This window comes from Astatotilapia calliptera, chromosome 11 (assembly GCF_900246225.1).
Source record: "Astatotilapia calliptera chromosome 11, fAstCal1.2, whole genome shotgun sequence".
Lineage (NCBI taxonomy): Eukaryota > Metazoa > Chordata > Actinopteri > Cichliformes > Cichlidae > Astatotilapia > Astatotilapia calliptera.
This window is the reverse complement of record NC_039312.1, coordinates 1,842,143-1,986,321: the sequence shown is the minus strand read 5'-3', so window position 1 is coordinate 1,986,321 and position 144,179 is coordinate 1,842,143. Positions and strand designations below refer to the sequence as shown.

Sequence of the window (144,179 nt, the reverse complement as noted above, 5' to 3'; positions counted from 1 at the left end):
GGCTACCGAGGGAATTTACAGCAGTGATTATTACGGCTGTTTACATTCCCCCACAAGCCGACACTGACCGTGCACTCAGGGAACTGTACAGCGCGATCAGCAGCGAGGAAACCGCACACCCAGAGGCAGCGTTTATCACAGCCGGAGACTTTAATAAGGGAAACCTGAAGAAAGTCTCACCAAAACTCCATCAACACATCCTTTTCAACACACGTGGAGAACGGCTACTCGACCACTGCTACACCTCTTTCCGGGATGCGTACAAAGCCCTCCCCCGCGCCCCATTCGGCCAATCAGATCACTGCTCCATCCTGCTCCTGCCCGCCTACAGGCAGAAGCTGAAACAGGAAGCTCCAACCCGGAGGGCGGTGCACTGTTGGACGGACCAATCGGAGTCTGCGCTGCGGGACTGTTTTGATCACGCGGACTGGGAAATGTTTCACGTGGCTGCCAGGGACATTGATGAATACACAGACTCAGTCTGTGGATTTATCAGGAAATGCGTGGAAGATGTCGTCCCATCCAGAACAGTCAAATCCTTCCCAAATCAAAAACCCTGGATTAACGGAGATGTTCGCGCGGCACTGGCGGCACGGAGCACCGCCTTTGCCTCCGCGAACACATCGGACTACAAACACGCACATTACCAACTCCGGAAGACGATCAAAGCAGCCAAACGTGAGTACAGGGACAGGGTGGAGCAACAGTTTGACAACCCTCGGAGTATGTGGCAGGGACTAAACACGATCACAGACTTTAGAGGGAAACCCAGCACACCGCAGACCACGGCCTCTCTGTGTGAGGATCTAAACGTATTCTACGCTAGATTCGACACAGCGAACACCATGAGACCGGACAGTGTGCGCACCGCGGATGACGTCAGTGCGCACACTGTGTCTGAGGAGGATGTGCGGAAGTGCTTCAGGAAGGTGAACGCACGCAAAGCTACTGGTCCGGACGGGATTCCCGGCCGCGTCCTCAGGTCATGCACGGCTCAGCTGGCTGGAGTGTTCACGCACATCTTCAACCTTTCCCTCTCTCTGTCTGTAGTCCCAGCCTGCTTCAAAATGGCCACCATCGTCCCTGTACCCAAATCCTCCACCATCTCCTCATTGAACGACTGGCGACCTGTAGCCCTGACCCCCATCGTAAGCAAATGCTTCGAGAAGCTGGTCAGGGACTTCATCTGCTCTGCACTACCCGACTCACTGGACCCTCTACAGTTCGCATACCGCCACAACAGGTCCACTGATGATGCCATAGCCCTGACACTACACACTGCCCTGTCACACCTGGAGAAGAGAGACACGTATGTGAGAATGCTGTTTGTAGATTACAGCTCAGCATTCAATACCATCGTTCCCTCGAAGCTGGACAGGAAACTGCAGGATCTAGGACTGAGCAGCTCCCTCTGCAGCTGGATCCTTAGCTTCCTGTCTGACAGACGCCAGGTGGTCAGACTGGGCAGCATCACCTCATCCCCCATCACACTGAACACTGGTGCTCCACAGGGGTGTGTACTGAGCCCTCTCCTGTACTCACTCTACACCTACGACTGCACAGCCACTAACAGCTCCAACATCATTGTGAAGTTTGCGGACGACACTACAGTGGTGGGTCTTATCACCAACGGTGATGAGACGGCTTACAGGGAGGAGGTCAGCGCCCTGACCCACTGGTGTCAAGACAACCATCTCACCCTCAACGTCGCAAAGACAAAGGAGTTGATAGTGGACTTCCGGAGGTGCAGAGAAGTACACACCCCCATCACCATCAACGGCGCTGCTGTGGAGAGAGTGAGCAGCTTCCGGTTCCTTGGTGTACACCTGGCTGAGGATCTTACGTGGTCAGTACACACAAACAAAACAGTGAAGAAGGCGCAGCAGCGCCTCTTCTTTCTCAGGAGACTGAAAAGATTCGGCATGAGCCCCCGCATCCTCAGGACCTTCTATCACTGTGCCATTGAGAGCATCCTCACTGGATGCATCACCACCTGGTATGGCAACAGCACCGCCTACAACTGCAAAGCTCTCCAGCGAGTAGTGCGGTGCTCTGAACGGATAATTGGAGGTGAGCTTCCCTCCCTCCAAGACATCTACAGGAAGCGGTGCCTGAGGAAAGCGGGGAGGATCATCAAGGACTCCAGTCACCCCAGCCATAAACTGTTCAGACTGCTTCCATCAGGAAGGAGGTTCTGCAGCATCCGGTCCCGTACCAGCAGACTGAGAGACAGCTTCTTCCATCAGGCCATCAGACTGCTGAACACGTCATAGACACCTCAGCTTCACTACTGGAACTTCAACATTATGCACTCCATACTGTATATAAATGCCACTTGTTTTGCACATATTCAACTCTGTATATTTTATAGATTTTATTATTATTATTATTATTATTATTATTATTTTACTTTATTTTTTTACTATTTAATTTGTAAAAATGTGTATACACACACACACACACACACACACACACACACACACACACACGTAGGAAAATATTTAGTATACACATCCAGAAATGCATACACTATTATATATTGTACATATATTTATTAGTTTCAGGTTGGCCATTCTTGTATTTTGCTCGTTTGTGTTGTTGTGTTTGCACATCTCTGTTGCTTGTGGGGCTCGCACACAAGAATTTCACTCGCATGTGCTGTGCCAGTGTGCCTGCACATGTGATGTGACAATAAAAGTGATTTGATTTGATTTGATTTGAGAGGACAGATGGTTTGAAAGAGGAGTGAAAGAAGCCATCTATGTCCACTGTGAGCGACCATCTTTGAACAGAGGCGGGGTTTACGACACCAACTCTCTGCCATCTATAATCCAGTTTTGAGATCCTTCCCAGACGCCTTAATGCCCACTCACATCCTGGGCCATCTGACCTCAGGAATTCGCATGATAAGGTGGGGCCAGGTTTCACAATGAACACACCCGAAACTCTGGCTGATTGGGACCCACGCCCAGTTTCCCACCTTGGCTCAGGCGATTAGAGGATCATCAGGGGGTCCTTTTGTCCCTCTGTGGGGGGAAACTCCCACTAGGTTTATATCTGGGACTCTCCACCATTTGACCTTAGAACTGAAGAAGCTTCTCGGATGAGAGGTGAAACGTCTTCAAGCAACTTAAAGAAGTCCAGACGCTTTTCTTTGCAAGCTCCTTTGATCTTACATAGGTATGCATGTGAACAAAGAATACCTTGTCTGTGTGTGTGTGGGGGGGGGTGTCAGAGTGTGCTGCTGGTCTGGAATTCCAACAGTTCATCTAAACAAAAGGCACTTAGACTAAAACTGACATAGCTACGTTTATCCTACCATAAAACAATAAAACAAGGTACGACCTCTCCCATGCTCCCAGGGTGTGGGTGTGAATGCCAGAACCCTCAGGATGAATTAAAAGGGAGGTTATTTTCTCCAGTCTCTTTGAGAGAGCTTTGCAGATTATTTTGAGATCTACATTTATATGATATTTGAACGATAGCTTGAGAGAAATATAGGGTCTTTGCTTGGTTTTAGCAGGAGACTAATATTGGCAGAATTCATATTTTATGGTAGTCTGCCATTTTCTGTGTTTTCCTGCTATGACAAATACTATGACAAACTATGAACACTGAGTAAACTATGACAAAACACTATGGGGATGCAAACAGACGACCTGACAATGAAACATAGAAAACAGAGGACTTAAATACACACATGAGGTGATCAGGGGAAGTCGAGACACATGAGAAACAGCTGACAAGGATGAACAATGCACAGGAAATGTAAACTCAAACACAATGACATGAAAACTGGACTTTCAAAAATAAACAGAAAAACATGACAAGACAGGCATGACAGCATCAACCAGAAACATGACACAATAAACAACAATGGGAACATTAACACATGGGAACACCACTGACACACATGAACCTAATAACAAGGCAGGCCAAACAACATGGGCTTGACACATGAGACATGAAACACAAATGGCAGGTGAGACCAAAGCCCAGGGAAAAGGGGAAATGCAGGGATCAATAACAAAACTAAGGCTGAACCACTCGGGGGTTTTACAGGAGCTAGATGAGCTTAACTGAACGATAAATGACAAAACATGAAGCCTCAAGTTCTAATAATGCAAAGCAAGAACCTAACATTTGCCCATACTAATAAAAGAAACACACAATATATCATGAACTCAAAATGCTGGGTCACAGATCCAGCCCATGACACATTGCTTGACTGTCTAGTAATTTTGGACAAATTACATTGTCAAGAAACTGCTCAATTTCATTATTATATGGGGTTATTTGTGGTGAATATAAAATTTTATAAGAATCCCTAAAAATGTTGTTTATTCTTTCAGAGTCACATATTGTGTTCCCAGATAAATCTAGTTGTTAATTTATTTATTTATTTTAGCTGGTTAGCCAGAAATCAACCAGATTTGTTACCAGGTTCAAAATTTTGCAAGTGAAGTCTTTGTACTAAGAATTTGGGGGTTTTATATTATTAATTTCATTTATTCTAGTTTTGTTTTACTTATTTAATCCAGTATTTCCTGATCTTGGTCGGACACGTAGGCTCCTTCTAAGGATTTGATGTGTTTTTTTAAATTCCTGAATATTTTTGTTTTCTCTTTTCTTTTTATGTGATGAGAAAGAAATTATTTTGCCGCTCATCACAGCCTTCCTGCTTCACAGAGAACAGACGCTGGTCATTACAGGCTAAATATAAATTCCACTCTTTATAAAAATATTTAATGAACTCTTCATCTTCAAGCAGTGATGTATTAAATCTCCAGTTTTTATTTGGCAGAATGATCTTCTTATGTATTAGTATTAGAGATACAGGAGCATGATTGCTGACAGCTACGGGGTCAGTCTCAGTGTCTGAAATGTCACTCACAGTGAGCTGCTGATAGGAAATGATCCAGACAAGAGCAGGAGTGATGAACATGTGAGAAGAAAGAATATTCCTTACTGTTGGGGAGAAGGAAGCGCCATGCGTGGCAAAGTCCAAATTTGCTCACGTACTGTTTAACTACATTTGTGGACTGCCAATTGCACTGAGTTCCTGCTGTACTGAGCCTGTCCTTTTCTTCAGTTAGTCCAAGGTTGAGGTTGTCCCCAAGAACAAGTGAGCAATCTAGGTGTTCACTAAAGGCAGTGCACAAAAAACGTGGAAGAATGAGGGGTTATCAACATTTGGGCCATATATACTTACAATACACAATGTTTGGCTAAGTAAAGATAATTTAATGATTAGAAATTTACCCTCTGGATCTATAACTGCATTGAGTACTGTGAAATGAATATTTTTATGTATTACAATTGCCTAGAGTTAGAGCAGGCTGAGAATACATTAGGTGTTTTAAGTTCATCTGTAGCTGTGGCAGGTCTATGAGTGTCTTTGTCATTGTCTGGGCGGATCTGAGTAACTTTCCACTGCATCGGCTCCCCTCCTCTCGGTGGAGTCCTTGTTGTTCCTCTTTTGATGACAATCACACCAGAAGTATTTATGACCAGCGCACACAACTGGTCTTCACCAGATTACCTGCTAACCTTATTGGCATCTGGAGCTCACCTACCAAGTCTCACCATAACAAGCTCTGCTGGATTCTGGTTTGCAGCCACCTGTAATTTCTTTCCTCCCAAAAGTGCCAGCCTCTCCTGCCTGCCTCCCTGCATCGCACTCAGTACTCACCTGGACCTTTGCCTCACGCTTCCCCTCCAAACAATCTCCACCTGCAGGCACGTAAGGCGGCTCAGTGTTATAATTATCAGATTAACTTGCAACTGTCTTTTTGGCCCCTCTGATAGCTCTCTCCTCTGTTTCAGTGCCCTGGTCTGCCATAGTTCCCCCCGCCCAGCCCCTGCACCCAGCCGTCACAGTGATCTGTCATAGTTATTGTCTTAGTCTCTCCTGTCTCAGAGTTTATGTTCCTCACCAAATATAGTCTGAGTTTTTAGTTTGCTTACCACTACAGACATTGTGAATAAAGATTCTTTCAAAAGATGCTTCTGCACAGTTTCACCCTTAAATTCACAAACAAAACAAAAATCAGATACGTGCCAAAGTCACAGTGTTCTGACAGTCTTTGCAGAACCACCACATACTGTGTGACTGTTTCTTCTTCCCACTGATTCATCTTGTGGAACTGGAAACTTTTGACTATGACCAGTGGCTTGGGAGCAAAATGAGCGTGCAAAACATCCACAATATTTGCGCATCGATCTGGGCTTGTTCGGAGCTACCACATTACACAGCAGGCAATACGTTTTAGGTCCCATCACACTCAGCAGCACTTGTTTCCCAGACTGAATCTCCATCCATCCATCCTAAGCAGCCCCGAGGGCCATAACAAGCTCTGGTTTCTTTGCTTCAGTATTTTAATGGGAGCCACATGGAAAAAATGCCTGATACAGTGAATTTTCTATTACAAAAACAACAGACAGCATAACAAAAGTTACTCTGTTAATAAAGTTAAAAAGGCATTTAGTCCTTTATTCAAAATTTCACAAAAAAGAAAAAAAATTGTTTTCTTATTTTTTCTCATTCTAATTTTTATTCGTCATCCTTTACTTTTAATAAGCAAGTCAACAGTTGAAAGTCGTTTTTTTTTTCCATCTTTGATTTGTAGCAGGCCGGAGTTTTCTGTGTCTGCCTACTTCTAACAGGTTTGTGTCAAGGCTGGCTGTGATGCAGGCTGTTGCTGTTGCTGTAAAAACCAAACACTAAATATGAGGAAACAAAAACCTAAAACTAAGGAGGAACTAGGAACTGAGAACTAGGAATTACAAGGAAACCAAGGAGCACAGAGGAAACACAAAGTGGGACAATGTGACAACAAGCAGAAGAAGTCAGAGGACTAGACTAGATAGACAGAGGACAACAAGACGATGGGAAACAGCTGGAAGTATTCAGACACAGTGAGACTGGGAGGAAGCAAAACATGCTGAACATTAGACAAGAGACTGTAAAAACAAAACAGGAAACACACTGAGACACAGACTAAAAGACAAAGGCTGAGACCAGGGGAGAAACAAGGGGAGAGCAAGACAGACTGAGGAGACAGAGAGGGCGAGAGACATGACAGGCTGGGGACGAGATCAAGACAGAGCATGGAAGGGAACAGACGAAATCAACCTAAGGACTAGAAACACAAATGATTAAAGCAGGAAGAGCAAGGAAATGAATAACACTAAATCCAAGAATATCAATGAAACCACAAAAGCACAGTGGGTAGGGATCGGTATTGATAAGATTTTCATGATTCCGATTCCATTTTTGATTCTGTTTAACGATTCGATTCTTTATCGATTCTTATTTTTTAAAAAAGGAGAACACTAAGGTCGATTAGCTTAGAACTTTGTTTTATATCTTCTCTTTGAACAAGATAGAAATTTAGGAGTAACATGGCCTTACAAACCCAACAGTGAGATCTTAAGAGATCCAGCCTACGGCTCTTCAATGGGGTGTCACAGGGTCCCCAGGAAAAAAATTGTAAATGTAAAATAATGAAATAAATATTCTTCTGTAGCAATAACAAAGTATAACATCAATTATTCTGTAGCAATTACACAAGAATATCCAGTAATGTCCCTGCCTACAATTAAAAAGCTAATACCTGAGTTAACAGTGGTCTGCATTATTTTCAAGTTAAAATGGTCTCAGCTCTCGCTCTCTTTTCAAGATTAAGTGTGCATGAAAGGCACACGAGAAAGTGTTCAGGACAAAACACCGGGCTCTGTTTTCTTCTGTTCAGTTACCAAAACATGCTCCCTGAGTCCTGCTGGTCACATATTTGCACCTTGACATAAATATTGTTGTCAGGTGATGTTGAATTTATTTGAATTAACAGAATTTTCTGTTTGTTTGGCCTCATAAACACACGAGAAGAGAAAACAATAAATAAACAAAGTTTATTTACATAAGGCTGTGCTGTCTGTGGGGAACAGGCAAAACATTCTTCTCTGGTTTGCAGCTGTAGTTTCTATTCACAGAACCACATGGCTTCTCTTCACGCAGACCTACAGTGAAGTCAGAGACCCTCGAGTGTCACTTACAAAGTGCTTCTCAGAAACACATAATAAACAAACAAACTAGGAAGAAACTGTAAAAGCAGTTTTCATATCAATTAAAATTGGCCATGCCAGATTTAAGTCAATGTCAAATTAAGAAGATGATACCTTTATTCCATTCTTTACAACAGAATTACATTGTAACTTAAAAAATCCAAAACTTTGATAAAAAAGGATCGAGGTAAGGTAAGACTGTCAAACACAGAAAAAGTATAGTAAGATTTACAGAAAAGACATTGCCAAAGCTGACTGTGTATATTCTGTATACTCTGAATATTCAGAATATTTACACAATCTAAAAGTATTTTGCAGTGTAGATTCATTCAGACTGGAGTCGTGTTTTCACTTTTCTTGTTCTTGTTCTAACAGAAATAACAGATTTTTCTAATATCTGTAAAACAGCAACAATGATTGATTGATTACAACAATCAAACCAACAGGAAATAAAAGCATAAATCGTACTCAGTGTCACTAAAACTGAGTGACCTGGTTACATTGTTTATATGTTTGTTAAAGGTGAAACTAGACTCAAGTGACACACCTAAGTTTCTGACAGCTTACTTTAAATGAACAGATAAAGGGCTGTGGATGTGATGCCCAGTTTGTGCTTGTCTCAACCATTGATGACAGTTTCTCAGTTTATTCTTCTTCTGTTGTTACTTTCTTGATATTGGTTCGACTCTCTGTAAGCCTGGGGAGCAGCTACCCCCGTCAGACGGACGGTGCCATGGTTCGGGGTCTTTGACCCAGTTTTTCTGTTATTTCTACCGTGGTGTTTCTTGAGCTCTGTTTTCCCGACACACTTCTCTGTGTCTCCCAGTCTTCCCAGCCATGTACCCATGTCTCATTTGTCTGGATTAGTGTCAGCTGTGTTCCCACCTGTGGTCTGTTCCCTCATTATCCGCTCTGTGTATATATTGTCTGTGGTTCCCGCTGCTCTCTGTTCTGTCCTCCCTCGCAATATGGTTTCTGTTTTGATGCAAAGGTTTGATTTGTTCAGTTTGAATACTCTGTGAGCAGAGAGCACAAACGTGTCGAAGGATTGGCTGCGTTAGTATCTCATGTGTACACTAATGTCTGCATTTTGATTTTGTTAAATACGAACACAATGATAGCAGAAGTGCTGCCACGTGTGTGGCCACACAGAGAGGACCAATGTGTCTATTTGGTAGTTCGATGACAGGCTTCAGTTAGTTATGAGTGTGTGACACCTGCGTAACACACACACACACACACACACACACACACACACACACACTGGCGTTACGTTTGGGCACCAGCCCTTTTATTAGTAGCAACACAAACTGCGGTTTTGTTGGCCTTCCAGCTCAGGATGCAGACACTCCTTTATATTGTAAGGCAGACCCTACAATAATAACACAGAGAAAAACCCAACAATCATATGACCCCCTCTGAGCAGCACTTTGGCGACAGTGGGAAGGAAAAACTCCCTTTTAACAGGAAGAAACCTCCAGCAGAACCAGGCTCAGGGAGGGGCGGGGCCATCTGCTGTGATTGGTTGGGGTGAGAGAAGGAAGACAGGATAAAGACATGCTGTGGAAGAGAGACAGAGGTTAATAACAGATATGATTCAGTGCAGAGAGGTCTGTTAATACATAGTGAGTGTCCAAATTCATGGGCTGCATCCTCCTGAGGCCGCATTTGTAGACCGATTACGTCACAGCGACGCGCCGAAGGCTGTCCAAATTCGTAGACTCCTCCGAATGCAGCCGACAAATGCGTCCTCCTTTTCCCCGAATTTGAAGGATGGGTCGGGTGTGTCCTTCGTGGCCTACCATATCCCAGAATTCATAGCGCGGCCCAGCCAAACTCCAGTTTCCAACAATGGCGGCCGCTACTAAGTTTTAAAATTACTCATACTAATCTTTCTGGGTCACAAAATAGACTTTTAACATATTTTCAGGCGAGAATGTAGCTGTGTAAACATCAAATATCTGCTCGGTTTATCAAGATATCGCATATTTGCACAAGTGCTTCGACGTTTTCGGAGGCTTCTGCTACCCACCAGCTCGATAGCTAGCCGGGAGCTCGAGGGTTACTGATGCGGCCGAGAACGGCACAACTCCCGGCACATCATTTTCAGATCCCCGCGGACTTTCGCTGCTCGGGTTAAACGTAATATATAAGTCCCTTAGACAACCTAAAAATGTTATTGTTGGGCTTTTTTCAGTGTTTTGTTTGTTCGTGAGTAAATCGGTTTGGCTGAGATTAAAGTTATTAGATTAGATAAAATAAAACTTTATTAATCCCCCGGGTGGGTTCCTCCTTGGTTTTCACACAGCTGACTAAACGTCAAACAGAAAACTTATTAAACAGAAGTATGAGACAGTCGAGAATTTACGCCAGTGTCCCGTTATATTTTAGATAGCAAGAAGCAGACGGCCGAGTTTATTAAACTCCACCGAGACAGCGGTGACGCTAATCTGAAGGCTGGACCGTCCAATTTCACGGCCGTTTACTTCCGGCCTACCTGACCTTCTGAGGACCCGGCCCACGTAGACCGCGAAGGCCGGGTCCTCAGGAGGATGCAGCCCATGAATTTGGACACGACCATAGTGAGTGAGAAAGGTGACTGGAAAGGAAAAACGAGTCAATCAACCTGGCCACACCTGTTCCCACCACGCCTGCCCCTGTGAGCTCACTGTGTCATCCTCCTCTGCAGCAGGCCAGAGACCACAACTCTACCAAAAGTGGGAAAAGAAAATGTGTTCATGTTTGCAGTTTTGTCTTGTTATACAATATTTGAAATTTAAAAAATTAATCACTATTTTTTGCTTGTTTTGTATTCCTTGAACACAACAGTGGCCTTCACATGAGATGAGAGTGCCGGCAGTGGAGGGGAGGAGACACATAGAGATATCACTGCAACCTCTTTAAAACATGGAGAGAGGCTGAAACCACTTCTCTGATGAGTCTAGTGAAGGAAAGAGATTTGTTGGGTCTTCGAATGTTGCTGCGTTGCAACAGCGTTTTTGCAGATGTGTTCTCCTTCCTGCCCAGAGCATCATTTTGAATCATGCCCAGGAATGACAGTGTGATCACAGGCCTACAAATGACCTGAGCATAACAGCCAAATTGTTCACAAGGATTTGGCTGAGATGCTGAAAACTGGAGTAATAGAAGAGTTTCACAGTGTTGACGAGCTCCTGGTCCGGGTAGGCATTGCTCGCTGTGTAACGTCACTGGATTCTCCGCTCCGATTGCATTGTACCAATTCATCACACTTACTTTCAGCTTGTTCAGAGCATCCGCCCCTTTTCTGTGCCTCATGGACCGGGTGCTGCATCCGCATGCTACTGCAACACAGCACCCATCATCCATAGTGACACCTGGGTGGAGCATGTGCACCAGCTGGCCATGGTCCTACAGTCTCTGAGGCGAGTGGAGCTTATTGTCAACTGGAAGAAGTGTGCGGTTAGCTGGAGGGGGAGGTACAGTATCTGGGGAACCACATGGGAGGCAGGCAGGTGCGCCCTCGGATGGAGAAAATGGCTGCTGTCACATCCTGCCCGTGTCCCAAGACCAGCCGGGACTGATTGTGTGATCATGTACTCACATGTCAGTAGAAAGCTGGGACCCAAGAGGAGAACTGCCACGGGAACAAGTCCACTGAAAGAACACTGTATATAAATGTCACCAACCCAACGGTGTCTACTCATTGGGTCCTTTGTGTCACATGCACAACATGGTGCTTGCAGGAGGATGACAAAATTACCAGGTGGAGCACTGTTGAGTGAACCCAGCTGGGTAATCTGAGCTGTGCATAAGCGCAAACAAGGACTCGATCCTTGATCTGAACGCACAGGAAAACAACCCTCTCATTCACCGGTGAAAACCCAATGTACTGGCAGATACAAGAATACCTAACCTGCCTGCCGCTCACCAAGGGCAACTCCAGACCCAGACAGACTTTTAATTCATTTGAAAGCCTGATGCTGAGCCTCGTCCACCCCAGCTGTGAAACTCAGAAACCAGTCTTACTTGTTATCATCTATCGTCCACCTGGGCCTTACACAGAGCTTCTGTCTGATTTCTCAGACTTTATATCTGATTTAGTTCTGAGCTCAGATAAAATAATTATTGTGGGTGATTTTAACATCCATGTAGATGCTAAAAATGACAGCCTCAACATGGCATTTAATCTGTTATTAGACTCAATTGGTTTCTCTCAAAATGTAAAAGAACCCACCCACCACTTTAATCACACTCTAGATCTTGTTTTAACATATGGCATAGAAACTGAACATTTAACAGTGTTTCCTGAAAACCCTCTCCTGTCTGATCATTTCCTGATAACATTTACTTTTACAATAATTGATTACACAGCGGTGGAGAGTAGACTTTATCACAGTAGATGTCTTTCTGAAAGCACTGTAACTAAGTTTAAGAATATAATCCACCCACTGTTATCATCTTCAGTGCCCTGTACCAACACAGAGCAGAGCAGCTATCTGAACGCTACCCCAACAGAGGTCGATTATCTTGTTAATAATTTCACCTCCTCACTACGTACGACTCTGGATACTGTAGCTCCTGTGAAAACTAAGGTCTCTAATCAGAAGTACCTGACTCCGTGGTATAATTCTCTAACACGTACCCTAAAGCAGATGACTCGTAAGTTGGAGGCGACTGTTGTTGTGATTTGGCGCTGTGTAAATAAAATTGAAAAAATCCATAATGAACAAATAAAATTCATTTTAAAAGTATTTTCTTTTACTAACATAATGTTGAAGTGAAGAAGCCTCTTGGATGAGAAGTGAAATGTCCTTATAAAACTTTCCAAGCTCGTTAGACAATAATCTTGAATGAATTGAATAAATATGGCTGCTATCGCTCCATCAGTTCATCCACCTTATGTTTTGTTTTTATCATTTTAAATTTAAATTAAACTCAGTGGATACACAAAATACTACATCTGGAAAATGTTTTTAAAAACTCACAAGTGCAGTTAAATGTTGTGTAAATGTATACAATCACATAACTGCTCAAAATTTGCAGAGCTGTTGGAATCTTTTGTAAAGCTGTCAAATCTATAGCTCTGGTTCTGAGCACCTGGTCCTCATAGTCATAATCTGACTGTGCCTGGCTGTCATGATGTGTTTGTCCCAAATGGAATCAAACAGCAGAGTCTGTCAGCTGTTATTACTGAAACATAGACTAATTGAATTCTTTCAGAGCTGGCTCCTTATGCTCTTATTCACTGGCAGAGTCTGTGGACTCCAAAGTCACTTTTAGTCTCTTGAACCCTGATTTCTTTTTAATAAATTATGTTAGAACTGTGTTGTCCATGGTGTATACAACATATTATGCTTGTTCGTGGAGTTGGTTTCATTATTTTGATGAGTATCCTGTTGTGTCACAGCCCATAGTCCTAAATGTTGAGTCCATTGTCACCTCATATTCCCTGACACATATGCATGTGGGGTGGCCTCAAACAGTTAAGTGGGACACAGCAAGAAACTGCACGTGGGCCATTACACAATCAGCTGCATCACCATCTGATAATCATGGGGACCAGCAAGGAAAAGATTCACTGTTTTCTTTGGAGCAGCGTCTTTAAAAGAGAGCTCAGAGATCAACAGTTGACAGAAGCTTTTGAGTTTAAAGCACTGAGGAGACAGTTTTCACATAATGGGCAAAAGAACTAACAGCAGGCTTTGAAAATCCTCAGATAAATAAAGATACAAATGATACTTAAGCCATTTTGTATCAAGCTGCAAGTATGGTTTTTAATTTTGCAGAGTTGGAAATTTTTAACATGGGTGTCTATAGGGACCGACCTCCCTCTGAAACCAGCTTCAAGCGGCACTTATGGATCTGCAGTTTTTGATACTTCCTCGCTGGCCTCATTTGCCATCTACAGAGGTTGTCACTTGGGGAGCATTTTCAAACGTTTTCCATCCACTCACAAATTGAAACGAGGCCCCAAACTTGTTCAGCCTTTAGTTTACAAAAGTTCAAACAGCAGAAAAGATACTTTTCTATGCAATTGTCACTTTTATCAGTTATTTTTCAGCTTCATTTGGGTAATACATTTCAATTGTGTTAGCAAACAAAAGAGCAGCTATAGCAAACATGCGAGTGTAAGACTAAGGATGTCCTATTGGGGTAACTCGGAAAGTTACATTCAGATTAAAAGGTTTTCACTGACATGCTTAATTTCTATTTTATGTCTGCTTATCTTTCTTTTAATTTAAAAATGTCTGAAAACTCTCACAGCCGTGGTATCTGCCGACTGTTCCTGGGAAACAGACTCTTTCTGTATCTTCATAGCTGTTCTTTGCTGAAAATAGTAACACTTTCCTTGTATCTATTAGTCTTCACATCAGCTGACTGTGTACCTGTATTGTCTGGCATCCTGAAGGTATTCACTCCACATCACCATTTTCACATGTTGTTGTGTTACAGCCTTATTCCAAAACATTAAATGAATTTTTCACCTCAAAATTCTGCAGAATACTAAATGAAGAAAAGTTTGCTTCACATTCTTACAAATGTATTAGTATTTGTACAGAATGTTACATGTGTTTACAGGCTTTGCTCAGTGGCACAATGATTAGCACTGTTGCCTCACAACAAGAAGGTCCTGAGTTCAGGTCCACTCCGTGGGTGGTCCTTCTTGTGTGGAGTTTGCATGTTCTCCCTGTGTTTGCGTGGGTTCTCTCCGGGTACTCCGGCTTCCTCCGGCTAACGATTTACAAAAGCCTTGATAGAAATATGGTTTTCTAAACCCCATGCCCCCCTTTAGATTCATCACTGTGATAGAAAGTGGAAGGCTACCTTCAGTTAGCTGCCTGATTTAAAAATCATGTCAAACTAAGTTAACAGCTCATCTGTAGATTTTAATATAAATTCAGTAACTTTACTACAAAGCATCCATCCTGAGCTCTTGTTCTGTGCTGTGTGTGTGTCATCAGGTTGGTTGGTTGTGGTCTAACTAGTAACAGAACTAATAACTCAGGGGAATATGAAGACAATACAACTAAAAATCAGTCAGTGGGGGTCACTTTGGCTGTGACAATGAGTTTTCTGTCCACTGCACTAAAATGGGGAAATCCCCCAGTTAGCCATAATGTTCGGGGTCTGTAAAGCACTTTATAAATGAGGACTGTGTGGAGGAGCCTGTATGAGTCAGGTGGTCCACCAGACTGACAAGCTGCAGCCAGAAACTGATTGTCCATGTCTGGCCGAGTGTACTCAGCAGTGCAATCAGCTGAAATTTGTCATTTTTTTCTGTTCATTTCATAACAGGATCCAGAGTCCACATTATTATCAACATTCACCCTGCAGAGGGAGAGCATCAGGACCAAGCCGGGTATCTTGGGTCTTGGTTTTGGAGAAATGTCCTCCCTTTCTTTCATCACAGCTGTCCCATGGCAGACGTTCTGTTGACTCACTGAGAGAGACTTCAGGTCAGAAACCCCAGAAAGACTGAAACTCATTGAAGGAGTCACAGTCTTTAGTAATAACTCCCTCAGTCCTGTAGAAACGTATATAATTATGTACACAGTTGGTTTTAGCACATTGGGCTTTGCTATTTTAATCTGGTTTCTTTTATTGTGTGGACAGCAGCTGCGTTAGTAACAAACTGAGATATTAGAAACTACAGGCAGTCAGTGAGTGAAGAATACTGTGAGAACATCTTCATTCCTCAATGATTCATCTTCAGTTAAAAGTTTGTTAATGAGGAGATATTGAGTGCAAGAATTTTTGTAATTTGGTGTTACTGTCCTTACGGTCGTCAGGAGAGACAGAAACATGCTGCTGTCTGCACATATTCAACAATCAGCTCTGCACAGGAGCTGAAGGAGAGCCCAAAATCACACTAATGTCTGCATTTTGATTTTGTTACATCCGAACACAATGATGGCAGAAGTGCTGCCACGTGTGTGGCCACACAGAGCACCAGTGTGTTTATTTGGTAGTTCAATGAAAGGCTTCAGTTAGTTGAAGTGAGAAAAAAGCGTGCTCACATTGGCAGCTTTGTCTTGTTAAACAATATTTGAAATTTTAAAAAACACACAAAATGCTACATTTTTGGAGATATTTGTGGGAGTTTTCTTGCTTGTTTTTTGTACCCCTTGAACACTAAAGTGGCCCTCCAATGAGATGACAGCGCCAGCAGTGGCCCACAGCTCATTCAAGTTTGAGACCCTGCCATCTGCCTGTTTCATCCTTTTTAGTCACACCAGCCCTCTGCATGTGCTCCTTAACTACATCCATGAACCTCCTCTGAGGTCTTTTCCCGCCTTCCTACCTGGCATCGCTGTCATTCTTTGTTCACTCCATCCACTCTGCGTTCTCTGCACATGTCCGAACCATTTCAACCATAACTCTCTAATATTGCCTCCAAATCACTCAACCTGAGCTAATGTTCTCATTTGTAGCCCACTCTGGTCACTCCGAGTGAAAATCTTCCAATCCACCACTTCCAGCTCTGCCTCCTACTTTTTTGTTGGTTAGTTGGTTGGTTGTTAGCGCCACCATCTACAATCCAGCATCTTGTAGACCTGCTAACCAGTCATAAATCACCCCTGACACTCAGTTCCACTCTGCCTGCACTCTCTTCTTCACCTCTCTTGGCCTCTGTCAGTTGTTTTGAATGGTTGACCCCAGGTCTGGTTTCACTAGCTGTACTTGCAGCTTTGCTGTTGCACCTCTCTCCCTCTCATTCACACACATTTATTCAGTCTTGTGCTTCTTAAGGACTTTTTCTTTGCCCCTGTCTCTGTGTGTCGCCCTCTTTCTGCGGTATGTATGTATCAAATAAAAGAAACATCCACCTGGGTTATTTTCCATGCCTCACCCCCTTTACTAACACTTTGAATAACAGAAGCTTTTGGCTCCGCCTTCGCTACAGTCGCAGAGGGCTTATAAACCAGGCTCAGGCTGAGCACAGCTTCACCCACGCAGCGGACACTAATTATTTTGCGGGCTCACTGAGGCTACACACAGGACCGAGTCATGGAAAAAGATGGAAGACCCAACTGGGACAGCCCCATGCAATTTGTGCTGGCCTGTGTATCATATGCAGTCGGACTGGGAAACGTGTGGCGGTTTCCATACCTCTGTCAATTACACGGCGGAGGTAAGTCCGTGTGACCCTCTTTCACTAAATCATGAGCAGCACTTTCTTGTGCCTTTAAGTAGAGGGAGGTTACCAGGTTTATGATCATGTTTGATGAGCACAGAGTGTATTTGATTTGAAATGACAAATCTCAATACACTCTGTCTTCAAAGATTCAGTGGAAAGCAGTGATGTTGTACATAACGGAATTTACTCACCTCAGCTGGTAAACGAGTTACTACAGCCATGTGTCATGTAAACGTCCCTTTATAATTTCTCAATACCATTAATTGAATTGTAAGTAACTTAATATTCTTTAATTGGTGTGAAGAGTTGTTGATTAAGATTTTATCAAAGGGGGCGGGGCGTTCCGTGGTAAATTTCCTATGGAATCCTTACCTGACTATGGTCAGCTGTCTCGATGCTGAAAACAATAATAAAAGTAGATGACGGTCATTAAGCGTTCGGAGCGAAAAGCAAATAATAATAATCAGAAGCGGTTTCGAAGTAGGCTTGTTTAAACAGACTCCGTTTAAGTGTGAGAGTGCGCAATTTAAAGACGAACTAAAATAAAGGCAGCGCAAGCATTCAGACATTTAAAGAAGAAAAAATGTTTTCGGCTCTTCCCTGGAAATGTTTCCAACATATGGCACTTTGTGCCGGGGTGTTTGTCCCGATGTTTCTCTCTGACTGCCAGAATCTGACTCTGTGCGTCACCCTTCATTTACTGTGTGGATGTGGAATTTTTCAGCGTCCTACTACGTACGACAGTACTGTGCTAGTGACCGACACCATAACACTTTTTGTCTTGACAACAAATCACCTTTGTGAGTGTAATTAGAAACTCAGCACACTGTGCGTTGCAGAAGGAACAACGTGAAAAGATGTTTCACACATACAAGGTTGACCATAGCCAAGCACAGATAGATGGTCTTCTGCCAAGTAGGGAGACTGGTGCCAGTTGGGTCAGGGGTTTGTTGGCACACTGTAATTCTCCAGACTGCTCAGAAGGGTACCACCATAAAAATGTTAGTTAGAAATGCTTGTCCTCAGCCACTTACGCAAAACACCTGAAGGTCACAAGAGTATCAGGTGAGGACACAGACAGGGGAAAAGAGTGGAAACCAAGTTTATAGCAAAATGCATTGATTTTATTTGGGGTCATTTTTGACCCCACCTGTGGAAGAGTGTAGGTAGGTATTGGTAGATTGTGCATCCAAGGGTTAATATGGCTCCTATCAGCTTAGAAAGTGTGCTTCTGGTTTACACTCATGGGATTCTTAAAATGCTATGGTTGCATATTTTTTATAATTATTTATAATTGTGGTGATGTTTATATAGCAAATTTGTCCACTGTATAACATTTGTACTGTATTCACCCTTCATGCCTTCAGGGGGGTTCTTAATCCCGTATCTCATCATGTTGCTTTTGGAGGGGTTGCCCTTATTCTACATGGAGCTCGCCATTGGTCAGAAGATGCGTTTAGGTAGCATCGGGGCATGGACTTCGATAAGCCCGTATTTGGGAGGATTGGGTAAGTGCTTGATTAAAATGAAGTCACAATGCATTTACCGCACACTTTTAGCTACACTTTTGGAAAACTAGAGGTGTTATAAAGGAGTACCAAGGAGAGCCTTTCTGGTGACAAAACAGTAAGCAGTTTGAATGTTGCATTAGAAGAAGCTAAAAAGGAGTCTGTGCAAAGGAGCTACAGACAGAACTTTGTAGAGTGCTGTGAATGAAAAACACCTGGGCTTTGTTTAAGTTTTAATCTTTCAAATGAACAGTTTAATTTTATGTAGACAATTTGATTTCATTTTATTTATATAGCGCCAAATTACAATAACAGTTGCCTCGAGGCGCTTTATATGCAGGTACCCTACAATAGTACAGCAGGTATAAGTAACAAGTGTCAATGTGAGATTGGTGATTTTATTTGCTGTTCTTCTGTTTTAGGGCTTGCTAGCGTTGTGACATCCGTGTATCTCTGTCTCTATTACAACGTCATCAATGCATGGAGTTTCTGGTACCTCTTTCATTCATTTCAAGTGAGCTGCTAATTTTCAAACTACTGCAGTTTTTTCAAACACATGCTACGTTGTTGTAGCTCATTTGGATGTAACACATCTCTGCTGCTCTTCATGTTTATGTCAATTGCAGTCAGTCCTGCCCTGGGCAGTATGCCCCATAAATTCAAACCGAACGGGACCTACAGAGGAGTGTGAGGTGGCTACACCCACCCAATATTTCTTCTACAGGGAAACACTGAACATCTCTTCTTCTATTGAAGAGAATGGAGGCATTCATACAGGACAGGCACTGTGTCTCGTGCTTGCCTGGGCAATAACCTACCTGTTCATTGTGCGAGGAGTAAAGTCAACAGGAAAGGTAAGGAGACTCACGAGTTTCTGTGATACATATCAGAAGTGGATATGAGCACAACAATCGCCATCATGAAAATGCCACTTCATAAATTTTGATGCCAAGTAACATAAATGCATTGTCACATAATTAAATGGTAAACACACCAGTTCTTGTATACCGCTTTTCAACTCTGCCTGAGCACTCACAGTGCTTTATACAGTATAACAAGTTAACAGTATAAATCTTAGGCTGCAGACCCACAGAATGACAGAATTCCCAATCCTAATGAGGACATATATCTTTTTTTTTAAAAGTCATATCAACACAAAAACAAGGAGCACAAAGCTGAAAACCACTCAAGGCAGTCTTACATATTTGTTTAATATGTGCGTTGAAGGACATGTCCTGGTCCAAAATGACTCCAAGGTTCCTCACAGTGTTACTGGAGGCCAAGGTAATGCCATCCAGAGTAAGAATCTGCTTAGATACCATATTTCTAAGATTTTCAGGGCCGAGTACAATAACCTCAGTTTTATCTGAATTAAGAAGCAGAAAGTTAGCGGCCATCCAGGTCTTTATGTCTTTAAGACATTCCTGCAGTTTAACTCATTGGTGTGTGTTATCTGGCTTCATGGACAGATAGAGCTGGGTGTCATCAGCATAGCAGTGTAAATGTATGCTATGTCTTCTAATGATGCTGCCTAAGGGAAGCATGTATAATGTAAACAGAATTGGTCCTAGCACTGAACCCTGTGGAACTCCATAATTAACCTCAGTGTGTGAAGAGGACTCTCCATTTACAGTAACATTAGATGAGTCCACTGTCAGAGGCCATAAGAAGATCATTTGTAACCTTCACTAAAGCTGTTTCTGTGCTGTGATGAGCTCTGAAACCTGACTGAAACTCTTCAAATAAACCATTTGTCTTTTAAAATCACTCTTTCAAGATTTTTTTGAGATAAAAGGAAGGTTGGAGATTGGCCTATAATTGGCTAAGACTGATGGGTCAATGATGGATTTTTAAGTAACCGTAACAGTTAACTGTTTTAAGTTAGTATAAAAAGTGGCTGTACAGAATGTTCCATCTGTGAGATGGTTATGAGTAATTAGTTCTCTCAGTTCACTGTACTTAATATGAATCTAGCACAGTTCTTTGCAGTGTGGTGGAAGTGGAGATGTTCCTAGATATGGACCAACAGCAGCAACTGTGTGATGTTATGTCAATATCCCCCAAAATCTCTGAGCAATATTAACAAGCCTTCTATACCACACAGCATATGGGCTATACCCCATTAGTAGCAATGTGTACCTAATGGAGGATTTGGTGAATGTAATTTACAAATATTTTCTAAACCAGCAGACCCTAGTGCCTAACTAAAACATACTGTAACACAAAGTTACCAAGTTATGATAAAATTCATAAACATTCCATCATCACACTTACACATTTGAACTTTTCTATGATTGTGCTGGTTGGCTTCTACAGGTGGTGTACTTCACAGCTACATTTCCTTATCTGGTCCTGTTTATCTACTTGATTCGGGGTGTGACTCTTCATGGTGCCATCAATGGCCTCAAATACATGTTCACACCCAAGGTAAGAGTGTCTAGGAAATGTGCTACGCAGATAAGGCTCTTCAGGTTTCATACTTAGAGTGGTTTATCTTTTATGTGTATGTACATTTGTCTGCTTTTAGATGGCTGAACTTGCCAATCCTAGAGCGTGGATCAATGCAGCCACTCAGATCTTTTTCTCCCTCGGTTTGGGTTTTGGCTCACTAATAGCCTTTGCTAGCTACAACCAGCACAACAACAACTTTCAGAACCAGGCCATCGTTGTCTCACTTATCAACAGTGGAACCTCTATCTTTGCCAGCATCGTCACCTTTGCCATCTATGGCTTCAAGGCTACTCTCAACTACGAGAACTGCCTGGACAGGTATGTATGTTTTGTGCTAATGCAGGGTTCCCGCTACACATGCAAGCATGCCTGTAAATTTACAGGTGTGTCCCTATAGGCGTGATATATTATACGGTTCAACAAGTTATTACAAATCCAGGCATGTGTACTTCAATTTCCAAAATTCAGAATATCACACATGCTTTGTAACATGCTGTTATACTAGCTCATTTTTAAAGAGGCTCTTTGTGGCCTCAAATCCAACTGAGTAACATAAAAAATACCACAAACTTTATCTTTGAACCAGTATTTTATATGTCAAAACAGCCAAATTTGCATGTTATGATATGATGTTACAATTATAAGATCAGGATTGTAACAGTGTAAAACACTGGCATGGAAAATGACTTGTAAATGACTTCTGGTTAAGAATACAAGCTGCAAACGACAATATTTAAGGCAGAGTGAGTAAACTATTGGCCTTAATTGGCATCAAAATATCTTGAATAAATCTTTTTTCTCAACATAGAGAAAATAAGACATGGGGATTTTTTTCTGTTATGATATTTGTGAAAATAACGTGTGTCAGCTATTATTTTTAAACCATTCACCAAGCTAATCCCATATCAATACTATCCACATCAGCACAGTAGGGTCAGCAACATTTATGTCTTGTGCAGGAAAAGTTTTAAATTCAGCATAATTCAGCATTCCCAGACCATGAAACTGCAAACGCATTTGTATGGAGGTCAAACAAGGCAGTCTACATCAGCTTTTTGGACTAGCCGTGCACATTACATTAGCTTGTTGGAGATAATACCAAGGACGAGTTTGTTTTAAGGTTAAAAAAAAAAAAAAATCAAAACAGCTGGTGCCCCAAACCCAGAAGCATTTGAGGTTTTAGTTTTGTTTTTCTTGGGTTTTCTTTTCATTCAGAGTGGTTTTAAATGCGTCATAGAAGTCTTAAATCTGACTGACTTTGATGAAAGAAATGAAATAAACCAAAACAAAACTAACAGTAGAAGTGAGCGTAGAGACATATAAATCTGTTTGGTTTGTTTTTTCACTTGGACCCTAGACTACAATTTAAACATAGCTCTGGCCTGAGGGCATAAAATCAAAGCTAACAGTAACATTAGCCACATTAGCCATTAGCCAAACACAATGGATTTTCCTATTGTTGTGGGGACATTGCATCAAAATAAAAGTAATCCACTGGGTCTTCAGTTCCTCAGATGCTGGGAGTGCGTGAAGACGTCTGTGTTTGCGCTCGCAGCCAACAACTGAACATTTGGTGAGTTTTGTTTGTCGCTGAGACATTTTAGTGTTAGTTAGCTAAAGCGACTCTAGCAAGAAGTTAATAGCAGTCGGTGATGCAGGTGCTCAGGGATGGAGAGTAGGTCCTGGTTGGCCATGCTAAGGCAATGTCTGAGACCAGTGGCTGCAAAGTTGTGAGATCACAAGCTTATGGAAGTGCAACAAGGGCTCCAAATGAACAGTGTTTATTACTGTCATCTAAACATCTTCATGCAAGTGCTTCTACAATGACATGTATTAGTGCTTTTACATTGAAACCATTTTTAAAAAGTTTTCTTTAGAATCAAGGTGAGGTGGTACAAACACATTAATCGTTCAACCAGGACGCTCGAGTAATGCCTGGACCAGTTGTTTGGGACCATTGTAAAACTGCGGTTTAGTCATTGTTTGGTTAGGTTGATGAACCGAAACTACTTGGTTATGTTTAGATTTAGAGGTTAGCATAAGGCTTGGAGAACAAAAACTACCCGGTGAGGATGAGGAAAGAGTATGGTTTTGATTCTGTTACATTATTAACAAAGTTACAGACAAGCTCAACAAAACTTATCTGAAAATGACGACACCAGTGTACATTTTGCACTTCTCCAATAAAGATTACATTGAAATGAAGCTGTATGTTGTGATAACAGCTGACACCATGTTCATCGAGAGAATAGTCTGTCACTGTATTCTGAAAACAGGCTGTGTGCATTTCTCTGTCAGTTGAGTAATTTGGTACTTTAACAACATAGCGTGTTGCTTTGCTTTATCATTGAAAAGAAAAACCCAGAAATGTTCTTTCTTTTGCACAATAGGACTTTGGACCTAGAATCTGGTATACAGAACATGTGTCCAGTGTTAGATCACTTAATAACAAGACATAACAACTCTGAACAAATATCTGTGGTGTGGTGGAGGGTTGGGTGGATGGGGGGGATTGGAGTTGATAGTAGTTGGGGGTTAGTGGTGGGGGGCTGGTATGTGGTAGGGGTCAAAGTACCATCCACATGAATGCCAAAACCCAACAGAACATTGTTTTTCATTAACATAAGTGTCATTCATTACACCTGCCAGTGGTTGGCAGCAAAACATGAAGTGAATAAATGCAATGATTTTACAAAAGTAATACAAAAAAGTAAGAACGAAATGGTTGGTTTTTGCAGTTGAAACAACTAAGAACAAAAACAGTTAAAACTGTCTCTCATCTGCCGCAAAAACATAAGTGGACTGTAAACTTAGTTCAGTATCACATCAGTTCCCAGTCTAATAAAGGAAACACTTTGTGAAATACGTCTAAGTTCAACAGGTTGCAAAATGGCCTGTGCAATCATTGTTGAAGGTCAGGGTTAATTTGTGCTCCTTTTTCTTTGTTTTCAGAATGCGCCTTCTGCTGCTAAATACCTTTGATCTAGCAGAAGACGCCATCAGCATGGACAGCGTTCTCGAGTGGACTGAGAAGCTGAACACAACATATCCAGAGCAGTTTGCCCAAATTGCCGACAAAGTAAGAGAGGGAGAGTGCAACCTGGAAAAGGAACTAGACACAGTGAGTTACACTCATCTACATACAGTAACCACACAGGAAACACTATTCAGTTATAAAATAATGGAAAGTTGGAAGTTACTTAAATCGGGAAGAAAAAGAGAAACGATAAATGATCAACGTTTGTCACCCAGAGTCTGATCGTACAGTCAGGTCCATACGTTTCTGGACCATGACACAATTTCTGTCATTTGGCCTCTGTACACTACCCCAGTATATTTTAAATAAAACAGTGACAATGTGATTGACATGCACATACCACTGCAATTTTAAAAAGCTTAAGATCATGAGCTGTTCCTTTTGTCTGTCCAAGAACAGTGCATGCTATTTAGATGTTTTCTGACAATCTAATCTGCCCTTTCTGTTTTGAGGGTAACCACTACCGTATTTTCCGCACTATAAGGTGCACGTAAAATCTTTTAATCTTCTCAAAAATCGACAGTTCGCCTTATGTATGAATTCTGGTTGTGCTTACTGACCTCGAACCGATTTTATGTGGTACATGGCGCTCAGAAATCTGTCAAAAATGTTTTGGTACGACTTTGGTAAACTATGAAGCCGCAGCGCTTGATGGATTGTTGGAGCATTACAGCTGCCGTAGTCAGGAGCCTCGCGGAGTAATCTGGATCCTAAACTCCGTCTCTTCAGGTCCCCAAGTCAAACAAACACTGCAGCATCACTGAGAGTTAAAAACTGTCTAAATTCTTTCATCTTTAATAAAATGATCAGTGTTGCTGCTTTACCAGGTATAACAATTAAGTTTAACATCCAGGCATCCATGAAAACAGGATTTATTAAAAGGATGAACACTAAATTTTTCCACTCGATAGAAGTTAACGTGAGGATTCCTGGTGGTTAGAGACAAATGCAATCGCATGGAGGATGCTGTAAACAGACCAAACTTCAGTCAGGAGAACAACTGAGATAATCCATCCTCAACACGAGGTTAGTCATTAATATACTGCAACAACATGGGAATAGAGCCGCTGGAGAGAATTCAGCATTAATGAATCAATGGTAGGGAAGAGGAGGAAGCAAGAAGAATGAGTTGACTAAAGTTTGACTTATCTGACTGTTTTGTTTACCTCAATGCACTTTATAATCCGGTGCACCTTATGGTTGAAAAATACGGTAGTTTGCACTTTCCTATAAAGCCTCTGTACATGCATTGATAAAGGTAACCAGGTGTACCAAACTGCTGATTTGACCACTCCTAAGTTTTTGCCGTCTCTCTTACAGTTTTATTTTAGTTCTTCATCTTAATGATCTCCTCCTTCACTTTGGAGTTCAATTTAAATCAAATACAATTTGTTGTTGCGAGGTACTAACTGAACTACAAAAACACTATGCACCCTCTAGTGTCCAGATGTGGAATAGCATTTTAATACCTGAAACTGCCACAGTCCACCAAGAACGTTTAAATGACAGGTTAACAAATACAAACAAACGAAAAACTTTAAGTTTGGCAGTTTTCTCTGTTTGTTTTCAATGCCATGTTTTAACAGATAGCTATTTTCAGCTCTTTACATGGACACTAGGGAGAAATGCAAAAATAGAGCACACAGCATGAGGGGATGTATGACAGCGATGTGACACTGGAGACTTAAAGACACGACATAATTAGGGAGATGGAACACACCAGGGAACACAGAGGAAGTAAAACTGAACAAAGAGACAGGCATAAGTACAAATAAGGACATAGGGACAAATAAGATGGGAAGTAACACACACTGAGACCCAGACTAAGACGTGATAGACACTGGGACTAGGGATAAACAGATACATGACAGACTGGAGAGACAAAGGATGAAACAAGACAAGAGAGGAAACATAGACAGGTAGACAGAACGCAGACCAGACAGAGACATGACTGAGCTGAGGGACAGACACAGAGACATGAAATAGATGGGTAAATAAACACAGAGACGAGACTGACTTTCACAGGAGAGGCTGAGAAGAGAAAAACAGAGGCGAGACAAAGACACAGAAGGAACCTAATAATATCAAACAAGAGACCATGAAAGACCGATAAACCCAGAGACACTAAAATAACTCAACTCAAGACTAAACCATACGAAGTTTGAACTTCAATCATCTTCTGAATGTAAAGGAAAGAATCATGAATCCAAAATAAAACTCTAAACACTGTGTCAAAGAGCCAGGACAGAAGCTGCCTGCAGGGCTGAACACGTGTGGGGTTAGTTTGAGTCTGCTGTTCATGCCAGTGGCACGACCACACTGACAGATCCTGGTTGGAAGTTTGAATGCCATCCAGCAGCAGTGTTTGACCAAGCTGATCAAAAGAATAATCACTTATAATAATAATAATAAAATAATAACATGCTCCTCAGGCCCCTGTTTGTTAACTGTCAGTATGTGTTGTTTCTTTAATCATCCATCCATCCAACCAACAACACCAAACAACTCAATTTGACTGCTTAAACCACAAATGTGTTATTGTAGACTTATATCACTTCCTGTTCCTGTTACAACACACAGTGGTTTTTTGTGTATTTTTCTGTGTAGCCCGTTTAATTAAAAACCTGTAGCTAATGACTAAAACATACCACTGCTGCTGCCTGTCTGTACAACCCGATATCAAACACCCCGATCCACAGTGCCCATTTCACGCTTTGCCTCCAAAACGTAAAATCTACACGTTGCATTAAGTTGAAATAAGCTGCAGGACCAGCAGAGGGAAATATTTGATTTCAAGCCAACATGAAAATAATAACAGGAAAGCATTTAAACAGACAATATTAACACATTCGCATGTATATCCATATTAGCCGTGACGATGCTGGGAGCCTGGGATCTACTTTGTACGTTACGATTTTGTGGCTTTAAATATATTTTCTCCCCCTGCTGGTAATGCAATTTCTGCATGCAGTAATGCAACTCATGCATGTTTGTCTCTCTCACGTTTTAGAGAGGCAAAGTGTGAAGTGGGCACGGTGGGCCGGCGTGTCTATTACACATTTTGCTATGATACTGGGTTGGTACTTTGCATATTTACACTCCACCCTGGCTGAATTGTAAAATATTATTACTTATTTAGGTTAAAAATCTTTACTATATTACCAAAAATTTTAAAAGCACCTCAGTACACTGTATTTTTGGAAAACTGTGCATAATATTTCTGCAGGAAACATGTTCCCCATCAGTATGATATATGATACAGTACATCGTCTCCATGTTCACAGACATGAAGCCTCTTTACTGTAATTATAATTATTGAGATAAGGTTGTGGCATGTGCATCCACTTATAGGTATTTTATAAGAATGAATGATCTCTGTGGAGCGTGTCTGTATGAATAATACTTCATAAAGAGACATTTTGAAGTCTTTTTATTTGACATGTAAAACACTGACACTAAATTCAGTTTCTATTTCAACTATAAACTCCCGTTATTTTTGTTTCAGGCAGTAGAGGGGACAGGCCTGGCCTTCATAGTGTACAGTGAGGCCATTAAGAACATGCCTTTGCCCCAGCTGTGGTCTGTACTGTACTTCTTCATGCTCCTGCTGTTAGGAATGGGCAGCATGTTGGGAAACGTTACAGCCATCATCACCCCGTTACGTGATTTCAAGATTATGTCCCGCATGAGCAACGAGTTGTTCAGTGGTAAGATCCGTACTGATGTTGGTGGAGAAGGTCTTCGTACTTTCTGCTGCTATGTATTCTCACTGAACCGTTGCCACACTTTTCCTGTCTGTCTGGTTGGGTTACAAACACATTGACAGTGGTAAAGAGCAGCATTTATGTTTATTGCAGCTATAAAACTAGTTTTCAGCTGAGTGCACAAAGTTAAATAGAATTCAAAGTAGTAACTTGTGATGCTCCTACTTCCTACGACAGGCCGTGCAGATATTATCAAAGTGATTCTTTATGGTCCTACCATTGTGAGAAGGCAGATGTCTGGGAATGCCAGGAGCTTTACGCTGTGTGAGAATTTGGCTTTTAGAGCTTTGAGTGTTCAGAACAGAAAGGCTTTATAATACTCGGTGTGTAAAGCAGGCAGGATTGGACCCAAGCACAGACACACAGCTTCATTGCTGGGTGCCAGAAATACTAAACTAAACTGGAACACAGGGAGTAGCACACAGCTCGGAGGAAGCGGACGGTGGGAGGCGCAGACATAAATATGCACGCGAGGCAACAAACCACAGGAGGGAACACAGCTGAACATGATCTAACTAAGGAGACAGGGGTATACAGAGCATTTATGCATTTACAGCACACATTTAGCTGCAATAACCAACTCTCCCCATCGCTGCACATCCTCCCAGATGCTCGGCCAGTAGAATCAATAACCCACGGGCGACCGTGGCTCAGGGGGTTGGGAAGCGCATCAGTAACCGGAAGGTCGCCAGTTCGATCACTGGGCTCGCTGTCCTGGTCATTGTGTCCTTGGGCAAGACACTTCACCTTACCGCCTATTAGAGATGGCCAGAGGGGCCGATGGCGCGATATGGCAGCCTCGCCTCTGTCAGTCTGCCCCAGGGCAGCTGTGGCTACAACTGTAGCTGCCTCCACCAGTGTGTGAGAGTCAATGAATGAAGCCTTGGAAAGTGCTATATACATCCAATCCATTATTATTATGTGAGCAGCCGAAATGATTTTTCGGGTGGCTCGTTACAGCCATCTATGTTTGTGTTTTTTCCGCCAGCTTTTCAACACTTGAAACTGGTTGTGTTCTTCTGGTGTCTCAGTCACTCGACACAATCTGTCTCCAATGAACACAAAGTGCGTTACTGTTACATCAGGGCACACTGTTTGACCATCAGTTTTCATGACTTGGTCAAAGGCTGAGTATAGGCTGTTATTATGACACTGCTGCGGTGGTGGAAAACCTATTGGAACCAACATGATCTCCTGTGAAGGCCCTGCTACGTCCCCCAGAATCAGTGTCCGATGGCCCCACACCATAGCTGAGTGCAGCAGAGACACCGCATGCCTCTACCAGCTGTGAATGCACCACTGCGCACTGCCCCATTAACTTACTGAACCCGGGCCAGCCGTTCCATAGCAGGAGATGCTGAGACACAACAGAAGAAAACAGATTATTGGAGAAGAATGGCGGTGCTGGGACTCTTGGGGCCAAGCTCCTGCCACTGGCTAAACAGTCATGGCAACCTCAAGGCTTGCCTGCCAGTGACTGCAGACCCACTTCGTTGTTGCCAGGAGCTCCTCCACGAATCGTTCTGGGAACACCGTGTCCAGCAGCTGAGCCGCTCCTGGTACAGGGCCAGGCTGCAGCCACCTGACCAGGATGTGTCCTTCAATGCACATATTAAACAAATATGTAAGACTGCGTTCTTCCATTTGTGCAACATCTCTAAAGTTAGAAACATCCTGTCTCACAGTGATGCTTAAAATTTAGATCATGCATGTTTTACTTCCAGGCGGACGACTGTAATTCATTATTATCAGGAAGTCCAAAAAACTCCCTGAAAAGCCTTCAGCTAATCCAAAATGCTGCAGCAAGAGTCCTGACAGGGACTAGAAAGAGAGAGCAGATTTCTCCTGTTTTGGCTTCCTGTTAAATCCAGAATTCTGAAAAAAAAGAATTCTGATAAAAAAGTCAGAATTCTGACTTTTTTTTATCAGAATTCTTGAAAAGAAGTGAAAAAAGGACGTGTCCCCTTTTTCCCCCCAGTGGCCCTAATCCTCTTTGTGACTGGTGTTGTAATTTGGTGCACCAGTGACTGAGCTTTTCTTGCAGGTTTGGTGTGTGTGTTTTGTCTGCTGCTGGGCCTGGGCTTCACCACCACCTCAGGGAATTACTGGTTTACCATATTCAACGACTACGCAGCCACTTTCTCTTTGCTGTTCATTGTCCTCATTGAGGTCATAGCTGTTAGTTACATCTATGGAATTAAGAGGTATGTGCTGTCATTGTGATTGTTTCCACATTTGTTACTGTAGATTAAAACCTTTTTGTTCTGGCTATAAATAATGTACTACTATTCTACTGCTGTAAAATTCAATAATCGATACGAGCATGTTTTCTACTCTCTTTAGGTTTGAAAAAGACATAGAAGACATGCTTGGTCATCGTCCCAACTGGTACTGGAAAATCATGTGGGCAGTAACCAGTCCCTTGCTCCTTATTGGCCTCTTTATATTTTACATCATTAACTACATCCAAGGAGGGACACCCACTTACCAAGCATGGAATAAAGAGCTGGTGAGTTCTGCTTTCAATATTCCCGACGTATAGACATTTTTACTTTCTCCTCAACAGACAGTATGGATTATCATTATTGAAGGTTTGGGTTAGGTCATGTTTAACAAAGTCTCCTGTGATACCGTGCACTCCAAAAAGGAAATGAGCGGAAAAGTCTGGTGGAAAATGGCAAAAAAGATGGCGTAGTGCACTATTAAATAGGATCGTTTAGATTTAAATGATGCTGTGAATCGACGACTTCCAAATAGCTCAACAAATCAAGAAGCAAAAGTAAAGGAAATGTTTTTTTCATTAGCTCATCCAGCCAAAGGACCAAAGTCCGTCTGCCATCCAACAAGAATCTGTACTCCTCCTACAGTATTGATCTGAAGTTTTAAATTGCACATAATTATCATGTAAGTTTTTTTTACCCAAACTGTGCTCAAGACCAAGATTTGTTGTTTCATGAGCAAGAATGAATCGCTTTCAGGAGCTCCATGAATTCCAGTGTGAAGTATTCCACAGTGAACTGTTTGTGCGATTATAACACAGTGGAAGCGACTGGGAATGGGAGCAGCTTCACCACCAAGTGGCCACATAAAATCACAAAGCGGATGCTGAGGTGCAAAGGCTGCCATCTTTCTGCAAAGTCAATCTCTACAGACCTCCAGATATCCCATAACCTTCAGACTAACTCAAGAACATTGCACAGAGATTAATGGAACGAGTTTCCATTTGGGCGATCGTGGCTCAAGAGTTGGGTGTTCGTCTTGTAACTGGAAGGTCGCCGGTTCGAGCCCCGGCTCGGACAGTCTCGGTCGTTGTGTCCTTGGGCAAGACACTTCACCTACCGCCTACTGGTGATGGCCAGAGGGGCCGATGGCGCGATATGGCAGCCTCGCTTCTGTCAGTCTGCCCCAGGGCAGCTGTGGCTACACCTGTAGCTGCCTCCACCGGTGTGTGAATGCGAGAGTGAATGAATAGTGGAATTGTAAAGCGCTTTGAGTGTCTCGAAAAGCGCTATATAAATGCAATCCATTATTATTATTTCCACGGCCGAGCAGCTGCATCCAAGCGCAGTGCAAAGTGTCTGAAGCAGTGATCTCAAAGCTTGCTGAATGTCTGGCAATCCAATGGACCAGTCTGTTTTGGTGGTTGCTAGGAGAAAGGTACTGTGTAACGTTTGGGTGGGGCACTTTATGGTGTGGGGTTGTTTCCCAGGAGCTGGGCTCAGCCCCTTAGTTCCTGCAAAATTCCATTAATGCTTCAGCATACCAAGACAGTTTGGACAATTTTATGATCCCAACTTTGTGGCAACAGTTTGGGGATGTTCAATGAAGAACAAGTATCTGTCATTTCATTTATTTACTTATAAAGCACATTTAATAACAAAAAAGAGTTGACCAAAGTGCTGTACAACGTAATAATTAAACAATAACATTAACATCATCAAACAGGTAGGAAGATTTGAATAAAAAATTGGTAACTCTCATGCAGTATAGCAGTGGTTCCCAAACTTCTTTTTGTTAGGCCGTCCTTTGTTTTTCAAGAAAATCTTCAGGCTCTAGAGGGCGTGTAAAGCTGCAAAAGGTCAGACTAATAGTTTGTTGCTTGGCCATTTAGCACTTTATAAGTCAAAAGATTTTAAAATTTAATTCTAAAACGCACCGATGAAGAGAGGCGAGCGCCGCGGTGATATGTTGTCTCCTTACACGGGTCAAGAGGCCGGCTGCAGCGTTGTGTACGAGTAGAAGCCGTGCCAGACTGGACTGACACCAGCGTATAGCTAATTAATCTGGGGCATAAAAGTTACAGCTTGGTCCAAAAATAATTACTTCAGTTTTGTCTCATTAAAGGTACAAAAATTTGAGACCATCCAGGTTTTACCTTTGTCAAGGCATTTGAATAAAGATTCCATGGGAGTGGTGTTTCTATTATCCGAAGATAAATCTGGATGTCGTAAGAGTGAACGCAGATATTATGCTTCCTAAAAATTAGGCCTGGGGGAGCATATAGATTGAAAAGGGAATTGGGCCTAATATGGAACCCTGCGGGACACCACAAGTAAATGGAGCTGTGGAGGACGTAAAATCATCAAAGTCCTCTCGGAGAGGTAGGACCGAAACCATTCCAAAGGGATACCTTTGATATCACATTGCTCCAATCGCAAGATCAGATTACTGTGGTCAACGGTATCAAAGGCTGCAGTTAAATCTAGAAGCAGGAGCACAGCTGAGCCACCTGAGTCGGTGATTAATAAAATGTTATTAACAATAACAGACTGAAGCAAATCTATCATTCAAGAGTTTGAATTCCACCAAAATCCTAATCAACCATTCTTGGAAGCACGGGGATATTTTGATATAGGGAAGGAAGTTTGATGCCATCCATGTACACAGAGATCAAACTGAAAATTAGCAGTCAAAAAAGTATAATTAAATGAATCAGAAACAGGAAGAACACCCTTCTGACACAATGTTAGTGATGACATTGGATACTACTTTGGCAGAGTTGGCTGGAGTGTAAATGAGTAATCCAGTGTAACAGCAAATTTATTTTTAAACTGCACTGTCATGTTATCTTATTTTATTCTACAATTTTATTTATAACGTGTTGTGATTTGGATGGACACGTGATATTATTGTACAAGCAGAATCCACACTCGTCAAACTGAACATCAGTGATGACATTTTTATTCAGCCATACCTTTCACATAGTTATGAGTCCTTACCAAGATTAGGATCTGGATGTTTGCAGCTGTACCACTCTACAGACTGTAGCGTTGATAGCAAAAGTTTCTGCTAATGGTGAACTGTATGTGTGGCTTCCCAGGGTGAATCAGCAGTGACGGAGTACCCCGTCTTTGGTCAGGTCTTCATCGTGCTGCTGCTGGTGTCGTCAGTCAGCTGTGTGCCCCTCACAGCTCTGTATGCCTTCTGCAGGAAGAGGAAAGATCGAGCCTATGAAAAGCGTCCATCTGCTGTGAGCACAGTGTCAGTGTAGGGACCAAACCTGTCCTGCTTCCTGGACCTCTCCATATCTGCACTTCAGCTGAGCAGCAGGAGTACAGTATTTCCTACCTAATCCAGAGTGTGTGGTGTTTGATTTGAGTTTCACCTTAGCGACGGCCCTTTTGGACTGTTTGTCTGCAAAAACGACGTCGTTCCAGTGTTGCCGTAGTAACAGCTTAGGCGACATCAGACACAGGCTTTCTTTGTTCAGAATACGCTCCATATTTCCTTTGAATCTGTTGTATTATTTGTCTCAGTATTAAAGTCAGACGTCTGTCAGTACATTCAGAAGAATATCCTCTAAATCTCAGCTGTGGAACATTATTGCTCACAGATGTAGTTTGTCTGACTGTCAGAGGTTTAAATATAGTTGTAATTTGGTCATTTGCTTGTTGTTATTTTTCTAAATAGTAGTACAGTATTATGAATGTATGTACATAAGCTACTGTGAGTTTTAAATGTATTGTTTTAATCATTTTTTCCCATCTTACACACTGTAAACATGTTTTAAAGCAGTAGTGCACAGAAGTGAGCATCAAAAAAGGAAGTCCTGTCCTATCACACTATAACATCGCACTATAGTGGACTTTTTAAATTATTTGGACTCGCCTGTTTCTGTCTAATAAGAATAGTGATTGGTTAAATTCTCACACACATGCTAGATTAGAGCCTGTGACAACAATCTGATTACAGAGGTCCTACTTTCTGTTTTGAAGTATCTTTGAGCAAAGTGGTGTTTTTGCATCACTACCAAAAATGACACTTGATTCAAGACTCGAGCTGGACCTGTTGGACTGCACAACAGAAAGCCGAGACGTATCAAACCACATCGGCTGATTTCCTTTCTTTCTTTCTTTAAGGTAAATATGATGGACATATCAGTCATTGGGTTTTCCTGTCGTCGAATTAGAGCTGGCACTGAATTATGTGTGTACGAATTATCTGCTTTCTACAGGATTTTTGATAACTAGTTTTTTATTCATTTTAAAAGGGCTGGCAGCTCATTGTGAACCAAAATACCTGTATGAGCCAACAGTGCTGTGCCAAAACACAATTGTAATTAAAAAAAATTTTCTTTGTACATTCCCAAATATGTCAAATGTGTATATACTGTTGGATATGTGTCATCGAATGACCGAATAATTGGACTAATCAAAAGTGTGATTTTTGCTTTTTGTGCCAGTGAGTAAATAAATGATGAACTGTTAGTTTTCTTGGACATAAAGCGTCTTGTAAGTCACTATGTTGTCTTTCAGCTTCATCTGAAATTTATTTGGGGGGTTTTGATTAAAGAAGTAAGACATTTATGTGCGTGTGTGTCTTTTAGAAGACAGACGTCTCTTTTTTCTTGATGGATTCTGTCCCAGTACATCTGTTAATACCGAGTTTGAAACTGCTTCTTATATAAAGCCAGTTGACCTTTAACCATTACAAACATCAATGGAGTGATGTTTGTAATCATTTGGACTCAGATGTTGCATACTGCCACCTGCAGGTATTCATAACTGACTGTAGGAGTCAAATGTAAACTCCACAATAAGCTCCTGACCTTACATGAAAATGTCTTGTCTGTTCCTGTGTCTTGTTTTTATGAACCTTGTTGCATCTAAATGTTCATGCATATTTCATATGAGATGATGATGAGATAGCCTTTATGTGTCAGTTGCAGGTCTTTTACCCACAACCGAGATGACAGACCTTGCCGACCGTACATACAATACACAAACATCACATTGGGGAGACAGGTCAGGCTAGGTAGCAGGAAAAAAACCCTCGAAATGTGTAACACAAAAGGATAATACAGGAATGCACAGATATCAACACACCATAGCACAATAAACACAGACAGCAACATGGGAAAGAGTTCCAGTGTGCACATCTGATCTGGGACCGCTGCAATCTTCGACTGCGCCTCCAGCTGCCCCGATGTCCACATCAGAGGGGAGGTAAGCGTTGGAGGTGGCGTTGGAGGTGGCGTTGGATCCGGGGTAGGGAGGGTGATGCGTCAGTGAGTGCTTATCAGTATCAGTATATGTCTGTGTGTGTGTGTCCATAGTTCAGCTGAGACAGTGTCCTTCGCCCTGCCAGGCTAAGTAAACAGTCTTCCAGCCAACCCAGCCAACCTTGTAGGGAATGGGAAGAACAGACTAAACACAGTCGTTATCAGGGAGTTGTTGTTCGGCTCCAGCCTCGAGCCCACAGCTGGCTCCGAGGGGTAGCTGGATTATGATGGTGATTTTTCTTTTGCGACAACTCGTGAGAATTTCAAAGCTGTTCTTTAACACTCCGACACTGGTCTCTCAATCTCCCGTTGGAGAGCCGCAAGCTTCCCCATGATGGTATCAAACTTGCTGGTGTTTTCATTCTTGTGCTCAGAGAGCTGATTACTCACGACTGCAGTGAGCTGCTCCACGATGTGATCCAACGTCCGCTCAGAGATGTTGTTCTGAGTGGACTTTTCCTTGATGTAATCCCAATATACGCTCAGATGTCTTATTCTGAGTATTCACGGCAGCTGTAAGCGTCTCCAAGCTCTTAACCATGCTGCTCTCAATGAGCCCGTTCTGAGAAGTCGCGCCTCGTCCCACCGTTTCAATCCCAGCGGGCAGCTTTGTGGGGGTTTGAACAGCCGGTTCAGCTATCTTAATCCTCCCATAAGCCAGAGCCAAGCCAGCTCCGATCAGCAAGAACCCTGTTATCATGGTTCCGAATAGGTAGATATCTTCAGCGTCCTCGATCGACAGTCCCACCAGGCACACGATCCTCCATGTCTGCCACCCGTCCATCGTGTATCCGGCAGGGAAAGTCCCTCCAGACTTCTCGTTGAGAAAAGGGAGTCAATAGCATTCAGAGACCAGTTGATCAAATCCATAATTCTCTTTAGGTTTTAGAAACAGACTGTGAGAGACTGTTCCATCCTTGTTATGGAATACATTTTTATGAACTTCAGTTACAGGACAGGTGGTTTCATCGGTCAGGGAGGCGCTAACCTGTCACAGTTAAAAGGGAGTTTTTCCTTCTCACTATAAGTGTTTGCTCTTGTGCGGTCGTCTGATTGTTGGAGTGTTCTTTGTAGGATCTTTCACTTATAATGTAAAGTGCCTTCAGACAACTGTTGTACTGATTTTGCTCGATATAAATAAAACTGCAAGGGTTTAGAAATATGCTGAAAACTAAATATCAGCAGGTCTATGACACGATGCTGACATTCTAAACATGGGGTAGCCGTGGCTCATAAGGTGGGTTGGAAAGTTGGTGGTTTGCTCCTCGCTTGAACGTGCAGACTGGAATAGCTATCCATGGGCAAGATACTAAAGCCTGAGCTGACGCACAGTGAATTGTGTGAATGTGAAACAAGGTGCATATACAGAAAAAAGCACTTTGAATGACTCTTATAGAAAAAGCATCGCCAGCTACAATCCAACCGGTCAGTTTTACATGAGTCCTCGTGATGTTGTTTGTCAAAGGATTTTTGTATTTTCCTTTCTTCTGATGATCATGATGCACCATGATAGTATCATTGTGCAGAGTCACACTGCGTGGGGATGTAAAAAATGTCAGCTGTAAAAGTGTGATCTGGCTCACTGAATCCCAATACCTGAAAACCGATTACACATTGATGGACACATTTATTTATTAATGTACTGTTTTTGGTGTACTGAAACCATTTAGCAGCTACCATACTTTATACACACGATACCTGAAAGCCTGTTTCTCTAAAGTGAAAAAATAAAATGTCCATACCCATACAAAGACAGTGGGAAGCTGTATTTTATTCTTGGTGTTTTGCAGGTTTGACCTGTGGGGGGTCGCCCAGCATGTTTCTCTTCTTGAACATTCAGGTTAATCTGATTTGGTATTTTAAGCTTCCCTGTTTCGTCATCAACTGATCCTCGTCACAGCAAATTAGTCCTTGAGTACACCGAGGTAATTGTTGTTATGAAATGACACTGTATACAGAAACCTAAATCTAATTCAATGTAAACAGTATAGTATTACTGTTACTCCTAAAATCCTTTTGTTGAACAAGAGTGAAATCTTTGATTAATTACTGCCACGATTAGTCGATGACTAATTTAATAGTCGACGTGTTGTTTGAAGCTTTGTAAGACCCCAAAAGACGCAGTAGTAGGATTTAAGAGTGTAATAACGGACCGAGACAGAAGCACTGCATGTACAAGGATGCCAGCTGCCGTTAAACCCCGAAGAAGAAGCAGCTGTGTCCGGTGTCGTAGCTGTGTCCAAATTCAGGAACCGCGCATCCCAGCTCAGTTTACAACAAGTTAGTAAGTTTTAATATTACTCTTATTATTCTTTCTGGGTCACAAAATAAACGTTTAACATATTATCAGGTGAGAATGTAGCTGTGTAAACCTCAAATATCTGCTCAGTTTATCAAGACACCACATATTTTCAAAAGCGCTCCGACGTTTTCGGAGACGTCTGTTACCCACTAGCTCGATAGCAAGCCGGGAGGTCAAGGCTCACTAGCGCCGTGAGAACACCGGACTCCCGGCAAATCGTTTTCAAACCCACCGCCGTCTTTCGCTGCTCAGGTTAAACATGATATATGAGTCACTTAGATAACTTAAAAATGTTATTGTTTGGCTTTTTTTTAGTATTTTATTTGTTCCTGAGTAAATCTCTTTGGCTGAGATTAAAGTTATAGTTTTTACACAGCTGAATAAACGTCAAGCAGACAGCTGATTATCAGAAGTGTGAGATGCTCAGAATTTACTCCGGTGTCCTGTTATATTTTAGATAGCAAGGAGCAGACGGCTGAGTTTATTAAACAGTTCCTATAATAAACACCTTTATTTAGAAACATCTTTGTGCATCAAATGCTATAAAATCAAAGTTCAAAGTACTTCAGTCATTACGCTGATATATGACAGTAGTTAAGATCACATCTAATCACATCCTGAAATAGTCTTCAGCAGTAAACACGAGTCGCTGCGAGGAGGAAACAGATATTTTGCAGCATTCAAGGAGGTGAAGAAATATATAAAAATATTATTATGCTCTCACACACATTCTTAGTCAGCCAGACTCATCACAGAGACAAAAGCCTTCAGCTCAGACTGTCTGGACTGGAGCTGACAGTAACTGATGGTAGTGTAAGCTGAATTAAGGCACAGGTGTCTTCAGAGTAGATTTCCCCCAGCAGGTGCACGGGTTTTGCATGTCCTTTATCCTGTCCTCCTTCTCTCACCCCAACCGGTCGCAGCAGATGGCCCCGCCCCTCCCTGAGCCTGGTTCTGCTGGAGGTTTCTTCCTGTTAAAAGGGAGTTTTTCCTTCCCACTGTCGCCAAAGTGCTTGCTCATAGGGGGTCATATGATTGTTGGGTTTTTCTCTGTATCTATGAAGCACCTTGAGGCCTTGTGATTTGGCGCTATATAAATAAAATTGAATTGAATTGAATCTATCTATAAATATCACCCTGAAGCATCAAACCATATGAATTAATCTGCCTGCAAACACATTAGTCACAGAGTTTTATGGGGTTCCACTTCTCAGCTGTTCTCTATAAACCTTTACATTAAACCAACAAATGATTTGTACTTCTTATTAACATAACCACAGACCAAATTCCCCTCTGAGATCCAAAGATGATAACGGTAATTCGTTGGTGCTGTGTTGGACGTTCCTGAGGTACAAACTACATGTTGAAAACTCAGCGTTCTTGTTCATCCCTGAGCTGATTTTGAGAACAAAGTACAAAAAGGCTCATCTGCACTGGTTGATACTGCGACTCTACAACAAATGACGGGCACACCTGTAATTACATAACTGCTTCATGCAGTCTCAGTTCAGTAGAGTTCATCTTGACAATAAAGAGATAACAGTTAATGATTATGTGCAGTTAGACAAGTAGGCCACCATTAAACAGTAAGGTGTGACTTAATGATAAAGGGCAAAATCAAAGCTGAAGAGGCAGTTTGCACACACACAGTTCCTTCCTGCAGCTGTCACAGCGGTGCCGTCAGATTCAGCTTTCTATAAATAAATCTCTATTTTTACCTTTTCTACTTTCATGCTTGCTTTTTAAAAAATGTTTTACTCATGTTTTCATACTACTGTAAGGTGACCTCGAGGGTCTTTAAAGGCGCCTCCAAATATAATGTATTATTATCCAAAGATTGGAATTAAATGAGTGCGTACTAAGTACACAGGGAGCATGAGCTCTGTAGTGCTTCACCATTCATTTGGTTTTACAGACTGGACTTCACAAAAACAAACTTCAACAACTTCAAGTGTTTAAAAACGGGAAAAAGGAATCTGATACCAAACAAATAAATTTGAAGCTGAAAAAACAAATTTATTCAACACATTTTTTTATTTTAAATAGCAAAACCCCGACGCAGCTCCACACGGGTCCCTCTGCTGCCCCTCACAGCCCGCTGAGCTCGGGTTTGTTCACTGTCACAACAGCGCTGATTGTTGGGCTTTTTATCTTTTATATTGTAGATATTTGTCTTATTAATAATAATAATGATAATATAAAGCACACATAAAGCATTTGAATTGAAGTGATATTGAAGACTCCAGGCGTGTTTTCAAAATACATGAACATGCACAGACCTAGAGGACGAACATTTTTATAAATGTCATTTTTAATTTGGAGCCAAAGAAATGACATCGCCCTAACATCAGCACACTATCAGCCACGATGGTGTCTCTGTGAAGAGAATACTGTTTCGATTTGATTTATCCTTTAGTACCACAGTGACACAGATGGAGTGTTTTTCCTCTGGTGAAGTGACATGCAAAATAGTTCAATGTAATACAAGAAAACGAGTTAATGACAACTTTCTTTCTCAAGGTCCAGGGTTTCCAGGATGAATCCCCTTTCTTCATCAAGGGACCGTTTTTAACTCCACAACCATAAATCGTGTTCTAGCTGACTGGATTCTGAAGGACGAGCACACTTAGATCCCTGCAAACACTCCAGAAAAGAAGCTAAAACCATTCAAGCTAAAACTGATCTTAAAACGCAGACTATGAACCACAGGCAGTGTCTAACCTAGGACACACCAGTTCTACATGAGAATTTGCAAATGAGGAATATCTTCACAGCTATGCTGTTTGAAGTCTGATCCCCATGTTTTCATAAAAGGAATGAGGTGGAGAACAACAAGAAACACATTTAAACAGGTCCACAGCATTCCAGTTAAATGAGGAACAAAGACATCGGGTCAGAACAGCTCCTGAGTTCAGTGTCGAGTTCAGACAGACCGTCAGTCCGCTACAGTGTGGAGAGCAGCAGGCCTGTGCACTCTTCAGTCTCCTGCTGTGGTGCACAAAGCCACCCTCGCTGCCCACCAACCTCCTCGCTCCAGCGTTAGTAAAGGCTCCAGGCCTGCTGATGCAGATAAAGTGATGACGAGGAAGAGGACGAGGTGGTGAGTTTGCGAGGGCCCAGCTGCTTTCCACACGCACACATTCAGTCCAGCTTCTCCTTCTGGACCAGCTTAGGAGCGTCTACAAAGTCCCGTCCATAAAAGAGGATAAGCCCACCGGTTACTGCACTGGCTGTTCCCCAGAACAGGACGTAAGCCAGCGTCTCAGCCCACGTGTCACCTGACAGGAGACAACAGGTCGAACTGCGTCAGTGGAGGAAATTTATTTGCATTCAGTTTATTGCAGTTAGTCTTACCGGCCATTAGAAGGCAGATTATACACATGGAAAAGGCAACAACCATGATGATGGGCAACTAGAAGAAAGAAAAGCGGCATCACATTAAAGACGTCAGAAAAAGAAAATGTTGTGAGTCGAGCTTCTTGAGCTCTTCTTACTGTCAGAAACTTCCAGTCCTTGGGGTCTCGCAGTGGAGTGGTCCAGTCAGCTTCATCGACAGCATAGTTCCCCAGAAATAAATCGATGGAATCCTGCAGGAAAAACAGCCCACCTGAACTCTGCTTTGCAGCGGCATCATCACAGGTACGCTCTTCTATATGAATTACAGTTTTAACTGTGTTTTGTTGCAAAAGATTTTGCAGTGACTTTGAAGTCTTTTTGTATGCAGGTTTAAGATTTTACCGATGTCATTACTGATCTGTAGAATGCAACAAAGCAACGAGGACCACACTGAACACAGCTTAACAGTTTTTGTCTCTGCTTACAAAAGAGCAACCAAAGATGTCTTTAAGGGGATCAGCAGTTATTTCACTGAAGGGTGTGTAGCTCGTCGAGGTCATGGCTTTAAAAGAATGAGACTGGACGTGTTTGAAGACTTTTCACCTCTCATCAGAGGCTCCTTCATTCTGGACTGTTGTTAAAAGAAGTGGGGAACATGGCCCCGTCTCTGAGCTTTTCTGAGCTCATATTTTTCTCATGTTAAACATGTTTCCATGTTTGATTCGGACTAAGAAATATGGCTTAATGAGATCTGCAAATCACTGCATTCTGTTTTTATTTACATTTCACAGTGTTGTCCAAATCTCCACAGCATCAGTGCTGAGCCCTGCTGCTCACGGCCTGATTTTAAAAGAATACGTGCCTGTAAAGCGAACTCTACCTGCAGCGGTCTGATTACTCATAACATGATGATTATGTGAGAGTCATTAGCAGCTTGTATTATTGTGATATTGCTGTAGTATCTGATGGAACAGATTCATTTCACTTTGCAATATGGCATTCACACTATTCCACACTGATGAAGTAGCACATAAAGGACGACCTGAACCCACCAGTGACGTGTGGTCAGCAGAGGTCATCATAAAAAAAAAATAATGATAATCAAATAAATGAAATCGTTTCTTTATCGAATGGTTTGATCTATGAACTATTTTTTATGAAACAATCTGATTGCACACACTCACACAAACTGTGCCCTGCCATGCAACGAGGCACTGATAGGGGGCGCTCGTGAGTCCATGGTGCAAAAAAGGAACAAAGGGTCGGTGTGTGGACTTCATAAGTAAAGGTGAGACCATAATAAGGTTAATTTAAACAGTTTGTACGTGTAAAGAACGCTGATATGAAACATGACCTGTTAACTGCTGCCAATCAAATGGGAGGAAGGACCGGCTCAGGGCAGCAGCAGGTAGCAGTGGTGCTTCTGGTCTGCAGCAACTCCTGCTGCTGTGATCATGTGTTTCTATTTGATAAGGCAGTCGTCATTGCTGCGTTAGACTCCAAGGAGCATTTCCATTCATAATTAATCTCTCAACATCTGTCTCAACCGCTGCCGCTGTGCACTGAGGCAGCTACCACTGACTTCCCACTAAATGAATGCAGAAATCAGGTAATGAAATGCTACTAAAAAGCAATATCAAATGTCCAGAACAGCAGCAGCTGCTTCACCGGCAGCACGAAGGCAGGAAGTGCCTCTACTAGCTGGCTGGAGCCAAATGGTGAATAATTTACTCTGTTGGGTTCATATATTTGTAACTCTGACTCTGGTGGATCAGCCATGAAGCTCGTCTCTGGTACCCACCTGTCTAAAGCCATCAGAGAAGTTGTTTTTGTAATATCGGATCATCGAGTTCCAGCCGTCCATCAGCAGTCCCCAGTGTGTTCTCTTCCCTGTCCTGAAATATGAACATGAAATTCAGCACCATTAAGAAAAGCAGCAGCATTTACAGCTACTTTATCATTTTAATAAGTGTTAAAGTACAGAACTCACAGGAAAATGAAGGAGCTCAAGGACGGTCCGCAGAGGAGAACCTATCGCCAGTTAGAAACTTTCTTTAAGAGCAAGATCCAATTTGGGTTTTTGGTTTTGCCCTCGCAAACAAAACAAACTGTAATATTCTGATGATGTGCGGCTGTAGTGATCTTTAAATATTAGACTTCTCTGCAGGCTAGAACCAGGTATTAACCAACAACACTAACCAGCAACAGCTGCAAAGACCAGGCAGGACGCTCTTCCCAATCACATCCGTCTAGGTCTTGCTGTCACTGCCCTCATCAGCACTGAAGTCTCCCAGCATCACAGCAGAATGAACACCCTTGAGAACCTCGCCATGTCCCAGTAGCCAGCCTCGAAAGCTGCGGATCAGTTCACCAGGGCTCCTGCTCTTGCCCACTGCCCAACACACAATGGACCCAACCCCTACAGCATCTCCTGTGGGTGTCAAACCTACAAGAAGGCGGGTCATTTCCTTCTTCAAGTTGGCAGAGAACACTGGCCTGGCCACCAGGCGTTCTCCGTCAAGCTCCCTCTCCAGGCCTTGCTCCCAGGTTGGGACCCCGATAACCCTACCCTGGTGGTGCCTGTTTTCGGACCCGGAGTTAGCAACATCCCCCAAGAACCTGAAGAGGAGAGTCCTGGCCCCTAGCCCTGCCAGTGTAGCAGAAATGATGAGGATGATGATGCAGCAGCAGCCGTTCTTCTCTGCGTGAGTAGCTTAATGTTGTTCATGTGTAATTTACGTTGAGTAGGCTAACCACGTTATTACATTAATGCATGTAAGGTGAACTAGCAAACACCGTCGTAGTTACATGCGGCTGTGTTCTTGTTTGATGGCAGATACTCCCTTCACCCTGGCCAAAAAGGCTAAAATGACCAAAGAAAAAGAGCTGAACAGCTGAACATGAGAGGTTTTTGGACTTTGTGTGTGTTCTCCATTCTTTAAGCACCGTTTGAGCACCGGCACCATTTCAAAAGTACCGGTTTGGTACTGGTATCGGATAAAACCTAAACGATACCCATCCCTAGTGAGGAGTTCAGAGGGTCTCAGAGTACTGTTGCTTCTCCTTGCAAAGAGGCCACCTGGAGGAGGTGGCTGGGAAGAGGGAGGTGCTGCCATTCTTGCTGCCCCCAATTTGTATTTTTAAGTAGGAAAACAGTTTTTCCGTTGGGTCTGATGCTGCTAGTGTCTTCCTCACAGTGAGACATAACATGTTCATTAATTACTGGTACTGTTCTCGATAATACTCAAAGCCAAGATGTTGGTTTCGTATTGAAACTGGAAAAGTTTGATCGGTGCATCCCGATCTACAATCCACACTTTTGAAGACATCATTTATTTTGGCTTTTCTGGGAGCTTTTACTGTGTGTTCAATGAACACATGAAAAGCATCACCGTTCCCTTTTTTTTATTGCAACTCTAAAGACTCCTTATATTTTAACTGAGTACAATCGACTGTAGCACAAGTCAGAAACAAAACGCTAAAAGGAAATAGCTACTCCAAAGAAAGAGTGGGTGGTTGCTTTCACCTCATTATGGAAGAGACGACTGTCAGTTCTGATGGCACAACTTGAAGACAGGTAGGGCTAAAACAAAAACCTGTTAGCATGTGTTTGCTGTGAACACTCACCTAGTGAAGTCAGTCTTTAAGGCACCAGTTCCAGCATACTGCTTGGCACAAGCGTCAGCATTGTCTGCCCAGGCTGTGTGTGAAACACAGAAGGGGAGGCAGAGCAGGTCATTTACTAATCAGAGAGTTCGTCGTTCAAGCCCTGGCTACTCCAGTCTGCATGTCAAAGTATTCTTGAACGAGACACTGAACCCTGAGACGCTCTCTGATGCATTCACTGGAGTATGAATGTGTGGGAATGTTCAATGACTAAATGTTTTATAAAGTTATAGTCTAACCATGAAGCAAAAATGTCAAAGAGTGCAATAAGAGACCAGTCTTCTGCTCAGTGTGTGTGTAAAACTGTGACAAAGACTAAATCATGCTGGCCAGATAGTAGCTGGGACAGAGCATATCAAACTGAAGCAGTGTTTACCACACAATGCCCTTTAGATGTCCTGTAAAAATTAGTGGATCCAAAAGGTTTTGCGAGCATGCAAAGGACCAGCTGCATATTAGGCAGGGTTTAGATATGAAAACAACAAACTCTGATTAGTTGTTACTACTCAGGCTACAGCTGTGTGAGGGAACACCCACCATTCTTGTACATCTTCTCAAAGTCTGTCTGCTCTTCAATCCGCTGGCCTATGTGGAGAACTCCCATCCTCTAAAGACACACACACACACCTTTTGTCAAATGCTCTCGAGTCTGAATGCCACTGTTTTCTAATACAGCCCTGTTTTAACTCGTTTAACCTCTTAAGCCCCAACGCCCCCTGATACGGGGGCAAAAGGCAGGGGATCAGTTGGGCTTGGGGCTTAAGAGGTTATGCAAACATTTTCCTTGTTTACCTGCTGCCTTCATTTAGAAGAATCAAAGCAAATATAATCCCACTGCAAAATGGTATGGAGTTAATTTCAGTGCATTTGCAGACAGCAGTGGGACTACTTTGACTGTAAGGTGCCAGGAGGAGCACCCAGATCTGAAGAACAATCATAGACACAGCAGGGTTTCAAAAACCCGCTCAGCAACAAGTCTGCTATTCTCAGAGGAACAGGTGACCTTGGAGTGATGTGGCCTCTGTCCCTACGGACACAGCTGCAGATACTACAGTGCAAAGCAGTACAAACAGAACGTTTTGTTGTCATTGGTTAGCTTTAATGCACCAACTAAGGCCAAGAAGAATTGCAGACAGTTACATCTAGGGCAAATTAATCACGTTTCAGGAGAGGAGACGTACTCCTGATCATGATCAATGACCAGTTTATTGACATCAACAGATTGCTGCTCAACAGTCCTTCAGCTAGATGAACTCACTGATGAACTGTGTGCTCAGATACTTTTATTTGCTCTTTGGACAGAAGCAGATGTTGACATGATGGTGAAAGTGTAAAGAAAAACACCAACATAAAGGCCTGGGACTGATTCAGTTCCATTTCATTTATTTATATAGCACCAACAGACAACAACAATCACCTCAAGGTGCTTTGCAAAGCAAGGAAACAACCCTACAATCACACAACCCCTATGAGCAATTACTTGGCAACAGTGGGAAGGAAAAACTCCCTTTTTACAGGAAGAAACCGGCAACAGAACCGGGGGGGGGGGGGCATGTTGGGGGAGAGAGGAAGGAGACGAGAGCGCCAGCTGTGAGCAGAAAGGAGGGCTTGTTGTTCTTGCAACAAACGGTTGTGTAACTCTGCTCATATAACAATCAAGTTGTGGATTTGTTGCCCGGACACTGAACTGTGCGCTGTTGGACCCAGGACCCATGTGGCTGTTTATGTTCCTCCCACTGCTACCCCACAGCTCACAGCTGCATGGGACATTATTCACTCTCCCATTGGCTGGTTACAGACTCAGCTTACAGCCTCTCTGGTGACTTCAAACACGTCACTGCCAACTTCACACAATATGTGGTCGGTCCCGCCAGGGGGGAGAGACTTTTAGACCTACTGTATGCTAATGTCAGTCTCCTCTGTACCCCCACTGGCTGGGTCAGACAAAAGCTGATTCAGTTCACCCTCCACTATGCGCCTGTTGTGAAGAGGGAGCCTGTGACCACCAGTAGTATTAGGAGGGGGTCGGAGGAGGCCTCAGTGGAGCTACAGGGCTGTTTTGTGACAGACTGGGAGACTGTGAGTGTTTCACCGACTACACCTTCCACACCGACTCCACTGTCCCAGCTCAGACATTGTTATCCAAATAACAAGCTGTGGGTGACGAGGACAGCAAAGCCCTCCTCAACGACAAGAAGAAGGCCTTCAGACTGGACAATAGAGAGGAGGTGAGCATGGTTCAGCATGGTTCAGTTACTGACAATAATTACCGGAGAAAGCTGGAGCAGAACAGCATGAGCGAGGTGTGGAGTGGCATAAAGACAGGGGCTCCTTAAAAGCTGGGGCCGGTACGTTCCAAGCGATCTAAGCAGGTGACGTCGTGAGACTGCATCCCAGCGATTGGCTGGTCAGTAGCGTCACTCGATGAGTCATGAGAGCGTCTCGTTCATGAAAGTCAAACCTGCCGTTCTTGTAACCCGGCAATGAGGGAAATACGAAACAAAGCCACGGTCCCTGAGTTTGACGAAAAGCCAGAGACCGAGCAGCGGGTATATCGACGCCTCCACTTCCACCTTTTTTGTACCATTCATGTTGCATACTAACTACGTTACAGGATGCTAGGCAGCAATGACAACAACCAGGCACATTAGGTGCTACTCAAGTGTAAGGAAAAACCAACTGTGGTGAGCCATAGCAAGCTGATCAAAGTAGGTCCGATTAAAAAGGGGCTAATGTGCTCAATGTGTTTTTCAACAGATTTGACACTGCAGTAAACGCTCAGCCACTCTCTCCCTCTGTTCATGAGTCTGAGTCTGCAGAGGCTCCCAGTGCTGAAGACGTCCTGCCCTGGTCCTGTACCAAAGTCGACACATTCCACTGACCCCAGGATTGCAGACCTGTGTCACTGACTTCCCAGGCAGGCCTGGAGGACGCCATCATCTACCTGCTCAATGGTGTCTATGCACATCTGGACCAGCCGGCGAGCGCTGTGAGGGTCATGTTTTTTGACTTTTCCAGGCGTTCAACACTATCAGGCCGACCCTCCTGGGTGATACGCTGACAGCGATGCAGGTGGATGCCTCTCTGGTGTCCTGGATTGCTGATGCAACATTGTGTGTCAGGTGATCAGCAACACAGGGACCGTCCTCTCTTCTTTCCTCTTCACCGTGTACACCACAGACTTCAGCCACTGCACAGAAACCTGCCATCAGAGGTTTTCTGATCATGAATGCATCAGTGACAGTGAAGAGGCAGAGCACTGGGGGAAGTGGGTTGAAGTGGACATCGTGGAAGACTACAAGTCCGTTGGAGTACATAGATAATAACCTGGACTGGATTAAAAACAACACTGCACAAGTGGTTAAGGTCTTTTAACATCTGTCAGACGATGCTGTCTGTTGTGGCAGTGCCATCCTCTATGCTGCTGCACGCTGGGGGAGCAGGCTGAGGGTCACAGATGCCAAACACTCAAACTGATCCGTAAGGCCAGTAATGCTGTGGGGACGGAGCTGGACTCCTTAAGGTGGTGTCGGAGAGGCGGATGTTGTCCAAGATGAGGCTGGACAATACCTCCATGACGTGCTGGCCAGTCACAGGAGCACGTTCACTGAGAGGCTGAGTTTTACCCATAATGCACCACTGAACGCCACAGGAAATCATTCCTGTCTGTGGCCATCTCCCTGTACAACTCCTCCACTGATACAATAGTACAATAGGCGCACATCCTCTGCAGTGAAAGTAACGACATTTTATAGATTAGAGTAAAATGTACACGATATATATTTAATCTCTGTAATATTGTGGATATTTAGACTCGAGCTAGTTCAGTCTGTTACTGTTCTTATCATCTCTGACCACATTGTTAGGGATCAGTGAAACCCCAAACAGACCAACAACCTGAAGGAAGCATTAAAGCAGAAAGTGGCCACTTCAAGGCTGCTCAGACTGAGCACAGTGCAAACAGGTTACACAGATTTGAGCCTTTACCTTTATACAGGCTTTGTATCAAGGTGTAATGTGTACAATTAATCATCACCAGTTAAATAAAGCAGTATCATGTTCGTATCAGTATCACATGCTGTTTATTTATTTGTGCATTCTTTCTGTTTACACATGAAAGCACTTCTGTAATTTGGCCTCTGCACACGTACTGTGTTAGATTTTAAACCAAATAATGACCTTCAGCTCAGATTTAAGGAGTTTAGCAAAATTATTACATTAACTGATTTGCAGTTAATGAAAAATGAATTCCAGCAATCTAAAAGGAAATACGGTCCAATGGAAGCGAGGGAGCTCGAGGACGGGTCGAGAGCCCAAATAAACCACAGAGCTCACCAAACCTTTAGGGTAACCAGCTCAGCCATCAGTAGAATTCAGAATTTAGCTTGCAGGGGAAAAGCAGACCAGCACAGCTCAAGAGCAGTATATGAAAAACATGGTTGTGCGTTGCTCTACCTCAAAATGTCGGGGTCCTTTCCACTGACTGGAAAAACTTCCTAAAACAGGCTGGATTCCTGTTTTTGTTAAACCCTTGAATCACTTTAGTCACATACTGACTGTTGGGTTTAAAATCCTTGTGGTGGTGAACAGAAACAGAAAACATGACTCATACGTCTAAATGTGTGTAAGTGTGCTTGTACAGTAAAGTACTTCAAGGTTTCCTGATGGTGCTGAAGGATAAGCAAGTTCTTGCATGTGAGAACCATTACGCATTATTATATGTGACTATGCATTTAATACCTGCAGCTGTGACTGAAGAGAGCGTCGGGCCAGCAGGCTCTGGATGACATTTGTACGATCCAAACAGTCCATGCAGTTGCTCCGAAAAGTTCCCTCCTGATTTAACAGCACCTTTCCATCTGCATCCACTAGGAAATATCTGCATCCATATGCACAACATTACTTCTCATGAAGAGTGTATTACTATTGGACAGACACAAGCTGCTCTACTAGCTCACTGACCCAAAGTCATCCTGCATTTCAGCAACCATGTCCAGTAAGATCTGAAGGCGGTGCCACCTCATGTGGCTGCACTCCTTATGAAAGTCAAAAGCTATGTACCTAGACAAAAGCGAGGCTTTAATTACCTGAGGAAAGCAGGATGTCGAGTAAATGCCAGACAGATGAAGCCTGAGGCTGAATTAGTGGTAATCTTACTTGATCAAGCCATTACCCAAGTTTGTGACCATGTTGTCGAATGCCAGCTCCAACGGCTTTTCTGAGCCTTTTTGGTTTATCTGTGAAAGAACAGAACAAATAAAACAAAGAGCCTTTGCAAACGATTGCATATGGGTATGTGTGGGTTTGCTGTTATTTCATTTGACTGTGAGGTTATATCATGGTCTTGTAAATGCAAAAATCAGTAGCTAACGGATTGTTCTCACCAAGTTCAAAGTGACTTGTCTTCCATAGAGGATGATCTGGGAGTCAAAGTGTCTCTGGAATCCGTCCAGCTACGACAAAAACAGGAAGATTTCAGAAATGAAGATAAACAACAGGTATTTGTTTTTTCACTTGAATCTGCATGTAAAGAACTTACATGGTTGACTGTTTTGCTGATCTGTGGTTTTGGTTTGTACCTGAGATTAGGCCTTTGGGACCAGTAGAAGGGGATGGAGCCTCTGGTCTGCAAACACACCATTAACAACGAGAATTTGAAATCAGAGGAGAGACCCAGAGAAGGCAGAGTTTCTGAAGCGTGTCTACAGGATGAGCCCATGAAGCTCTTGGTCGCTCAAAAAGACCCAACTGTGGAGACATGTATGGCTTGAGATATTAACTTTAATAGATTAAGCTATACATCCATACGTTACATTAAACCAGCGCCTGTGTGAAAATAGCTGAAATATCCAAACAACATGAAGGGTCCCATATTTGATCAAACACATTGTCCCTACTATGTAACTCGCATGTTAGGTAACCCAATGACACACATTCCAGTACAGTCCACTGTCTCCGAGGTTTAGATGGGGCCTTGTCCGTGATCCAGTTCAAAAGGACGCACTTGCTTGCACAGATGTTAACAGCCTGTAAAGCTGCTTTTCTAATCTCCCCGATTTTGTCATTCGGAGCAGCAAACACGACGGGTTCAGCGGCAGCAGAGATCTGATCCAGGTCACACTTTATGAACAATACTGCTGTATTTTTCTGCATGAGCACAGACAGTGAGTGAGGTTGTCCACCTCTATTTTACACTTAGGGCAGAGTAAGGCCTGAGTTATATACGTGGGCTCGGTGTGAGACTTGCATTTGGACTGCTTTTACTTCATTGCACTCAGATATTTAGCATTCTCCCAGACTTGGTCCCAGGTGCCTTTGCAGTGATTTAGATGTTAATCTGTTGAATTTCTGAACACGATTTGTCTTCAATCATCCAGGTAAGTAAATGCCACACTCGCTCACAGGTCACCTGATGAAACGCTTCGTCCAGATGAACAGAATCAACTTTTTGGAATTTTTCTGTTTCTTCATCTTTTTACATTGTTTTTAGAGTAAACTTTTTTGCACCCTGGGAAGCCAACAGACTGAAGGAAGCTTTTGGACCCATGTTCCTTCACTTACTGAACATTTTCCTATTTGCTATCGTTGGTCTGAACGGCAGATTTCATGTAATCTCTGCTGGAGCACTAAGTGTTTGGCTCACCTGAACAAAAGAAGCCTTTGCACCGTTGTACTGCACTATCTGCTCTGTTTCCACATAGTTAGCAGCGTGTCCTTCTGAATCAATGCCTACAACAAAAACACACAAACACACACAAAAACTGTTGACAAACTCGGTTATCTGAATCCTTCAAAGTCATGAGGAGCTGATTAGCTTGTCACTGACTTGAGGTGCAAACGCACTGACTCCACTATGTTCAAATGACTCGTGCGCTCGCTGCATGTACCCACCTGCAGTTAAGCAACGTGTGCGCTGGGCCACTTGAACAGGTGGAGCCAGGCTGTGTCTGCTACACTGCTCAGGTGGATAGTATGTGTCAAACACAGCAGGATCCTCCCAGAACAACAATATCCTTTCTGTAAATTCTTCTAATCTTTTTAGTGTTGTTATAAAAACAGAAGAAAATACCACAAAATGCATTTACTGAGAACATTTCTTCAGAGACATAAAGCAGCCAGAACATTCGGTCAGGGCTCAAAGTAGGGCTGGTTTCTAGAATCGATTCGATTTGAATCTGGGAAATTTTGCCTCAGACAGTCAGAAATATTATAACTCAGATCAGCACATTTACATCTTTTTGTATCTATAAAAAGGAAGCTGACACTTTCCAGACTTTATCAAAGGTGTGAGCGTCACAGCAGAGGCCTTTGTGTCAAAGCAGCTGAAGATAAAACAGAAACACATGAAGGAGATTTTCCTGTTCTGGGATTTTATAAAAGTATTCTGCAGTCGATCAAAAACGAAAGAAAACCATTAATCAACAATGAACATCACCTCTGACGTTACAGCGGTTTGATTAGAGACACGGCGTTTTGCATTTTGTATAATTTTAAAAAGTTTAAATTTGTTCAGAAGCCTGTTGAACGGCAGAAATTAGGTTTTCTTAGTAAAAGGAAAAAACAGTGGCCGACAGCCTGTAAACAACGTAGACTTGTGCGTAACAAGCAAGCGAATAATGAAGAAAACAGATTTGTAGACGGGAAACTGTTGTTGAAGTACACAGAGAGAGGGAGAGAGCTGTGCATGACGTGCAAAACAGCAAAAGTCAGAGTGAGTCCATGACGATGTTTATGTGAAGCTTAGTTTGGATCAATGTTGTTTGGAGAGAGATAAACTAACAGCTTCTGAATCAGCGCAAAAAGGGCGTGAACATAAAGCTCGACCCGCCGACACATCAGAGTCAGCGAGCTTTCAGCCCCGACCGTGTCCGTGGCGTCGGTGAGAAAGTCACAGCTCACTGATTCTGATCCGTCGGCGGGGCCGCGCTGTGTGTGTTGATATTTTGTGAGGTTTCACCTGAGATTCTGGCGTTTTGGGCAAAATAAATTCATATTAAAAAAATCTGGATTTTAATGACTCGATATCACGTTATCCAAGCGAGAATCGATTTTAATCGATGAATCGATCATCAAAACCCAGCCCTAGCTCAAAGGACATAAATTACCTCGGACATAGTAGCGGACCCCTGCTCTGAAACAGCTCCTCCTGGAGATAACGCTCCACTCAAACACCTTTCCACTGATGCAGCTCGACTTCACAGTGATGACTGATTAGCACGTGTTAAGGACACAACAGTGCTGACAGGAAACATCACCACATGTAGGGATATGATATTAAAGACTCATTGCCAAAAAAAATTGAGTATGAAACATTTGTAAGGTTTACTCAAGTTTAGTCTAGTGGTACGAAACATCTACACTGCGGTACATTTTTAAACAACGTCCTCTGGATGTTTTTATTGTTATGTTATTACTCATCTGATAGTTTTCTGTCAAGAAGAAGAAAAAGGTGCTCCAGCAATCACAACAAAGCATTTAGAGCGCACAGAACAGTCTGCTTCAGTGGTCATTAAATGACACCGTCCAGTTCCACTTTACACAGGTAACATGAAAGCTGCCATTCACTAAGGAAACAGGAAAGGATACAGCCGTGGACAACAGGAAACACAAACATGTGCAGCTGTGAAAGGAGAGCAGCGGTAAATGTTTCTATGTACAGCAGCAGAATATTTAAACATGTTGAAATGAAACTGTCTGCTACAGGCGGACCTTCTCCACAGTTACACATATTTTGGAAAATGAAAAATGGACGGTGAGCTCAGCAGCTTTGCTTCTGTATAGAACTGCAGGAGACAAACTTGTTAGCTGAAGCCGTTTTGCAGCTACACATCTGCTGTTTTTATTTTTCCCGATGACACGATTCACTGAAAACAGCATCAACTCCTTAAGTCGTCTCGCTGACTGACTTGAACATTTCAAAGTTTCCATGACACAAGCTCCTTGGTTACGTTGGCTACATGTACCATCGTTTTCCTGCTAAATCGTAAAATGTTGCTGGAGTGAATTCACCCTGGTGCCTCTGGCAGCAGGTAAATGATCAGTACATTAGGAATTTTCATCAGATGAGAGGGTGCTGGAGCTCATCATCCTACCTTGTTTTGTGCCACACTTTTCCTCACTCCATCACTTTGATGGTTGATGTTTTCCTCATCAAGTCATAGAAATGCTTCTAGTGTGTTTTGGATTACTGCAGCCTTGCCTCTCTTCTTTTCTTAATTGCTCACAATGAAACAAACTCTAGAGCCTTATGGACCGAAGGGATTTCCTTCACCATGCTAAATGTTTTCTTGTGCTTTTTATAATCTTCCTTACTCACTAAATAATTGGATCTTACCTCTGGCTGTGCTATGAATTCTCTCAACAAGTGTCCGTTCCACACAAATCGCTGATCTGCCTGAAACAAGAACAGATACAGAATTGCAAATCAAGCCGAAGCTACTATTAACTGAGATAACGTACAGTCCTCTGTCCTAAACCACCCCGTTCTTTATATTTTGTTAAGAAAACAGGAAATAGGTGCAGCAATTTATTGAAACATATTCTAGCATAAATGATAACACAGCTCATACTGAGTTCTTACAGTCCTAACAAACTTGAAAGTCAATATTTGGTATGACCAGCTTGAGTTATCAACACAGTCTCAAGCCTCTTCAGCAGCTTCAGGAATGGGAGGCAGAGCCTTCAGTTTTCAGGCCCCTCTTCTGTGGAACCAGCTTCCAGTTTGGATTCAGGAGACAGACACTATCTCTACTTTCAAGATTAGGCTTCAAACTTTCCTTTTTGCTAAAGCATATAGTTAGGGCTGGACCAGGTGACCCTGAATCCTCCCTTAGTTATGCTGCAATAGGTGCAGGCTGCCGGGAATTCCCATGATGCATTGGGTTTTTCCTTTCCAGTCACCTTTCTCACTCGCTATGTATTAACAGACCTCTCTGCATTGAATCATATCTGTTATTAACCTCTGTCTCTCTTCCACAGCATGTCTTTATCCTGTCTTCCTTCTCTCACCCCAACCAATCACAGCAGATGGCCCCGCCCCCCCTGAGCCTGGTTCTTTCTTCCTGTTAAAAGGGAGTTTTTCCTTCCCACTGTCGCCAAAGTGCTGCTCATAGGGGCTCATATGATTGTTGGGTTTTTCTCTGTATGTATTATTGTAGGATCTACTTTACAATATAAAGCACCTTGAGGCGACTGTTGTTGTGATTTGGCGCTGTGTAAATAAAGTTGATTTGAGTAGTTCTCCAGGCATGTTGGAGAACATTCAGAGATCTTCTTTGGATGTTTTGCTGTCTTTTACACTGTTTACACTGCTTCAATAATGTTGAGGTCTGAGCTCCGAACAGTGTTATGTGAGGTTTTCAGGTATGATTCTCCTGGACTGGAAGCATGTTTGGGGTCAAATGTAAAATGCTGCTGTCAACAAGATGTTTTCCAGAAGTTCTTATATAGTGGAGCAAAATCTGATGGTGCTTTTCTTCATTCATAATGCCATTGATTTTGATAGCTGCAGACACTCACTGTTGGACCTCTCTTTAGACCTCTGAGTGCACAGCGATGATAATAAGAGCCAAATGTTTGGATTCATCACTTCATGAGACTTGTTGATTTTCAATCCTGTTCTCGTGTGATTCGGCATACCTCAGCATTTTCTCCCTGCTTCCCGTCCTTAACAATAAATTCTTGACAGCCACTCTGCTATCATTCCTGAGGAGGCTTTGATAAACAGGCTCAACTGACAATCCAGACGCATGTCTCATGTCCTGTGTCCAGGTCCTGTAGCTTTTACTCTTTCCTCTATTCGGCCTCTGATTTTTAAGAAGCACCAAACAGTATAGGTATGTTTAAGAGCTCTTTGGCAATCAACTTGTTGGTGCAAAAACATTAAACGGTGTTATCTTTGCCATATTCAAGTAGAAATGGGAACAAATGATGTTGTTTTATGATAGGCTGCCTAAACAGACTTTAATTTAAAACTTGTTCACTGCTTAGTTGCCTTTTTGTGTGTAGACACAACCCAGGTTCATGCCGTGAGTTAGGAGCCTGAACTATTGCTCAAGAGCACTTTCAACACAAAAAAAGAAAATCAGAGTCTGGCTCCTTGGAAGCAAAGTATATAGAATTTTGTTGGATTTCCATATTATGATCATTTATCGCTGTGTGTCCAACATGTTTAACCATGATTTGATGGTCTCACCCTACCCGAGGTCAGAGATACAAGCTCTCCAAAGTGCTGCTCATAGGGGCTCACATGATTGTTGGGTTTTTCTCTGTATCTATGAAGCGCCTTGAGGCGACTGTTGTTGTGATTTGGCGCTATATAAATAAAATTGAATTGAATCTTCCTCGCTCACACTTGAATGAATTAAACAAGTGCAGCGTTAAAAAGCTTAACTTTGCTGGTCAACACCCTGTTAGTGATAACTGGTACATGTGGAATTAGTGACTGAGACACGTCCATATTTTAACAAAAAACCAACCTCTAAACCAGGGGCCCCCAGGCCTCGAGGGCCGGTGTCCTGCAGGTCTTAGATGTGTCCTTGATCCACAGCTGATCTAAATGGCTAAATGACCTCCAGAGGCCTGGCAATGAACTAATCATGTGACTCAGGTGTGTTGACCCAGGGTGAGATCTAAGACGCCGGCCCTCGAGGCCTGGAGTTGGACACCCCTGCTCTAAACCATTATTGAAAAAAGAAGTGCTTCCAGCTAAGCCCTGAACTGCAGCCACACAGTCGTCCAAATACACAAACAGTTCAAAGACTTTACATCAGAAACATCTTACCCTCTCCAGAAGGCTCATCTCCTGAAACTCTGGGCTGGTGTTTGCCAGGCGCTGCAGAGTGTGTGTCAGATCATAGTCGGTTGCAAAGTAGAAACCGTCTGCATGAAGCATGCTGTTAATCATGGACAGGAAGGTCTTGTTGTCTTGCATCTGCAACAAGAAATAAATCCAGCAACAAAGCAAGAGATACACACGAGCCGACAATACAACCTGGGTGAAGCAGCTGTGATCTCTGCTTGAGCAATAATGTTTCACGTAAGGAACATCTGAACATGCGTACAAAGGCTACGTTCACACTGCAGGCCAAAGCACATCACCCTATGTGACCCGTATACGACCGTGCTGTGACAGTGTGAACGGCACGAATCCCATATTTTCAAATCGGACCTGGGTCACTTTCGTATGTGGTGCTGAATCCGATACATATCCGATGTTTTAGAAAGCGACTGCTGTTTGATGGTCATGTTGCATGAAATCTGTCTTTTACGCTGACACAAGACAGATGCCAATTATCAGCTCCGGAGAAGACAAGCGAGACAGCACGGCGGTAACTGGAGACGGAGCGAGTCAATGGACAGAAACTGAGGTTTTGGACTTGATTAGCATATGGACAGTTTATGGAGAGTTTATTGAACCATCTGACAAATTTGCTTAAAAAATTAATTCAATTAATTGAATTTTAACTTCAGGAACACTGTTCTGGGAGTGCACTAACTCTCCAAAGACACGCCCGTGGAGATCACTGGTGTCCATCAGTGAGAAAGATTATCCACACGCTCGTTCTCGATTCTTTCACAAACCATAATCTTGTCGATTGGACGTCCCAGTAAATTTAACTTCCTGTCAGATTGTGCAATAGAGGAGATGTTGGGCCGTAGTACACAGCACAAACCAAACACATTAGCAAAAATACTTCAGGGGTCATTTGGATTTGTTTTCTATCCACAGGACACGGGGACCTGACAGGCACCGAGTGGACCATGAAGTCATGAGCATACCAAAGTATCTACCATCAAATGTGAGGCCAACACGTGTGCTCCACAGCAAAGCCTAGCTAAAACTGGGTCAACAGCACATCCATCTCAAGCTCAGCAGCAAATCTGTAACACAATGGCTGAAAAAAGACAAGACGGTGATGCAGTTGCTGCATTTAAAGTTCAAAACTCTCTGGACTTTTAGATTTCTGTGTATAAACACGTGGCTGCAAACCTCAGTGAACTGAAGGAACTCTGTAAAGAAGACAAAAGTCCTCCACAATGATGTGTTTCCTTTGTGTTACTGCTGTTAAAGGTTGTTCTGCTAAATTCTACTAAGGCGCAGAATCAGAAGACACTACCTGGTTGTCTGTGAGGTGCAGTATTGTCTTTTTATAGGAGATTACGTCAAAGTCCAGAGCCTTCCACACAGCATGGCCCAGCAGATCTCCCACCTTCCTCTTCTTTGTGATGACAACCAGGTACATGCCTTCCAGAAAAAGGAGAAAGCAGAGCAAAAATGCACTGGATTATCCAACTTCCAATATTTCACAGTAGAATAATGTATCTCCATACTGTGTGCATGCTGCTCTTACCTGCCACTAAGCGTATAGTTCCCATCAGTCCACATATTGGCCTGGTCTCAGCTGATGCAGGGACATCCTGTCTCACTGAGAAGGGCGACAGGGACACAACAATGGTTTTTATGGACACAGGAAATATATCTGTAACATCATCGAAGCTGGGATTATAACTAAGGAGGCCATCTATTATCGTTTCATGATCTACTCTCCAGACTTACTGCAGCCCAACAGAGAAAAGAAATCAACTGAAGATCAGAGAAAATCTTGGCACTCCCACAATTTCAGCCCACGCCAAAAAAGAAATAACAAAACAATAACAAATAAGAAGGAAAGTATCCTCAAACGTGTTTAACACTTAGCCACACATTGTCTTCAGAATCAAAATACTCTGTGGATGTTATGTGGTCAAATATCTTATGTATGCAAACGCGCGGTCCAACTTCTTATCTGGTGCACGTCTTTTATTTTGACAGCGAACGCGCACCACTTATGTGCAGCCCATTTATACAAGCGCTTTTAACTAATGCTTTAAATCAAACATTCACACTCTGATGGATCAGAGAGCAACTTGGGGTTACTATCGTGCTCAAGGATGTTTAGCATGCAGACGGGAAATCTAAATCACTATCTGCCAAATCAACTAAATTTAATGGGAGATGTTTTTGTTTCGTTTTTTATAAGATCTAGAAAACATTTCCTATTTTAATGTTCACACAAAATACAGTTTAGCTAGATATACTGAAGTGTTACTTAAAGTGTCTTTCTTATTGTATTTTTATATGTTTTTATTGTACTTTTTATATTCCTGTTGTACAGCACTTTGTTTAATAAATTGCTTTATAAATAAACTATGGCTCAAATCAGAATCAGAATACTTTATTGATCTCTAGGGGAAATTAACAGTGCTCCAGTCCAAACAGTAACAAAAACAGACAATACAGGAAGTAAGAAATAGCACAATAAAAAGTGTCTATCAAGACTGGCAAAAAAATCTTTTGAATTTTATAAACTTTCTTTAATTCCATATTTAAATAACAATAAACTTAAATGCCATTTTGAGCTGCAGCTCAGCATGTGGAGCCGATCATCTGCTACCTGTGCTTCAGTCTACATGCCAAATATCCTTCGGCAAGGTAGCGACCCGGGCTGCAGTGTGACTGTTAGATGGAAAGCGCTTACACAGAAACAGCTGCGGGGTGAATGAGGCAGGTTGTGTAAAGTGCTCAGGCAGAGCAGAGCTGTCCATTCACCATAACGAGCAGAGGTTTTCTTTGGGCTTTTCATTAAAGGTTTAAATGGTCTCAGTCGTTTGTTTTCTTCTACATTTTTAGACAGCATCCCGACCTTTGGCAGGGGGCGTGTCCATTTGCTTACCTGTTAGAGTCATCTCAGTTGACACCCTGTCAATAGCCAGGACATCCACGGAGCCATCATCACAAGCTTCTATGTAAAACTTCTCTGGTGTGGTGCGCCTGATGCGAAAGACAAGACCCGGTTTAAAAGCCACCATGAGCCCGTGGGCAGCTCACATTAGCAGCGCTGAAGGAGCCGGTTACTGCTCTGGAACATGGCTCCATCACATCTTCTAACCTCGCTTAGAAGCTCAGTTACTAAGTTGCGTTGCTCGCGTCCATATTTAAATGTGTTATTTAAATGTGATTAGAAACAACTGAAATTGTTTAAAAAAACAAAACAAGTTGGGATAAAACGGACGTTAGCGTCAGCTCCTCGACAATTAACGAGAAGCTGACGGAACGTAACTCAAACGTGTCGTTGTAGTTACACTCCTACTAAAGACGGGCACGCCTCTCCACGCAGCGTGGACCGTAAACCAGGCTGTGTGATGTTACTGTTTCGTTCTGCAGCACTTACAAGCTGAAACTCTGGAAGGTGTTCGCCATCTTTGCTCCCGAAATCTCAGTGACGTCAGGCTACTTCCGCCGTCAGCTGTGAGCGCGCGAGCGTTTGTTCCACCTGCAGCGTGAGCGAGCTCCACGTGCGGCCGGACACCGGAACAACACGGTTCTGTAGAACAATAAGCAGCATTGGTTAAAATGCCATCTTTACATTTCCATGTAACGCCTTACTTATGTAACGCGTTACTGGACTACATTTAGTTGTGTAGTTGCGTTACAAAAGTTCTTCAGGCGGATAGAAAGAAAAAACGTTTTGTCCTTCTGCACATCAGAGCAAAGCAGAAGCAAATTTTAATTTCTTTGTAATATTTTGAGCGTTAAGGAATAACAGAGACGGCTTCGACCTCAGCCATCGCTTAATTTCCGGAACTGGACATAAAGACACCGGCACAGCACTCAAAACACTGCTGCCCCCTGGTGGTCAAACCCGTGTGCACCAACTGTTACTTCATAATGTTCCTCCCCCTTTAACTGAAACTACTCTGTAGTTTAATTAGTAAATAAAATACCCATATAAAAACTTAACCTTATATATATAAATATAAAACAAACCCCACAAAATTTACTCAAATTTCACTCACTACTAATTAACCAGCCATCCGACAGACTTCACTATAACAGTAAAATCCTGTCAGTGCCCCTTCCTGTTATTATCAGTCTCTCATATGCTCCAGAGGTCTCCTGCTTCTTTTCTTTCCTTTTTTCCTTGAAAGTTTGCACCGCTCACCACTCTCAGGGGTGCAGCAGGCCTGTGTCTGTGTTCTTGACAAGTAATGCGGGACTTTGCCTCATGCTCAATGTCAGTCTCCATATGTGGCCACCACAGGTAACTTCTGGCCAGGCCCTTCACGCGGCTCATTCCCGACTGTGATGTAGCTGTTCCAGCATGGGGCAAGAACGCCGTTCTGGTATCACCACCTTCATCTCATGAAACAAACGTATCAATGCCTTATGATCCATGATAATCATAAACATCCTGCCATACAAGTACTGATGGAGATACTGTACACCAAATATTACAGCTAATCCTTCTTTATCCGGCTCTGAGTAGTTCTTTTCTCCTACACTCAGTGTACGTGATACAGACACAGTGGGTTTCTCCTCACCATCTGGCATGCAGGGAGGACTCCAGTGCAGAAAGACACAATTTGTGTCCCAATGGCCGTTCCTTATGGGAATAATTTATACTGGGACCTGGAGTGGAAGAGAATTTGACCTTTCCATCGAAATTCCTGTTAACCAACAAAGTAAAGAAAATGTCTTTTGAAATCATTCATCGTTTATACCCCACCAGAACTTTTCTTGTATAAAAAAGACGCTGATGTTAACGGTTCATTTTGTTACTGTCTCACTGCACTAATCTTTTGTGGACAGATTTTTGTACTTTTGTTGTTTCTTTTATTTATTCTGACTTCTCTCTCTGTTGTGGGAAATATTTTTTTGATTAATCTGCAAATAGGGCAAACACATTTTATTTGATTAATTTACTCATTTTACTGGCTAAAATTCACAGACTTCCATAATGTAAAAGCAATTAAAACTCTAAACCTATGCTCCTGTGATATCGTGTGATTCAACCCTTAGCCTGTGTCTAACTGTTAATAAATGTAACTCCCTGACAGTGTCTTTGGCTTATTTAACTGTTTGAGTTGCTAAAAAGTTTTGGGTTTTTTGTTAAACTTTATTTATCACATTTTAGACATACAGTTAGGTAGAACAGGAATCACATAAAAGATGACATTGTGGTGTTACAATGAGGAACAATGAGAGTGAAGGGACAGTGAGACTACAGTGAGTACAAAATAAAATCAATTAAGGGGAACATAAATAAACAAAAGTTTGCGAGAGCCAAAATCAAGTTTCAAACAGTTCCAGATGTTAACTTGAGAGCCTCGGTGTTCTTTGATGAGGAGATTGTCCTTATATATTGTGCGAGTTCTATTTTTAATACAAGAAGTTCAGGCTTTCTGCCGAGGACTTTGCTTTTGTGCATGTGAAGTTTTGCCAAAACTAACAAACATATTTATAAAGAAGAAAGCATCACTGTCCTTGTGTTTAAAATGATAACAGCCAAAGATAAAGTCCTTGTAGTATAACTGAAAATTAGGGAGAACAGTAATAAACTTGTGGAGGTCCTTCCAGAATTTACATGTACATGTACATTACTGGTACATTGTATCTCCTGAGGAACTCAGAGTAATTATATAAGAGTCCATCTTCTCTATTTAACTGACTAATCAAGATTATTAAACCAGTTATTTAAAAAAAGAGTTTTATTTTTATAAATAACATTGCAGTTATTCCAAATAAAACCGTTTTGTGGAGAGAAATTGTGTTTGTAAATCAGCGCCCATGCCAAAAGAATCTGTTGATGAAAGTGAGAAAGTTTCAGTGGTATTTGTGGAATACTATAACTGCAGAGCAGCAGGAAGTTAAGGCGCCTACATTAGAGAACACATGATGTGAGATAAAGTTCCAGATAGAAGTGGGATTCTTTAAATACTTTTTAATCCACTTTATTTTAAAAGCATTGTTAAGAGCACCACAATCAATAAAATGTATGCCTCCTTTATCATATGAATTTAAAGCTACTGATTTACGCAAGCAGTGAGTTTTATTTTTCCATAAAAAATTCTTTATAATAACTTGTTAATTGACTTACAGGTTGTATTATCAACATGTAGTGACTGAGCAGCAGGTTAGACGGGAGATACCTTCAGCCTCCGACAGCAGAACTCTTCCCTTCAACGACAGGTCTCACTGTGATTTTTTGGGATTTATCTATAATAGGAATGAAGTTTGTGGAGCTCATTTTTTATTATTTGAATTCCAAGGTATCTTACAGAGTTTCTTACAGGTATTCCATGAATTGAAGTTGCTAAACAACTTTTAACTGGTAAAAGTTCACATTTATGCAGGTTGAGTGAAAGTCCGGAGGCTTTAGAGAATGGCTGTGTGTTGTTAATGGCCACTGAAACTTGCGAGGCGTCTCTGAGGAAGAGAGCTGTATCGTCTGCCAGCTGACTTATGAGTATTTCTCTGTTAGCAATGACCAGGCCTTTTAAAGAACTGAGTTTAATGTGCGAATTACAGAGTCGCACAGAAAGAAGGAATAAATATACGGACAGGAGGCAACCCTGCCTCACTCCACGCTTTAGAGAGACTCTCGGGGAAGTACCAGTGGCAAGCTCTATGGAGCTGTTACAGTACAGTGTCCGAACGGCATTACAGAAGGACTGACCGAACCCAAATTTATTTAAAGCTGTAAAAATAAACTCATGCTCTAAGGAGTCGAACGCCTCGTAGAAATCTAAAAAAAGAATAAGACTCATCCTGTACAAGTTCTGGGTAATCTATTATGTCTAGAATGAATCTTATGTTGTTTGAGATATGACAATTCTGCATGCATCCAGATTGACTCTCATCAATAACTTTACCTAATACGTGTTTTATTCTATTAGCCAATATCTTATAATCATTATTCAGTAAAGAGATTGGTCGCCAGTTGTCTAGGGAGTGCACCTCTATCCATACTTTCCTTAAAAACGTCTAAAAGAAACGGGGCTAAACTGTCAGCGAACTGTTTGTAAAGCTCGGCAGTAAGGCCGTCAGTTCCAGAGGATCTGTTCATCTTTAGATGTTTTATAGCATCTGCAACCTCGATCAAAGAAATTGATCTGTCGCAAAGCTGACTTTCCTCCTCATTCAGCTGAGTGATTTTGTCTAAAGAATTTTAAAAAGTCAGACAAGCTTCAGGGCAATAACTAGAAGAATAAAGTTTGCAATAAAAGTTTGAACAATATTTTGCTATGGTATCCTTATCATTAGAAATTGTCCCATTAATATTTAGTTGTAGGATGGAGTTGGTGTTAGATTGATGCCCCTCCGGTGGTCCTCCTTGGGCTCTCGCACTCTGGGGCCTCTGGATGTCTGGGGCCTGGATCTCCTCCATGCCTGCTTCATGCCCTGGGGGGCGGGGCTATGGCTCGCTACATCCTCTAGCAGACCATTACATGTGGAAACCATTTGAATACAAGCGTGCTGATCCACACAGGTGTGCACACGCGTGTTCACTGCTCGTAGACTTAAATTACACCTTTCTTGGCTGCTACTTCAAAGCACATTGTGCGCTGTCTGTCCTGCGTGCTGCACAACAACATTGAATATTTAGTATTTACTGCTGTTTACACTTAGCTAGATTAATGTGATGGTGTTGTGTTTAGTATGTTGCTCTGTTTTTTTTGCTTGTTTTCTCTTCTTCTCTCAACAGGTGATCCAGGAGATTTTTTTTTCTCCCCCCCTTTCTCACTGTCCCTCTCCCCTTCTGTTTTTCCTTTCCTTCCTCTTTCTTTCTCCCTTTCCTATCTCTCACTCATGTCTGTCCCGTCTGTAACATCTGAAAATAAAATATAATAAATAATAAAAACAAAGGTCGATCAAATGGACCAATACGGCAATGCCACGATGATCCATTTGGCAAAGTAAATCCATTGGGTCTCCTTGTTGGTCTTCAGACAACAATTCTGACGGCTAAAGAACCAAATGGGACAGGCAAAAAAAAAAAAAAGATTGATGCTTTTCAAGTCTGAAAAAATAGGCTGAATTCTGCTCTCCTTCTTCGAACCATTTTCTGAATAAATGCTCCGTCAGCTTTACGTTTGTAAATCTCATCCAACCTGTGCTGCAGGTCAACCAGTTCTATCTTATCAGATTCACTGAGGGTGTCTATTGGTTTGGAAGTCAGGCATGTGATCGTTTGTATCACCTGTGTCTCATCAGATCTTCTTTTTTTGCCAAATCACTGCTGTATTTTCTAAAGAGTTTTCCAATTTTATATTTCAAAAGTTCCCACTGACCTCGGTAGTAATGAAGGTGTTTGAGAGGCCGCTGAAGAACATCATCTCCTCCTCCATCCCAGACACCACAGATCTGCTCCAGTTCGCCTACCAATCCAACAGATCCACAGAGGATGCCATCGCCCACGTCCTACACACCACTCTCAGCCACGTGGACAAGAAACAGGGTAACTATGTGCGAATGCTGTTTGTTGATTACAGTTCAGCGTTTAACACAATAGTGCCCTGCAGACTGTTCACAAAGCTGAGGGATCTGGGACTTGACAGCCGTCTGTGTGCATGGGTGTTGGACTTCCTCACTGGCAGAACTCAGGTGGTGAGGGTGGGCAGGTGCTTCTCCAACAGCATCACCATCAACACAGGAGCACCTCAGGGATGTGTCCTCTCGCCACTGCTCTACTCCCTCTACACTTCAGACTGTGTGGCCACCCATGGCTCCAACACCATTGTGAAGTTTGCTGACGACACAGTGGTGTTGGGTGCCATCTCCAACAACGATGAGGCGGCCTACATGGATGAAGTGAAGAATCTGGCATCGTGGTGCCAGGACAACCACCTCCAGCTGAACGTCAGCAAGACCAAGGAGCTGGTGGTGGACTTCAGAAGGGGTCAGCACAGAGACTACAAGCCCATTATCATCAATGGAGCTCCAGTGGAGAGGGTGCAGTCCTTCAAGTATCTTGGTGTCCACATCTCCTCAGACCTGACATGGGCTGCCCACATTCAGGTCCAGACCAAAAAGGCTAGGCAGCGCCTGTATCACCTACGACAACTGAGGAAGTTCAGGGTCTCTCCAAAGATCCTCAGGATTTTCTATACAGGCGCTGTGGAGAGCATCCTCACACAGAACATGACATCGTGGTTTGGGAACAGCTGTGTGAAGGACCAAAAAGCTCTCCAGAGAGTGATCCGTACAGCAGAACGCTGCTGCAGGATTGCTCTCCCCCCGCTTCAGGACACCTACACCAGGAGATGCCGGACTAGAGCAGCGCAGATACTGAAGGACCCGTCCCATCCTGGCAACAAACTGTTCCAACTTCTGCAATCTGGTAGAAGGTTCAGCATCTTCCGGGCAAGGACAGAGAGACTCAAGAGGAGCTTCTATCCCCAAGCCATCCGTGCCCTAAACACACACACCCGCCCTCTCACATCATCTATAATTGACTGAGACAGGACTCTTCCAGACACTAAACCAAGGCACAATGTACATTTCAATTCCTTTAACTTTAAATATGTTTATATTGTCTATCCTGTAAAATAGTCAGATGTCTATTCATATTAATGTACAGAATTCACCTGCTTGCTGCTACTACTGCACATTCACCCAGTGTATATACTATATATATATATATATATATGTATAATGTTCTTCCTCTACACTCCAATAAAGTTTAATGAATCTCTGAACTTCACAAATCACTTCTTTATGCTGAAGAATGGTTCTATTTAGCTTCCATTATGAGGTTTTAGTGATGAGGGAGGATGGGATTGATAAGCTAACCATTTTATGGTCTGAGAGTGGAGTAGGATAAATATCCGTTTAAATTTTCTCTAAACCTTTTGAGATAAGCCAATAATCGATACGCGAGTGCCTGGTTTGAGTCTTACTACACCACGTGTAAGCTATTTGAGATGAATGAGAATCCCTCCAAGAATCGACTGAGTTGAATCTTTGTGCCAACAGTCTTATGAATGAGTTAAGAGTCTGAAGGCCATCGGTCCAAATGCCTGTTAAACACTGTATTAAAGTCTCCACCAAAAATGATAAAAGAATTGGGATATTTAGATAAGCAGCGCAGTAGGCGCTCCTCCAACCTATCAAAATATAGTTTAATGTCCCTGTGACAGTTAAAACCATAAACACTGAGAGCTGCTAAACAGTGCGCGGGCTGCGACTGACGGCCATGAGACTGTAACCTTCTTCTTCTTTTCAGTTTAATGGCGGTTGGTCAACCAGCTTAGATGCGCATTACCGCCGCCTGCTGGACTGGAGTGTGGACATTTTAAAGAAATATAATCTACTCAGTTTTAAGAGTTTTAATCATCTGTGTTTTCTTAAATTAGTCGTTAAATGTATAAATAGGATGGCCCCAGAGTGTCTCAATAGATACATCCAGAGACAAGATAGTAATCGTATTACCAGGAGCAAGGTGAACGGCAACCGCAAGATATATCGCAGATCTACATCCGGTCAGTCAGCTTTTTCCATACAGGCCTGACTGACCGAGGAGCACACTTCCAACCGAAATCAGATTGATTACAGACATCCGATCCTTTACATGAAGGTTAAAGTTTGGTTAAAGGGAAATCAGAGATGTAGTCATTTTGACTGATGGTTTTAATTTTATTTTAATTTATTGTCTATTAATTGTATTTATGATGTAAGTTGGTTTTATGAAAATGTATGTTTTATTGTAAAATGTATCTATTTTGATTGAAGCCCAACAAGGGACAATTGTTGAAAATTAGCTATAAACGTATGTGCGTTACATCAGTTTCATGTTTTGTACTTGAACTATGTTAAACTGCACTGTCCCTTTAAAATAAATAAATTCAAAATTCAAATTAAGTGTTAAGTCGTGTTTTTTGCACTGATCGCACTTCTATGTACACCTAAACGCTAATGATAGCTAATTTCACCTTGTGTTTGTTTTTCATTTACATCAATGCTGCCAGCATCTCTGGATGGTCTCCGCCTCAGCAGCAACACAGATTTACATAAAATTGATAATTGATTAATTGTGTTAATTCATCCGTTTTTGTGTGTGTAAAAACTGTAAACCTATATCCAATGAGTTTGTTCATTTAATATTTTAAACTTGCATTAATGTGACACTGGAACTCACTGTTGTTGAAAATGGGCCTAAAATTTGACTTGTTCAGTTTTATTTATATATTTTTTATAGTTTAATCAAGGAGCTCCACTCTGAGCAGCACTTTGTAAGAGTAACAAGGAGAAACCAGGGTCATGAAAGGGCAGCCTGTGAAAAATCACTGTGTCAACGTATTTTCCATTGTTCACTCTTATATACAGTCTTGGATATACTATGTAATATATTTTTTTATTTGTTTCATTTCTTTTTATTGTTGTATTGTTATTTATTATACATTGGGCGATCGTGGCTCAAGAGTTGGGAGTTCGCCTTGTAATCGGAAGGTTGCCGGTTCGAGCCCCGGCTTGGACAGTCTCGGTCGTTGTGTCCTTGGGCAAGACACTTCACCCGTTGCCTACTGGTGGTGGTCAGAGGGCCCGGTGGTGCCAGTGTCCGGCAGCCTCGCCTCTGTCAGTGCGCCCCAGGGTGGCTGTGGTTACAATGTAGCTGCCATCACCAGTGTGTGGATGTGTGTGTGACTGGATGTGTAAAGCGCTTTGGGGTCCTTAGGGACGAGTAAAAGCGCTATATAAATACAGGCCATTTACCATATATTCTTCTTTTCTTCTCTTAACAGCGTGCTCTTTTCACTTAGAGCAGGTTTGCATACAGTTTCGGTTGTTCTTAAAGCACAATGACAATAAAGATTCTGATTCAGCCATCGTTCAGATAATGGTGAAGAAAAGAGGAACGAAGATGTTGATGACATGCAGCAGTGGGAGTGAAAAGAGGAGTGGGGGATTCACCTGATGCTCTGAGCCTATATCAGAATAACAAATGACTCAGCAATTATTCACTGTGATTTCCAACATTTCTGCTCAATAGAAATGAATCTGATTTCCTTTCAAAAACAGTTACACTCTGCTCCTCTGAGCAGTAGTGATGTGCTTGGTCTGTGTGTTCTGATCATTTAGCTAACATCAGTACAAAGACTTTCTTGTCAGTTTGAAGTGGTCATTTAATAGTTGTCTCGTCTATGGAGCTTGGAAAAAAACAACTGGACTTCTTTAAGTTCCTTGAAGACGTTTCACCTCTCATCGAGCTTCTTCACTTCTAAAAGCAGAGGGTGCAGAGTCCTGGGTATGTAATCCCATGTGGGAGCCTTAAGAGGACCAACTATATTGATCATCCACCTTATCACATGTACCGAGGTGTGAAAAAGGGCGTGGGGTCCTTATTAGCAGAGGTTTTGGGTGAAGTTATTGTGAGACCTTATGCGACCCATTGAGATCACCTGACACAAGATGTGAGGGTCAGCGTCTGTTAAGCGTCTGGGAAGGAATCTGAAACGGCTTTGTATGGCAGACAGATGGCTGCTCACAGTGGACATCGGTGGTTCTCAAGTCAAGTGGCTTTATTGTCATTGCAACCATGTGCAGTGGTACAGTACACAGTGAAAGGAGCAACGTTCCTCTGAGACCACGCTGCTACAGACAATCAAACAGGATTACAACAGACCAAAGCAAAGAGAGTGCAACGCCAGGCAGAACCGAATAATACAGACATCGCAAAAGTGCAACAACGACAGTGGGTTGTGCAAAAAGTAACTTGGTGTATGCAGGTGTGCATATGTGTGCATGAGATTGCGCAGATAAGTGCCTCTTTCAAACCATGTGAGATGTGAACATTAAGCCTGACCGTTATCGTTTAGATGCAGATATCAATCAGCAACCACAGACGGATTCCAGCTTCTACCTTGTGACAGGAAGGTTGTCTCGGCACAACATCCGGCAGCTGACAGCAGCTGTCCTCTGTTTGAAAACAAGGTCTCCGTCTGTGTCCAGTTGGTGGCGCTAATGCGCCGTTTTGCTTGCTAAGCAACAATAGATTAGATAGAAGAAGAAAGTTTGCTCTGGGTCGCACAGTTGCACGTGGGACGTGATCACGCCGTGTCGGTTCACTGAGGATCAACACAGGAGAGAAGCGATTCAACTCCGCGGGCTGCGTCCATTTCAGTAGTTTACGCCAGAAACGATGAGGCCAGGTACAGTAAGACACGTGCTTACGCTCGCTAACGCGGGCTGATGTCTGATCGTGTATTCGGTGAGTCTGTGCAGTCAGGTACACTGCGTGGACGGCCTACACGGCCACGTTATTGTGAAAACTACCGCAGACTTGGCTGTCTGAGCGCGTGGTTTGTTCACGGTGAGCCGTTGGTGTGTCCGCGCTGGCGGAATAAGTGCTCTGAGTTGAACACGCGCTGTGTCTCCTCGCACGTGTCTGGGACTCCGTGGGGCCCACACAGCGAGCTCCGTTACAACCAGAGTTACGGTTTTATTCCGCGAGGAAAAGCCAAAGTCGGGTCACGCCGGCTGAAACCCGTTCCAGCCGTTTACAGCTGTTTTCTGCTCCACGAGACGTAGCTCGCGCTAACGTTAGCCCGGTCTGTGTGTTTGCGGTTCCGTGAGAGTGTCCAAACATCACGGCCACGCGGAGCACGCCGCGAGCACGCCTGTCGTTCAAAGCCCACACAGGAGGCGGTGAGTCGAGTCTCAGCCCCGTTACTTTTATTAAGCGTGTTTCCGAGTGTGAACAGCCGCGTTGTGTGCGTGTTGTGCTGGGTCCCCCAAGTGGTCGGAGTCGGTGTTTAAATGTGGAGCGACCCGGGTTAACGATCCAAGATGGCGGCACTGGCGTAAGCAGCCACGCACTGGTTGCTAGATGTGTCTGTTTACACATATAATAACGATTCATGGTTTCAGGTTTCAGTCCTCGCATGGACAGAGGAGGAAGAGGTGGAGGAAGAGGTGGAGGCAGAGGAGGGTTTGGTGACCGCGGAGGACGAGGAGGATTCCGGGGAGGATTCCGGGGAGGAAGAGGTGAGACTGGAAACGTGCCGTTCGTATCATCACATCGTGGATGTGATCCTCAAATGCCAGGATGACGACTTGAAGCAATTAAAAGTATTTTTATTCAGGTATCTGCTAATAATATAATATTATAGGCTGTTAAGTTCAAATAGTGACAGTCTCAGAGTCTCAGAGTTCAAGCAGCTCACAAAACACTCTGTGCTCCACTTGATCACAAACAGCAGATGAAGTGTTGCTTTGTATTTGTTTCTCCAGTTACCGAGCAATCTTCAACCACCGCGTTTTAACCACGCATTGAGCGCTCCACTCTTTCTTAACCCTTTAAGACCTTTAAGAACCACGCCCGCCAGGGCTTATCTTTATATTTGCACATGCTGTAATAGTAATAATGATAATAATGATAATAATGTATTGCATTTATATAGCGCCATTTTTTGGGAGCATTTCAAGTTGTTATATATCAATACAACCGTTATAGCCCACATTTTAATGATACGTAGGCATCGAGTCCATAGTAACTGCATAAATTGCAAAAAAGTGCAATAAACTACAAAAAAAAATCATTTGTTTTCTTACATATACTTCTATTCAGAGAAATTTAAGAGGCTTATCCCTCAAAACTGCAAATACAAAGAAAGTTGTACAAAATAGTTTCCAACCACAGGAAATTTATTTTGATGGTCTTCATAGTTTTATTTTTGAAATACACCAATTTTTATACACTGCAGGAAAAACAAAAACATAATGAAATGCAAATTTGCATAAAAACCAGCATGTGCATCAAAAGAAACTATTTCCAGCTGTGCAGTTTGAGGATCCCGGAAACTATTGAGAAAAGCACAGAGTCAAACATGACTTTTAAAAACACCAGTGTAGGCTTATGAGCCCCCGAAGGTAAGAAAAACTACATTTTCTGCAAAAATGACGTCACTTCTGGTTTCGGGCAGGTCATGGCGAACATGCCACAGTTCACGCTGATGTCTGTTCCAATGTGGGAAGTGTTACGAACAGCTGATCGGATCGGCAAAGCGTGTTTCTGGAATATTATGTTTTTGTTGCTATAAAGCCACATGTGGAAGGAAACTGACCGAGGATGAGATGTAAGTACAACTCCTCCGGTTTTATGTGCAAAAATGATTGCACAAGCTTACGTGGTTCCAGTTCTACGGGAATTTAAAAATAGTTACGCCAAACAGAGCGTGCCGCTCCGACCGGCTTTGAAAGGTTAACATTACAGCTAAAGTTCTGGTCTCGGCGTCAGAGCAGTTCCACCTTCATTTATAGGTGATAATGCCTGCTAACCCACAGCACTGTGGCTTTATTTCAGTAACTGTGAGGCTGACGTTTGCTTAGTGAAAGACTTAAGCAGCAGTGAAACGTTTCGGAGGGGGTCCTCGACTAAACGAACACGATGGCAAAAGAAGCTCCTGAACTCTCAGCATTCATAACTGTTTGTAACAAACACAAAGTGGATTTCAGATACAAGGCCCACAGAGTTGCAACGCTTGTCCACAGAGGTGTGTGTTGGCTCACTGATGCCCCGCAGTCTTACAGACAGCTGTGCAGCTCACATGGATTCAAACAGTGGAAAAGAAAAACGAGACCATCAGATGGTGATGAAGAGGTCCCACCTTCAGCAAACACTGGAGGTTAAGTCTTACAATGATGTGATTGCAGCCATCCCCCCACTCTCTGTGAATGGCACTCATGACCATTGGTCAGTGATCGAGGAGCTGACCTCCAGCCTGTTGTTCCTTCAGTGGTGCTGGTTTCAGTCATTATGTAAATGTCCTGTTTGTAAGGTTGTAGACCTGCAGTCAGCTGACACTTGATGATGATGATGATGATGATGACGTTTCTCCCACTGAAAACATCCAGAAGAACAGAATCAACCTTCTAGGTTTTACCTACCTGGATGATTAAATCAAGATAAAAGTTGCCACGAAGTATACAAACAGTGAACTGACAGTCAGACCTCAGCTCGTCTGTTCTTATTCTGGGAAGAAAACATCAGTTTCCACGTAAATATGAGCCACATGACTCGTTTCACTGTGGCCACTGGGCACGTTGTTAAAGCCATCATGGCAGTAATGTGTACCAAGCTGGGACCATCTGCTGCTGTTAGCAGCGCAGCCGTGGAAGGACTTGGTTGGTGAGCAGCTGCTTTGCCTTTTCAATGATTCTGTCTTTAATAAACAGTTATTTCTGTGGTAGGTGACTGGTGCTTGTCGTCATTCTGCATGAATTGTTTCAGTGTAAAGCAGGGGTGGGAGCCTTTTTCATATGATGGGCCATTATGTTTTTACATCGCCCTCCGAGGGTCATGCTGTTGTAAACACACACCTGAGGATGGAAAAAACGGAGCGAGACCCAAAAAGTCTAACTACTGGTTTGTTCTTTAAACAAAACAGTTACTTGTGTATTTAATGATCAGCAAAAGGTGTCCAGCCAACGTCCCAGTGAAGGACAGAAATGCATCACTCTGCGACCTGCTGATCCAGGTTCTGGAACTTTCTCTTGTGCACGGCTGTTTTTCAGGTGGAGGCTTCCAGTCCCCAGACGGTGGAGGATTTCGGGGCCGTGGTGGTGGCAGAGGAACCCCAAGAGGCAGAGGGGGTAGAGGAGGGAGGGGTGGCCGAGGTGGTTTCGGAGGAGGGAAGAAGGTCCTGATCGAGCCTCACAGACATGAAGGTGATTGTTCATATTTTAGAGGACTGAGGCATTTTCTGCACTGAAGGCTGGACTGTTTTGAGCCTCGGCTACAGTTTGTCACATTTTATTCACCTTTCAGCATTTGCCTTCATTTGGAAGCTTATTCCTGTGTGTGTGTGTGTGTGTGTGTGTGTGTGTGTGTGTGTGTCTCAGGAGTGTTCATCTGCAGGGGAAAGGAGGATGCCCTGGTGACAAAAAACATGGTGGTAGGAGAGTCTGTGTATGGAGAGAAGAGGATCAGTGTGGAAGTGAGTCCAGTTCAGCTGTTGCTGCTATGCCAAATATGAAAACGTGTGCTCTTCCTGCTGTTGTGACCACACTTTGAGTCGATGTTCGCTTCGGTCTTGGTAGGAAGGAGAGACTAAGATTGAATACAGAGCCTGGAATCCGTTCCGCTCCAAGCTGGCTGCGGCCATCTTGGGAGGAGTCGACCAGATCCACATCAAGCCTGGAGCCAAGGTCATGTACCTGGGAGCTGCCTCTGGCACCACAGTGTCCCACGTTTCCGACATCGTTGGACCCGTGAGTACCGCACACTTTCTCTTTGTAGCTGCCGAACGGGCAGACCACTGCTGGCAGTAGTGTTTGACCACAGGGGACGTGACAGGAGGGGCAAAGGGATCAAACGCACAATAATTAAAACTACGATCCTCATTCCTCCATCAAAAACTGGGGAACCGGACGGTGGGAAATCCCTGTGTCATGGGATGTTCCTAAAATGAAAGAGACAAACACGGCTCACTGGAGTTTCTCTCCCAGTGGATTAAAAATGGGGACAGAATTGGGTGGAAATAAAGTCATGAGTGGGCCAATGGGCTGCATCATCAAGATTTCTAGGGTGGTGTAGATTTAACACAGGAAACAAAAGCAGCTTGCATTGACATGAGTGTGTTGTGTGACAGGAAGGGCTGGTCTATGCAGTAGAGTTTTCCCACCGGTCGGGTCGCGACCTTCTCAACGTGGCGAAAAAACGCACCAACATCATTCCAATCATCGAAGACGCTCGGCACCCGCACAAATACAGAATGCTTGTTGGTGAGTAGTGTGATGCAGATGAGCTGGTGAAAGACGAACAGGTTTGTTTGTAATCCTTGACACGAAGGCGAGGGGCGGCCATCGTCCCATCAGGAACCTGCACGGTGAACACATGCAGAGCATTCACGTGCCGTCTGTCCCTCTGCAGGCATGGTGGATGTGATCTTTGCTGATGTTGCCCAGCCTGACCAGACGAGGATCGTTGCTTTGAACGCTCACAACTTTTTGAAGAACGGCGGCCACTTTGTTATCTCAATCAAGGTATGCTGATAACTGCCGTAACAGGTAACGGCTCCCTGAACGCTAAACTTTGAAGGTTTTAACGTTGTCTTATGCAGAAGTTCTCCAGGCTTTCTAAAGGTCTTTCACGGTTCCTCTTCGGCCAGTGGCTGCTGACCATTTTCACACGTTTTAGCTTAGGCTTTGTTCAATCTCAAAAAACGAATGAAGACATTTTCCGAGTCAGTTATCTCGAGTTACTGACCCACAAACATGAGTAAGTTTCTCACATGGCGTGATTTCTAATAGCAAATGTTGCTAAAGCTAAAGAGAATAAAAGGGCGTCTCCTGCTTCACTACAGAATGACTGTAGACGGCTGCTAAATCAGCTTATGTGTGACTGAATCCTTGATTTGGACTCAAACTAGTTTTAGTCGTGTGCTAGGATACTCGTGTGATGGTGAGGAATGTCTACCTGTTCAGGACTTGTTGTTGTTCGTGAGTCTGATTCCAGCTGTGTTCTTCTTCCTTAAGGCTAACTGTATAGACTCGACAGCAGCTCCAGAGGCAGTGTTTGCCTCAGAAGTGAAGAAGATGAGTGCAGAGAACATGAAACCACAGGAACAGCTCACGCTGGAGCCCTATGAGAGAGACCACGCTGTGGTGGTGGGCATCTACAGGTAAAGCGCCCTTAATGAGGCTCTGCACCCAGATTCACGTCCACTAACATTGGTGATCAGGAGAAACGGTCACAGGAAGCTGCTTAGCAACTCACCAAGTTGGAAACCAGTGTTTCCTTTGCATGTTCACATGAAGGGTCCCTGTATGGGTTACCAGACCTGACACGCTGCCCTGAGGGCACCAGGTAAAGTATGTGAAGGCTCCCTCGCCATTTTCATCCTCCTGCTGAGATGCTATTTCTCTTCGATTTTTTTTTTTTACTGTGGACAAGGAGTTTGTAAAACACACTGACGTTACAGCAGGGAGGAGTGGCGAGACACCAGCAGCTGCGTCTACAACCCCTCAGATCTCTCAGGAAGCGTAGGTGCTCCTGACCTTTGTTCATGGCGGCGGTGCTGTGGGCAGTCCACCAAATGTTCTCTGTGGGAAATGCTGGAACGTGTCCACACAGTCTGCTCTGCACATCCTAAAACCCATGATGACCTCTTTTGTTTTCTTGCTGTTCAGGGCACCAGGTGAACCTTGTCTGAGATGAGTCCAGCTATGCCCACTGTGACATGATTATTTCTATCCGGTTGTTCAGTGATGACGTGACGAATCCTACTTCCGGGCCTAAAGTAGTCTGCGTTTAATATGGCTTTTGTGTTGTTAACATGTTTAATGTTTTGTATTTTCTTCTATTTGATCTCAAAAAGCTCCTAAAACAGTCAGTGATCACTGTTGACCTCCCTCGGCTTTTATTACCGCTAATCATTTATTTAAGCTCAGTTTTTAAAACCTTAGGATGTAACTACAGCCCAGCCCATGCAGCAGTATATGAATGACCTCGTATTGTGGATGGATTATCTCAGTTGTTCTCTGGCTGAAGTTTGGTCCTTTTACAGCATCCTGCCATGCGATTACATTTGTTCCTGACCACCGAGAACACTCACGTTAACTTTTATCAAGTGGAAAAAAAGTTAGCTTGTTTATATTATGCTAACATAGCTGTGTCGCTAGCGGTCACGTAGCACATCATTATATACCAGCTAGCCAAACTTCAGTAACCCTACAAACGTCACTGCTGTTTAGTTTTCTGTCTTCATTTATGCTGGAAGTGATAACAGAGCTGTACGTTTGAATTTGTTTCCAAATCCCCGCAGTCAGGACATGCTATATTGTATTTAGATAGAAGCTAGCGAGCTAACTCCCTGCTAACTTCTAACTCCGTTAAATGTCATAAATTCCGTTTTCATGGATGCCTGGATGTTAAACTCAATTGTTACACCTGGTAGAGCAGAACGCTGATCATTTTATTAAAGATGAAAGACTTTAGACAGTTTTTCAACTCTCAGTAATGCCATAGTGATCGTTTGATATATGGACCTGCAGCGGAGTTTAGGCCCAGACACGGTTAGTGACGTCAGACTGAACAACCGGATTAAAGAGTTAGAGGGGGACGAGTTTCACCGAGCTTCACTGTTTGTAAAGCTTGGCCCGATCGGTGAGGATGATTTTAATCCACGTGCAGGTGTGGTTAAGGCAGTATGTCTGGGGTCACTGTTAAAGGCAGAGCTGATGTCGATGGGCAGCATTGGCAGGTAGTTTCCGCTGCCCCGCCCAGATGTTGCAGGGCGGGGTGAGGAACCACACTGATGGTGCTCCTGCCTGTAGGGGAACTGGTGTGGATGAGGGGAGGCTGGCTGCCTTTGAATACCAGCCTCTTAAAGGAAAAACAAAAACCCCGGTTGATGACAGCGGGCGGGCGACCAGCCTGTCGGTCGGGCAGCCATGGCTGCAGCTGCTGAACCTCCGGGTCAAAGGTTACATTTTCTGAAAGCTTTCTTTGAAGTGGATCCAACATAGTTGGACTGGAACAGTTGCTGAGTAACCTGGAACTGTTTACCAGAGTAACCATGTAATGTTGCTTTAGTTTTTAAAGAACACGCAGCCTAACATTACCATTGTTATCAGAAAGGCGGAGCTTATTCTGCTCAGTTGAAACTCAGTTAATCAGTTCAGTTTCCTGCCTCTGCATCAGGGCTCAGACTAAGGACTTGCACACGAGGCTTTTTAGCTCCTCAGCCTCTGTGGTTCCTGAGGACAGAGCTCTCAGCTCCTGCGCTGCGGCAGCGCCATCTGGTGGACTCCTTAAAAACAAAACCCAGCTGGCAGCAGCACAGTGGCTTTGAAGAAACAGCCCGCTGTCAGCTCCAGTCTGTAGTTTTATTTAAGGTTCATTGGAGGAGATGGAAGGAAAACCTCTCACTGCTTCCATTAAGAACTTGCTAACTTACCATTCAGAGTTGAGGTAATGAGCCACATGGATGCATAAATGTATTTACAGATATGTGTCTGTGTTTGGAACCAGATCAAGCTGCAGCCGAACTGCTCAAAGAATCGTTTCTGACCTTTTCTGGCTTTTACTGTAAGTGCAGAGGCTCGCTGAAGGCAACATGAGAACCACATGACTACAGTCACCAGATCATGAACCACTTAAACACCTCAGCCATCTTACTAAGGACCCCCCTCCCCTCCCATATTGATTTTCATTGAATTTGTCAGACACAGACCTGCACCAAAAACACTGCATGTGTCTGTAAACATAGTACCTGCTGTGTGTATCTGTGGTAACCGTGCATTTTCTTTTTTGTTCTCAGACCTCCACCAAAACAGAAGAAATGATGTGTGCGTGTAAGCTGGGCCGGAGGAGGAGAATGGATTTGCAACCTCCTTCTGGCACGTCTGCCGTCTGTCACCCTCCTCTTCGGCTTCAGGCACCGGTCTGCAGCTTCCTCCAAGCACATTGAAGCAGACCTTCAGCTGGGGTTTCTCATCCAGTCCTTTAATCAACCATCCATCTCCTCTGGTGCTTCCAGTTCTCACAGATCAGGTGGAGAACATTATGTGATACCTGGGTCCATCAGTGCAGTACCTTGTTTGCGCTGTGAAAAGGTCCCGTTGTTTATAATGTACATGTATACAGTAGATGAGGTTACAAAGTAACACACACTGTTGCGTGCTGTGAACCTGCCTTGTCCTGGGATTTTGGACCCAGCTGTTTGTGCTGAGGACCCTGATCAGTCTGACTGCAGCGAGGTTGCTTGTGTGCTCTGCTGTTTTGTTTGTTGGCTTCTGTGCTCCTGATTATTTTCTTAATGATTCTTTTAGTCTGTGACTGGCTCCATATTCTGAACTTGCACCCACACTGCTGGTATCTTTAAATGGTTAACAGTGGACCATTTATTCAAAGTGAATATGTTGTTTTTGCTTCTTCGGGTGACAAACGGCGTCCATTATACACACTTCCTGTTTTGTAGCTGTTTGTTTGAACCAGTTTAAGTATTTTTCTGTTTTCCACATAGCTGCCATATTTGTTTTAATAAATGTTTTTGGTTGGTTATAATTGAACTCTTTAGCTAAATGCACCATCACACTGACGAACATTAATCTGACTGCTCTCTTGGTTTCTTTGGTCCAGATTCACAGCACTGAGGTGGTTTTAAAAATGCCATTACTCACTCTGTTAGGTACACATGGTCAACGGTCTAATCATGCGGTCACGTGGCAGTAGCCTGATGCATTTAGACAACTCGCTGAAGATCAAGCTGAGAAGAAAGGTAACTTTAATGACTTTGAACGTGGAAGGTTGCTGGGCCCTGGATTGTACGGCACAGCTGTCCCACAGGGTTGCAGAAACTGGTCCCCCCACTAAACAATGCAGTGAGCAGCAGTTCTGTGATACCTGCCACAGATAAGAGACCGGTCATACAAATGCAACAGTCACTCATCTACTTGTTACAACAAAGGCATGCAGAGCAGCAGCTCTACTCAACGTGTCAAAAGCTGGAGCAGGAGCCCACGCAGGCCAGTCCTGCCGCTGAGAACGGGAAACGGACCGCAATCCGCACTGGCTCCAACCGGACGTCAGTCCTGAGTCCTGCTGGCAAACATGGCAGCACGGCTCCATACGTGTGGTGTCAAGAGCCCCTGAGTACCAACGCAGCATCATTTAAACGCCACAGCTTACTGGAGCATTGTTACCGTGTCGTATCCACGCTGTAGCTGTGTGACGATGACTCACCGTGTCACTTCAACCGGTCAGCTGTGCAGCAGGTGTGTCATGCTGTCAGAATCTGAAGCGTTTCCAACGCCTTCTTGAAGAATTCAGGCAGCTTTGAACCAACAAGTGTCCGTGGGTGCAGCTCCACGCTGACTTTGCGCGTCACTCAAAGACGTGACCGTGGAGCGCACAGGTGCTGGGGTACAACACTAACGACCACAGCTCAGGTTCCGCGCTGTAACCGCTCAGTCCTCCCCCCGACGAACATGAGTGTGTCCACCTGTTCTCAGGTGTGACGCGGAGCTCATGTGTGGACAGGTAGCACGAGCGCTGTGTGCGGCGGGTGTTTGGCCGTTTAGCTCGTTGCTGCCTGTGCCCGTGCTGTCAGTGAAACTCACATTAATCGCTTTGTGTAGTTACAGGAGAAACGAACTACTCGTACCTGCAGAGGAAAGGAAGTGCTCTCTAAAGTGGTGACTCGTGCTAGTTTGTGACAACGCTACCATCATCTTTTCGAAGCGTTACACGGTCTGCATCGGGCAGACCTCTAAAATGATTGCTTTAGCACCATTACAGACTGAACTTTGGGAAGTTTGTATGATAGTATGCGGTGCGGTTTGTTTTGGCAGCCATTTTGTGGGAAATTTCTCTGGAACGCGCTGGGCCGTACTTGCCTAGTGTCGGGAGTGCGCTCTCAATGCAGCCCCTCTCCTTTGACCGATATTAACATCACAGAGGGGCTGGCCAGCATAGAGTTAGCTTTAGCCGTGTCTGCTAAAATACGGTCTTTCTCATAGCGTCTGCAGGTTCGGTCCGTCGGCTGGCCGTTACTATCAAACAGCCTGCACTTTGCGGACTGTCTTCCTTCAAATTCCAATGGCAGTGTTTTAATCAAGACAGCTAGCATGCTAGCTACTAGCTAGCTAGCTAATGTTAGCATCTTGCCTTTAAATTAATTGAGAAGAGGACGAGATCGCCTATTCAGTTGCCCCACGCTGTGGTTGCAAGGGACTTTGTTGTGCACCTGAGAATAAATATCGATCCAGTACATTAAGCTTGCTTAACAGAAAGAAGACTGAGTTCGAGGTGTCCGTGTTTGAAGCGGCGGGCTGCCCACCACCCCTTAGGCACGGCTAGCTGTGCTGCGCCGGCAATCAGTCCCCATCGACAGCCCCGCTCCTCGAGCTCCGAAGAACATAGACTATCATATTGTACTGGAAACGGGAAACCAGTTCCTGGCAAATAAGGCAACTCGACATTATTTTGGATTTCTGCTTTGAACGAAGGACAACTGACCTGGGGGAGGGGGCTCGGTTCGTGTGGACGAAGGGAAATAGGGGTTCCGAACATGGCTGCTAGTCGGAACTTGGTTCGACACACCGCCTGAGGTAAGAACTAGCCGGCCGGCGTTGGTCTTATTTATGGAGGAGTTGCTGGTTATGGTGGAGGCTGACACTGGGTTAGTGGTAACAGTGCTTGGTAGAAGAACGTTACCCTCTTTTCGCCCCTGTTACCGGCCTCGTGTTACCGCTTCTCCGGCGCGGCGCCTCAGATAGCTGATGAGGCAAAGAGGCAGGCTTCGACTGAAACAGGTTGGTCACCATTGCTGGTGCACAGTGGTTGATGTTGAACAGCTTAAGCTGGGGTGATGCGTCTCGGTGGCTGAGACGTGCCTTACGATAACTAGTCGTTACTCTGGCTTTTAATAGTGTGCAGCGTTGCCAACCCCTGCTCCTCCACTTTAGCCTGTGACTGACAAGTAACCATCTGGCGAGTTGACATAGTTGTGCTGGTCATTAAGGGACTACTGGTTAATTCGAACACAAGTGTCATACTGTGATATTGTGACCTGCCTCGCGTTAACGCGCGACATCCAGTAGACTGGGATGGGATGCCGGCGGAGCAAAACGGGAAAAGCGATGGGAGCTGAATGAGTGTGCTATTACACGATTGCATTAGAGACGTGTTGATTGTCCTCTAGCATATGTGCAAATATTCTGCTGTACCGCGAGGACTCGGATGAGTTTAGGTGACATAGCAGCCGATCAGCAACCCCGGGCTGTCCTCAGTGGACCTGCAGCATTTCATCTGCTGTGGCAGCTAACATAGCCGCTAGCTTAGCTACCGCATCAGCCCCAGCCCCTACCCTACCCTACCCTACCCTCAAATAGAGGCACACTGGCATCCAGTTGCCTGGAGATAGCTATTCGTAGCCAAGAACAGAACGACAAATGGACGGTGCCGAAGCACATCTGGAACAGTCATAACTTGACACCTTTTTAATCTATTTCCGTGCTCCTTTCCTGTTCTTGGTTAACAGTAGGCAGATATTTATCACTATTTAAATGTCACAGAATGCCCTCACTACATACACACCCAATTTAGCGCTCTGTAGGTTTTTTGGGTGCTGGTGGGTCGGTCATAAAATGGGTGAAAGACAATTTGCTTAATTGTTTCCATTCATTCTTTGTGACATCATGTTGATGCCTCAGTGAAGGTGTGCTTACTCAGTGTGTGAGCTTCCTGTGGAATTGAACCTGGCGTCTGGGCAGCTGCAGCCACAGTGCGCTCCATGGCTCCAAGAGAAAATGTTAGTCTCGTTTCGTTATCCTGTGTGATCAGGAATTAGGCTGAATGTTTGATGGTCTGTGCTTCAGTTGCACATCACAGAAGATGGACCTGTGATTTGCAAACTTCTCTGACCTGTTCTCATTCAAACGTCACGTCATTTTGCATTAACAATGAGATGCAAGGCGGCAAATAAAAGAAGAATCCAAGCTGACTTTTAGTGAAATAAAGGAAAGCATTCACATTCATTCAGCTCAGTTTCACTGAATATCTTTTCCCTGGGTCATCAGCACTTACCATGTAGTGGCTGTGTGTATGGGAAGCACTGTCCTACCCAGAGTAAAGTCAGTATGTTTAAAGATGCTGTGATACTGATATCTTTCAAACTATCATGAACCAATACTTTGTGATCAAACAAATCCTAAGATTAACTACAATAAGAGTCATCTGGATTCCTGGCAGGGCGCTCTGTGGGAGCGCACGAGTCACTTTTATTAGTGTTCTGTCTTACTCCCAAGATAACGCCTCATCTCACTGATAAAATGTCAAGTAAATGTTCTGGTTTACTTTGACCACTGGAGTGGTGTGCAGCCTGTGTCTTTTGGCCACAAATGGTCAATAGACTTGTTCCCAGCTGATAGCACAGCTGTGACAACAAGCTAAGTCTGTTTGTGTGACAGCTCTTGCAAACCAGTTTAAAATTAGTGTCGACTCGTCACAGGTTCATTCCAAAAATTGATGGGGTCTTTTTGAACACACCTCCACATTCAGTGATGACCGAGTCTCTTTACATACGGAGTGCTGGTACTGTTACTCAAGCTGAATTTTCCCCCCACTTTTAGGAGTGGCTGTAGGTCAGGAGGTAGAGCAGGTCATCTGCTGATTGGACGGTCGGTGGTTTGATCCCTGGCTCCCCCTAATCTGCATGCCAAATATCCTTGGGCAAGATAGTAATCCCGCTGCATCCACTGGAGTATGAATGTGTGTGACTGGTAGTTAGAAAGCACTTAAATGCATAGAAAGATGATGCTCGTGTGACTGGGTGAATGTGGCATGTTGTATAGAGCGCTTTGAGTGTTCTGGGAGAGCAGAAAAGCGCTGTACAAGAATCCCAATCAGTCCATGTTGTGCAGTTACGTTGTCTGTTGCTTCCTAGATAGACCTGTTTCCTTTTCTTTACACTGGTCATATATTTGGACCAGGGGAAGGATGGATGTGTATCCTCTGCAGCGTTTCTTTTTGCCCTCGTGTTAAGGGTTTTCCTACGATTGCCAAAGGAGGAGCCGTGTTTTTGTAGGTATTAGGTGTATTTTCTTTTCTTTTCTTTAAATATCACCACTAATCCTAGTTAAAGAGTTTGGGTCTGCTCGTTAAAAGTTGATTTCCATTGGATGCGCTTCTTTTCAAAATAACTGAACATCAGGGGCCCATAGGAACTTAAGGCTATTTACCTCTAAAACACATGTATAGCTGGCTGCCTTGCATTTAAAAGTCTTGTAGACCGTTCCAAAAGTAACCACAGTATAACTGTTATAGGGTTTTTTATGATAGGTAAATTTAAATAAATGCCCATTAATTTTAAAGATGACCTGAACTCCACATCAAGTCTTATGTGCTGCATCAAACTCCATCAGTTCAAATAATTGAATTATGCTGGTGAGACAAAACCTTTATTTTTTCCACTATAATATTGTGACCAGTGTGGGGCTTTTGTCTTAAAATGTTAAACTTTTCAACTTGCTGTTGAACATGCAAGTATCAGTGGAGCTACTGAACACCACACTAGTATTGAGACATCATGTTGTTCAACAGTTAGCTGACTTCAGTAGGAAAATGATCAGTTTAGGCCATTCTGTGGTAAATTCAGTTGATTTGAGCTGATTTGTAAAGCCTGTCTATATAAAGTCCATAGCTTTTCCCAGAGCTGAGGGTGTATGTCAGAGCACAAACCAATCCATGACGTCTGGAGAATTTGAGATTGTAGAGTGCTGAGCCAGGCACAGATCTGGGCAAAGGTATAGACGTCTGCAGCATTGTAGAGCCTGATAATCAGCACCCATGTTTTCTTATAGATTTCGTAGTATGGTATCAGCACAATAGAGAACTTTGCTCTCAGACTAATGGTGTACTTGTGATCCCAAGGCTATTTTAAAGTAGGCAGAGCCTTCAGATTCAGTCTGCTCTTCTGTGGAACCAGCTCCCAGTTTGGATCCAGGAGATGGACACCCTCTATACTCTAAACATTAGCCATAAAACCTAGCTAGGGCTGGATCAGGTGATTAGTTACACTGCTGTTGGCTCCCATGATGAGTGTTTCTCCTTCACTCACTGTGTGTCTATACACCACTTTGAATTGAATTATCAGTTATTATTAATCCCTGTGCTTCTCTAGTGTGTGAGCTCCTGCTGTGGAGCAGTTTCTCTCTTCTTGACCCTGAGCCTGGTTCTGCTGGACTTTTCTTCCTCGTAAATGGGGGAGTTTTTCCTCCCCACTATTACCACGCGCTTCCTCATAGGGCATCATCTCATTGTTTGGATTTTCTCTGTATTTTATTTATCCTACTGCCTTAAGGTGATTGTTGTTGGGATTTGATGCTATACACATAACACTGAATTGAAAATGGAGAACAATGTTCTCCATCACCCACAAATATGAAAGTTTGGAATCACCAGGAGCTGGTCACTAGGCCAATCTAAGCATTCAGCTTGAAGATGCTCCGGATCTGGGACTGGGGCAAGGTTCATCGTCTAAAAGGACAACAACAATGGGTGTGGCAAGGCTGTAGTATCATACTCAAAAAGACTTCAGACAAGACAAGACGGCCTTAATTTGTCCCAGATTTGGGAAATTCAGTGTTGCAGCAGATGAGTGGAAAGAACAGATACAAACTGGAATAATGCTATGAAAAAAAAGAGAAGAGGAAACTGTACCATGCAAGTCAGGAGAAATGGAACTTATTTTTAATAGATTTGCAAACATTTGAAGCTGTTTTTTTCACTTTCTCACTATGGGGCGTTGTTTATCGAATTTTCAGGTGAAAAATGAATTGAATCCATTTTGCAATAATAACTCTAATAACATGAGAAAATGTAGAACAAGTGAAGCACTGTGAAAGGAGTCACTCATGACTGTAAGACCAGGCTGATCGACCTTTGGACCACCTGCATTGACTGTAACTCAATGCTTCACCTACGACTGTACAGGACCAGCAGAACCATAAGAGCTGCAGCCTAAGAAGCCCAGACCTCCACCTCCCCGGTCACCTGCTCTAGCTTTGCCGGTGGAACACCGAGGCTTTCCCAAACCCATCAAGAGATCTACCTTCTCCACTGTGGTCCTGGGTCTGCCCGGGGCCTCCTCTTGGTGGGACATGCCCGCAGGCATCCTAGTCAGATGCTGGAACCACCTCAACAGGCTCCGTTCTTATTAATACAAACTATGATATTTGATGTAAAGAAAGATTTAACCCCAGTTTCACAATAATTTAACCAAGAAACCCGGGGAATTCTCCCAGTAAATTCTTATTACCGATGTGAGTCTGAATCCATTTTCTGTGTTTTTGTTAATGTCATAAAAAATTCCTTATCATATAAAAGAAATACAATTCTGCCAAGATATGTAAGAATGTCTAATTGTGCCTAACATTAACTTATATGGTATTTAAATTAAAAAAAATGAAATTAATGAATTTATTAAAAATGACTAAATGTTTCTTATTAGCATGATGCGACTTCACCTGCTCTGACCAGGCCAACAGCAAGTTTTCATAGAAGATTCAAACTGTTCTCTCTTCTCTCGCTTTGATATTCTTGTTACTGCATCTCCCGTCTGTGACTCTGCCCATTATCATTACCCATATGGGATTATACTCCATACTTTTCTAAATATAACAAACATTTTTTATAATCACAAAGAAAATCTAAGGCTCCAGCATGAAGCAGTGTTCAAGGCTGTGCAGTATGCTAGCATTTCAGCTTATTTGTGAACTTAGCCGAGAGCGTCTCATTAGCGTTGCTCATGATTGTCATTAACACGCACTCAGAAGGATCTTAAAGGTGACGAGAACCTTTAATGCGGAGATGCGACCCGCATATAAGCTTCATTTTAAAAGCAGTTAAGAGATTTTGTGTTTAAAACTTTTCAAACGTACTAATATTGTATTTTTAGATTAGCTTCAGAAACAAAGGGAAAGACTGTATATGGATCGTGAGCTGCTCGAGGAGTACAGGACACATTTGGGCAAAGTACTTCAAAAACACGAATGATCACTTTGAACAGTAATAGCAGTAACATCAGTCTTTCAGTTGTTTTTACTTTCTTTGTTGCTTGCATCTTTTCTCAGTCAATTGGGTAAACTCAATTATTTTCATTACCATAATTCTTATCTCCACAAGAGACTTTTCATTACTGCTATGCATGAAAATGTGCAGATTTCTAAAATGTTTTATCTTCCAGAGACAAGAATTTGTCATATTTATCAAAACATTTTCTTTAATCGTCGCCCTGCTGGTGTTTTTGTGAGCAATAACATTAATTAAAAAATGAGCTCTACATTTACATGTTTGTGTGTCGGTCATGAGACTTGATTTGAAATATATAAATATATATAAATCATCAATTTTCATGGAGTGTGTTGTTCATTTATATGCTTATTTGGGTCAGTCTAAGAACTCTTTAAAAATAGTTTTTGATGAATTATTTCAGTTTGTCGTTTATTATATTGGTAATGAGAATCGTTTAGGATCATCTGCCATTAAATAAGATTACAGTTCCTTAAAACTGTGTTATAATAATACTTTTATCAGAATATGAAAGATCTCGCAGTCTTTGTGAGAATCACCCACCTTCATCATTCTCTAATCGATTATCAAATATTATGGTCGACAGTATCGAACGCTGCACTGAGGTCTAGCAGGACAAGCACAGAGATGAGTCCACTGTCAGAGGCCATAAGAAGATCATTTGTAACCTTCACTAAAGCTGTTTCTGTGCTGTGATGAGCTCTGAAACCTGACTGAAACTCTTCAAATAAACCTCTGCAGATGATCTGTTAGCTGTTTGACAACTACTCTTTCAAAACATAGAGACAAAGGATGTAAGAGATTGGTCTACGATGGGTTAAGACAGTTTTGTTTCTTGTTTTTAGTAACTGGTTAATTATTGCCATCCTAAAGGCTTGTGTAGGCTTTAACTAGCTACACAGACAACTTCAGTTTTTCTGATATAATTCTGTTATTGTGTGCAAATAGAAATAATGTATACTTTATAAAGAAAAGTGTTTTGTTTATAGATGCCATGTTGTCCCTCTGTTAAAACAAATGTTTGGGGCAGTTTGGACAAATGTTGAAGTTCATATTATCCAAAAGCATGTCATTGGCCATAATTCTTACAGTAATGGCTAAAGCACTTACATGATGCAACTGAAATTAATAATAATGGATTGCATTTATATAGCGCTTTACAATGCCACTATTCATTCACTCTCACATTCACACACTGGTGGAGGCAGCTACAGTTGTAGCCACAGCTGCCCTGGGGCAGACTGACAGAAGCCAGGCTGCTATATCGCGCCATCGGCCCCTCTGGCCAGCACCAGTAGGCGGTAGATGAAGTGTCTTGCCCAAGGACACAACGACCGAGACTGTCGGAGCCGGGGCTCGAACCGGCGACCTTCCGGTTACTGATGAGCGTCCCAACCCGCTGAGCCACGGTCGCCCCATAAATTTAGGCTTTTGTCTTTTCAAAGAAATTATGTGAATATAATTTTATAGGTTTTGTCAAAAAGAGCAATTTCAAAGCTTATGCTTCATCTGCGTTCAGCACCTTCATTTCAATTATTCAACAATAGAGGAAGTTTGGTGCTAAGCGCGGGTGTAGTAGTGTGACATTTGCCTCTGGTCGTGTGTGGACACGAGTGCTGCTGAGCAGGAATGGATATCTGTAAGACTTTATTGATAATATTAGTGTCAGGGGTACTACTTATCATCGTTTTTGTTGGTTTGTTTGTTATTGTTAAGGACATGATTTCAGATGCAGTTGAGAGATTTGTAGGCCTGTAGAGAGTCCAGCTTCCTCAAATTCTTTAAGGCCAGACTGCACACCGTGCTGAGACATGGTAGTGGTATCTGTAGGATGCATTTCCAAAAGATAGGTGACTGTCTTGCAGTAGCTCATGCCATACTAACTGATGTCAGTGGTTATGGCACTGTTCAAGCATCCGTAGTGTAGAAACTGAGAGCATAGCTAGCAGCTAGTGCCAGCCATGAAACGAACCATCGTGATGCTGGGAATGAGGACAGGATTACTGATCAGTGGTGAAACCTTTATTATTTAAAAATAAATAAAAACATTTGTCTTTTATGAGTACATGATATATAAAAGCTTATGTAGCTCATGTTTTATCAGCTACGATACAATGTATATTATTCATAGATAACGAATGATAATGAATTATAATTTAACTGGCTGTGCTGGGGGTAATGTGTTGCTGTAATCACATTACATTTTTCAGAGATGGCGTAGCGCATGGATGCAGCGGCTCTTCTAGGGACAAGTGAGAGTGTTTCAACGTTGTGGCTGTGAAACTTAAGAACGAGAGACCTCAGTAATACTCAGGGCAAAGTATGTGGTTGGAACTGCAAAGCTCAGCTCTGACTTGGTCGTACGAAGTCAATACGGCATCCTGTCGGAGAGATAGAGTGAAAGCGCTGTGAATGCAAACAGAAGAGGGACAGCTATGGCAGACAGCTGTGGAGTGATGGTGGGGGATTTTAACCATACCAGTTTAACGACTGTGCTTCCCAAGCTGAAGCAGTGCATGGTGTGAACATGCTGGTGCCCGCTTGCAAACCACTCCTGAAGTGCAGCAGACCAGCGATAACACAGACCAGCCTCTGGCCAGAGGGTGGACCTCGAGACTGCTTTAGGCACTCTGAGTGCTGTTCAAGACGGCAGCCTCACTGGGAGACCAGATAAACATCAAGGAGTATGCGGAGCAGTAACCTGCTACACTGCCAAGTGCACAGACAATATCACTGTAGCTAAGACCGTCATGCACATGGCAACCAGAAACCCTGGATGACCACAGAACTGCGCTCACTGCTGACAGCCTGACGCAGCTTTGGAGCGGGCGAAGAAACTGCCAGACTGGCACCTATGCAGAGAGAATCCGCAAGACAAGAAATATCAGACCAATGTGGCAGGGAGTGCAGGCACTGACCCGTTACAAAGCTGTTATCGTAAGCAAGCAGATACCCAGAGGACCCTGGTCAGGGTCAGCCCACGGAAAGCAGCAGGTCCAGATAAAATCCCAGGACGTGTGCTCAGGGACTGCGCTGGCGTGCGTGCTGATGTCCGCGCTGGTATCTTTAACCTCTCTCAGCCAGGCCACAGTAGCTAAGAAACCAGTTGTATCCTGTCTAAGTGGCTACCGTCCCGTCGCATTGACACCAATTGTAATGAAGTATTTTGAACTGCTTATCAAACCACACATCACAGCCAGCCTTCCTGCATCATTTGACCAATTTGCTTGTTGTCCCAACCACTCCATAGAAGATGCATCCTTACATCCCATATTAGGAAACTCTACAAAGCCATCAGGCTGAGCACTGGATCTTCTCAAGGCTGTTTAAACAACACTGTTGTTTACGCTGTTTATACACAACTGTGTATCTAGATATGAGGGGAACCTCACATCTGTGGATGATACCACAGAGGCAGGACTGATTAGCGGAAACGATGATTCAGTGTACAGTAAAGAAGTTGAACAGCTTGTAGGCTGGTGTAGAGAAAACAATCTGGTGCTAAATGTAGCCAAAGCAAAAGAGATGATCACAGCTTCCAGAAGATGCAGATCGAGCAAACTCCTCTGGGTATCAGCAGCTGCCCAGTGGAAAGAGTGGAAGATCTCGAAGGACCTGAGCTGGTGCAAGAACATCTCCGTGATCACAAAACGGGTCCATCAGAGACCGCACTTCCTGAAACAGGCGTCTCTCCTCCAGCATCCTCAGGACTTTATACCGAGGCGTGGTGGAGAGTGTTCTCACTTACTGCACATCAGCGTGATGTTCCAGCTGCAGTAGGTCAGACAAAAAAGCACTTCAGAGGATAGCTGGAGCCGCTGAGAACGTCATCCGAGTTTTCCTCCCCTCCTTCCAGGACCTCTTTCAGAGCCTCTGCAGGATTAGGGCACTGATCGTCATGAAGGACCTCTTACGCCCTCTCCACATATTCTTTGAACTGCTGCTATTAGGCAAACGTTCTGCAGTATAAAAGGCAGCACTGATCAACAGCTCCCTCCCACAAGCTTTTCGAATGCTGAATTATTGATTACGATATGTACAGTACCAGGAGTCCTGGTAGTGTTTCAGTGTAAAGTTTTAATTACCTGTAATTCTCACACAGTTATTTAATTATCATCATTATTATTATTAAATTCATTTTCCAAGTGACTATTTTACAGCGATATATCTGGGATGTATAAAGTTTGGCGTTTCAGGTCATTTTATGGAGTAACAAGTAGTGTAACAAATTACTTTCTCCAGCGAGTAACTACGTAACTTATTGCATTACTTTTAAAAAGAGTAATGAGTAATGTGCAGTACATTCCTTTTGTTGATTAACAAACCAAACACTGCTGATTGGAAATAATTGTTTAATTAGAAATAACTATTTAGTAAAGTGTAATCAATACAAGTTGATGATTTTAAAGTGAAACAGTTTCCAGAAAAATTGTCACAATGAACGATGGAGCTGCCCTGACTGTCTTTTAGAGCTTTAGCTTTTCAGCACTGTGCACTTTTACTTTTAGCAATCGAATTGCGCTTAACGTCTCAAGTTGCAACTCCCAGCAACGGCACCTGCTGTGCTGCTTTAACGCAGCCCTGCTTTGCGTCATGGCTGCACGCTGTGGGCAGCTGAGTCAAACACCTTGGATACAGTCGAGTCGTAGATGGAAGCAGCTAAAACTGCAGTTAGCATTTAAGCACTGAAATCACAGAATGTGTCAGTTTAATAAAAGGCAGTTGAAATGTCACTTTAAGGATGGGCATTGAATGCAGTTGAGTTTCACAATCACAAGGTGAAAATCTTGGAAAGTGAACTCTGACTTAACCATCTGGAGGTGAAGTGATGAAACGTTTCCAGTAAACTGGGTCAGCCTAAGTTTAAATGACAGGTACTGGAGGCTCTCTTTTACGAGGCGTGTTCATCATTATAATATCCACCATGAATCTCCGCTCAGAAATATGATGCATGTACTAAGCTGCTGCTGCCTCTGTAGGTCTATGGTGCACACATACAGGCTCTCACATTCTCAAAAGTAGTAGTTCAGGACGTAGAGGGGTCATCCACTAGGAAAAGGTTTGTGGTTTGATCCCTAGCTACTCCTGTGTGTGTGTTGAAAGTGGTTAAAGGCACAGAATAAAAAGAGCTGTGTGAATGTTTGTATGAATTCCTATCAGTTTACCATCATGTCTTCATGCTTCATGTGTGATTTTGCCCAGTAATTTGCAGCCACGCAAAATTCTTAACAATCAGCCAAGTTCCTTAACAGGTGTGTTAGACACCTGCAGTCTGCTCAGCTCTGAGCTTCCTGTCAGTATACGTGCTGGTAATTTGGGCAAGCATGTTGTTGTTGCGCGTGGTCCTTCCACCTGTCCTTTCTGGTACCCTATTTTTTCAAAAAGAGATGAAACATGTTGTAAATTGATGCTATGTTAGATCTGTAACTTTATATATTTGGCAAACCCCTGGACAATATAATAAATGAGAAACTGATATATCTATTAAGAATTATGCTGCTGATTGCAGAAAACGATTGAGAAGAAAAAATGACAGCAAGACTACGGTTAGAAACAGACAGATTTGTGGATGGATGGTCAGAAAACCACCTCAGAATGGTAGTTGCTTCTTTTCTGTGTTATTTGTTTTATTTTGATGTTTTACTTTTCTATTTTTTCCTTAAAAGTTTTAATAAAATCTCTGCCCCATTTAAGACTTTCATATCTTCTCCATCTCACTTGAGATGAAGAGATAAAGTGAAATGAAAAAGAAATAAATGCACCTTGAATTATTTTTTTACTGATGCTCAATATTTGAATTGAATCTTTTAATTAATTTTCATATATTAATACATTAAATTTAATGTTGACCGTTTTTACATTATATTACCAACACTAGTCTCATGAACTACATTAGTTAACTGTTGTTAATCAGCTAATGTTAAAGTTCCTGCTGCCGTGGTCTCTCAGCCTCACATACATACCAGCGTAAAAAATTAAGATGTTCACCTTCATTTCTGTCGAGCAATGCTGTATAAAATGTTTCTACCCGCTAGTGTCATGGTTGCAGTTAACAGCCTCAGCTGCCTCCTTCAAAAGACCTGGCCTGCTTGGATTGGCCGGGTCCTTTAAAGGATGTAGTCTCTAAATTGGGACACACCTCCTGACCGCTCCAAACGTGTCTGGAAGTGCGGCACCAGTGCAGGCATAGGGTGGTCAGGATTCTGCGTCCACCCCAGCCACCCTGACCCTCCGCCATTGCTAGTCGGTACCAGAGGTACTAGTCATTTACTGATAAGTCCTTATATGTAACCATCTGTCACCAAGTGGACAGGTGAGAAACGCCATAAATGACTATTATTGCTAGTAGACAAAACATTAGATACAAGGGGCAGAAAGAAGCTTTTCCTGGGGGGTTGATGAGGGCTTTCCCTTAGCGTTGAGGTGAGGAAGAGTCATTCGGGAGGGGCTCAGAGTGGCGCCGCCATTGGAAGGAAACAGCTGAGGCAGTCAGCTCATGTGTAAGATGTTCCAAGCATGTCCTACCAGGAGGAGGCGCGGCGTAGACCCAGTGTCCGCTGGAGAGAGCCTATCTATTTGCTTGTCTGGGAACGTTTCCCCGGATAAGCAAGGAAAGCTGGCGAGAGGGAGGTCTGGGCTTCCCTGCTAGGCTGCTGCCACCGCGACCCAATTTCAGATAAGCAGAATAAAGTGGATGGTAGGGCTGGGCCATATCATACCGTTCACGGTAATACAGGTGTAATGTTAGGCAATGATAAGAAAATGAAATATGGCGATAGAATATGGGTAAAACGCGCACGCGCAGTGCCTTTGTTTACATACGCACATGGCCGAAAAGCATGGCGGCAACGGAGAATGAGAAGGGTGAAAACGCATCGTTGAATGAAACGATGAACCAGAACTGGTTTGTAAAAATGCGAAAACTTCAGTGGTGTGGAACTGGTTTAGCTTTACTGTCAGATACACAACAAAGCAGTTTTTGGTAGTGCATGCAGGCGGGCCGTCGTTATTACCGAAACGATTTTATGTGCACGGCGCTCGAAAATCTGTCAAATGTTTCAGTACGACTTTGCTAAGCTACGAAGCCGCAGCGCTTGATGGATTGTCGGAGCATTACGGCTATCGTAGGCGGACCCTCGCGCAGTGATACGTACTGTGCTTCAACATGTTACCTACTGTGTGTGTTTAACCTCTTTAAGTTCTGTGGATGTTATACATGGTTATGTCGGCTCCACTGGAAATGCCTTTTGGTCAAACTGTCAGACAGGAGTTTGCACTGTTACATTTTTTATAACTTTAATGCACATAAACAGCTGCTTGTTTCAGTGAAAATACACTGATGGTTTTTTGCACTAATAAAGTTGTGGAGTTGTAAAGTATTTTGCGTCACTTATATCGTCAGTTATATCGTTATCGCTAAGTTTCAAATGTATATCGTGATAAATATTTTTGGCTGTAGTGGATGGATAATTAATTTTTCTTGTTTTTTAGATTGTAACTTTTATTGAACTTGTTCTCGTGAACTTTGGAACAGCGTGCGTCGTTCATAATGTACAGCACAATACGCCACACTCAGTTTATTTTTTGGATGTAAATTTGTCATAGTACAGAACAGAGTACAAACATAGTTCATAAAATTGTAATAAGATTGAAAAGTATTTGGTGTGAGTATCTTTATGCTTGAACACAGCCTGAGCTCTCTTCAGGAGCTTAATATAATTTCTTTTAGTCTATACAAATGATACTTTAGGCTTTTTAAAGGACATTCAAAGCTCTAATTTGGATGTTTCTGCCTTTTGCTCTGTTCTCTGGCAAGATGATCCCCACTTCAATGATGTTTAGATCCAGGCTCTGGGGAGACAAATCCATGACTGATCGTTCCTTTGTAAGTTTGTCTGTCTAGGTATGCTTTTCTTGCATTGGCAGTGTGTTTGAGATCATTGTCATGCTGAAAAAAATGAAGCTGTTTCCAGCCAGATCCTCTCCAGGTGGTATTGCACGGTGGATCTGCATTCATAATTTCATCAATTTTCACAAGAGTCCCAACAAACGTGCTCGTCATCTCCGAGCATGAAGTAAGGAGAGCCTTCAAGAGAGTGAACACCAGGAAAGCAGCAGGACCAGACGGCATCCCAGGTCGTATCCTCAGAGACTGCACATACCAGCTAGCTCCTGTGTTCACTGAGATATTCAACATCTCTTTATCTCAGTCGGTGATCCCCACATGCTTCAAAGAGTCCATCATTGTTCCTGTCCCGAAGAAACCCCACCCTGCTTCTCTCAATGACTATCGCCCTGTAGCCCTCACCTCAGTAGTGATGAAGTGCTTTGAACGCCTGGTCAGAGACTTCATCATTTCTTCACTACCAGACACACTGGACCCACTACAGTTCGCTTACCGTCCAAATCGTTCCACAGACGATGCCATCTCTCATCTCCTCCACACATCACTCACTCACTTGGACACTAGAAGGGGGAATTATGTTAAAATGCTCTTCATAGACTACAGCTCTGCATTTAACACCATAATTCCCTCCACACTCACCACCAAGCTGGAGCATCTGGGACTCAGCTCATCTATGTGTCTGTGGATCTCCAACTTCCTAACTGGCAGACCACAGGCAGTAAGGATGGGCGGACATGTCTCAGCCTCCACCACTCTCAGCACTGGAGCCCCCCAGGGGTGTGTTCTGAGCCCCCTGCTGTACTCTTTGTACACATATGACTGTGTGGCCACTACCAGCTCCACCACCATCATCAAGTTTGCTGACGACACCGTCGTGGTGGGCCTGATCTCTGATAACAACGAGACGGCCTACCTGAAGGAGATTAGGAATCTGGAGAACTGGTGCCAGAGGAACAACCTCCTTCTAAACGTCAGTAAGACAAAGGAGCTGATAGTGGACTTCAGCACTAAGCAGGAGAGGAACTACCAGACCCCCGTCATCAACGAGTGCCCAGTGGAGAGAGTGGACAGCTTCAAATACCTCGGAGTTCACATCACGCAGGACCTGTCATGGTCCTGTCACATCAACACCGTGGTGAAAAAGGCCCGACAGCGTCTACCACCTCAGACGCTTGAGAGACTTCCAACTGCCCTCCAAGGTGCTCAGGAACTTTTACTCGTGCACCATAGAGAGCATCCTGGCGGGAAACATCTCAACCTGATTCGGGAACAGCACCATGCAGGACAGACGAGCTCTACAGAGGGTTGTGCGGTCAGCTGAGCGCACCATCCGCTCCGAGCTCCCTGACCTGCACTCAATCTACAGCAGGCGGTGCTGGACCAAGGCCAGGAAGATGGTGAAGGACCTCAGCCATCCCAACAACAGACTGTTCTCTCTGTTGAGGTCAGGAAAGCGATTCCGCTCCCTGAAGACCAACACAGAGAGACTGAGGAGGAGCTTCTTCCCGCAGGCGATACGGTCTCTCAATCACACCACCACACAGTACTGACCCACACATATGGTTCTTACACACACACTGGACTTTCTGGACTTTGGTTTTGCACAACACTGGTCACTATATTCTTCATTTCCAGTTAATACTTGTACAGCTGCTGTTATTGTGTATATATTTATTTATATTTAGATTTCTTCATACATTCTTATATAGTTCTATATTGTGTATTGTGTATTTTGTTGTACAGTTATTTTATTTTCAACTTTAATTTATATATTTATCTTTATCTTATTCTTCCCAGTTAAATTTACCCTTCATTCTAATTTGTGTTGTACAGTTATTTCATTTTTAACCTTAATTTATATTTTATTCCTTCCTAGTTAAATTTACCCTTTTTAATTTTTCATATTTATTTCCTTTCTTATTCATAGCCTTTTCCTTTTTTGTTCTCTTTAGGTCACGAGCAGTTGTCCAAGCATTTCACTGCATATCGTACTGTGTATGACTGTGTACGTGACAAATAAAATTTGAATTTGAATTTGAACATCACTGACAGATCAACCCAAACCCTGACCTGTAATCCACATACCGCTGTACCACGCTGCTGACCTCTCCGTTCACGGGTGGTTCTCACGAAGATGAAAATATAAATATTCTCTCTCTTATTTAAGCAATTCTGTAAACCTGCCATACAGTTTGATAAAAGTATTATTATAAAACAGTTTCATGGACTTTTTATTCTCATTTAATGGCAGCATGATCCAAAAATGAATCTCATTACCAACAAACTGAGACCATTAATTAGGAAAAGATTTTTAAAAGATCTTTTCTGATTTACCTAAATAAATGAAAATTAATGAAAATTAATGATTTATATATTTCTCATGACCGACACACAAACATGTAAATGTAGAGCTCATTTTTTAATTAATGTTATTGCTCACAAAAACACCAGCAGGGCGACGATTAAAGAAAATGTTTTGATAAATATGACAAATTCTTGTCTCTGGAAGATAAAACATTTTAGAAATCTGCACATTTTCATGCATAGCAGTAATGAAAAGTCTCTTGTGGAGATAAGAATTATGGTAATGAAAATAATTGAGTTTACCCAATTGACTGAGAAAAGATGCAAGCAACAAAGAAAGTAAAAACAACTGAAAGACTGATGTTACTGCTATTACTGTTCAAAGTGATCATTCGTGTTTTTGAAGTACTTTGCCCAAATGTGTCCTGTACTCCTCGAGCAGCTCACGATCCATATACAGTCTTTCCCTTTGTTTCTGAAGCTAATCTAAAAATACAATATTAGTACGTTTGAAAAGTTTTAAACACAAAATCTCTTAACTGCTTTTAAAATGAAGCTTATATGCGGGTCGCATCTCCGCATTAAAGGTTCTCGTCACCTTTAAGATCCTTCTGAGTGCGTGTTAATGACAATCATGAGCAACGCTAATGAGACGCTCTCGGCTAAGTTCACAAATAAGCTGAAATGCTAGCATACTGCACAGCCTTGAACACTGCTTCATGCTGGAGCCTTACATTTTCTTTGTGATTATAAAAAATGTTTGTTATATTTAGAAAAGTATGGAGTATAATCCCATATGGGTAATGATAATGGGCAGAGTCACAGACGGGAGATGCAGTAACAAGAATATCAAAGCGAGAGAAGAGAGAACAGTTTGAATCTTCTATGAAAACTTGCTGTTGGCCTGGTCAGAGCAGGTGAAGTCGCATCATGCTAATAAGAAACATTTAGTCATTTTTAATAAATTCAAATGTTTTATTTTGTTAAACACAATATATTTTAATATTAAACATAATTATAGATATTTTTATATATGTCGGCAAAATTTTATTTATTTTAGACGATAAGGAATTTTTATGACATTAACAAAAATGTTAGAAAGGTGGATCCGGGCGCATATCGGTAATGAGAATTCACTAAGGGAATTCACAAGGAATTTTGGCCGGACAGCCCTGATCTCCAAGGACCCCCAGAAGGGACCATTCCCATCCAACTATCGGCGAGTAACCTGCGTCAGTACCACGTGGAAGCTCCTTTCAGGCATCATAGCGGCTAAGATCAGGCACATGACTCAATACATGAGTGGGGCACAGAAGAGAATTAGCAAGAATACCAGTGGAGCAAAACACCAGCTACTGGTAGACAGAGCAGTCAGCCGAGACTGCAAGACCAGGCTGACCAACCTGTGCACTGCCTGGATTGATTACAAGAAGGCCTATGATGCAATGCCCCACAGCTGGATACTGGAATGCCCAGAACTATACAAGATCAATGGAACCCTAAGAGCCTTCATCAGGAACTCAATGGGGATGTGGCGGACAACTTCAAGCCCATAGCACAAGTCACCATCAAGTGTGGGCGTTATCTAGGAGATGCTCTGTCCCCACTGCTGTTCTGCATAGGCCTGAACCCCCTCAGTGAGATCATTAACAAGACTGGCTACGGATACCGACTACGGAACGGAGCAGTTGTCAGCCACCTCCTGTACATGGATGACATCAAGCTGTATGCCAAGAGTGAACGAGACATCGATTCACTGATTCACACCACCAGGATACACAGCAACAACATCGGCATGTCGTTCGCATTGGAGAAGTGTAGTTGGATGGTAATGAAGAGAGGGGAGGTAGTCAGAGCTGAGAGGATCAAACTACCAGAAGGCAACATTGCAGACACTGAGGACAGCTACAAGTACCTGGCAATCCCACAGGCAAATGGAAACCACGAAGACCCTGTTAGGAAAGCTGCAACCACTAAGTACCTGCAGAGGGTCAGGCAGGTCCTGAGAAGTCAGCTGAACCGTAAGAACAATATCTGGGCTATCAACACCTATGCCCTGTCCATGATCAGGTCCCCTGCTGGGATAATAAGCTGGCCAAAGGAGGAGATAGAAGCCACTGACATCAACACAAGGAGGCTCCTGACCATGCAGGCTGTACACTAAGCAAAAGGAAGGAGGCTGGGGGCTGGTGAGTGTCAGCACCACAGTCCAGGATGAGACAAACATCTGCTCAGTGAATACCTCAGGCAGCAGAAACCCAAGAAAGAGGAGCAAGAGGAGGAACCATCCTGGAAGGACAGGCCCCTGCACGATACGTACCACCAGCAGATAGAGGAGGCAGCTGACCTCCAGAAATCCTACCAGTGGCTGGACTGAAAGACAGCACAGAGGCAGCGCAGGCACACGCTCTGTTACGTAGGAATATTAAAGAAAATCTGTGTGTGTAGGGGATAAGGTGTTCTCTCCTATTGGGAGAAGGCACTGGGGTACACCCAAAACATGCTGGAAAGATTATATCGGATTGCCTGGGAACACCTCAAGGTTTCCTTGGACAAGCTAGTGGAGGTAGCGGGCAAGAGGGAGGCTTCCCTGCGTAGGCTGGTGTCCCTGCAACCTGACTTCAGATAAGCGCAAGAAAATTGATCAGTTTCAATTTATTAGTTTTTGGATATTTTTAATATCCAAAAAACGAATATATTTGTAATAGTTTAATCTTTTGTCGTAACATTTTTTCATATCATATTTAACATTAGTGCTGCACAGTTAAAAAAAGTGGTGGCATCAGGGAAAGCAATCAGAAGCACTAAGATTTGTGAGCTACACAATCCATCATCTACTTTATGTGCAAACACCTGTGTTTGACGTTGTTACAAAATGAAGGCTTTTTTCTGGTTTCTTCCTCATGACACTGGGACCCGGGTACTGACACTGTTTAAATGTTTTTCTCACAGCTGTCATAATCCTGGTAAATAATGGTAAAGTTAAGTTATAGTACAGCTACAGCCATTGAAGAAAAGTGTTTAAATGAACTGATTCTTTTATAGCACTTTTTTACTCTTTTACTTTTTCTTGGGATTATTAAACGATTCTGATTCTGATACTCTCTCATTCACCCATTCATACAAGCACTTCATCGATAGAAGTGCCTTCTATCTACCATTCACACACATTAATACTCCCATGGATGCATCAGTATTTAGCATGCCGACTTGGATTAGCCAAGGATTGAACCACTAACCAATTAGCACCTGCTCTACCTCCTGAGCTACAGCCACCCCAATATATGTTACTGCAGTACTTAGCAATAGCAAAGTGTTTACATTTGCAACACATATCACGAGTGAAGTACTATAATAAGTTTTTGTCTTGATGCGTGCTCAATCATCCAGGTAAGGGTAACCCAAAAAGTCGATTCTGTTCATCTGGTTGTAGCGTTTTCAGTGGGAGAAACATTTCATCACTCATCCAAGTAACCTCTTCAGCTAGTCACCCATTCTTGCATCCCTTCACTGGCGACGTTTAGAATCTACTTTAACCTCCTAAGACCTGAACTCTTCCACAGCAGCATTTTTAATTTCTCTTTGATATTTGGGCTGATTGGGACCTGATGAATGTAAAAACAAAGAATTACCAGATTTTATTTTTACCTAATTTTTGTTTCTAAGAAAAATGAGATCCACATATGAGGATATTCGTTTAAAATGTTGATAGAACAGTAGCAGGATAATGTCCTTGTAAGTGGATATCAGGCCCTTGTAGAGCAAAATAGAGTATTTTGGTCTAAATAACCCAAAATGTGACGTCCACACATATGTGGATGCCAGGTCCTAGGAGGTTAAAATCCTGTTATTAATAAATATGACTCCAATATGAGCTCCTGCATATGTAGCAGAGTTTCTGAGACCTTATCACTGCAGCCGATCTTCTAACCAGTCTCCTCACTCCCTCACTCTGATTTTACAAACAGAGGTGATCATGCTTTTGAGGTTGTGGTGCCCAAACTGTGGAGCAGCCTTCCTCAGCCAATCAGGTCTGCAGATTTTGAGATTTGTTTGAAACAGCTGCTGAAAATGACTTTTTCTAGGTTAACGTTCATGTAATCTTTCTCTCCTATTTTCAGCCATAGTTTTTGACTGTTTGCATGTGTGTTGGAATGAATGTCTGACTGCATGGTCTATTATGCGTCTGTATGTTTGAACCACTGATGGTGATGGTGGCTGTAGCTCAGAGGTCGAGCCGGCCATCTACTAATCAGAAGGTGAGTGGTTCGAACTCTGTTCTAGTCTGCTTGGGCAAAATACTAACTCCAAGTTGGAATTTTCCCAAAGATGTTTCCTGCCATTATTAGTAGTTCATATCAAACTGATTTGTGTTGAGGGGGGTCTCCTTTCTCATAAATTTGATTTAATTTGTTGCTGTAAAATTTAGGTGCAACATCATCATGATATCAAGACTTTGACTGGCAGCTGCAGTCGCAGAGAAACTTGCGTATATTTGTTGGGAGCAGCAGATAAAGCAGGGACACTGAGAGGAGGTCCAGCTTTGACAAAAAGTCAAAGGGATTTATCATCCGTGTAACTGGTGTCAGTATACGGGAGCATAAAATACTTCAGTGTCATTCATATCAGAGTCATCAGAGAGAGTAATGTGCATATTTTATATGTATATAACTTTGTACAGGACTGAATATAACATTTTTAAAAGTTGAGAGCCTCTTTGCATTTCACTGTTATGCCGATGACTGCCAAATTTATTTGACACTAAAACGCAAGGATGCCATCTCCATAAAACCTCTCTTGACATGTCTAGATGACATTAAAGCTTGGTTGGCTCGAAACTTTTTAAATTTTAATAAAAAGAAAACAGAAGTGTTGGTGTTTGGACCCAGTGGTCCCTGTGAGTCCTCCTCTGTTGTTTTAGGATCCCTGGAAGTCTATTTTAAATCTGTTGTTACTGACCTTGGTTTTAAGTTGGACAGTGATTTTAAATTGGACAACCAAATCAGAGCAGTGGTGAAGTCCAGTTTTTATCATTTAAGGCGACTGGCAAGACTAAAATCTTTTCTTTCGAGGCAGCACCTTGAAACAGTGATCCATGCTTTTATTTCTTCCCGCCTGGACGACTGTAACTCACTTTATGTGGGGGTCAGTCAGTCGTTGCTCTCACGTCTGCAGCTGGTTCAAAATGCGGCTGCACGACTCCTAACAGGAACTCGAAAGAGAGAGCATATAACCCCCGTGCTGGCCTCTCTGCACTGGCTGCCTGTGTCTTTTAGAGTTAATTTTAAAATTCTTATGTTTGTTTTTAAATGTCTACACAGTCTTGCCCCGCCTTACCTCTCTGAGCTTCTTCATCCCCACATACCCTGTCGGTCTCTCAGGTCAGCTGACCAGCTGCTCCTGGAGGTACCGAGATCCAGGAGGAAGCTCAGAGGGGACAGGGCCTTCTCTATTGTGGCTCCAAAATTATGGAATAATTTGCCCATGCATGTTAGAGAGGCCCCTTCACTGTCCACTTTTAAATCACGTCTTAAAACCCACTTTTATTCCTTGGCTTCTAACCTCAGTGAGACTCAGTTTCTTTTTTAATGCAGTAGTTATTTAATTAATGATTTCACTCTTCTTTTATTTGTTTTTTATTTATATCTCATGTAATTTTATTTTACAGTTCCAATGTACAGCACTTTGTGTCAGCTGTGGTTGTTTTAAAGTGCTTTATAAATAAAGTTGATGATGATGATGATGATATGAGGATGATGTGAGTATTTCTAACATAACCAAAGGTCAGTATCACACTGTTCATGAGGTGCTGGGTTTGTCCATGTTATGGGGTGAGCCTATGGTTGAGGTCTGAAGTTGCTGATGAAGATTATGAGCCCTCCTTGATCCTTGCGGTGAGCTTCAGTCTTCCAGAAGTTTCTCAAATGATGTCTGTGAGTGAATCAACACAACATCTGGTGCAGGACAGCTGTGATGAAGGAAAGGGAGGCCATTTCTCCAAACCTTGGTGCTGATGGTCTCCCTCATTAGTTTTCCACCAGGATAATTGTTAATAATAATGTGGACTCTGGATCCTGTTATTAAATTAATAGAACAAATTACACTTGTATGAAACCTCCTGCTGCTGTGTTTTCAATCTAACATTAAGTTTCCATGTTACCGGGCTGTAGAGTGGTCTGTGAGTGTAACGGATCTTAAACTCTTCAGTTTTATATCATCGTCCGGCTCGCGTCTCAAATCTCAACATTTAATTTCCAGATAATTCTGATATTAACAGTAACCTCTGTCTAAAATACGACAACAAAAACTAAGGAGTGCCCAATTATCCAAACATATAGACATGCTAATGGCTGATCTAGCTAAAGAATTAACAACAGGAACTACAGAGTGATATTAGACGTTGTAGAACTATAACAAATTAAGATGTGTGTCTCTTTAATTATGGTGATGTTCTTGTACTTATCCTAATTTAGCGATCTGTCAGTCGTGGAAACCCCACTCAGCAGATGTCCTCAAAACTGGAGCAGCCAAGCTACGCAAAAAGTGTAGAGGGGGCGTATTTGCGTGCAAGTCCAGCGGGCGTGTGGGCGGGGTTTGACGCAACTCCACCTAAAGTCGATACTGCGCAGACTCTGGCTCCTAAAGTGGAACATGGCAGCCCCCACAAACAAGTCGTCCACCTTTTCTACAGTTGTTGGTTCACACATGTATACTTATCTTTAGTGTGTGGCTTATTTATTAGTTATTATTATTAATAACAAATAGTTATTATTACTAAAACAATAGCCAACTGGTACGTTTCTTTTTTCCTAACATTTCTAAATAAATGAAATCAAGATGCTGTTAGAGGGCATGTCATACAGAAACTTTGTAACCCTGAGCTAGGTGGAACCCTACGTGACCACATAATAATAAAGTATTCTGATGCTGATGATGTGAGATGACTGGATATGTACACGGGTGACTGTTTGGTAGAAGAATAATGAGGTCATGTGCAGTTCAGGTTGTACAGTTGAAACAGAAAGTTCAGTATCTTTTGGTCTGTAATTCCTTTATTCCAGGTATCATTTAACTGAAAACCAGTGTTTGAAGTAGATCACAGCTGTTCATATGTGCATCACTGTCATCTATGCAATATGCCCTGTGTCCTGATCTGCTAGTAAGTACTGTAGGCTTATAGTAATGTCACTACATGATTGTTTTAACTATCATGCTAAAGCACTATGTATTTTACTGTGTTATCGTATTCATTAACATTAATCTGTTAGGGTGTGTTACCCACATTTGCTGAGTTGTACTGAGGCAGCTTTTTTTTCTCCTATGGAAATGGACATGTTCATTAAATCAGTAATATTCGGTGACACACACACACACACAAAAACCTGGAAAACGTTACTGTTTTAAATTTTTCTAAGGAAGCTCTCCCTATGGCAGTGCCATCCTCACCAGTCTAATATTTATCTCTTTTTTTGACTGTGTCATTCCTGCTTCGTCTTCTCTTTGTCTCTATGGCACCGCCAAGTGCTGAGAAAGAGAAGGGTATCTCCGACTGTAAAGTGCTCTTCCATTCCTTGCTTAAAGCACCCTGCAGTAGCAGCATGGTAATTCTGCTCCTCTATCTTTCCTCTGCATCATGTTTACCTAGCAACAAGCATCACCCGCGGCTGGCCATCCCATTGGTCATTTGAAAACGCACCGGGGACCAATAGCAAGGCTGTTGCCATGGTACAGTGTATAGTTGCCGGGTGGAATTTTGCTGCAAGGCACGTGAGACTCAAAGTCTGCTTGCCTCCATGCACTGCTGCTGTAATCTCCGCTGTCTGGTCGTTAGTACAGCTGAACGTGATTTAGTGGAAGACAGTAAGTCCATGAAGGGAAATACTAAAGTTTATTCACATATTTGGAAATATAGACAGCAGTAGAGAAATAAAACACACACACAAAAAGAACAGTTCAGCAGGAAATGGACGCACATAATTATAGTGTACTTGAGCTGGATGTTAGTTTTAGAATGAATTATTTTACATCAAAGTCAAAATCAAAAATACTACGAGAGAAAATCTATATTAAAGCCAATTGTACCGGGTTACTACAGGTCAGGATACATTTTAAACTGTTATTCATCAAGTACCGATTAAAATCAAGCACAAAAAATGTGAAAAAGCAAGACTCTGAGAAAATACCATCTATGATCAAAACTCCTTGTACAAAGGAACTTAAATGAAACTAGTGCTTAATATACACCAGTATCCACGTAGTAATGAAGTCCTGAGTGTACAGTACTGTGCAAAAGTCATGAGCCACTCCACGTTTCTTTATATTTTCTTAGGAAAACGGGAAATAATGCTGCACTTACATGGAGATATAGTATGTACATACAGTTCTAACTAGCTTGAGCGTCAATATTTGGTATGACCAGTTTCACTCTTCAACACAACCTCTCTTCCTCTCACTGCTCTCTTCAGCAGCTTCCCGTAACTTCTTTAAATAGTTTTCGGGAATAGTTCCCGGGCGTCTTGAAGGACATTCAAATCTCTTTGGGTGTTTCTGTATTTGCTCTGTTGTTTGTCAAGAAGAGCCCACACTGCTTCAGTATTTCATTGTATGTTTCCAATTTCATTGTATGCTCATGCTTACAATGGCAGTAAAGCTCATCTTAGCGTATCTTATCTTATCCTGTTTTAATGATGAGGTCTGAGGGAACCCAATCCACGACTGATAGTGTATCATTGTGATGTTTTCTATCCAACTAGGCTTTTACTGCAATGGCAGTGTGTTTTGGATCATTGCTGAAAAACCAAACCTTTTCCCGACTGAATCCGAATGCTTTTCTACATTTATACTTCCATCAATTTTGACAGGATCTCTAAAACCACTGAGTGACATGCACCCTAAACCATGACAGAGCTCACATTTGGACCTTTCCCTTGACCTCCTCATACATACTGATCTCAAGTTGAACTGATTGTTACATTTGGATTCACCACTCCGTCAGACCTGTTCCCCTGATTTTTCAGTCCAGTTCTTGTGTAATTTGGCATACCTCAGTCTTTTCTTCCCATTTTTCTTCCTTAAAAATGGTTTCTTGACAGCAGCCCTTCTACTGAGACCATTCCTGATGAGGCTTCAGTGGATAGTAGATGCATCTCGCAGTCAAGGTTCATGTCTGTACTGGACTCCTTCCCTTGTCCACCTTCAGTTTTTTAAGGACACTGCAAACACTCTCTTAAGATATGATAGTTTTCAGCTAATAGCTTTTTGGGAATCACATTGCTACTTCAAAAATACCATTTAATGCCTATATTTGCATTTTTTAAATTGAGTCAACTAAAAGAATGAGAACAAATGATGAGTTTTTTGCAAAAGGCTGCTATTATAAAATTGCCTAAAGAGAACAATTAAAACTGGTTATTTGCTGAACTGTCTGTTAAGTACTTTTTTATGTTTCGTGGGCCAGATATCAAGATGCAGTGTTGAAAGTAGTCAGGTACAAGTGTTGGACTAAAAACAAGTGAAAAAGAAGCCAATGTCCAAATAAAAACTCTGAAAGACCTTCAGAAAGTAGAAGAAGTTTTGCTTAAGACCACTGTGAAAAAAAATGACAAGTAACTCTGGCTCCTTGGACGATAAATATAAAGAAATGTGAGTCAAGACTTGTTGTATATAAATGTCATAGTTTAGATATTTGTATTAAATGTTTTTGTTTTGATAGTTTTGAAGGGTGGCGGACTGCATCGTGAGAGTAGAACTGTTATAAGCTCTGGGTTGTGCAATTCATTCTCCCAAAGGGCCACATAAAAACCCAGGTCTGTTGTGGAGTACCAATAAGATAAACTTGTTTATAATCAGTATTAATTTTTATCACCTACTGGTAAGAGTAGATGCTACAATTAAATTGTCATTAGTTGCTTCGCACATCGCCGTTAACATCATCACTGAATAATGGGCGTCGCCTCTCAGACAGTAACTCCCATCAGCAGTGCTACAGCAGGAGAAACACCTAAAACTGTTTACAGCTTGTTTTGTTTTTTTCCAAAAAATCTCCGATTTTCAAACTGTTGCAGCATATCTTTCTGTATAATCTGTGAATCTCTGATCTTTGCACTGATTATACAGTTGCGTGTTCAAATCAGTGGTAGCAGCACAGCATGACAGGTTACAAGCATTAAGAGGTGCATGACCTGCAGTGCTGCTAGTGACAGCAGATGTAACATCAGTTTGACGTCAACTTTGTCATAGTGCTGTTTGTCCTTGGCCAATGAAAATGTGAAATCAGCACAGCAAAAACCAACATATAATCAGTTTTCCTAAAATCAATTATGAACAAAATGTGCATGTGACTTTTAACTTTATATAAAGTGTTACTGCTATTTTAATTGTAATTCGGTTGCTTCATCTCTCATTTTGTTCAGTTCTTTCTCCTTATCCCCTGAGAGACATCTCTGATTTGGGCTTGAACTAGTTCATTAAAGTCAGGTTCAGGGTCTGAGCAAATGCACCATCGCCCTTCCACTCTGCATCTGGGAGATCTGGGATGTCCTTGCCTTACTTCTCACAAAACTCTTGTATCACTTTGGCTGAGCCACCAGATGTGTGGTAGCCTATGTCACCAGATGCTCAATAAACTGTCTATGATCATTGCTCTTGCCTAATGAAGTTAACTATTTTGATTTTAACATCAACACTATGCTATACAACATCTGCTGGTGTATGATAAATGCAAAAATACCTGTTTTCAGTTCTGGCTTCATTTTCTTGCACCTGCTTCAAACGTGTTTTGTTTCTATCAGATTTGGACAGCCATCGTTGTAACACCTGCCAGTTTGATCCATTTCAGCCCCAGCCTATCCGTAATATCAAACACTTTTGTAATCCCACATACAAAAATGAGAAACTGGGCTGTGTCTCAAATCTGAAAGTTCTCGTCCAGTGTCAAGGAGAAAGTCAAAACTGAAGATTTCCCACCTTCTCTGTCCACTTTGTTATGGTTCAGCTGAAGAGGGGCACGTTGTCTAATGCTCAGGGTTTATTTAGCAGTCTTTGAGTCACACAGTCTTTGATAAACTCCTCATCAGGAGGTTTTTTTTTGTTTGTTTGTTTCTTTTTACTTTTATGGAAATTATAATACACCTTTGTTGCTTTTATTTTGAAGGTCACATATAAGCTGTCCAGGTCTGCACTGTGGTAGGACAGTGAAAAGCTGTCTTTTTAATTGTTATGGATACATCTGGCTGTAAGGTATAAACCTTCCTTACTCATCGGTCTTTATTATAAATCCTGATCTGCCTCTTTTATTCACTGTTGGTTTTACAGCTTAGTTTGGGGCTTTTCTTATTTTTATTTCCAGCTTTAGATCCAGTGAGATTTCTGGCATTTGCACCCAAATATCAGCTTAATCATTGTTCAGGAGAAATTTGCTTTAGGTTAGATCATATTTACTAAAACCATCATACCCGCCAAACCACTGTCTTCCTGTAGAACTTTGGGGGCCTGCACTTTCCCCTTTGTAGCATGCTTAACATTGCACTGGTTCCTACACAGGCCCAGTCAACCTTAGCTGGGCATGAGTCATTTTTGAAGTAGAGCACCTGTAGCAATAAATCTTCATGTAATACCCTGTTGCCACTGTCTTGCATTTGTCTGTTATGCCTTTTATTTTCATTGATTTTTTTTAAAAATGCAAATTTGATTATTTAGCCAGGCTGTCTTAATTTAACTGTGATTGGTCTGCTGTTTTTCATCATGTGATTGTGAGGGAAATTGGACCCCAAGTGTTTTGGAGATGGCTGCAGTCAGAGGAACATTGCAAAGGCATAAATTGGGGACTTTCTGATACATTTGGTGTGAAATTTAGCTTGGTGTTCAGAACTAGAGTATCTGTCTGTTGTTGTAGCATGCCCTTCATAGGACTATATCAACAGCATTTGCCCATAAATGAATTACATACTGGAGCTAATAAGCGGAGTCATCTCAAAATAACAGAAATATAACACCAATACAACAATCAGGATGTGAAGTCCAACAGTAACCAGTAGACGTGACAGAAGATTCTGCCCTTTTGAAAGGGCACTACATTTAGAATGATGAAGCACTGGGAGGTGATTACACAAAGCTATTGTGGACTAGTTAGGCTGTTACTGTTTTAAAAACCATATATGACTTCATTCAACACCAGTTCGAGAGTCAGCCTGTATTTAAAACAAATCCTAAAAACTGATGAGCACTGACACATTTGTTGAGGCAGCTGAGTTTGAGGGTGATTTTAAAGCAAGGAGCTATCAGCTGGTTTCTAACACTGTGCTGTTCCCAGGCAGCATTGTGCTTGATTTAGCCAGAATGCTCGGATAGCAACAGGAACAACTTTTAGCTTTGGCTGGTTTGTAAAGACAAGTCAAACCTCTCAGCTGTAAAGTCACTCAGTGACCATGTGCTTATTGGAACCTTTTGCCCCTTTCTCTCCCCCGCTGTATTTCCACCCCCACCATTTCGGTCTGCCTGTCCTTCTTTCCATTTCTACCTGACATCTTCAAACTATTTCCGCGTCACCACTGCCTCGCACCGCGCCGTCAGAAGAGACCCAGGGAAACTAAGCCGACCGCCCCGCCCACAGAGCCGTTGCTACCCAATTACAGCAGGGGATGGGACTTTATGTAGCCAATTGCGTTGCAGCTGCCATGGCGTCGGGTAGCAACAGAGAGTGTGCGTGCAGAGTGAGGGTAGAGGCTACGACTGCCAGAGTACAGAGAAGTTAGAACATTTTGAAAGCCAGAACAAAAAGAGCCTTTGTGTGTTACACGGTAGCAACATAAACGTGGCATTTGGTTCATTTCTGACAACCGAATAACGCATTAATTAAACTGTCATTTAACTACTCGTTTTTACGGTCTCACAGGCTGCTGTCCACCGAGAACAAACTAAGGTTGATGTAGTTTGAAGTAAAACAGAGATTATCTGTTTCACTCATTTTAACACTGTTAACACGGACTAATGTTATGTAAAACAGTCGTCCGTCAAAGATGTCCCGTGTATACAATGTTCAATCGTTTTTCGATTTTCAGTGAACGTTGTCCATGTATGCCTGTGTATAAACTTCCAGTATATATATCCCGCTGTTACTATAAATGGACAGGACGGGAGAGGTTTGCTTGGAGCAGACTACTGCTGTCAGAGGGAAGGCAGCTGTACCGCTAACTCACTTGATTTGTTGATGCTGTTTCGTATAGTTATTTGAAATACTTTTGGTAGTTGATATGACAGTCTGTGTGGAACGTCCACAATGCCACGTGTTTAACCTGTGTTCGCAGCTCTGCTGGTATTAATAGTACTCGGTGTATCTGTGCCAGACACACCAGCCCCGACCCCTGCCACCGGCACATGGTACAGTCCCCATCGCAGGGTGGGGGAGCGTGTGGGAGAGGCGCACAGATTCTGTCTAACGGAGAAGGAAACGGGCGAAAAATATGACTCACAATCGCCCCGGAGAAGGTTTCCACCTTGAAGGAATAAAACTATTTTTCCCGTTCTGAGAAGGACGAGTATACGAGGACAGTAAGCGCGAGAGAAGAAAGCGGAAGCAGACTGACGAGTGGGCCCGTCAAGAAGCGAAAGGCAGCAAGCTCAGGAACTCTGGAATTGGTTTCTTTTGTTTACTCCGAGGCGACTCTGAAGTTTTGGCTTGTTGCAGTTCAGTCGTTGTTTGCGATATTACTAGCGAGTAATTACCTCAGAGACTCGACTTCTTCCTGGACCGTGTTATTGTGCCGGTGTTTCGGAGTGTAACGCGGCCCGTCGTCGGCTTTTGTCTAACGCGGGGAACATTCGGCCCCAGCGCACAGACGCTGGAGCTATACTGCCTCTCGATATTTCCTCCGCTTCTGAATCGGAGCTGAAAGAGTTCCTCGGCTGAGGTGAAGTGTTCCCGTGCTGGTGGTTCGTCACTTCGCGCCAGCCGGCGGTCCCGTTGACTCGCGAATGCTCAAGTACAGTTAGAGTAACTTTGTGTGGAGCTACACACCTCTGAAGCAACAAGGCGCACTGGATTGCGCAAAAAAGTGCTTCTTGTTAAGGCTGAGTGTATACTAATATTGTTTGGCTAATAAAAGGGCGCCTTTTTAGCCTGACAGAGGGCAGCCACCTCTTGCTGTAGGCTTTGAAGGGAAACGGCACAGGACTCCGTGGGGCTCAGGCTGAATATACTGTGTGACTTTCTCGGTGCAGGCTGTTTGTGTCACTGGATTAGTCTGAGTGATCACATCACTCTGTGCTGTCCTACTCTGTCTGGCAACGAGTCCCCCAGAAAGCACCAGTAATTGGGGCTATTTTTAGTGTCAGGGATGGGGTAAAAGCAGGCAGCTGGAAACCCAACTCCCCTCCATCTCCTTCTCTTCCATCCCATCTATCATCCTACCTCGCTCGTCCACCTGGCAGTATGCTTGGCGAGCCTGGTTAGCACAGGTTCCACTTACAGCTAGTTGAGGTGGCTTATAAGTAGTCTGGAAAAACAGCAACAACTGGACATACTCTGCTGCATAATAATAATAATAAAAGATGTGCTTGAACCATACTGACCATGTAGTCTAAGGAACCTGGCAAAACTAGCAGTCCTGTGCTCCACTAGTCAAATCTTCAGCGGACACAAAGCCCGTTCTGGATTGCTCCTGAAATGGCTGAAGAACTAGCTACTTACTTTTGGTTTATTCTGGCCAGGACTTACTGAACGTATCAAAGAGACTCTATGCCTTTATCCCTGGGACGTTTGGCCTCAACGCGTGATCGCAGTAGACACTAGATTCGATAAAACACTTGCTTTTGACTACCTGAAAGATCAGTCACCAGCGACCTGGAGTGATATACGCCTCCAGCGCACAGAAAGAATGCATGAAACTGCCAAAACCAACCTAACGAAAAACTGACCTGACTAACCAAATATTCTTTCCCTTCCACTCCCATGTCTGCAGAGAGACAGAATATATATCTATATGTACCATGAGAGATCTATATATAGTGTAACACCACAAAAGACAGAAATTACATCCTTTATATTTTTACTTCCGAGAGACAAGCTGCCTGTACACCATTTGGTTGCCTTAGAAACCACAGTCACAAAAGATTTAAAAAAACATTTTTTTTAAAACAAGCCAGAGAAGACGGTGCCTTTTGATTGGTTGGTTGGTTGGTTTCCCACCACGTCAAGATTCCTTTTTTAGTTGGATGTAAACTTTTGAAGCAAACTCTGGGATTGATGACAGTTACCTGACCCGCACGAGTTCTGCTCGTCTGTCACAGCGTTTTGATTGACACTGTTTCCCTGCTGCGTTGGACATTTCCAAGCATTTCCATGGTTGTCACGTCATCATCTGTGGAAGACCAGACTGTGCCCACTTGCAGGATGGTCCAGTCAGAACCTTGGATCGCCTCAGCCCTGCTCCGCAAGAACAAGAGTTAGTACACACCAGAATATACACAATCCCACTGATTTCAAAACAGTGGAAACTCTTCTTTACTCACAGTATAGTAACCTGTGTGTGTGGTCATTTGTGATCATTTATATATACACAATGTTAGGAGCATGTGTTGACTTTAAATTGTGCGTTGACTGTGTCAGGGTCCTGGCGTGTGACCCCGGCGTTCTAAAAGTGGCCACATGTCTGTCTACAGTCGGACCGTTAGCGTTTCGATGGGCTTAAAAAAGCAAATAAACAAAAAGAATGGTTTTGATGGGCCGTAACTTTTCAGTTTTTATTTAGTAGTGTTCAGAAAGTGCAACAAATGGCTTTTGTTTTCTAGCACATGGTCAGCATGAATTATAATTGCTCTGAGGTCTGTCTGTGCTTCTTGCAACACAACTGTGAGGACTAGACCAGAGGGCCGGCTGATGTAGTGAATACCTCTACTTGCATGAAGATTTCAGATGGGTCAGCGCTAAAGCATCTTAATACTTCTCATTGCTGTTTCTCCAGTCAGTGAGTTTATAACATTTTATTCACCAGCAAGTGCAAGTTGTTTCATGTTGTTGTTTCCTGTGTTTGATCCACCGTTCCACTCCTGCCAAATACTCTGCACCTGAGTGGACTTGAGTTATGTGTTCACACAGGTCAGTGTTTCTCTCAGTGGGTTGTTGTTGTTGTTGTTGTAAGAACAACATCTATATCACACGTGTTTGATGGTAAATCTAGAGTCCTTGCAGTGGATTACCTCTGGGTTGAGATTAAACATGCCAAAGTTTGGCCTTGATGTTCTTAGGCTCAGTAGTCCATGTATACCTGATGTTTAGCAAAGATTGGTTAGTCAGACCTTTAATAGTAATGAGCAACACCACGTGAGACAGTCTGGACCTAGTGTGCCTTTAGGACTTTGTTAAACCAAATGACAATGAAAGGTTACCTGGTTCAAATGTGACTGTGTAATTACACAGACACACACACACACACACACACACACACACACACACACACAGAGACACACACACACACACACACACACAGAGACACACACACAGAGACACACACACAAAAGCAAATGCTTCTACTTGATCTATGCTGGTGCAGTGAACCTATGTATAGCCTTTAATGTAGCCTACACAAGTATCTCTGTCTACTGCTAGCAGTTATATGTATGCTAGCTGCCTGATGTTGGCCTGTAGTTGGATTTCTGCTTTTAGTTGTTATATACATATATATAAAATTCCCCACTCGCCCCTGCGGGCAGTCAATCCTTCAAGCTCGGGTCCTCTACCACAGCCTGGGAGCTTGAGGGTCCTGCACAGTATCTTAGCTGTTCCTAGGTCTGCGCTCTTCTGGACAGAGATCTCTGACATATATATATATATATATATATATATATATATATATATATATATATATATATATATATATATATATTACAGCATTTAAAGGAAAGCTGTGATATGTTTGACAGTATAGAAAACAAATACTGATGTTTTGTTATTAACTGCAGCTTGGCGCAGCTGTATTTTTAAGTGCAAACAAAACTGCATTTTCCATCCTTCTTTTCCAGCAGCTACTGACATTGACAACAAAGGAAATTTTAAAGGAAAAGTATATCCCGCCATTTTAGTTTAACAATAACTAACTTCACTCTGTAACTCTTCAAGAATCTGCACAATAAGATTACAATTAAAACATATCTTCAGGCTTCTGTATTTTGGGTCAAGTTATTTAACGAGCTGCTTTTGCACCATGTAACTACATCATCACGCTGTTTGCTCCTCCTGTCATATGGAGGGCAGCTAGCTGAAATGTTGCAGCGATGCTTGGTGGAGTTGTGTTTGCACATCAGCAGCTGCCAGGATCTCTTCCTTGCACGCTGTCATAGCCAGGCTGTACTCGATAGTGTGTGTTTGAGTCACATGGTTTGTTACTTTTTTGCATATTTTTCCAAGTATTGTGAGATTGTTCAAGAAGCTCAGTTTTGATTGACTAAATGCTCACTGGAGACGGACACGTTTCTGTCTCTCAGTAATATCTTAGCTTGTGCCGTTGTGTGCGCTACGAAATGTAACTGGATGCCGTTGCTTGCTATTATATTGTGTTTTGACATGTTTATATCACCTAAAATGTGTCCTGGTATTATGACAGGCGATATCTGACACACAATACAGAGGTACAAACAGGCCAGTGTCCTACAGAGAAAAGCTCAACACTTGGAGAGGCCATTTGGAAGTGAGGGCACGACTGCCCATAGACGAGGATCAAAGTTAACAAATTGAACTCAAGTCAAAATAATAAGCAGACTTTTGGAAAAGATGTGATTAGTGTTTAGGACAGTGTTTTAGCTTCCTCCCACAGTGCAGACATCTGTTAGCTTCATTGGTGATTCTAATCAACTGTACTCGTGAATGCAACGTGCATAAAGCACTGATGTGCGTGAGATTATTAACATGGGTAATGAGCTAAATGTGGCATGCAGTTAGTTTGAATGGTCAGACTACAAACGCACATAAATGAAATAACAATGTGTGCTTACAAAACTGGCACAACGTAAAACAGCCAAAATGAGCTAAAAACTTGGAGTGGAAGCGTCTTCCTTTAGTCTGTGTCAAACCGATCAGCACGGCCATGATGTTTACTGAGGCTGGGATGTCTGCTCAACTGTTGTTTGTGTTGGAAGTTCTCTGAAATCTTCCTGTGCAAATATCACCCACTTTACAACAATAAAAGAAATTCAGCCCATATTGAAACAAATTAAAATGACAGTGCAACAAGCAAAGTCACACCAGAAACTAACCAAACGTATTCTGAATAGGTCAAATCAAAAAACCTAAAGTTCTACGTTGCTAAGAGAGCAGTAGTAGAGGGGAGTCTGATGGGGGTGTACTAGACCACATTTCAAAGCATTTGTAACATTGTTTTTCAGTTTTAAAGCTAAATGAAATCAAATATTAATAAAACTGTGTTTTCCAATATAAATAGAAAAGTCTTTTGGCAGGTCAGTAGAACTCTGGAGCACCTGGTGCTCTTATGTTGGACACTGAATTACAATTCCCATTCATCCTGAGCATCTAACATCTTGTTTGCAGCAGCACAACATTTAGCATCACAGTGTAAGCTCTAGCTAATACGCTCACTTTTCTTTGTTGTAGCCTAACGTACTCTTTTAAAATTACTCATTCACTAATACACTTCAAGGTGCAGACACACACATGAAACCTACCTCATCTAGAAGATACAATGCTATCATCAAAGGGTTTGGTGGGTTTTTGACAGATGTGCATTAAACCATTAAAACATGTCCATGTCTGAAATGGAAATCCATGAGCAAAAAAACGACAACATCCTAGCTAGAAATGATTTTTCACTTTTATTGGATCATGTATGATTGTGTATTTTGTAACAATACTGAAGCATTACAAGGATGAAGTTACTTTATTGTTAAATTAAAGTCTTAATTAGTAATTTAATACGTTTGCTGGAAATTTCCAGGGCGAAATCCATCTAACCTGCTTTTGTGCTTACATTCAGCTAAGACTGTGTCACTATCATGCTGCTGCTGCTTATTTCAGTAGGTTCACGATTCAAACCTGGCAGTGTGTCATCAGTGACAGTAACTCATTACAAAATGAGTTATATTAACGTGCACTTGTAAATGCAAGCTGCACGCATCAATAAAACAAGTTGTTGCAAACTTTTCCTGAAAACTCGTGGTTTTATTTTGAGGCCATATGGCTCACACCTAATGTCCAGTGTCTTAATCAGGGTTCAAGGTTGCTCGTTAGTGTCTTTTTGTTGCTATTCGGCTGCACAGAGTGAAAGATTCTGAGTGTGCAGTGTGCCATTCCAGGGGATTGACAGCATAGTTGACGTGGGGAAAGGACAGAGTGTGGCTGCAGTAGACGCAGCTTTGTGTGCGTGTTAGAACTTCAGTCTTCTCCAGCCAGCTGAAGGACCAACAAGAGCAAAAGCAAGAGGAGCCCACAGAGTGTGTTTGTGACAGAAAACAACCTGCTGTCTGTCCTTTCTCCACAGGACTGACAACCATGCAGGTGCCTTTACTAAACTGCTGGGCCGTCAGTTAATATTCACATTGATTCATAGAGTCTCTGAAAACTACCAGAGGAGTGCAACACTATCCTTTCTAAACATACTCTTTCATTTGTTTTCCTTTGTTTTGCATGTTTTTTGCAGATGGAGCTAAAAAGCATCATCCAACACATGGATCCAAAATGAAAGACTAGGGTGCTCTGCCTTTTAGATTGAATCCTCATTTACCGTATTTTCACGACCATAAGGCGCACTGTGCTAAAAGGCGCAGTCTCAGTTATGTGTGCCCTTACTGTATTTAACACACACATAAGGCGCACTGGATCATAGGGCGCATACAAGTACCGTATGAGTAATTAAAAATAAAGCGGGAGCAAACCTGAGTTCGGTACCTTACTCACATTTCTATTGCCGGTAATCGTCATCATCAACAACACACAAGCATACAAGTGTGCGTATTTAAAAATAAAGCAGGAGCAAAACAAAGTTTGGTACTCACATTTTTATCATCAATCAAACCCATCGAAGTCCTCATCCTCTGTGTCTGAATTGAACAGCTGCGCTAAATCTCCATCAAACATGCCAGGTTCACTTTCTTCACTGTCAGAGTCACTTTCCGTGCCGTGCGGCTCCTCGGAAACGATGCCGGCTTTTGCGAAAGCTCGAACAACAGTGCCAGCAGACATGTTAGCCCAAGCATCTACAATCCATTGGCAAATTGTGGCGTAACTCGCCCGGCGCTGCCTTCCACTCTTGGTGAAACTGCGTGGAAAAAACCACCTGGTCTCCTTACATACACCTCCCTCAGCCAGTCTTTCATCATTTCCTCATCCATCCAGCCCTTTTCATTTGACTTAATGATGATTTCTGCTGGAAACTTCTCTTTAGGCAAAGTCTTTCGCTTAAAAATCACCATAGGCAGCAGTTTCTGTCCATTAGCATGGCAGCCAAGCACAACAGTAAAAGAAGACTTTTCATACCCCGTTGTGCGTATCGCTACCGTGCTGGTCCCCTTCTTCTCCACAGTGTGACTCACCGGGATGTCAAAAGTGAGCGGGACCTCGTCCATGTTTGTGATGTGGCTGGGCTGGATGTGTTTGTCGCCGATGTGTTTGCTGCAGTAGGAGCGGAAGATGGCCAGCTTTTCCTTATAATCCGCTGGAAGTTGCTGCGCTACCGTAGTCCTGGTCCGGATGGAAAAATGGCACCGTTTCATAAAACGAAAGCACCAAGACGGACCTCCTTGGAAATGTTCGATGTTCATCTCTTCAGCTAGTGAAACTGCTTTTAGCCGAATGGTGACCGTCGAAACGCTTCTCCCGCTCGCTCTTTGCTCGATGATCCACCGCTCGAGTCTTTCCTCCAACTCGAGCCACCTCGCCTTATGTCCGCGGAAACTCAGCTGCGTCTTCTTGACCTGCCGGAGCTTGTTTTCCAGCTTCCTCCATTTGCGAACCATCGATTCGTTAATCTTAAATTCTCTCGCCGCTGCTCGATTTCCATGTTCCTCCGCATAGCTGATGGCCTTCAGTTTAAACTGTGCTTCGTAAGCGTGTCTCTTTGCCATTTTCATGGTTGTTAAAACAACAATGTCCTGCATAATGCACATACCTGTTCTTTTATACAGGTATGTGCGATTGTCCCGGTATATACGATCAACGCCCACACTTCACCCTTTAACGTTCTCATGGTGTTCTCTACTACGTCCTCCTTACAACACATAGGGCGCACTGCGCTATAGGGCGCGCCGCACTTTTTGAAGAAAATCTAAGACTTTTAAGTGCGCCTTATGGTCGTGAAAATACGGTAACTGATGTCGTCATAGTTTTGGTTTCTGTGTAAAATTCCTTGTTTGAAATTGCTGAAAAATAGTTTCTTGTCAATATCTTTTGATTGAAAAATGATCATTGGACTGGTGCTTTCATGAAAGCCTCACTGACCCAGTCACATTCATACATGCACTTTTCTGTCTAATGTTCACAAACACACTCATGTTCCAGCTGATGCATCTCGGGTCATCAGCTACCTTTTCAAACTCACTACATGCTGGTGCTTCTTGACTACAGTGCGCTGTTGTCCCAAACAACAGGTGCAGAGCGACTGCGTGGAACATTCCAAGGATTTCATGGACCTGTTTGCTCAGAGCAGTAGCTGTGTTTCTTTGTAATTATCTGTTGTGTATGGAGTGCCTGTAGGACTACTTCAGGAACCAGCTGTGTCACTTATGTAAAGCATTCACAGAATTGAAATCCATAACTCTTGTTGTGCTAGTGGCACACACAGTAGGTGTAACAGTCTGCCATCTGCTGGCATGTTACAGCAGCATTTGTGGGCTGCTGCAAAACCCATGCCCAGTTGATAGTTCGGAGGTTTGTACTAGAGGATTGATGTTACCGTTGAACATTTAAAAAGACAGACATTTGTTTGCTTTGTTGCTGCTGCGGCGCTTACTCTTAAAAAAGAACTTATGGCTACAGACAGAACGGCTTGAATCAGAGTTGAGTGTTGTGACATTGCTGAGGACCAGTAGCACATTTGCTTCAGACTGGTCATGACCACAGTACAGGTAAGGGCCAAGTATTGATATTTATCCAGAGATTCTAATTCCTCATCGACTTCAAGTACTGATCGAGCTGTCACTGTCAGGTCATCATGTCTGATGCTGCAGAGCATCAACCTACAAATATGGCATTCCTAATAAACTCTAATGTCTGTGTTAAAAGCTTGGGACAGAGTGGATAACAGACTCAAGAATTAGCCCCATTTTCAAGTGCAAAATAAGGGGGGGCTGTAGCTCAGGAGGTAAAGCACATCATCTGCTAATCAGAAGGTTGGTGGTTCGATCCCTGGCTGCTCCAGTCTGCATCCCAAATATCCTTGGGAAGGATACTAAATCCAAGTTGCTGTCTGATGCATCAGAGTATGAATGTCTGTGAATGGTAGATGGAAGGCACTCGCATAGAAAAAGGATTTTGTGGGAATGTCTGAGGCAAGTTGACTAAAGCAAATGCTCAGAGTAGAAAAGCGTTATTTGCAGTTCATTTACCAGATTTTTACACAAGCAAGAAATTTGTGGTTGTCATAGTGCAAACAAAAAAGGAGCCGTTTGCTCAACACACTTTAAATACAGCAACAGTACATGTGGTATGTTACTTCTCTGACAGCCAGTGTTGTGTGAACCAAGAGAAGGGGTCCCAGGTTTGAGTACACCTGGTCACTTTTCTCCATGTCATTCCCCTAACTCGCCCACCTTCCTGTCTGTGGAGAGAGAAACAGAAGTCCAGTTTCTGTAGGATGAAGCTGTGTGTGGTATGATGGATACCAAGAGAACATGAGCTGCTAGTTCCATGAGTTGCATGTCAGTCCTCCGTGTACAGGTACAACACATGTAGTGTTTTATTGTTGGATGTCATGTCAGCGTACAGTAGAGTTGAATAGATCTGACTCTACTCTGATCGCTGGCATGTGTGTATACACATTAATGGTAAAATGTTAAAGGTTTTACATCAAGACATCATAAAAATAATCTGGTCCTTGCTGATCAACATCAGCAGTGATCTCAGAGAAGCGGCTGTTGCTGCCCATCAGTCTGAAGGTGATGCAATGGCTCATTCAAAGCTCACCAGTTTCAATGAACTGAAGCAAAGCTGTATGAAGAGTGGACCAGAACTCCTCCACAATAATGTGAGAGACTGAAATCATACAACCTACTGAATCATAGGCTGGGATCCTTGATTTTATTTGTTTTTTTGTAAACATTTGAACATTTTAAACCATTCAGCACCATCGGGCTGCAGCCGAGAGAGTAAAAACTAAGCTGTGCAAGTTAGAACATGCATTTAATGGGACCATCAGATTCTCCCATAGATTAATGATAAAGTTGTAATAATATTAAGAAGTCTGTTAATTCACACAAGTGACCTTTTTGCAGGCTTTCTTGCTGCCTTTAAATAGGCCACACTTTATTTATTTATTTATTTTTCCAGTCTTACTGACCAAAGCGATTCAAACACACATTCATACAGCGCTTTGAACACTACACTCCTGTACGTGCCATTCCTCATACACAGCTGTGTTAGCTGCGTTCTGTATTATGTTTCTATGAGTGAAGTTTACTGTAAAATCACTCAGCTGCTGATACAGTTACCAGTGTAACTGGTCAGATGATGCCAATCCCAGCCCATTTAACATCACCTAGACCGTTAAACTGTGCGTTGACTTAAGGCGCCACAATTCATCGAGTAACACATTCATTATAAAAATCTTTGAGGCAAAACGTTTTGCTTCGATGCTTTTTTCAAAACATTGTGTTGTTATCTTTTCAGATTTAAAGTGAAATAAAATAAAATATTATATGAATACAACTTTTTTTGAATACAAAAATAACAGTTTTTTTAAGGCCAGTGAAACTGAGCCGCTGACCTGGGGCGGTGAACATTTAATTATTATGAATTATTAACATGTACACCTTAAGAACTTATTGTTTTCAGCAGCACAAAATTTAGCATCAAAGCTCAGAGTAAACCTCAGGATTCACATGTGCTCGCCTTTGTTCACTGCAGCCAGGTGTGCAGACACACAAACACAAGCCCTGCTGAGGACCAGGTTATTTTCTATTATTGTATCAAACCTTAGAAGGTGAAAGGTGGTGTCTTTGTGTTTGCCATAATGAGGAGGCCTTTCTTCACTGGGCTGTAGTGGGAACAGTGTTTGCTTTACACGACCAACTTGTTCTGACTGTGGTGTGTGTTGCTGTGCTGCCTGAGGTAACTCCTCTTTGTTTCTCTCATTATTGAAACAGCAGTCAGGAAAGGAATAGAAAAGATGGCTGTTTGAGATGCACTGAAGTCGTGAAGCGAGAAAGTGAGGGATGAATGAATGATGGATGGATAAGTAGGACAGAAGGGAGTGAGATTTGAGAAAGTAGGAAAGATGACGAGGAGAAGAGGGGGAGGAGAAAGCGGCTGGTAGGGTGGGTTGAGTTGCTAGGGGAGAGTATGTCAGAGTGTTGCTGAGAGCCAGGACTGCTATTGGAAGCTACTTGCTTAGCAGGGGAGAAGGAGAAGAGGAGAGAGAAGTAGCTAATGAGTATTGTAGCCTGGCTGCTGAGACAGCACTGGGTTTATTTATAGAGTGCTGGCCAGCCAGCCCTTAGATACCAACAGCGAATCAGCTGAGAGAGAAAGAACGCGCTTCAACCAATGGCAGAACAGGCGCGAGGGGGGGGCCGAGTGAGGAAGTGCTGTGACTGCCTCTCAGTCTCTTAAAGAGACTGTGCAGGTTTCTCAGTACTAGGCAGATATTCTCTCTCTCTCCCTCCAGGAGTGTCATGTTTGTAAGCAGGCCAGGACCTGGACCACAACAGTCCCACACTGAATCACTGTTTCTACCTCATCACACAAGCAAGCACACGCAGTTCAGCACAGAGCTTCGAAGCTACTCGCAGCTTTCTAGGCCCTTCATCCAGCCGCACACCTCCGTTTACGTTCTCATTGAGCCATTTAGAAAACGATGAACAGAAGAGCTCTTCATATTGTGGATGGAAGGTGATAGTGGGGGCAAGCCTAGAATTGCAAGTTGTTTTTCCATGTTGACATGCTTGCCCTGATTAGAAATAGATATGGTGGATATACTTGAACCATGAAGCCATGAAATCTCTTTTACTTTGATGTAGTGAACGCTGGACTTTAAGCATGACTGCTGCTTTCCAAATTGTTGTTGTAAAGCGCTTTGAGTGCTCACATAGAGTAGAAAAGCACTAAATAAGAACCACTTGCCATTACCATGATGATCTAAACTGATGTTTGGCCTTTTCCATGAGGCCCACGATCAGCAGCTTTAGCTTTTCTGACCTGTATTCTCATCAGAGGATGGGCCAATCAACACTGGGCACCTCCACTAACAACATGTTGTTTCTTAAACTTAAACTAGTCAGCTCTCAGTACTTCCTGTGATTTGGAGTTAAAACTTTGCTTTCACCAGGTTCAGTTGAGTCTTAATCGTCTTCTAATATGCTAGCCACCTATCATCATTTCTGGTGCACTGCCTACTGTGTCTAATGCATCACAGTTTACACTTTGTAAAGAGGGATACAGATCCAGGCTCCATATTGAGATAAGTAATTCCAGTTGCATTCCCAAACAGTATTTCCATTTCTTACTTGCGGTAGCTTCCTATCACTGCACGCTTACTAGAGGAAGCAGTGCTTAAACAATGGAAAAAACACAAACTTTGTCCTAAACCTCTCATGTTTAACTGTTTTCAACTTTTTCTTTGGTCATTTTAGCCTTTTTGGCCAGGGTGAAGGGAGTATCTGCCATCAAACAAGAAGACAGCCGCATGTAGCTATGATGATGTTTGCTAGTTCACCTTACATGCATTAATGTAATAACGTGGTTAGCCTACTCAACGTAAATTACACACGAACAACATTAAGCTACTCACGCAGAGAAGAACGTCTGGTTACTACCGTTTATGTCAGAACCGGTGCCATCCCTACTTGTAAACGTTTGAGTTCATGGTAGCTCCTCTGTTTTTGTCGCTGGTGTGATTACATCACTGAAGTTTTCTGCTCCATTTTAGTTTCATCCCATTTTGTGTACCGAGTACTTTTTTCATTTGTATCTTAAGTAACAATATCGAATTATTATATTTAAGTAAATAAAATAAACACAGCAAAGGATGATTTTGACCATCAGTATTATTATATTCTCTTAAGTAAAAATCAGATGTTTTATACTCTACGTCAGATTCTGGCCAGTAGACCAGTGTTAGCTGTGCTGTCTGAATAATGAAGACAGTGCAGGGCAGAGCTTGACAACGCGGTCAAAATGCCTACTGTATGTAACGGATTTTTTCTAGTTTAGTTTAGTTTAGGTGTATCATTTAAAAGACGTGCCTGTGCTGAAGAGGATGGCAGCAGCTACATCTCTGTTGGTTTGGCCTCTCGTTGACCTGATGTGAACATTCTTGAATGGTTTCGACCTGATTATCTACAGAGCACCGTGTGGAGTTGCGTGTCACCTGAAGGAGGCAAAGACCCGAGAATTTCTCATTTGATCCCATTTTTAGTGACTCTGCGTAGTGAGCGGCCTTATTTTTAACCACATATCTAAATAACACTTTTCTATTTTGGTTTTGGTATTTGCCAGCTGGCAGAAGGGAGACATGTTGGAGCGCTTCTTATTGCGTCTCTCATCCTGAGAATAGTAAGAAGAGCAACCTTTATCACTCATCTCATTCTTGTGACTTAACTGGAGGAAGAAACATGGTCAGCAGCTGGGCCACTCCCTGTTTATTCTAAAACCGTCATTAATTATGTAAAAGGACCGGGAGTATTATAAGTCACACGTCCTGTTTTGGTAGCTAGTTGACTTACTGTGCTATGTTGAGTAGGTTCATGGCCGAGCTGAAGACACTTAAACTGTGATATTTAAATAAAAGGGTCGCTCAGCAAATGTATTTTTACCTGACCTTTCTATGAGGCTCACGGAGTCAGACACAAGACACAACGTCCTGATAGATCTATTGTTCTGATCGGGTGTTTGTATGAATTGAATTGTTGCTCTGGGTCTGAGCCTTAAATGCATAACTAGAAGGATGAACAGAAATGAAATGAATATGAAAATGGCACCAGTGCACTTGGTTTGCACTTGCTTGGCCAGAGAAGCAGACGTACTTTGCATACTGTTGGCAACACCTACAATAACTGTTCAAAAGGACTGATGCAACATGCAAAAGGTGTGCAGAAATTATTTATTATTATTAGGGAGAGAGATTGAGGGGGAAAGATGTGTAGCAGGTGACCAAGGACAGAAATGGAAAAGTCCAAAAAAGTTCAGAAGTGGGCTGAGAAGATGGACAGAGTGGACAGAGGAGCTGATGAATGTAGAAAATGGGGAAGCCAGGGCAGCTATGAAATGTGGAAAGGCGATTGGTCCAAATTGCATACCTGTGGAGGTGTTTGGGATAAATATTGCTTAACACAATCCTGGAGAGCGAGATATTTAAATAAAAGGTGGCAGTCTTCATGAACAACCATGATGTCCGGAGCTTTTAAGAAAAGAGGCGATGATCAGTGAGCAGCAGCATGGCTTGATGCTGAGAACTACAGATGTGATGTTTGCATTGGGAATATTAATGCAGAGCTATAGAAGAGGTCTGAAGGAGCTTCACTGTGTCTGTGTGAGGAACTGTTGTACTGCATGAGGAGTGGCAGAGAAGATTGTGAGGGTGGTGCAGGACATGTATGAGGACAGTGGTGAGGTGTGCAAAACGAGTGACATATGGGTTCGAGGTGGGGGTGGAATTACATCAGAGATCTCCTCTAAGCCTCTTCTAGTTTGCAGTGGTCATGGACTGGATGGACTGATGGTTTGTGCAGTGGGTATACTGGACAAAGGATGTTGAAGATAATGTTCGTTTGTGCTCCATTTCAAGAGCTCATTAGAACGTGTGCAGCGTTTCATGATGTGCACGCAAGGGAGGATCTTCCCTCGAACATGGCTTAAGTGACAACATTAGGCTTGTAGCTATTGACTGTTTCAGCAATCGAGTATTCCCATGTTTAACTGAGTAATTGGGTAAGAAATATTTTTGGTGCATGCCAGAGAACAAACTAAGCCATCGAGTCCGAGGAATCGTCTGTAGGCCTCCGAGACAGGATGGTGTGGAGGCACAGGTCTGAGGGTGGAGACAGCAACGCTGGAGCTCCCAGTGAGCACGGAGGGCTCCAGCTTTGTTACATGGAAGAAGTCTGAGCACTTCATTAGTCGTGGACGCCTGCAACGAGCTGGAGTTGAGTTTGTCATGCAGATAATCAAAGAACCCTGTAATGCAAGTAACAACATAATTGTAACTGTAATCTGATTACTAAATTTAATACAGTAAAACATTACATTACTGTGTTGCTGAAAAATGTAAAACAGCACTGTAACTGTGTTTTACCTGGGATCACGGTTTTGCTCACACAGCTGAAGAGACCATTTAAAATGGTTCTTTCCTCAGCTGTCTTTATGTGCACACACTGTCCAGCTTCGGGTTTTTTACATGCAGGTCTGTTAAGTATCAAACAAAACACTCTGGGAATGGTCAGGTGTAAGGACTGGACTAAGATGAGACCGTGTCCAGAGAAAGACCTTCAGAAAAGCTGGAGAACTATTTCTCAAGGCTACTTTAAAACAACAAGAACGTCGATATATAGAAATGACAGTCTCAGCCAAATATGGACTCTGACCATGAAGTAACACATGCAATCAGGAGAAAAGGCTGATTACGTGTGGAAAAGACCAATCTAGGGGTGTGGCAGATTATCCAGTTAGGTGGTTGCTTTAGCTATGCAGCAGCTGTAAACGAGGGCTGCAACTAACGATTATGTTGATAGTCAGCTAATCTGCCTAATTGTTCTTGGATCGGTCGATTAGTCAACTGTAACCTCCTGTTGTAGGCTGCCCCCCTGTAAATATCGCCCTGTTGTCTCATCCCACAGCAAATTAATTATTAGGTAATACAAATCAAAGCGTGAGTAGTACTTAAACAAAAGTAATGTGCAGATAGGAAACTATGGATGTTCTGTTCTTAAGTTCAAACTTCAACTTAAAAATTTAAATATAATTTTTTGTCCAGTTTCCAAAGTTCACAGATGATTCCGGTCGTGAATTCACAACTGCAGCGTTCCCAGCTGCTGATAACCATGTGTGAGATGACTTGGTGCATGAGCCTCTTTACAGGACAAACCCATCTGTACGCCTCCAGAAGGTGTAGTGTTCAACACCAATTAAATTGCTTAACTGATTATATATATAATTAATTAATGATATAGGCCGACCCACAGATTAACAAGCTAACGTGAGGTGGAAGAGGTTTGCTATTCAGAATCAAGCAGAGAAGAACAAAACCTCAGATGAAATGACCGTACACAAACATGAAGGTGTCAGCGTGAGCGTTCAGAGCTGATGCTCCAGCGTGCCGTGTTTAAATGCTCGTGCGCTGCAGCAGCGTGCACAGTCACGTAGTTTTTGGGAAATCCTTTTTCTTCCTCCTGTTTGGCGGTTCGCAGACGATACAGGCGATACTGCCCCACGGCTTCCTGTAGTGTAACTGCAGTCACAAAAACACATTCACCTGGTTTTAAGTATGACATCATAGATTATGGCGACGAATCGTAGCAGCCTACTGTAGACATAGTCTTGTGAGGTTTTTTCCACTGGTTCAGATACACGTCCTTGTCTGATGGTGTAAAGAGTTTCACACATAATATTTGGACTTGGTCCAGTTAGAAGCTTCTCTGTTGTGAGCTGTTCTCTGTGAAACTGCTGATTCGTCTTCTTTACTCAACCAAAAGGGAACACAAATATTAGCTTAGTAAAAACTAGCTGCTTGAAAGTTATTTTTCTGCAAAGGTAACTGAACATTGTGTTATATTAATATGATAAGAAAACAATATCAAGTCCACACGTCATAGTAGACGTGTGGGATGAAGGATGCAGTGTTGATGGTGATGAGCGTGGTGCATGGGCGTGCAGGAACAAAACAATAGTAGTTCTGATGTTCCCATAATGCAAACAAAGGTGTCGGGGTTCCCCTGTCTAATCATCTCTCTCTGTCTTCTTAGGTGTAAGCAGCTCAGGATGTCCGCCCACCTCCTCCTCCTCCTCCTCCTCCTCCTCCTCCTCCTCCACTGCCCAGGGCTTCTCCCTCGCTGAGCCAGCCATGACCAGCCAGCACTCACATACACACCCCTCCTTCAGCTCCATCCACTCCATGGCCGAGCAGCAGCAGGTACCACACGCAGCAGCAGTCCCACCACGCATGCCTGTGGGCCAGTGCCAGAGGGATGCATCAACATTTTGTATTCATTTTAGATGTTCAAACGTTGTTGCTTTGCAGAGCTACTGAACATGAAATGTCTGCGAGGTCATGAAGGTTTAATGACACGTGCTATTCAAAAGGATCCGTCCCTAAGCTGGACACTTCCTGAGGCACTGCCCCCACAGCCAAAGTCTGCGGTAGCTACTGTTACCATCAGCTGTGATGCGGGTACTCTGTGAAGATTTACAGTCACTCTGGGGTCAGCGTTGTATTCTGTAACTTTAAACATCTGGATCTGTTCCTCCTTTGCACATACTGCGAACTGCAGGGAGGAGGCAGGGCGTTCTCACCCACGATGTTCACAGTGGGGATGTGTATATATGCGGGTGTTACTGGGGTTATTAAAAAAATCATGTAGCAAATTGTAATGAAGAATTTCTGATGGATGCATAAAAGGAAGAGAACGTGTAGACTATGAGTTACTTAATAGTGGAAAGAGGGTGGGATTAAATAAGCTTATGCTTCCTCCGCCTTTTTAACATGTAAATTATTTATAATGATTCTTATTTTGTTTTCTTTGTCTCAGTTGTTATTGTCGTTATACTATTTTAACATGTTCAGAAATACATCTCCAACCAGGTTTCAGCAAAGTAAAGAGGAAAGCACGTAAACCTATTCATGCCTAACACTTACCCTACTGCTATATAAGAACCAGAACCATTCAAACTGAAAGTAGGTTAACCTTTAAGATAACACGACTACTCTAAATATCTCTAAATGTAACCAGGATTTTTCTAAGCTGACGAGAACGATTTCAGAGGCATTTTGAAGTTGATGATTAAAATATGTTTCCTGGCTCAGTGGGTCTCAGTTTTGAGATGTCTCCACTTTATGTGTTACAGATTCACCCAGTACAGCTAAAGTTAGAAGATAGACGTTTGCTTCGCGGTCACTGTAATCGATACTGACATTTGTATGCCAGGTCTCCACCCACATCTTATCCCTCAAAATGTGAACACTTAAGGTGTTTTCATAGCAAACAGCTACTGGGCATTGTGGGTCTTCTGTAAACTGAAGCGACAGCAGCAGCAGGGCACATCGTAATCATCTCCCGGCTGTCTCATACACAATTTGCTTCTGATCCTGATCTCAGGTCCTACCGGCCTGTATGCCAAAGGGCACTGCTGCTCTCCTCACACAGCTAAATAGAACAGACTGTAGTTTACATTAGTGAACAGTGGTAATGATATGAATAAATATCGCTAACTAGTATGAGCAAAGTTGGAGTCTGCAGTTGATCCAATAGTGGTTACTAACTGCTCGTGGATTCCTCAGGAAAGCTAATGCCATGGGTCAGAAACGAATAATGTTATACCTCATCTAGGAGAAAATGATGGGTTCATCTAGGGCTGTGCGATATGTCCAAAACCTCATATCCCGATATGAGACATCTATCGTCCGATAACGATATAAATCACAGAAATGTAACATTTTCTGTAAACTCTGTGAATCTCGGGCAGCTCGACCTGCGTGAAGTGTTTCCAGCTGTGCGTCATGTAGCTGAGTCGAGTTTTAACCGATGCATGAAACGATACATTTTTAGACATAAGTTGTAACGGCGCCGTTTCTTTGTGAGTATTTATTACACGGCGTGCTGCGGGGGAAAGCCTGTTCTAACGTTTGAGTCTAAGCTTTGTTTTTTAGCACCTGGCAGCTCTTTTTTACTTCTCATCCATAAATAATCTGCATCTTTCACGTGATTCGGTTTATTTTGAAAAGTCTCAACAGGATCTTGAGCTTTATTCTGAAAAGTGTATGTGGAAAATAAACATGCGGACACGCGATGGTGTTACCGTCATTGTTGCTAACCACAACACATAAAAAACAGGCGCTTGTCCGTCCGTGGTGTGGTTATATTAAATATAAGAGAAAGAGAGAACTTTAAGAAATTAATAATAACTACAGTGACCATCAGAACCATGAACAAATATTGCCGTAAACGGTTTATTTTGCGACACCACGAAACAAACGACAGCGTAAAATGAAACGACAGACGTTTTTATATCGTCATCCGATATATATGGTTATATCGAACAGCCCTAGATCCATCTGAACCAGCTACAGATGCTCACGATCCCAAACACAGAACCTGTTTGTGATGAGCACCTACGCATCAAACAAGTTAAAGTGCAGAAATGTCTTTCAGCACACATTCATGAGTGTGGGGCTCAGTCGACCGAGCCGTAGCTCTGTAATGTGTGCAACAAACCTGCAGCAGCTTGTAGTTCTCTGGTCAGAGGTTGCCACAACAACTTGTCCAAGGTATTGATGGTACCCGGTATTTTAAAAACAAAAGCATATAGAGTTTCTTTGATGCTGCCATGTAGCAACCACCAAGCTAACAGCCACATCTCAGCTGTGTAACCACATGAAAACTACAAGAGGTAACAATACTGTGATTTTCCCAAATGTTGTTGTAGGTAATGTTTTTCCAGCTGTTGCCCAAGCTGTTGTTGGTCTGCGACCTTAGCTCTTTGCTGCTGCTTCCAAACTGGAAAGAGCAACAAATTGTGCTCCAGTCTGTAAAGAACTTCCATTCCACTCAAATGGTGATGTCACAGTCCCAAGCTCTTCCACATATTAGAGCCTGACGTTATCTTTTTGTAAGTGTACCAGCATTGGAATTTATAAAGAAGCAATCAAGCGACGTGGCTACCCTAATGTGGCTCTTCTGGCCTCAGTGTGACTTTCAGCAGGTACTAAGGCTAGGATGAGCAGTGTTGGTTCTAATGCGTTACAAAGTAACAAAGGTTCTTGGGTGATCTGCACTCGGGTGGATAGAAGAAACATCAAAGATGCTTTTTTTCTTCCTGCACGCTCCTGTTAAAGGTCAGCTGATTTCAGTTCATGTACAGTGGGAGGAAAATGGTGGAGCAGTCTACAGCAGATTGCTTTTATTACACTAAAGGACGCCAGCGCTATGGTAAAGTGCAAGCTGCACTGTGCTGCTAACACAACTTCAGCTCTCTGCAAACATCTGCACAGACCTCATGCTAACGCTAGGCTAGCCAAGAACCCAGAGTGACGTTAAAGCTGAGTGTTTGCAAACTTCTGATCTTCAACAGGTGACAAACAAATGAGCAGTCAGGCTACCTGTGCATGTTTCGAAAGTAGAAGCTCTGTGGCGATCACTTGCATTACATTTAAGAAAAGTAACAAATAATGTGTAATAGATTCCTTTTTTGACTAACGAACACCAACAGGCTGGGTTTACCAGCTGAGCTGTGTTCCAAGCCTCGATATAGTCCTGACCTCTGGGTCACTAACCAGAACTAGTCTCATTTCTACAGGTACTGGCTGGACACTTGCTTAGAGAGCTCAGACACCTCAGAGGGGCTCAAAATATGAGTTGTTACACCTCTAATTAGTAAAGGAGCAGGTTTAGGTGGTTCAGCTGTGTGACCTTCTCTCTGCCTCCTATGTGAGGTGATTCAGTCATTGCTTCCCAAACCCAGACGAGCAGCAGAAGACAGATAAAAACTAAAAAGCAAGAAAAGATGAGACTAACTCCCTTCAACTGTGTTATGAGTGTTGCTGTTGCATAGTTTGTCCACCAGAGGGCACTTTGCAGTTTCCCTGCAACAACACTTGATCCAAGCAGAACATCAGTCAGTAATCCTCCTCTTTCTGTTTCTGAGGTGAGGAATCTGTCAAAAAAAGGACCAAGTATTAAAATCTTAATTTAAAAATCCTCAGTCAGTCAGATTCTGTTACCTGACCTTTTAAGAAACTGGCCTGTATGTGAATAAAAAACGAGTGTGTGCTTTGCCTGATGGTCTGTGCTCCCCTCAGACTACCAGCAACTTAGTTTGTATTGAGTTGTTTTTTGTTAAAAGTTGGTGCAGTGGAACAACTTATCATGTATTAGTTGTAATAGCAAACTAATACAGTTGGTACAAACTGCAAAGGTTATTGATGTGCACTCACACAGAATGAACACATTTGTTTTTAGTGTGAAGCTGTCCTGATACACACATGAGGAACATCTCCTGCATCAAACCTGAGACGAGTTTGTGAAACGTTGTTGTTCTCTGTAGGTGCTGTCTGATATGACCATACTCCAGCGGAGAATTCCCCCTAGTTTCAGAGACCCTGCCAGCGCTCCATTGAGAAAACTCTCTGTTGACCTCATCAAAACTTATAAGCACATCAATGAGGTATGAAACAGTAACATTACACACACACCCTTTTATTTTGTACTTTAAATTGTGTCGCCATGATTTCCTGGAGACTTACTGTAAACCTTACATGTGATTTACCTAAAAATGGAAAATGTAACTGTCTAAACAGATTCTGGTCCCACTGCATTTGTAAAAGCTGGACCACACACACAGTCACAGTCCAAAAGTTCAGAGGACATCACCTTAAATTTCCTGGAGACTGACTGTAAAGAGATTGCTATCTTGGCTAACCAACCGGAGGGATAGATGCAGCTATACCAAGTGATAGCAGCATCACAAGAAGGTTGAGAAATGCCAACAGCTGGGTGAGGATCGCAGGAAGACGTGGAAGATGATGGCAACAGTGGTGCCTGTGGTAACTGGACCACTGACCCCCAAACTGGGCCAGTGGCTTCACCAGATTCCAAGAAACGACATCTGAGATCTCTGTCCAGAAGAGTGCAGACCTCGAAACAGAACAAGCTTTTATAGCAAGGAAACAAAATATTCTCTGAAGCAAGGAAACCCTCAGCAGCGCTGATCTATAGTTTTTCATCCATGAAATGGGCCGATCGTGGCTCAAGAGTTGGGTGTTCGTCTTGTAATCGGAAGGTTGCCGGTTCGAGCCCCAGCTTGGACAGTCTCGGTCGTGGTGTCCCTGGGCAAGACACTTCACCTACCGCCTACTGGTGCTGGCCAGAGGGGCCGATGGTGCGATATGGCAGCCTCACTTCTGTCAGTCTGCCCCAGGGCAGCTGTGGCTACAACCATAGCTGCCTCCACCAGTGTGTGAATGTGAGAGTGAATGAATAGTGGCATTGTAAAGCGCTTTGAGGGTCTCGAAAAGCAATGCAATCCATTATTATTATTATTATACTTGTGCGCCACAGGTCATTGATGTGAACGTCATTTTTTGCACTGAAATCCAGCATCCACTTAAGAGACGGCTAATCTAGGCAGTTCTGCTGTTACACCCCGAGAAGAACAGAGCAGTAACAGCTGGTTGCTGGTGCACAGGTTATTTGGGTTTGTTGCTTTCAGATGTACTGTGAAGCAGAGCCTGAGCTGTGTTTGTGTCCACAGGTGTACTATACTAAGAAGAAGCGGCGGGCCCAGCAGGTCCCTCCTGAGGACAGCAGCACGAAGAAGGAGAGAAAAATCTATAACGATGGCTATGACGATGACAATTATGACTACATTGTGAAAAATGGAGAAAAGTGGCTGGACCGCTATGAGATAGACTCACTGATTGGGAAAGGCTCTTTCGGACAGGTGAGGTCTCCACAAGAAACATTCTCCACTTCTGTTACTACTGCGGACGCAAAGTCCAAAATGTCTGAACTAAAGTTATTTGACGGCTTCTGCCGTTAGTGAAATTTGGCCGTGTCTCTGTGAAAAGTTGAAAGTAAACTCTGTGTGAAGGATTAGTAAAAGCTGTCATGTACAGAGCTAAAGCGTCGGTATGGCTAACCCAGCGACAGCCAGCAGCACATCTGAAGGTCACTGATTACAGCAAACAAACCAACGTGCTCTTACAGGGAGCTGCACTCAGTAATTGTAATCAGTAGATTGCGTTACATTAAGAAATCAAAGGCAAAGCCATTGTTGTTATGACACAGGCTACATGTATTGTGTACATGACAGGACAAAGTCAGACAGGAAGTGTTTGGCTGTCCTTGAACTGAGTGATTCACTACCTGTGATGTAACATGTGTTCATGTGTCCACAGGTGGTGAAGGCCTACGACCACCATGAGCAGGAGTGGGTTGCCATTAAGATCATTAAGAACAAAAAGGCTTTTTTGAACCAGGCACAGATAGAACTACGCCTGCTGGAGCTCATGAACAAGCACGACACTGAGATGAAATATTACATAGGTAAGATACACACTCTGTACACTGCTGTACAACACAGCTTCTCTTGGTTCATTACAGACGCACAGGGGGCCCTTTACTACATTTATTCTCTGTGCACACACATCTGTTAGTGTGCACACGCACTGTTGCTAACACTGGCTGCTGAACAGCAGAAATCAAACATGCGAGGTATTTAGAGTGTGCGCTCTCCTATCATGCTGAGGCTGTTTAAGTACAAAGATCTGTCTATGCAAGCACTTACTACCTGCATTTGAAATGACAAATAACAAATAACAAATCTGTCCCGTTAATGTTGACATAGATGGGAATGACGAATAATCAAAAAACATATTAAATATTTCACCTCACCTTTGACACCTGAAACTGAAACGTCTCAAAACTGTGGTATTTTTAAACGATTCAGTGGATTAACTTTTCCCCATGTCTCCCATTTGTCTCTTTGTGTCTGTCTGTCAATCTGTCTCTGTGCAGTCCACCTGAAGCGTCACTTTATGTTTAGGAACCATCTCTGTTTGGTGTTTGAGTTGTTGAGCTACAACCTGTACGATCTGCTGAGGAACACCAATTTCAGAGGAGTTTCCCTCAACCTCACCAGGAAATTTGCACAGCAGCTCTGTACAGGTGGGTGCATAGAGACGACATGCAGCTGCAACACTGTGGCTGAGCGTTTGTACTTGTGATTCCACAAAAGGTGCTGGAAGCATGTGTGATAGTCGTGCTCTGTAGTTACGCTTAAACAAAGCGCTGACCGTGAACGACTGAGCCAATCACGGCGAGCGTTTTAAAACTGAGCACACAGCTGGCACCACAAAGTAACAATAACACATTTGAATAAATGGTTGTAAATGTGGTGTGGTTGGGCAGCACGGCGGTGACTAGCCTCACAAGGAGACGGTCCTCAGTTCGATTCCACTGTGTGGAGTTTGCACGTTCTGGCGTGTTCTCTCCGGTGCTCCGGCTTCCCCCCACAGTCCAAAGCAGTTAGTGGGGTTGGGTTAGTGGCCTAACCCTGCAGCCTCTCTCATCCAAGGTTCACACCTTCAGCTCTTAAGGATGGAAACAGCAATCCCTGCTACTATTTACATGTTTATCAGGGAATAAAAAGATGTTAAACAGTTCAGTTATTCATGTGTAGTGAGGCAGGTGTCTGAATACATTTACTGATCGATATGTAAACACTGGTAATAATTCTAGAAATGTGCAGTAAATGCAGGTTTAATGCTGATGATGTGCACTTATTTAGACTATACTTCAGTTTGCATAATATTGTTGACACATGTTGGTGTTTTGTCTACAGCACTATTATTCCTGGCCACTCCGGAGCTGTCAATCATCCACTGCGACCTGAAACCAGAGAACATACTGCTGTGTAACCCCAAGAGATCAGCCATCAAAATAGTTGATTTTGGATCCTCCTGCCAGCTTGGACAGAGAGTGAGCACACTTACTCCAGATATGATTCTTTATAAACGCTGCTCACCTACTAGGATCACTCCCCGTTACTCACAACGTTCACATTTGGAAAATATACCAAGTAGCGTGGCTTGCACGATGGCAGAATAATTAGGACTGTTGGCTCATGATAAGAGGTTTCCTAGTTTTTGTGTGGGTTTCCTCCCACTGCCCAAAGACAGGTTAGGTTAGCTTTAGTGGGAATGGAGAAGAGACACAGCTGTCATCATCTCATCGGCATGAATGTCATGGGAACTTTGGGCTTTTTAAAAATTTTACTGTCCTTTTTCCGTGATGGAATAATTGTACAATACTGCAGCTTGGACAACAAAACTGAGCGCACACGTTTGATCCACACAAGGCTCAAACGTTTACATGCAGGGACAAAAATAAACAGATCCATTTAAATCTTTAAGAAGTGCTACTCTACACTGTCTTCTTGCTAATCATGAACAGCAGTTAGCTTCTCTCTGTGTTGTGGGAAAAAGTTACCATGACATTCATGCCTGCTCTGACCACAACCCTTGATAATGTGCTTAAAGTGTATAGAATAAAGCAAGGTATGAATGTGTGGTCAAATGTGATTGCATGTGTTCAGTTAAATAGCTACACTGTCAAGTCTTGGTGTCAGATTGCTAAACTCCACTTCCTTCTTAGATCTATCAGTACATCCAGAGCAGGTTTTACCGCTCTCCCGAGGTTCTGTTGGGAATGCCGTATGACCTGGCTATCGACATGTGGTCTCTGGGATGCATCCTAGTGGAGATGCACACAGGGGAACCTCTCTTCAGCGGCTCCAATGAGGTAACAGCAACACCAGCGTGAACACACGTGTCGGGTAGTGTCGGGCTTGAATCGGGGATGTCCTTCATCCGTGCTCAGTGTTTTATGCTACATCCATTTAGATGTGTTAAGAAGCTAGCGTAGAGAGGCCGCGTTGTAGACACGGTTGTTACGATGACAGAAAGTCTGTCTCTTCCAGTCTACTCTTAGTTCCTTTGAGATTGTACTGAGAAGCATGAATTTGAAGACCGCATGTGTTTGCAACAGCATGTCTGTGGTATGCTCTTACTTTGGTCCACATTAAGAGTGTGTGTGTGTGTGTGTGTGTGTGTGTGTGTGTGTGTGTGTGTGTGTGTGTGTGTGTGTGTGTGTGTGTGTGTGTGTGTGTGTGTGTGTGTGTGTAGGTTGACCAGATGAATAAAATTGTGGAGGTTCTGGGAGTTCCACCCAGCCACATGCTGGATGCAGCTCCTAAAGCCAGGAAGTATTTTGACAAGCTGTCAGATGGTCTGTGGACGGTGAAGAAGAACAAGGATGTCAAGAAGGTAAAGTTTGCTTCTGTTTTGACTTCACATGTGGAAAATTTTTAACTTGTGTGTTTAGTTCAGTTCACTTTCCAAGTGTTGACTAACACAGGATATCCAGGTGGACTCATCCTTCTACTCTACCTGAGCGCTCGAAGCACTTAAGCAACTTGCCTCATTCACCCGTTTTTCCGTTCAAGTCCTTTCTGTCGTCCTGCTGTCACACACACGTTCATACTGCAGTGGGTTAGTATCTAGCCCAAGGTTATTTGGCATACAGAGCGGAGCAGCCAGGAATCAAACCACCAACCTTCCAGTTGGTAGATGATTCATAGATGACCTGCTCTACCTGCTGAGCTATGGTGAAGATAACCTGCTGAAGTTCAAGCTGAGCATCAGACTGGGGAAGACATGTGACTCTAAACACGCCATGGCTTCTGGTGTGTTCTGTTTCTACCTGAGGATCCACGGGGTGTTCTTCTCTAACCATCAGGTTTACCTGAAAAAGAGAAAATGTGCAGTGAGCAGCAGCTCTGAAAATGCTTTCTTAATGCCAGATATGAGAGGATAATGAGGAAGGCGACAGTGACTATAAATAACACAACACCTGTTACGACGAAGCTATAACAGGGGCAGGAGAGTGTTTCTGAGTGCTCACACTTGGAATCATGAAGCAGACGAGCTGCAGCAGCAGAACCACACTGACAAGAGAAAATGGAAAATGTTTCATCACCTCGGTTTTTGCTGTGACACGTGGATGGTCGGGTGTAAACATAACATCACCCTTCCTTGTATCAACAATTGAGGCTGGTGGTGGTTTAATGGGTGCAGAATATTTTCTTGGTGCACTTTGTATCGACTCAGTACCACAACGACACCACACGGTACCTGAGATTAGTGCTGACTATGTCCATCCCTTTATCATCACATTATAGCCATCGCCTGATGCCTGTCACAAAGCTCACAGCCTCTCAGGCTGGGTTCTTGAATGCCACCGTCAGTTCACGGTACTCAAAGGGCCTCCACATGGTCCAGATCACAAACTAATACAGCACTTCTGGGAGGTGGTGTAACTGGAGGATTGCTTCATGAATACACAGCCATCGATGAGACACTGCTATGGATCAGAATCACTGAGGCATGTTTCCAGCACCTCGTTGAATCTGTGCCATTAAAAATTAAGACAAAAACAGGCCCAACCCAGTACAAAGTGCAAAGCACCGAACAAGCTGAGGACTCCTCACAGGCTTTCTGTGAAGAAGGATTCATAGATTTTATCCACCATGGAGGACCTTTGTTTCCTGCAGTTTCAGCTTTAAGCCTGGACTATTGTGTCTCCAAGACGACAGAGTTTGGGAAACGGAGCTAAATGAATGAAGTTTTCTTTCATTAGAATACGAGTCTCAGTGTTAACCTCAGTTTTGTGTCCTGAGCAAAGTGTTGAAGAACAGCGTGCCTTCATGTTGTTATTGGAACTTCACAGACTTTCCTTAATAGTCATAGCGTGTGTGTGTTTTTGTGTTTTCCAGGAGTATAAGCCCCCAGCCACACGGCGTCTACATGAGATTTTGGGTGTTGAGACCGGGGGTCCAGGGGGCCGGCGAGCAGGAGAGCCAGGACACGCCCCTTGTGACTACCTAAAGTTTAAAGGTAGGCATTTGCATGATTACTGCAGGACTGAGCATTAATATTCATGTAAACAAGTTCATGGAGGTGGAAACAACAAACACAGAGAGGGTGAAATATAAATGAGTGATTAAAGTTGTGTAAATTATTCTCGCAGTAAATGTCCTCCTGAGGTGTCTCTTCTAATGTGATGTGTATAGATGAAATCTATATTCATTTGTAAGCATAGCGTAAATAGTAGCAGCATGTAGGCCAGTGCGCAGCCGTCAAAGGTGGAGGACTCGGCACTTTGTCCCTGGTTGGTCAAAATGGCTGTGGAAATATAAAAGCCTCCTTGTGGAGGGGAAGGAGCCTGAGCTGTTGAGTGAGGTACCAGAAAGCTATAGCTGGGCTCACCTCAGGGCACAGCCTGCATTCTGGAAGCACTGTCCCGGAGATGGGGCTGGATTCTGCTCATCGGTAAGAGTCAGGGGTCGGTATACTTGTGTCCTCCCAGTTCGCTGCACTGGGGTTTCCCCAGTGGACAAAAGGGTTGCTTCCCCACACCTTTGGCTCATGGAGTGGGTCCTGGCTATCATTCTCTGTTAAGTGTGAAAGCAAAGCTGTCAGTTTAGTGTTTGGTTTATGTTCCTACCCTTGTCTTTGGCCTGTGGGAGTTGACTGAAAGGATGTGGTCGTGGATTAAAGCGCTGAACCTCTATGTGGAGTTAGCATGAGGAGCAGATATCAAGTGAGGGCGAGGGACACAAGAAACATCACGGGGTTGACACTACAATTGTAGCTGGCCACCATCATTATGTCAGTGTTTGTCCTCTTCCAGACCTGATCCTGCGCATGCTGGACTACGACCCTAAAAGCCGCATCACGCCATTCTACGCCCTGCAGCACAATTTCTTCAAGAAAACAACAGATGAAGGAACCAATACTAGTTCATCTACATCCACCTCTCCTGCCATGGACCACTCTCATTCTGCCTCCACTACTAGCTCTGTTTCTAGCTCTGGTAATGTAGACTCTTCTCTTTCTGCACCAGCTTTCCTTGAACTTTTTCCCGTATCTGTTAGAATGAGGAATATGTCATCCTTGTCACAGGTCCAAAGAAATGGTAGCAGTTTAGATTTCATCCCTAAAATGTCTCAAGCAGGATTTTGTTAGGGTCAAGTAGACCGGGGCAGGAGTGTAGTGAAACAGCTGAGAGGATGCTGTTTGCTGGGCGTGTGTGAGATGCTTATTAGTGCTTCATAATACAGATTTGATGTGACCCAGTGATATTCAGTGGAGGGTCTATGTACTTAAACACTGCAGCACGGTCACCCTCCCTGTCAGCACATTACTTTATTTCTCAGTCAGGTTTTCATAGTTTTCTTGATGAACATGAAAGTGAGGAGACGGGCGAGTTCGTTCTCGGTGACAGGAAAAGCAGATCCACTCTTTAGTCTTCTTCAGCGTCGCGCAAACACGCTACGAGTCAGAGCTGAACGCCCAGCGTTCGTGGCGGGGTACATACCCGACAGAGGCGCGGGACCTTCTAACCACCCTACTGAAGCCACGCCCCTCCTCTTCTTCTTTTTTGTAAATGTCTTTCTTTTAGTTCACACAGAATGAATGCATTATGGCTTGTTTTAGCTAAAAGTATATCCATGAAGTAAAGCTGTGCTCAAGTGTGAATTTAATGTTGGTGTCAATTATTTCCAGGTGGCTCCAGTGGTTCTTCCAATGACAACCGCAACTACCGCTACAGTAATCGTTACTACAACTCTGCTGTTACACATTCAGACTATGAGATGACCAGCCCTCAGGTACCACTGTCACTGTTTGCATACACAATAACAGAGAATTATTGAGACGGTATGAGGACCTTTGCATCAGTCACTCGCTGCTGCAGGAATGTTTATCCCGGGTCAGATTACTTTAGCAGCTTCATTCCTGTTGGCAGTGATGAAATATTTTGGCCACACTAGTTTTTTCTGACCCTAATCCTTTTTGAGTAGTTTTATTTTGAAAATCTGCATATTGACTTTAAAAATTGTGAAAGACAACAGTATAAGCATAGCAAACTCTTCACTTCCATCCATGAAAACCAGTATTCATCATGATATATTTGTCCTTAAACGCTCGTCCTCCAGCCTGTTTGTAAAGGACTTCTCTGTAACCTGGAACTGAACCATCCAAATCTTACTGAGTTCCCATAATATTCATCAAATAAGCCTCTTTTCCAGTAGCACCTGCTGGGCACCATCTGACTCAACTCTGCTCTTGGTTTCAATTGTTAAGCACCACCTGAGTGTGGGTGGGGTTGTTAAAGCAAAGCAGCCTGAAAGTGCCGTGATGTCATGCTGTCGTCAGCCGCCGGGCACAAAAACGTCGGAGCGCGCCGTCTTTGTGGTTGCATGTAGCCGACCAGTCCACTGATTGGTCGCTTCCTGGCCAATCAGTGGCATTTAGTCATCTCTACACGGCCCGATGGGAACCCTGGCCGAGTAGCTTAAACAAGTGTCTGAGTTGAGTCGGTGCTTGTGGAAAAGAGATGGTGCTGTCACTGGTCCCATTATAATCCCAACCCACTGACCGTGTCTCTCTTCTTTTCCATCTAGGCTCCCTCACAGCAGCAGATGAGAATGTGGCCAGGCAGTGATGGCGGAGGTGGGGGTCAGGATCCAGGATACACCCAGTTGCTGCTCCATAAGCCAGCTGCCTCCCAACAACACCAGCGCCACTTCTTGGACCCGCCCCACCACCCACACCCAACTTACTCCCACCATGGGAATGGTGGCCGTGGCCTGAGGCAGGGTGGACAGACAGGCATCGGCGGAGGGGGGGGCCCACAGGGATCCTCGCCCCAGATGAGTGACAGCATGGATGTGAGTGTATCCCTGGGGCTGCACCACCTGGGGGCGGTGTCTTCCATGGAGGCCTCTCAGTTTGGCTCTGCATCTCTGCCCCTCGCTCTGCCAATCGGACTGTCTGCCTTCCGGACTCGGACGGCTCCCACCGCCCCAGGGCCACAAGCCCAGCCCCCTGAAGACTACTACCCTGCCTCCAACAACAATAACCCCACTGGGGGAGGCAGAGGGAGGCCGGACTCAGACGAGGGGCCAGCCAACTCTTGATAAAACCTGAACCATGCCCTAAAGCCATACAATTTTAACTACAACTACTACAACTACACACATACAGCCAGAGTTCAGAGACAAAGAGGTGAACTTTGTGCTGAAGGAGACTTTGTACTGCATGAGAGGAGGAGGAAGAAGGAGGAGGATGCTGGGAAACTCCTTTTTCCTGTTTTAGTTTGTCTTTGTCGCGCCTGTAACTGGAAAGGAATGATTGTGACCAGTTTGTTTTTATTAATTTTAGTGTTGATTAATATCATTTGATTTTTCTCGGGTTTGAGGAGTTGTGTGTTCTGTGTGGTTGTTGTTTGAGTCTGGAGAGGAGGAGGAGGAGGATGAAGGGGAAAGAGAGAGAAGTTTTTGCATTTTATTCCATAAAGTAGCTGTAAGCTGAAGGAGGGCTCGTGCTCGCATTGGTCTGTTCATGTTTGCACACGTGCATGTGTGTTTGTAAGATATGAGATCAGATTTGTAGCAGGCCCCCCCTCGCTGGTCTGGACGGACGGTGTCTATTGATCAGTCTGACACGTCGAAGTCAGGTCACAGTTGAAGTGAAAAGGACCCATTTTGAAAGTAGGTGTAAATGCAGGCAGGAGGCTATACATACATACATATATATATAATATGCATATGTATGTGTATATATATGTACTGCTACACGAAGAAGACGGGGCGATTTGAAAGGTTGTGGTTGAGGACTGGCGGATTCTCTCTCGTTTTTCTTTGCGTTTGTTCTTCCTCTGATGTTCTTTGGTCGCAGCAGCACGGACAGCGAGAGGGAGACGGAGGGAGGAGGTGGTCACGGGACACTGATGCCTTGCTGACACTCACAGGGATCTCCTCCTCCTCCTTCTCTGCCTCACGCTCTCCCTGCTTTCCTCTTCCTCTCCTTCTCCTGTTGTGTTTCTCCTCCAGACAGCTCCTCCTCTCTGTGCTGCTAATCACCATGACAACTGGTCCGGATTGCTGCTAAAGATCCAACACAGATCAATAAAAAAAGAAAAAGAAATAGAAACAGAAATTTAAAAGAAACTTTTTAACCCTTCTGCTTAAGAGAAAAGGATAAAGTAAGAACCACTGCATCTCAATGTATTTATTACTATTTAACAAGAAAAAAACAAACTGAAAGTAACCCTTTTTTCTGCTCTTCTTTGTTTGGTTGCCTTCTTTCTGCAGGTGAGCTCTGATTGGCTATTGTAACAGTGACAGTAACTGGTGACATGGGAATGCCACTGGTTGTGGGGCTGGGTGGAGGGTAAGGGTTGGGGCAAAATAAAGTTGGATATATAATAAGAATAAAGAGTATACTTTTGCACACCAAAGTCAAACAAACATCAGCTTTCTGCTTTTCTTCCTCCTGATCTGATCGTCGCGCCCTGTCAGGTTGAATGCTGCACTTCTCATTTTCCGTCCTTGCTCCTCGTACAGCCACCACACTTTCTGTGTGGATATCCACTGAATTAATGAAACATGTCATCATAACAGCTGTTACACATGAAACAGGCTACAATAAGGTTTTTGTCTTAATTAAAGGCGTGAGAATGAGCTGTGGTACACTTGTAGTTGTTAGCTCGGTGCTAATACCACCACAAACTAAATAGGAGAAAGGAACTGGGCATCAGGAGACTTCCTACTGAATGTCAACCACTGCCTGATCACTGACCTTACAAAGGTGAGTTGTGTGTTGTTCTTTGAACTTGTTGAGTTGTAGCTACGCGCTGGCTCTGATGTCTGCAGCACCCTGCACTTATGAAGGTCATTGCCAAAGAAACTGGATGTACAGTATGTTGGCCCTGCAAGTAATGGATCTGTTGTGATGACCTGATGGAAAGAAGCAGCCGCACTTCTGAGTAAGAAGCTCGCCCGACTCATTCGTAGGTTAGGACTTGGGAACAAAGATTCTGTAGATCGCGCTGCTGGGCTGAGCGATTTCCTCAACTGACTTTAAATCTTACAGACGTGCCTCCTTCCCTGAATGGAGATTTTCAGCTGTGAGTGAAAGAGAGCAAACACTCTGCAGAAAAGGTTCATCATCAAAGCAGACGCTTTTCCAAGTCTGATATTTAGGAATCTGCTGGAAGCTTTTTTTAAATTGACAGTTCTTCAAGAGTACTGTCGATTAAAGAGCAAAATACTCAGTTTTGCTCTACAAGGGCCTGATATCCACTTACAAGGACGTGCTGCTACTGTTGTATCAAAACTTTAAACAAAGGTAAAAAAAAAAATACATTCATCAGGCCCCAATGTGCCCGAATATCAAAGAGGAATTAAAAATGCTGCTGTGGAAAGGTTCGGGTCTCAGGAGGTTGAGTATCTCGGGGTCTAGCTCATGAGTGATGGGAGAAGGGAGCGAGAGATCGACAGTCGGATTGGTGCTGCGGATGCTGTTGTTGTGGTGACGAGAGAGCTGAGTGTAAAAGCAAAGCTCTCAATTTACCTGTGGATCTAATTCGTCCCTCACCTGTTGTCACGAGCTTTGGGTAGTAACCAAAAGAACGAGATTGTTCCGGGCATGTCCCACCGGGAGGAGGCCCCGGGGCAGACCCAGGACACGCTGGAGGGATTATATATCTCAGCTGGCCTGGGAACTTCTTGGTGATCCCCTGGAGAAGCTGGGGATGTGGCTGGGGGTCTGGGCTTCTCTGCCTAGGCTGCTGCCCCTGCAACCTGGCCCCAGATAAGCAGAAAAGATGGAAGGATGTACTGACAGGACTTTGTGCTGTTGAAATTTGAGATCTCGAAGTTAAAAGACACAGCTGGCCAAAAGGCATTAAGTTAAACTTTAGCATGATTGGATTGCTGATGTTTGAAGAGGCAAACAGGAGGCTGATAATATCGTGCATATTAATTTATTTAAGAAGTGACAATATTCTTTAAAAAATGTGACTTTATTCAGAGGTTCATCATCACATTGACAGGCGTACAGTGATAAAGCTCAGCCTTCAGCGTGTATATGACCACTCTGGTTCACCCGTCGGCTTTTACAGGGAATCATGCTTGTGTGGTGCTTTGAGCGCTTTCTTCTTTCACGCTGCGCTCACCTGCACACTCATACCAGCACTTTTTAGCTAACATTCAAACAAACAAAATGGAGGTTGTACCCTTTATATACTACGACTGTCAGATGATTGGTTTAAAAGAATCACATGTCAACCTGTGCTTTTAAGATTATGGTTAACAACAGTTTTAAATCTTAAAACAGGTGTTTACAGTAAGTTTTGTCTTTTTGTGAAAGTTTTAAAAGCTTGTTTACAAAAACAAAACGTGACGAATGCTGAAATCCAACAGTGTCTCTGAGAAAGCAGCCTAGTTAAACTGCCTGCATGGCTTAAGGAGACGATTGCTTTCATTTTGATGTTATTCACTGGGTTATTTTTTATAGCTCTCTACATCAAAAGCGATTATTAATGTGCTACTTAGTGTGGAGTCACCAGCGCCCTGTCCTACAGGAGTGGGGCAGGGATCAGGGAAGTCCAAAGCTACTTGGTGAGCCAACAAACAACTGCTGAAACGTTCTTGGGAACACAGACTGTCAGCTTTCTGGTTGGAAGGTATCTGAACTGCTATCTGAGGTTGAGAGATATTGGCTTGATATATCCATGTGCACCTCAAAGCAGAGGTTTCTGGAAACCAGTCTCCCTGAGAGGGAATGAATTCTGCTGGACTTGGGAGTTCCTCTCAGTGAATATGTGCCGTGGTGAGCATCCCTATAGCCACTGGTTTGAATCCTGTATGTTGGGGTTTTCCAAAGTGGATAAGAGAGTTACTTCCCTGCACATTCGGGTTTGGTCCTGAAGATTTTATTATATATTTTTTATTAGTCCTTTATTTATCCAGGTAAAAATCTCATTTTCAATGACCTGGCATCATGGCAGCAAAAGTCAAAAATACATGTACCACACAAGTACATAAGAATGAAAACAAATACAATATCCTGCACAAACGTGAAAGGTTTACAATAACAG

General features: G+C 43.1%; 4 protein-coding genes and 1 long non-coding RNA gene across 8 annotated transcripts; 3 read left to right on the top strand and 2 right to left on the bottom strand.

The window, feature by feature from the left end:
* The first annotated feature begins 16,937 nt into the window (after nt 1-16,937).
* On the top strand, nt 16,938-35,010 carry slc6a20 (solute carrier family 6 member 20). The gene is made up of 11 exons (XM_026184880.1): nt 16,938-17,179; nt 18,553-18,693; nt 19,116-19,207; nt 19,320-19,547; nt 21,010-21,120; nt 21,221-21,462; nt 24,097-24,265; nt 27,687-27,888; nt 29,990-30,149; nt 30,289-30,454; nt 33,266-35,010. The coding sequence occupies exons 1-11, from the start codon at nt 17,056-17,058 to the stop codon at nt 33,434-33,436; spliced, it is 1,806 nt and encodes a 601-aa protein (XP_026040665.1). The 5' UTR covers nt 16,938-17,055; the 3' UTR covers nt 33,437-35,010.
* Nucleotides 35,011-39,763: 4,753 nt separating this feature from the next.
* Nucleotides 39,764-60,199, bottom strand: LOC113031398 (phosphatidylinositide phosphatase SAC1-A). 2 transcript variants are annotated; one of them, XM_026183444.1, is made up of 20 exons: nt 59,963-60,115; nt 59,465-59,562; nt 58,103-58,177; nt 57,869-57,996; nt 56,533-56,682; nt 54,085-54,144; nt 53,337-53,370; nt 52,856-52,957; nt 51,394-51,479; nt 50,290-50,376; nt 50,135-50,203; nt 49,908-49,987; nt 49,713-49,811; nt 49,491-49,629; nt 45,288-45,357; nt 44,712-44,784; nt 42,886-42,979; nt 41,243-41,335; nt 41,103-41,160; nt 39,764-41,026 (listed from the first exon to the last, which is right to left on the bottom strand). In XM_026183444.1, the coding sequence occupies exons 1-20, from the start codon at nt 59,989-59,991 to the stop codon at nt 40,890-40,892; spliced, it is 1,761 nt and encodes a 586-aa protein (XP_026039229.1). In that variant the 5' UTR covers nt 59,992-60,115; the 3' UTR covers nt 39,764-40,889. The 2 variants fall into 2 exon arrangements, with proteins under 2 accessions (XP_026039229.1, XP_026039227.1); XM_026183442.1 differs by having other exon boundaries at nt 59,465-60,199.
* A 9,233-nt stretch (nt 60,200-69,432) lies between these two features.
* On the top strand, nt 69,433-78,428 carry fbl (fibrillarin). The gene is made up of 9 exons (XM_026183448.1): nt 69,433-69,719; nt 70,438-70,554; nt 73,084-73,236; nt 73,411-73,505; nt 73,609-73,779; nt 74,160-74,292; nt 74,441-74,553; nt 75,046-75,191; nt 77,832-78,428. The coding sequence occupies exons 1-9, from the start codon at nt 69,710-69,712 to the stop codon at nt 77,854-77,856; spliced, it is 963 nt and encodes a 320-aa protein (XP_026039233.1). The 5' UTR covers nt 69,433-69,709; the 3' UTR covers nt 77,857-78,428.
* Nucleotides 78,429-78,774: 346 nt separating this feature from the next.
* On the bottom strand, nt 78,775-79,843 carry LOC113031402 (uncharacterized). Of its 2 annotated transcripts, XR_003273736.1 has the most exons (3): nt 79,256-79,843; nt 79,008-79,161; nt 78,775-78,916 (listed from the first exon to the last, which is right to left on the bottom strand). It is a non-coding gene; the product is annotated as an uncharacterized LOC113031402 (long non-coding RNA). The 2 variants fall into 2 exon arrangements; XR_003273735.1 differs by having other exon boundaries at nt 78,775-79,161.
* A 124-nt stretch (nt 79,844-79,967) lies between these two features.
* dyrk1b (dual-specificity tyrosine-(Y)-phosphorylation regulated kinase 1B) lies at nt 79,968-141,101 on the top strand. 2 transcript variants are annotated; one of them, XM_026183441.1, is made up of 13 exons: nt 79,968-80,622; nt 126,426-126,592; nt 130,720-130,839; nt 131,926-132,114; nt 132,572-132,719; nt 133,191-133,340; nt 134,017-134,153; nt 134,829-134,975; nt 135,359-135,499; nt 137,008-137,128; nt 137,925-138,107; nt 138,800-138,903; nt 139,699-141,101. In XM_026183441.1, the coding sequence occupies exons 2-13, from the start codon at nt 126,524-126,526 to the stop codon at nt 140,212-140,214; spliced, it is 2,025 nt and encodes a 674-aa protein (XP_026039226.1). In that variant the 5' UTR covers nt 79,968-80,622; nt 126,426-126,523; the 3' UTR covers nt 140,215-141,101. The 2 variants fall into 2 exon arrangements, with proteins under 2 accessions (XP_026039226.1, XP_026039225.1); XM_026183440.1 differs by lacking the exon at nt 79,968-80,622 and adding an exon at nt 108,026-111,754.
* Nucleotides 141,102-144,179: the final 3,078 nt, after the last annotated feature.

Excerpts from the sequence above, each read along its gene's own strand:
- LOC113031398 (XM_026183442.1), bottom strand. The coding sequence starts at position 59,600 with ATGGTGGCTTTTAAACCGGGTCTTGTCTTTCGCATCAGGCGCACCACA. Across the intron at positions 54,145-56,532 it reads AGATGAGCCTTCTGGAGAGG|GCAGATCAGCGATTTGTGTG; the intron begins GTAAGATGTTTC and ends TTCTTGTTTCAG. Across the intron at positions 52,958-53,336 it reads GTTTCCTGTTGTCCACGGCT|TCATCACTGTGAAGTCGAGC; the intron begins GTATCCTTTCCT and ends CGTGCTAATCAG.
- slc6a20 (XM_026184880.1), top strand. The coding sequence starts at position 17,056 with ATGGAAAAAGATGGAAGACCCAACTGGGACAGCCCCATGCAATTTGTG. Across the intron at positions 19,548-21,009 it reads GAGTAAAGTCAACAGGAAAG|GTGGTGTACTTCACAGCTAC; the intron begins GTAAGGAGACTC and ends TGGCTTCTACAG. Across the intron at positions 30,455-33,265 it reads AAGCATGGAATAAAGAGCTG|GGTGAATCAGCAGTGACGGA; the intron begins GTGAGTTCTGCT and ends GTGGCTTCCCAG.
- fbl (XM_026183448.1), top strand. Across the intron at positions 74,293-74,440 it reads CAAATACAGAATGCTTGTTG|GCATGGTGGATGTGATCTTT; the intron begins GTGAGTAGTGTG and ends GTCCCTCTGCAG. Across the intron at positions 74,554-75,045 it reads ACTTTGTTATCTCAATCAAG|GCTAACTGTATAGACTCGAC; the intron begins GTATGCTGATAA and ends TTCTTCCTTAAG.
- dyrk1b (XM_026183440.1), top strand. The coding sequence starts at position 111,652 with ATGGTTGTCACGTCATCATCTGTGGAAGACCAGACTGTGCCCACTTGC. Across the intron at positions 133,341-134,016 it reads TGCACAGCAGCTCTGTACAG|CACTATTATTCCTGGCCACT; the intron begins GTGGGTGCATAG and ends TTTTGTCTACAG. Across the intron at positions 138,108-138,799 it reads TAGCTCTGTTTCTAGCTCTG|GTGGCTCCAGTGGTTCTTCC; the intron begins GTAATGTAGACT and ends AATTATTTCCAG.